General features: G+C 37.8%; 4 protein-coding genes, 1 long non-coding RNA gene, 1 other non-coding gene and 1 pseudogene across 6 annotated transcripts; 4 read left to right on the top strand and 3 right to left on the bottom strand.

Moving 5' to 3' along the window:
• Positions 1-6,270: 6,270 nt before the first annotated feature.
• LOC117290176 (E3 ubiquitin-protein ligase TRIM71-like) lies at positions 6,271-7,506 on the bottom strand. The gene has a single exon (XM_033771435.1). It carries the CDS (start codon positions 7,504-7,506, stop codon positions 6,271-6,273), a length of 1,236 nt encoding a protein of 411 aa, XP_033627326.1.
• Positions 7,507-16,330: 8,824 nt separating this feature from the next.
• Positions 16,331-21,962, bottom strand: LOC117290175 (annotated as a pseudogene).
• A 7,147-nt stretch (positions 21,963-29,109) lies between these two features.
• Positions 29,110-32,225, top strand: LOC117289910. Its single transcript, XR_004518995.1, has 3 exons — positions 29,110-29,281; positions 30,091-30,187; positions 31,178-32,225. It is a non-coding gene; the product is annotated as an uncharacterized LOC117289910 (long non-coding RNA).
• A 1,184-nt stretch (positions 32,226-33,409) lies between these two features.
• On the bottom strand, positions 33,410-37,077 carry LOC117290174 (fibroleukin-like). The gene is made up of 2 exons (XM_033771434.1): positions 36,165-37,077; positions 33,410-33,546 (listed from the first exon to the last, which is right to left on the bottom strand). The coding sequence occupies exons 1-2, from the start codon at positions 37,075-37,077 to the stop codon at positions 33,410-33,412; spliced, it is 1,050 nt and encodes a 349-aa protein (XP_033627325.1).
• A 5,766-nt stretch (positions 37,078-42,843) lies between these two features.
• LOC117290173 (angiopoietin-4-like) lies at positions 42,844-48,421 on the top strand. The gene is made up of 2 exons (XM_033771433.1): positions 42,844-43,584; positions 48,263-48,421. The coding sequence occupies exons 1-2, from the start codon at positions 42,844-42,846 to the stop codon at positions 48,419-48,421; spliced, it is 900 nt and encodes a 299-aa protein (XP_033627324.1).
• A 6,682-nt stretch (positions 48,422-55,103) lies between these two features.
• Positions 55,104-114,852, top strand: LOC117290169. The gene is made up of 13 exons (XM_033771425.1): positions 55,104-55,316; positions 70,855-70,994; positions 86,309-86,432; positions 87,119-87,286; positions 88,779-88,936; positions 89,659-89,800; positions 91,608-91,778; positions 92,760-92,855; positions 96,419-97,186; positions 98,524-98,769; positions 99,323-99,457; positions 100,422-100,547; positions 114,590-114,852. The coding sequence occupies exons 3-13, from the start codon at positions 86,372-86,374 to the stop codon at positions 114,850-114,852; spliced, it is 2,334 nt and encodes a 777-aa protein (XP_033627316.1). The 5' UTR covers positions 55,104-55,316; positions 70,855-70,994; positions 86,309-86,371.
• Trnas-aga lies at positions 71,401-71,473 on the top strand. The gene has a single exon. It is a non-coding gene; the product is annotated as a tRNA-Ser (tRNA).
• Positions 114,853-144,179: the final 29,327 nt, after the last annotated feature.

Raw genomic sequence — 144,179 nt, 5'->3', positions numbered from 1 at the left:
TGTTGAAAACAATATCAGTTATTTTGAATGAAGCCCATTTTCTATTCTCAACCATTAGGCTTTGGAGAGGTCTGTTCTGTTTCTGGATTGTTCAATAACAGTTTTATCAATACTATAGCGAAACCACGAATTACACAATTTCCACGAGTGACAAAGAAAATCAAACTTCAACTTCATAAGAGAAATTTGCAATATATAGTCGCATGGTTTTATTCTGATGTCAGCATTTGACAATAACAAAATATTTAAATATGTGATGGACAATTGCTTGGGTATCACATTAGTTTCAGCTTAACAAATTAATTTTCTATAAAATGTAGTTTTAGGTTTACACTCTGTGGATGTCACTTATTACATATCAATGAATACCGATGCTATAGAAAGTGCATGCACTCAGCTCAAGCATTAAACTGTGTGGGAATTGTACCTGACTTTCCTGCCTACATGTATAACACAATATAGCATTACAAACTTTCAAAGGTCAAAATTGATGATCCCTCTTCTGATAACACCGCGTTCACACTTGATACTGCTAGGAGGGTCAAAGGATGATCTGATCTCGAAAGGGCGGTCAAAGGGAGATCTCCGGCTAGTGTGAACGCGATCAGGATCAGGATCTGATCCTCCTTTTTGACTCCCTTTATTGCGAGATCAAAGGGAACTCGGATCCCGCAAAGGTGATCAAATAACTAGTGTGAACGCAGATCGAGATCAGATCCTGCAATTTAAGCTGCTCACATCCGGCCGGCCAACGCTGTGTAATCTTCCTCCATGGTGTAATCATGGAGGTAGAAATAAAGGGATGCATGTGCACTCTATCGTGAACTGGTCCCCGACCCAGCTGAACTGAATTTCCGTTTAACTATGCTGCGAGATCAATGTGAGATCATACCCAAGTGTGAACGCGCTTTCGGGATCTGATCCTCCTTGGATCCTTGTAGGAGGATCTAGTGTAAACGCGGTGTCAGTTTCTTATACATGTACCGTCACGACCCTTTTGTATGTTGCACAGTGGATGGGACCTGTGTGTGCAGTCATGTTGCTTATTTTACTGCAATTCACCATTTTTTGCTCGATTCTGCCTTTAGTCATAATTTTTCATTGTTCAACCTAAACGTATTCAAATAGTACTAATAATAGTAAAACATACAAATTTGAAAGTTTTTATGAAAGAGACATTGTCCATGTTTTACATTTTTAAGGACTACAGACATGTCACGTGTTTTTTTTAAACGGTTGATAATGACCAGTGTTTTTAACCGGCTGGCTTCCGCGTGAGAGGCGCGCAAGATTATCACGCGGAACTCAATTCATAGCTATAAGTAACAGCGCGTAATCTATTTCTAAGCGCGCGCAATCTATTTCTAAACGCGCGCGCGTAATCTATTTCTAAGCGCGCGTGCGTACACACAACCCACGCGCAACAGACTCTTCACAAAGTTTTTGAAAACAATATTTCAAACCTCGAATTTTCAACTTACAAAGTGTCTGTAATTGTATGTTTGACGTTTCTTAACAAAAATGGGCTTTTATGAACGGGAATAAAGATTGTGACTTCGTTTTTAAATACGGGAAATAAACCAGTAGGCGACGATTTCTTAAACGGCCGTTTAAGAACGAGCTTTTATTCCCGTTCATTAATGCCCTTATGTTAAAAAGTGAAATAATCTCACAATTATGAACAATGTGGCACCGTTTCTTTTGCGATTTTTTTCGAAGTTTGCAAATTTTCAAAAACATTTGTAAAAATGTCTTGTGCGCGTCGGTCGGTGTATATGCGCGCGTACATACATATTAAGCGCTGTTACTTAAATTTAAATTGGCGTACATTCGCTTGCGCGCCCAACACGCGAGGCCAGCCGGTCTTAAACAGCTTCAGCTGTGTCTTTATCAACAGTTTAAACACACCCACGTGACGCGCTCTCCATCAATAGGAATAGCGAAACTGTCCAGGGTATTTATAACGTCCGTTTAAAACCTTGCAGGATCGTTGCCGTGCGCTAAAGGCACTCGCCTTCGGCTCAGGCCTTTATCACACGGCAATTCGACCCTGCCGGCTTAAATACGGCCGTATAAGAACTCGTCGCTACCCTTGTATTCCCTTAACAAAAACTTAAACACTGTAAAATCAGAATGATAGGCTACAACTGCTTTGTCAAAATTGACCAATTATAATATTCAGTAAAACAAAACATGTTTTATGGATAAACTTCTTTATAATCAAGCTTTGCTATGGTGAAGTGTGCAGCCAGGTCCAAATTTCATAGAGCTTCTTTAAAAACACAGCAAATAATGGTCCAGATTTTTTGACAAATAAAATATAAAACTTGTCCAAAAAGTTCACTTCCAATGATACCTTTCACAACATACACATAATGTACATAACAGATTGTTCAGTTAATGCAAAATTATCCCCTTTTTCCTACACTGTAAGTTGATGCAAACACTCCTTTTTCCTTTACTGTAAGTTGATGCAAATATACCCCCCTTTTCCTTTACTGTAAGTTGATGCAAACACTCCCTTTTCCTTTACTGTAAGTTGATGCAAATATACCCACCTTTTCCCTTTACTGTAAGTTGATACAAAAATACCCCCTTTTTCATTGACTGTAAGTTGATGCAAATGTACCCCCTTTTCTTTTACTGTAAGTTGATGCAAATATACACTCCCTTTTTCATTCACTGTAAGTTGATGCAAATATACCTCCCTTTTCCTTTACTGTAAGTTGATGCAAACACTCCCTTTTTCATTTACTGTAAGTTGATGCAAATAATATACACTCCCTTTTTCCTTTACTGTAAGTTGATGCAAATATACACTCCCTTTTTCATTCACTGTAAGTTGATGCAAATATACACTCCCTTTTTCATTTACTGTAAGTTGATGCAAATATACACTCCCTTTTTCATTTACTGTAAGTTGATGCAAATATGCACTCCCTTTTTCATTCACTGTAAGTTGATGCAATACACTCCCTTTTTCATTCACTGTTAGTTGATGCAAATATACACTCCCTTTTTTATTTACTGTAAGTTGATGCAAATATACACTCCCTTTTTCATTTACTGTAAGTTGATGCAAATATAACCCCTTTTCTTTTACTGTAAGTTGATGCAAACACTCCCTTTTTCATTTACTGTAAGTTGATGCAAATAATATACACTCCCTTTTCCTTTACTGTAAGTTGATGCAAATATACCCCCTTTTCCTTTGCTGTAAGTTGATGCAAACACTCCCTTTTTCATTTACTGTAAGTTGATGCAAATAATATACACTCCCTTTTTCCTTTACTGTAAGTTGATGCAAATATACCCCCTTTTCCTTTACTATAAGTTGATGCAAATATACACTCCCTTTTTCATTCACTGTAAGTTGATGCAAATATACCTCCCTTTTTCATTTACTGTAAGTTGATGCAAATATACACTCCCTTTTTCCTTTACTGTAAGTTGATGCAAATATACACTCCCTTTTTCATTTACTGTAAGTTGATGCAAATATACACTCCCTTTTTCATTCACTGTAAGTTGATGCAATACACTCCCTTTTTCATTCACTGTAAGTTGATGCAAATATACACTCCCTTTTTCAGTTACTGTAAGTTGATGCAAATATACACTCCCTTTTTTTTATTTACTGTAAGTTGATGCAAATATACACTCCCTTTTTCATTTACTGTAAGTTGATGCAAATAATATACCTCCCTTTTTCATTTACTGTAAATTGATGCAAATATACACTCCCTTTTTCCTTTACTGTAAGTTGATGCAAATATACACTCCCTTTTGCATTTACTGTATGTTGATGCAAATATACACTCCCTTTTTCATTCACTGTAAGTTGATGCAAATATACACTCCCTTATTCATTCACTGTAAGTTGATGCAAATATACACTCCCTTTTTCCTTTACTGTAAGTTGATGGAAATATATACTCCCTTTTCCTTTACTGTAAGTTGATGCAAATATACCCCCTTTTCCTTTACTGTAAGTTGATGCAAACACTCCCTTTTTCCTTTACTGTATTAAGTTGACGCAAATATACACTCCCTTTTTCATTCACTGTAAGTTGATGCAAATATACACTCCCTTTTTCATTCACTGTAAGTTGACGCAAATATACACTCCCTTTTTCCTTCACTGTAAGTTGATGGAAATATATACTCCCTTTTCCTTTACTGTAAGTTGATGCAAATATACCCCCTTTTCCTTTACTGTAAGTTGATGCAAACACTCCCTTTTTCCTTTACTGTATTAAGTTGATGCAAATATACACTCCCTTTTTCATTCACTGTAAGATGATGCAAATAATACACTCCCTTTTTCATTCACTGTAAGTTGATGCAAATATACACTCCCTTTTTCCTTTACTGTAAGTTGATGGAAATATATACTCCCTTTTCCTTTACTGTAAATTGATGCAAATATACCCCCTTTTCCTTTACTGTAAGTTGATGCAAACACTCCCTTTTTCCTTTACTGTATTAAGTTGATGCAAATATACACTCCCTTTTTCATTCACTGTAAGTTGATGCAAATAATACACTCCCTTTTTTTCCTTTACTGTACGATATTAAAGAAGGATACATTTGGTTATCACTCTTAACATTAATGGCAATGCTAGTTTACAGGGTTAGAATAACATCTTTTCGAGGTAAAACAAATTTTGAGACTCTTTTCATACTTTGAAGTAATTTGGATATGGAAAAATCTTATAATTTTTCCCCAAACATTTAAATCTGTGAAACCTTACTGGCAGATTGTTTGCAATAAATTAAAAACGGTACCACCTTTTGAAAATCAATTTTCACAGTTTGGTTTTATTTTTATCTAAAACAATCAATACGGTTAAAAAACCGAAGGTATACTTTCCCTTTATTTGTGACTTTGTTTTGTCTTGTTTGATGAACATTTACATACTTCTCCTTTGTTCTGTTTTGAAAACAGTGTATCTGTATCAAATTGCAGCCCAGCACAACAAATATTGTCTCAAAATGATGTCAACATAACTTGACCCATTCACTATGGTATAAATTGATGAAAATGTGACAAAGTCTCCTTAAAAGGAGGATCCAGCACATGGTCACCAACGTTGCAATGAAATGAACTAGTGTCATGTGCATTGTATGGTATGTTCATTGTTTTGTTTGTATTGTTCACTTTAGCATATTAAAGGAACACGTTGCCTTGGATCGGTCGAGTTGGTCTTTGAAAAGCGTTTGTAACCGTTTGTTATAAAATGCATATGATTAGAAAGATGTTGTAAAAGTAGAATACAATGATCCACACAAACATGCCTCGAAATTGCACGGTTTTCCTTTAAACCTCGTCGACTAACACGGTCGGCCATTTATGGGAGTCAAATTTTTGACTCCCATAAATGGCCGACCGTGTTAGTACGCAAAGTAAAAGGAAAACCACTCAATTTCTAGGCAAATTTGTGTGGATCATTGTGTTCTACTTTTAAATCATCTTTCTAACCATATGCATGTTGTAGCAAACGGTTACAATTTTCTTACAAACGCTTTTCAAAGACCAACTCGACCGATCCAAGGCAACGTGCTCCTTTAAGTGAGGTACTGTCCTTACTCAGAATCAACTTGGAAGATGTTTACTGATGTTTCTGCTGCCACTACAAGAAATCCAGATTGCGTGAACGTGATGTCCCGGGCATAACCACACTCCCCATCAATGACACATCCAATGTACTTGCCGTCAGGACTGTACTGACATATTCTACCGTACCAAAACCAGCTCCTAGGCCTTTGAACAACAAATATGCTACCGTTTCTATCACAGCACACACCATAGGAATATTCAGACTGATCAATATCTACTCGGAACACCTTTCCACCCTGATAATCAACCGAGTGTAAATGATTATCATATTTACTGCTGTAGATAATGCGCTCCTTGTATAAAGTCAAATAGTCTACATCTATTGGAGTAGAGAATGTTCTGCTGAGTGATCCATCAGGGTTGTAGAGTGAGATCTTCCGCCCTTCTGAATGACCCACTGCTATGAGATTGTTTTCATCCACTGCAAGGCATGATGCGAAAGAGTTTCTCAGTTTGAACTGATGATGGGGCATATATTTCCTGTTAAAGACCTTGACATCTAGATTATCAATCACATACAGGTGATCATTATTGTTTACAGTGAGTGCTGTTGGGTTAGTAAGACCTTTGACTTCTAATCTTTGTGGGCAGTGAGTAGACTGTGATTTGTTTGCTGCTAATTGAGGTTTTAATACAAACAGCGCTTTGTGTCATGTATCTAATACTACTATTTCATTGTTGGAGAAAGCTGCAACAGACCTTGCATTTTTTAAGTTTGTGAGGCCAAATTTGCTGAAACCTTCATGCAGTTTCCACTTCTGTTTTGTATTAGCTTGTTGCTCATCTTCCAGCACCAGTCTTCCCACTGACCTTTCACCTTCTTCGAACTCAAGAAAGGAAAGCCTGTCAGACACGATCTCGCCTTGTATCTTAGTTAGTTCATCAAGATTGTTTATAAGTTTCAGCTTGAAATCCATAATCTCATGAGAGCTTGCTTGGGTCATGAACTGATTCACTTCATCCAGCTTGTGCTCTACCTGGGTCACTTCTTTTGTGTTGGTTGCCTCTGCAGTTTCAAATGTCTGTACTCTGTCTTTGTAAACACTCTCTGCCTCTTGCTTCAGCTGCTTTTCCTCTTCAGTGATCCTTGCGCTCTCCTTGGCAGCCTTCTGGGAGATTTTCAGTATGGTTTCAGCATATGAAGATTCCAGTTTCTTGCGAGACTCACTAGCTTGTTCCATGGCAGTTTCAATATCAGCCTTGCATTTCTCAGCTTTTGCAACCAGCTCTGCAACTTCCTGTTTGCATTTGTCTAAAGCCTCAGGTATTCCGGTGAAGTCTGGTGTTTGGTTTGCATGATCAAGAATGGTACAAGTTGTGCATTCTAACTTCTGGCATGTGTTGCAGTAGATGTTCGGAGTCTGATCACTGTGCTTGCCACACTTTGGAATGTATTTCCTGATTTTACTGCGGTAGGTTACTACACCTGATTGCAGTTGAGCAAGTGAGTAGATTTTATGTGATTCCAATGTCACAAAATATTCATGTACTTGTTGACATTCTTGACAAATAAATTTGTCACAGTCAAAACATCTTGAAATAGCTGTATGATCTCTTTTACAGACTTGACATTTGATCTGTGACCCATGACCCTCCATGAGTTGCTCCTGAACAGTAAACTCATCCACCAGGGCATTGAGTTTAAAGTCCTTAGGTAGACTGTCAACCTTGTTGTCTTCTAGTGTTGTTTTCTTTCTGCACAGAGGACACAGAAGGATGGAGCTGTTAGGATCTTTTTGGTGAAGCACCTTGAGGCATGTGCAGCAGAAGCTGTGTAGACAGTCTAGCATTGTTGGATTGATGAAGCGATTGGTGCATATTGGACATTCTAGATGATCCTTACTGATCTTATCAAGCACTGAATGGACTGTGCTACTGGCAGCCATCTCTTAGCTTTCCCTGTTGGCACAAAAACATTTGTTTTTTAAGTACTTGATCTGTACTCGTATTATTGAGTCAGAGTTGCATCATTCATGTGTTCAGTCTGCTGGACCACGTTATTACTCATTAAGGACGTAGGTCCTAAATGACCAGTTGTGCACGTCATTTCAAATACGATTTTATCACGGGCTTCAAAACTTGCTGCCCTCTTCTGGTACATAATAAGGGAATAAAGGGGCAGCGAGTAATTTTCCACAAGTTTGATTTCGAGACCTCAGATTTAGAATTTGAGGTCTGGAAATCAACCTTGTAAAATCACACAACTTCGTGTGACAACTAAATTGAGCTCAAATTTGTACAGGTTTGTGATTTTATGCATATGTTGAGATACACCAAGTGAGAAGACTGGGCCCAATTTCATAGAGCTGCTAAGCACAACAATTTGCTTAGCATGCAATGATGGATGCGAGGGAATCTCCGTTGCGCTCGCTCGATGTGTGGTGAAAGTTGAATAAGGAATACCCCCGTGAAAAAATAGAGTTCACTGGATAATCATTATCGGCCGTAAGTAGTCGGCCGAAAACTTATTTGTGTCAATAAAAAAATATTGAACTTGAGTTAAAAAAAGGGCACGACGGCCAACTGGGATAAAATTGTACTTTTGCGGTGGCGATGCTCAAACCGTATTTTTTTTTGCAAAACCCGTACACCCGTATTTTTTTACAAAAACCCGTACGAAATACGGGAAAAACGTACTAGTTGGCATGTCTGGCATTGGCTTCTGACTGGCACACAAGAACACTGATCATATTGACAAAATGGAATGACCACCAACATCGACATTGGTTCAAATGTTACCACGTCACATTCCCTTGCGGTTCACTATTTGACAACAATCACAGAAATAACAATTTGCCACACACCCTTACATTTCAGGGACTATAAAACATGTACTTACTATTGTATGCGATATTGATGTCGTTCGAAGTCCCTCGTCGTCAGTTTACCCAACAAGTTGTGACTTCTGGTGTTTTAACATCCACAACTACTCTGTGCACGGATATGTACCTGGGTGTGTGAGTAGGTCTGTTCACAATGATGCGTACACACACTGATACCTTCTGCACTTGAAATATTGGTACATTGCTCGCCTATCCTTGAAAAACAAAAATCCCCTGTCCTAATTATAGATCCAATGACGTCACAGTCAAGTCAAGTGTGCTGTACATTGAGTGTTCTGTATCTGCACATTAAGTGGTTGCGTCTCCCGAACTTTTCTATACACTTGTACTTTGAGACTGAGGAGTGGCTGATTTCAAGCTGATTATAGATGTGAACCAATTCTCATTAAAGGCAGTGGACACTATCGGTAATTACTCAAAATAATTATTAGCACAAAACCTTACTTGGTAACGAGTAAGGGGGAGAGGTTGATAGTATAAAACATTGTGAGAAACGGCTCCCTCTGAAGTGACGTAGTTTTCAAGAAAGAAGTAATTTTCCACGAAATTGATTTCGAGACCTCAGATTTAGAATTTGAGGTCTTGAAATCAACCTTGTTAAAGCACATAACTTCGTGTGACATGAGTGTTTTTTTCTTTTACTTCGACGACCAATTGAGCTCAAACTTGCACAGGTTTGTTATTTTAAGCAATGTTCAGATACAGCAAGTGTGAAGACTAGTCTTTGACAATTACCAATAGTGTCCAGTGTCTTTAAATGCATCGTAATAATACATTGCTGCATGTAAATATGGGATAAATGGATCATGGATGGAGGGGTATCAGCTCCAGATGTATCACAAAATCATACGCACTATCCAAAGGGCAACATGGGTACAAACCATCTCAATGGGATTTGGCTGGTCTACACTATAATAATCTGTATACTATAGTCACAATGAATAGAATTTACGAGTGTTGTTGTCAAGTTATTGCACCACAACTTGTTGGCTAAGGCAATTCGTAATAATATACGTTAACGTCACTGGACACTTGGTAATTGTCAAAGACCAGTCTTTTCACTTGATGTATCTCAACATATGCATAAAACAACAAACCTGTTGAAATTTGAGCTGAATTGGTCGTCGAAGTTGCGAGATAATAATGAAAGAAAACACCCCTTGTCACACGAAGTTGTGTGATTTTATTTTAGATGGTTGATTTCAAGACCTCAAACTATAAATCTGAGGTCTCGAAATCAAATTCGTGGAAAATTACTTCTTTCTCGAAAACTACGTCGCTTCAGAGGGAGCCGTTTTTCACAATGTTTTATACTATCAACCTCTCCCCATTACTCGTTACCAAGTAAGGTTTTATGCTAATAATTATTTTGAGTAATTACCAATAGTGTCACTGCCTTTCTTTAAGTGATCCCGTTGTAAAGCGGTTTGGGGCACTGGACTAAGTTTCAGAATCAGCAGAGTGAGTTGTTATGTTTCAATTAGTGTGAGTACTTATCAATAGAATCCAGTGCCTTTAAGGGAAGTGAGCGTTTACCACACGGGCTTTATACCCGAATCCACTGCACCTATCCCACTAAGAACAGAAACTTTCAACCTGTCACAAAATTGCTGAATTTTGCCTGTATAGTTTTCTGTATTTATAAACTGTATTAATAAATAAACTAATTAATATTAGGCTTATTTGGGTATATAGAGGTTTAGTTATTCCCTTGTTCCTTTATCAAGAGTGTTTCAGGTATATATATACTAGGTTATGTAACCCTGGTCCAGGGAAGTAACCATTTATGCAAAGTGATTATGCAAAGTAGATAGCCAGAAAAACATTCCGACGTGTAATTGTTATAGGGTGTTGGATCCAACAACAGCAGCAATAATGTCGTACTGCCAAGCCACTCTGCTCGTCTGCTTTAATCCACCTTGTATTCGCGATGTGCCAGCAACGCTGAAGATAGAGTTGTGTCGGCACTCTATGGTCAGCTCAAATCTTAAGCCATATCATTGAGCCATATCATTGATACCAAATCATTGAGCAGGGTGAAAATTGTCACCAACATATCTGCAAACACGACTTTTCGACAGAACCACTAATGGATTGACTGTAAGTTAACCAGCTTTATTAATTATAATTGCTATATTTTCAGTGCATTTACTTGTGAAGAAGTCTTGTTTTTTTAAATTTTGATTGGTGTTATTGCTATAGTTGCAAGAAATATTATTTTATTCGCTTAAGACAACTGAGAAAAATGTGGCAGAGATGCGCTAGTGTATTGCAACATTCCGTAAGAGCTGACCAGCATTCCGAGCACGTGAAGCCCAAACCCGTTATGTTATAAGAGGGGTGGTGCTGGGGGTGGTGGGGGGGGGGGGGGGGGTCGCAATCACTTGTTTTTAAAAAGATTGTTTTGGATCGGCGGTTATTATTGTCCATCCCAGACTTGTCATTAAAATAACATTGACCTTATTGTCACTATAGAATGAATTGGGGAGTGGACTAATGTGCGTCAAGAAAGCATTGTTCCCTTTAATTTCTCAAGACGCTGTTGACGCAAATATATAAACATCCATATTAGCTGAGACGAACATGGTAGGTTTGAAATACGATGATGGTCCTTTACAGTCTGTTGAATAATATAAGTAAACCAGCAGCAATAGCCTTCTTCTGAAACATCAAATCTTCTTGCATTTGTCCCATCGTTGCACACGCGACAGGTTGATTTTTTTAAAACTAAATATGAGCGTCGTCTTTTTATGAACTGCCTCTTTGGTGAGACAATGCTTTTATGAAAAGTTAAAGGAATTGTTGCCTTTTTTAATTAATAATTACTCATGTCTGTCGGTCAAGCCAAAACACTCAAGCTGTAAAATATCTCTCAAAGTTTAGCCTGCTTTTGGCGTATGCCATGGCGCCAACTATGAAGGGCAGGAAAGGTCGTTCTGTATTTTGTTTCCTCTGTAACAAATGTACATTGTTTATTGTGGATTTTGGCAAGAGGCTGTGTGGTGAGAGTGAACAGGAGAACATTTAAGGGAAACGTTGCCATGGATCAGACGAGTTGGTCTATGAAAAAAAACATTTTGTAACCGTTTGTTATAAAATGCATATGGTTGGAAAGATGTTTTAATTATAGTAGAATATAATAATCCACATAAATTTGCCTCGGAGTTGCGTGGTTTTCCTTTTGCTTTGCGAACTAACACGGTCGCCCGTGTTAGTCGACGAGGTAAAAGGAAAACCACGTAATTTCGAGGCATATATCTAACCATATGCATTTTATAGCAAACGGTTAAAATTCCTTTTCAAAGACCAACTCGACCGGTCTAAGGCAACGTCCTTTAAACGCGATGGTTCTATACCGTACATAATTAAACACAATTACAACATTTGCAAATTAAAATGACACTTAAGAAATAATCCACGGGTTGTTTGGAAGCAAAATATACCTGACATGTATCAATGTATTTATTTCATCAATGCAGCCAGTACTGCGATCAGTATATATTTACAAGTTGTAAAATATTTGAACTCAAAGTGGGAATTATTAGGTATGATCTGAAAGTCAGTTTTTTTTTACACCGCTATTTTACCGACGTTCACATTTTGTTCACAAACACCATTGGTAGTTCCAACCCTGCTTTTAGATTTTAAACTCGATGTCTTCCAGGAAACTTATTATTTTCAAGTTTGATCAGATTTTTAAATGGAGCAAGATTGCGGTGTTGCTCTTTGATTCTAAAATTAGTGTGTGTCTTTAAACGGGGTGTTTATCCCCGAGACACTCAAAGAAATTTCCTGGAATATTCACTAACTGAGATTGTATCAATTGGTTTTAAAGTTACTAAATTGATAATCTTTGAAAATTATGCAATCTTTGGTTATGTAATTGTAAGTTGGAACTACCAAACAGCGAAATTGTACTTTCTACGGATGATACTACTGCACAATTAAGAACACAATTGACAATATTATCCACATCAAGCCATTTAAAATATGATTACTAACAAATCCTCGAGTGAGTTCATGAAAATCATTGATGGATCCAGTTCATGAAAATAATTGATGGATCCAGACTGGCCGGTAAATCAAAGGCGAATATAACAATTTTTCTAGAGTTTGTTTTTAAATTAAAATACATATTCACCTTTAAGAATTTTGTTACAGTGAGTTTAGATTGGTCCTGGTCGATCCAATTCATCCACTTTTATGTTCAAGTGTTTTCATTATCAATAATTTTATTTTATTATTGTTATTTTTTTTTTATTCACGCTGGATCAATCAATGAATTATCATACAATTGTTAAGGTATTATCATTTTGTATAACATAGTTTTACCTTATACTCAAATTACAATCAAATTATACTCTGTGCATCTCAATGACAAGGTGCATATACACAACTTCAACTTTTACAACTTTCCATCAATCTTGTTATATCGGCTTTTTTCAGAGCACTAAATATTGTTTAAATGTTGTTTTTTTTTTTTTTTTTTTTTTTTTTTTTTTTTTTTTAGGGGGGGCCTCATATCGATGAAAGCGCAGTGAATACTCATACATTACTTTCCTGGAGTCTATTAACATAAATCCACAGGCATATCATTCAGCTTTGGATTCAAACCAAAGACCTTTGTCATGCTAAAGCAACAAGTCTAACCATCATTTTACCAATTATATAAAGGCAGTTGGAATCCCGTATTTTAGCAGCAGGTGCCGCCAATTTCATAAACGTTTTGTTTCGGGGTAAAAGACTCCTTTTGGTTTTTGACCTTTTACATGAGCTGTAGGCTGTACTAAAAACTGTCCATTCTGTGAAAACAAGTCGAGTGTTTTGTAATTTTAAAAAGTGTTATTGTTTTCTGCAATCTTTGGCTGTTCAAATTTAAAACGGAACTACCAGTAATGCGAAACGGCACTTTCAATAATTAAAACTATACTGCACACTCTAAGAAACAAAATGACATTATTATCCACTTTAAAAGCCATTTAAAATATGATAACAGATGAATAATAAACCCTCGAGTGAGGTCATGAAAATCATTGATGGATCCAGACTGGCCAGTAAATCAAAACTCAACGGCAACAGTTTGTTGAAATAAAATACATAATCGCCTTTTTGTGAACACCTTAAAGAGTATTCATTATCTAGATCTGTCGAATTTATCTACCTTTTTTCACTGGTTTTATCCACCAATGAAAGCTTATGTTATTTAAATTTACTCTTTCTGTGCCCTGGATCAATCAGTGATTTTATTTATTGTTTAAATCTAATCTCATTTAGATTAAAATGTTACAAAAAAAACTAATCTCATCAATACGTCCATACAGATAAATGCTTTCAAATTGTCAACAATCTTGTAAAGTTTTTTTAATGTTTTTTTTTTTCTTTTTCTTCGTCATCATTATGTTTAGGAAACTAAATTCTAAACGAACATTGACAACAGATTTCAGCAAAACCGGACATTACTCCTTAAATTTAAGATAAGATAACGAAACCCCCAAATCTTAATAAAAAGTGCGTGTCGATCATTCAAACAGAAAAAAAGAAATCATTTATGTATTTAAAATATATACATAAAAGCAATTACAGCATAATAGTATAGCAAAGCATTTAATATTTTACAGAGTTAAAAAAACAGCTTCTGGGCTATAGGCTACTCCAAAAAAACAAAATTGAGTCCCATTTGGCCTGCCCTATTTTATAATATCTAGGTCAGATGTAAGTGATGAAGTTTTCGAGAAAGAAGTAATTTTCCACGAATTTGATTTCGAGACCTCAGAATTAGATTTTGAGGTCTCGAAATCAAGCATCTGAAAGCACAGAACTTCGTGTGACAAGGGTGTTTTTTTCTTTCATTATTATCTCGCAACTTCGGTAACCAATTGAGCACAAATTTTCACAGGTTTGTTATTTAAGGCATAATGTTGAGATACACCAAATGAAAAGACTGGTCTTTGACAATTATCAATAGTGTTCAGAGTATACGTATTGATAATTTTAGATTATGCATCATTGATGGATCCAAACTGCCAAAAAATAACCATTTTCTGGTTCACAGGGCTACTCATAAAGGCCGTTTACTTACAACATGAGTTGATGTTTTCAACATTACTCAATGTTTTTCAATGGTAAGATTTGTTGATAGATTTCAGTATCTGTCTTTGAATTCTTAATCAATCGTTGATTAATAATAATTAAAATATTCAAAACGACAACATAATTAAAATGAGAGGTATAACTATACCTTAGAGTGCATGGCCCGTTTTTTTTTTTGCAAAAAAAAACTTTTTTAATTTGTTGTTTTTAAATCTTTTTTACTCCTGAACGAATTTTGACAAAAAAACTCGACCTAGCTCCTTTAAGTAAAGATAATCCATAAAATCTGAATAAAAGTTAAATTCCACCACTTCAAGGAAAAAAACAGGTAAAATTTTAATTTAAAATAGACATTCAAAAATATAGCATATAATCTGCCGAGCGTTTAATATTTACAAAGTTTGCAAAAGCTCTAATAGGTTTATGATAAAATTAAATTTCCGAGTGCGGATCATTATTATTATTATAATAGCAACATGATTATGGCTCCTGACTGCCAGACTGCCAGGAATTAAACATTTTCGGGTGTACATGGGATTGTTTACTAAAGGCAAAATACTGTATACAAGAGAGTTGAATAGTGTTTCTTGATACTAGTCACGCTCGAAATTATTCAATATTATGGTTTTTGATAAATTACAAGATATGTTATTGAATTCTGGATCAACCATCGATTAAAAATGATTAAAATTAATAAACAAAGGTGTGCTTGAAGGGTAGGATATCATTGCCAAGTAGTTAGGTTTAGTGTTGAACTTTTACAACACCGATAAAAAAAAAAAAAAAAGTTGCACACAAAAAGATTTCACATAATAGTTAATTCAAAGTGAATTAGTATGATAAAGTGTTACTTTAAATAAAGTTGTGAACTGCTCGAAAACGTGTTATGAAAGTCGAGCGAATATAATATTAAGTAGGACCTTGCCCTTTAAAAAACCCGAAGAAAAACCTTAAACATGAAAGCTTTATTATTTACGATTTCAATATTTGGAATTCGTTTATAAACTAACTTCTTATACGCTTTTTGATGATCTTTGAAACAAACCTCGAATTATATTTCCACTGCACTCTGACACTAAAATATCGAGTGAAGTTTTCAAAGATGCATTCTCGTGTTCATTATTTGCTGACTCCAAAAACCATCGGTCAAAACGTTGGTGGCAAAACCATTTTAAATCAGAACGTCATGTGTGAGACGCGTTTCTTCCAGTAGAATTGTTAACTTGCGCGAGCTTATTTTTCCTGCGCACGAATTGATCGAACGCGGTATCATGTACAATGCGGAGTCACAACACGAGACACCGCACAAAGAAAAATACATTTACTAACTTAGTCATCAGTGATGTAACGGGGGGGGGGGGGGCAAGTGTCCCCTGACCGAGCCCCCGCTCCCAATCACCACCGGTGCCCCATTTCGAAATCTGGTCTTTCAGGATTGTAAATTACCAGAGTAAAACTGTTACAGTCCAAAATGCTTTTGATGTGATAATTTTGATGTTTCCAACAATGATGAAGAGAGAGGGCTTGTTCCAGGCATGTACCGGGCGTAGAGCATGCGTGTTGGCTTCCCGTCGCGTGTGAGAAGAATGTGTACCTCCCCAACACCAATAACTGAACTGCGCATGCACTATAATATAATAATGATAAAAACAAAGTCACCAACACTCACGAGTGAACTGCGGTAACACTTATGATCAAAACGCATGAGATGACTAGTTTTCCTAGTTTTGTTGTGAAACAAATCTCAACTGAACTGGTTGTCTGTTTACTGCCTTGATCAATCTGGTAGTAAGTACACAAAGCGTGATGTACGTTAAATAAATCAGTAGGGATGATTCACAATGTAGGGATGGTTCCGCTTAAAAACAAATTATAGGCGCCCTACTACACACCCGCAAAAACCCAAACTTGTGCCCATTTTCTAATCAGATGTAGGCCAACCTAACTCATATAAACTTTTTGACATGAAAACAATTATTGTCTGTTGAAAAAGGAAAAAAATATAGGGCTATCGTATGTACACAACAACCGCAGCCGGGTACGAACAAGAAGATTCCACCTGCAACAATTGAGTAAATTTGAAGATTTCAAAATGTTGTTCAAATGGATGATTGAAAAATAAATAAATTAAAACATTTTGTTTGCAGATGACCACACTTTATTTTTACAACATTGGACCCCACAAGAGCAACTAGGAGTGCTTGCTGTTTGATAAGTTCGAAATAAAGAAAATGAGCCTTGCATATTATTTACCCGATGTTTTTGTGTGACGCGCATTTCTCTGTTTACACCGTGAGCCGAATTTTCATTGTGCATTCTTTTATTGAGAAATACTCGTAATTTTGCCCTTTGAGCTTCTTGCCACTGAACCACAATGATGAATTTGTAAAGAGGGTTCCTCCATGATAATAAAGGCCATTTAAATTACACATGTAGCAGTTATTATACCACCAACCTCCCTTTCCGAAGATGGCACAGTTGAGCTCATCGCCTGCTTCCTTGTCTGCCTCAAAGCGTTGGTCGTTGTCGTTGTCTTTCGTAGAAAAGAGCATACCATTGTTCAAGAATCGGGAGTTGAGCCCTAGAGTATACATAAGGGCATCACCTGCTGTACTCTCAACATTGTACAAGTCGACATGGAGCTGAAATTGTTCTCCTGTAACCCTGAAATCTCCATAAACAGCCCAAACTTCTGCAGCCTTCCAATCCAATATATCAACACGCAGCTGCCACATTGGGCCGGACTCAGTCAAGATGCGTAAGTTAGTATTGCCAAGCCAGAACTCCCCATCCAAGTTGCCGAAACCATTGCCGTAGTCGGCCCAGTCGCGATAAAAGTCAACACTGCCGTCTTGACGCCTCTGGATGACGATCCAGCCTCCGCCATCAGTCTCCATGTCGCAGTACACTTACAAACCATCAGCAAACCGGGCAGGAAATATTGTAAAGACACCACTCACTTTCTGACCCGCCTCAAGAAGCTCCTGGCAGCTGCTGTAACGAGGCATAGGGGAGACGGTTGTATCAGGGTGTGCATGGGACAGGAGAGGTGTGTCCATATTGCCATCGTAGTACACACTACCAAAGTGTGTAATCAAGTTATCAGGAAACTGGGCAGTGGTGGCATTATTCAGCTCACAAAGGTGATGAATTTCATCATAATTTACCGATTTACAGTTGGGATAATCAGCATGGCAGTTACGAACACAGTGGATACGAGAACTGACGCTTTGCTTACGGTATGAAGACGCCACGAGTGCCCGGTTTTCCACAGCTTTAAATATTTGCATACGGTTACCGCAGTAATGCCCATACGAATAATAACATGCAACCACCAGAAAAAGGCAAGAAAACAAGTGTTTCGCCATCTCAGCGTTAACTGCTGTTCTTTCTAACTGCGTCAGCAATTTTCTCTGTTACCAAAAGCAAATGTTCGCGACACATTGCTTTCTGTGCTAAAAATGAATACTAACATTGATGACACGCGACTTTTTTTCCAAATCAAAGCGAGGAGACGATTGGTCGAGTGCAGCCACGTGTTCGAACCTACTGTCATCCTTGTCCTTTTCTACCGTAAGTTAAATCCTCCTCAACCAGCGGCCTTCGACGAAGATATTAATACTTAAATTTAAAGCTGCAACACGAATAGACTGAAAGTAATCTACACGGTCACAGCAAATGCTCATCATTTGAACAGAGCATGTGAGCTTAGACCGTTACTGCACTAGCCTCAAATACTAGGGAGTTTAAAGACACTGGTCACTTTTGGTAATTGTCAAAGATTAGTCTTCACAGTTGGTGTATCTTAACATATGCATAAAATAACAAACCTGTGAAAAATTGAGCTCAATCGGTCGTCGAAGTTGTGAGATATTAATGACAGAAAAAACACAATTGTCACACAAAGTTGTGTGCTTACAGAGGCTTGATTCCGAGACCTCCAATTCTAAATCTGAGGTCTCGAAATCAAACACCTGGAATATACTTCTTTCTCGAAAACTACGTTTCTTCAGTGGGAGCCGTTTCTAACAATGTTTTATACTATCAACAGCTCCCCTTTACTCGTTACCAAGAAAGGTTTTATGCTAATAATTATTTAAATCTTACTTGGTAACGAGTGTTATGGAGGAAATCAAGCAAAATGAAAACACACAACTTCGTGCGCCAAGGGTGTTTTTTTTCTCTTTCATTATTATCTCTCAACTTCGACGACCAATATTGAGCTCAAATTTTCACAGGTTTGTTATTTTATGCATATGTTGAGATACACCAAGTGAGAAGACTGGCCATTGACACATTACCAATAGTGTCCAGTGTCTTTAAATGTTTATAGTGCATGGACGCACAGATTGTTCTATTAAATTTAAGAAATAATTATCCGAGGTATCTCAGGTGGCTCTTACCTTAAGATTACAATGGCTCTGTTGTTGGCTCGCCTGATAGCTATAAACCCTTTTGTAATGCCTGTCCTAATTTCTATTGTCATTGGTTCATGGGCTTGTTCGTTCTTTAAATAGGAGTTTTTTTAAATAGGGTGTTTTCTTGATTCTGATTCTATGAAATAAAAACAACCAAGTTATTCGCCTGGTTGTGTCTTTTATTTTTTTCTGTGAATAATTTACTATAGTCCTAGGTCAGGGCGACTAGTTTAGTTTACTACTCGACTAGTTGCGACTTCAACATTAGTCGCGTCTTTTTGTTACTTCCCAGATGCATTGAGGCATACTGATGGCCGGTTGTGTTTCGTGAAGTAATATGTTGTTTAGATCGTCGTAAGCGACACATTCAGTCTACCAAGCAGGTAGTGGCGACTATATTTTAGTAGTCGTGGAGGAACTTACGATTACACGAGTAGTTGAAAACCGGTAGTCGCGACTCGAACAGTCGCACCAGTCACCCAGACTTGTATACATTTACCTTGACGGCTGTCAACAAAATGAAGGAAATGTCAATGTCCCAATGCTTTGCGTGCAAAGACAGTTTCCTTCATAATTGAGTCACTTCTTCATTGGAACACAATGCACTGTTCGACTTTTCATTTATAAATTTAAGGTTACAGATGGTACAAAAGATTTAACTGCTTCAAATAAGAAGCTTTACGTAAGCATGGATCCCCTTCCGCCTCTCGAATAGGAGACTTTCCAACACTGGGTGGCAGCAGACATACCGGGTAAATTTCCATTGTTTACGTAGTTCTGAACATGCGCATAATTCTGAGAACAATGGATTTACCCGGTAAGTCTGCTGCCCTCTATCGTCCCAGAAAGTCTCCCATTGTGGTCAACCCCAACGGAGGCTTTATATTTGGCCTTAAAGGCACTGGACACTATTGGTAATTACTCAAGAATAATTTTAACCACACAAACACACTTGGTAACGAGCAATGGAGGGCTGTTGATAGCATGAAGGCCGGTTTATAGTCGGTCGCGCGATGGTCGTGCGATGGTCGTGCGATGGAAATCTTGCGCGCGATCCTAAGACTGAGGCTTAAAAACTGTGTCTTTTCATGATTGCGCGTCAAGATTTCCATCGCGCGACCATCGCGCGACCGACTATAAACCGGCCTTAACACATTGTGAGAAACAGCGCCCTCTCTGATATAATGTAGTTTTTGAGAAAGAAGTAATTTCTCACTAAATTATTTGAATTTATTGAGAGACTTTAGATGAGGTCTCGAACTCAAGGCATCTGAAACGAACAACTTGTGTGACTAGGGTGCTTTTTCTTCCATTATTCTCTCGCAATTTCGATGACCAGTTGAGACCAATAATTTCCAAGGTTTGTTATTGCATGATTGTATGGATATGTAAAACACATTTAAGCTGAAACTGCGAACAGTCCGAATACATAAAGAACAAAAAATGGAGTCGAATTCCGCGTTGCAATGCAACACTCGACTACGATGCTTTTAAGTATAAATTGTACTCATTGACGAGCTGTAATTGGTTGTTTTTATGATCAGATTATTCATAATCGAAATTTGCCAATTGATATGAGTCGATTTGGCGTAATGTGTGCATCTTAGTTTTTAATTTGTGATAAATATTAAAAATCTAATTGTTTTCCTAATCTTAGTTTGAATAATTCACAAACAGTAAGATATAAAAAACAAGTGATGCATCAATTCTTTCTACTAAAGACAAAATTGCAACGCAATGAAAAAAATTGCTTCGCCAAAAAAACAATAAGATGCCCCCAAAATATGATTGAAAAAGAGACGCAAACAAAGCGGCACAACCAAAATACGGGTAAAAACAAATAATAATAGATGCGACTGGAAACAAATTGTACGTTTAGAGGTGGCACATTATGGAACAACAGAAAGACCCGTGGTTTCATTTTAGAACCGGACGTACTTTTATTGCGCAACTTTTTATATAAACGTAACTACCAGAAAACCAGCACACTGCATACGAATGTAAAGAGGCACTCGATCCCTTTTGAAAATACGGACCATTAGGATTACATTGATTACAGTTATTATACCACCAACCTCCGCGAAAGAGTATCCCACAATTCAGCTCGTTGCCATATTTAACATCAGGTTGTGTACGGCGGTCATTGTCGTGGTCTTTGGTAGTAAACAGCATTCCTACGGGCGAAAAGCGGCCTCCGTTTTGCATCTTAGATGATATGTTGCCTGCTGAACTTTCCGTGTTGTACGATCCAACATAGAGCTGATACTGATCCCCTGTAACACTGAACTCACCATACTCGAACCAAGCGTCTTGAAACTTCCAGTCGGTCATATCAAGACGAAGTTGCCATGTTCTTTCGTCATATTCAGTCAGGTTGCGTAGGATATCGTTGCCAAGCCAGAATTCACCACTCAGATTACCAAACCCGTCACGATAGTCGGCCCAGTCGCGATAAAAGTCAACACTGCCGTCTTGACGCCTCTGAATGACGATCCAGCCTCCGCCGTCAGTCTCCATGTCGCAGTACACTTGCAAACCATCAACAAGCCGGGCAGGAAATATTGTAAAGACACCACTCACTTTCTGACCCGCCTCAAGAAGCTCCTGGCAGCTGCTGTAACGAGGCATAGAGGAGACGGTTGTATCGGGGTGTGCATGGGACAGGAGAGGTGTGTCCATATTGCCATCGTAGTACACACTACCAAAGTGTGTAATCAAGTTATCAGGAAACTGGGCAATGGTGGCATTATTCAGCTCACAAAGGTGATGAATTTCATCATAATTTACCGATTTACAGTTAGGATAATCAGCATGGCAGTTACGAACACAGTGGAAACGAGAACTGACGCTTTGCATACGGTATGAAGACGCCACAAGTGCCCGGTTTTCCGCAGCTTTAAATATATGCATCGAGGGAGGGATATCACAGTAAGCTCCCGATGAAACACCAAACAGTGCTACAAGGAAACTGAACTCTGCCAACGTTGCCATTATTATTGTATGCTGTCGGAACACCGGTGTTATCATTCGTATTAAAGCAATTGTTTTCTCTGTCATCAAATAATGGCAGCCTTTGTGCAGTTTTGACGCCTTTTGCGCTGATGGTGATTATAAGTGTTCTATTTATAAAGACACAGAAAATATCACAGCGACCAGGGTTTTACGATCCACGAAAACACGGGAGAAAGCATTCTAATTGATTAAATCAAGTCACGTGTTCAGCTCCCTGTTGAGTAACTGTACCGCAAGTCCACGTCCTTCGATGCAATCTTTACTTGGTTTCAATTTAAACGCAAAGGTTGGCACAATATGACTTTCATTGCACTCCCAAGGTATAACAAATTTCATGCTCCATTGTGAGCGGCACGTATTCGTTGAAATCATTTACCGAACCAGCGTGGAAATGCACCTCGAGGCTGTGTTTATTAAAGCCAATAGAAATAGCAACTTAATTGTCAATCGTTTTCCACACACAAAGCTGACCCAGAAATTAAACGTAAGAGGCTTATTCGACGTAAATGATTGTTTGCAGTGTCAGGTGGTGACAGCTTCAACGATTTTGATATATTTTTGTAATCAATTTTTTTTTGGCCGTGACATTGATCCCCACTCACTGTAGGCCTAAATGAAGAGGTAATTAATAAAATTTACGTGTAGAAGTTTTTAGCTTCATTGGAAAACTACAATACCTCAGCAAGCGTATTTTTCAGGGAAGCTTGCTACTAGCATTATCTTGAAACTGTGTCAGTTTAATGTGAATCTGTAAACTTTGTGTTGTTTAAAATGTACCCAAACCCTTAAAGACACTGGACACCTTTTGTAATTGACGAAGACCAGTCTTCTTAACATAGGCACAAAATAACAAACCTGTGAAAATTTGAACTCAATTGTCGTCGATAAGACGTCGAAGTTGCGAGATAAAAATGGAAGAAAAAACACCCTTGTCACACGAAGTTGCATGCTTTCAGATGCTTGATTTCGAAACCTCAAAATCTAATTCTGAGGTCTCGATTCAAATTCAAATATTTTAGTAGAAAATTTCTTCTTTCTCGAAAACTACTTTTCAGAATTTGTTATACTATCAACAGCTCTCCATTGATCGTTAACAAGTGCGTTGTTATACTAACAATTATTTTGAGTAAATACCAATTGTGTCCATTGCCTTTAAAGACACTGGACACTATTGGTAATTGTCAAAGACCAGTCTTCTGACTAGGTGCATCTCAACATATGCATAAAATAACAAACCTGTGAAAATTTGAGCTCAATCGGTCATCGAAGTTGCGAGATATTATAATGAAAGAAAAAACACCATTGTCACACGACGTTGCTTGATTTCGAGACCTCAAATTCTAAACCTGAGGTCTCGAAATCAAATTCCTGGAAAATTACTTCTTTCTCGAAAACTACGTTACTTCAGAGGGAGCCGTTGTTCACAATGTTTTATACTATCAACCTCTCTTCATTACTCGTTACCAAGTGAGGTTTTATGCTCATAATTATTTTGAGTAATTACCAAATATAGTGTCCACTGCCTTTAAAAGAACACGTTGCCTTTGGATCGGTCGAGTTGGTCTTTGGAAAGCGTTCTGTAACCGTTTGTAATAAAATGCATACAAATTATGGATAGAAAGATGTTGTAAAAGTAGGATACAATGATCTACCACCTCAAATATGCCTCGAAATTGCGTGGTTTTCTTTTTATCTCGTCGACTAACACGGTCGGCCATTTATGGGAGTCAATTTTTTGACTCCCATAAATGGCCGACCGTGTTAGTTTGGACGTAAAAGGAAAACCACGCAATTTCGAGCGATACTTGTGTGGATCACTATATTCTACTTTTACAACATCTTTCTAACCATATGCATTTCATAACAAACGGTTTCAAACGCTTTTTATAGACCAACTCATCCGATCCGAGGCAACGTGTTCCTCTAACTTAAATGGAAATGGCACCAAAACATTTTTAATACCCTTCTCATGTGCCTTTCGGAAAAAAAAAAAATCGTAAAAAAAACACTTTCGTCATTACTCATGTAACGTCATATACTTATGGAGCGGCAGCGTTGAAGCAGCACGGAGGTATAACAAGCAAACTCCCGTACATAGACCTTATCGCAAATACCAATGCGCAAGCGCAGACTGTTGAATGAGCTGCATTGTGGGATAGATATGGATCAAATTTGGATACCAGCTAGACCACAATGCACCTAATTCACAGTTTTACGCGCGCACCCCGGTATTTACGAAAAGGTCAATGTCATTGTCATTTTGACACAAGCCGTCAACGGCAAGTGATGGTAGTTTTTCAAAACCTTAAGATTCGGGCGTAATATTTTCTGATCGATAGTTATGAAAAAATTAGAATCGACAAAAAACACATATTTATTAATCAAGTTTAAATGTCATTCCCGTAAGCACTTTGATAAAACTTGCGTCCGTTAAAAAGAAAAAGACATTGTTATTGACAAATGTAGGACATGGGTATGACGTACAGAGTAAAAACCCATTTTGAAATCGGCTCTACAAATGGTATTAAACACATAAACATAAAATGTTCAAACAATAATAATAGTTATCAACGTCCCTAGAGAGGTTCTTTGATGTTTTGAGATCAAATGTTTCTGTTAGAGTCGTTTGCAAGCCTATGATCATCTCTTTTCGGACGGGAACATTAATTGAACCATCATGTTAATTCTGACGCAGAAACGCACCGCGGTGACAGCTTAAAAAAGCACGCTGATAAAGGCAGGTGGGCCGTTTAAAAAGAGAAATACTGTCGACAAGCTAAAAAAATATGGGTATGACGGTTCACTTGGCGATTACAGAAAGATAGAATTTGAAATAAGCTGTACCGTGTCCCTTCACAAAACCAAAATTGAAGGGCTTAATACGGTTCACACCAGTACAGAAAACATCACAATATTTAACTTTCAAATAACAATCAAGCCAACTTCACATGAAGTAGTTACGGGGACTGTATGCTTCATTTGATAACAATAATCACACTTACACTAAATAATAATTCTAAAAAATATGGTTTACAAAAGATCGCGCTTCAAGAGGTCCTTTGGACAGTCCTTTGTACATTTCGGGTTGCTGTCATTACATGTGACCTTCGCTGTCTTGATAAATGGAAAGGCATTAATTCGTGAAGGGGTTTCGGTAATTACCCACGTCAATAATAAACGCCATTTTAAATCAATGATTGCGCAAATTTTGAGGTAAATGTGAAGTGTGTTAAGACCCGTGTACATGAACCTAGTTCAGGGGCAATGCACCACTCGAGTAATAAAAAATCAGTGAGCTTGCAGTCATTGACGAACTCACAATTTGTATGATAGCATTTGTTATATACAGTTTATAAAAAATGGCTTTGCCTCACGTTAGGCCGAACTGGTCGTAAAGGCAGCGTTGTTTGCCGAGCTATATGGTCCCGAAAATATCAACAATTATTTTGACGCACCCACCAACCCCAATTTCGACTGTTAAATATTAAATGGCTTCATCATCCATACACTAACTAACAATAGTAAAGCCTGAAATGAAACCAGATAATTATTTTAGATCAAAAAAATTCGGTCTCAAAAAATTCAAAAATGGTCTCAAAAAATTCGTCTGGTTTTCAATTACTTTTCCCATTTTAAACAAACAGCTTTGTCGTTAACCAGGAATACAACTGACGATTTTGGCCAATGTTTTATTTTTTCCTTCTTTTTATAAAATTTTTTAAATTTTATATTCGTCTTTATACATGTAATTGTTTTAAATGAAAACTGAATTACGATTCTTAGTTATTTGTTTTGACCAACCCAACCACAATTCCAAGTAGCAGTGGTTATAAATAGGTAACATTTTTTTTTATATACTATAGCTGTATGGCTCAATAGTACACAATCGCTTTGTTTTTTTTTGTAATTCGTGTGATTTCAAGCATGCCATTGGTTTGAGGGTACCGCGACCCACTCAATAGTGTTTTCTGTTTTCATTTTAGAACCAGACGTACTTTTATTGCGCATGTTTTGATAGAAAAGCGGTCAAAACCAGTATGGCACATTGCGGATGATTCTCCTCCACAGTTCACTTCTTAATGTTAATGACGATGAAATTATTAAGATGTGTGTAAATTTCATCACCATCATAATATTCAAAAACTAACGAGTAATAAAAGCGATTATTAGTTAATGGCCTAAGCAATTAATCAGAATGATCATTTCATGCAAGGTAATAGCCTTCACAAACTATCACCACACAAATTACTGGCTCTTAACGAGGGCGCATATTGTTCCCTAGTGACTTATCACTTCTGAAACTGATGCTATCCAATAAAACAACGAAAGGTTAATATGTACCTGGTGATGTGCGAGTAATTCATATAACCTTCCAAGAGAATTAGGGCACAGCAAAGAAAAGTGAAAAAACAAAAGCAAAACCATCATTTATATTTACAAAAAGTAATTTATTGTATGATCAAACAACATGATTAAAGGGAACTTAAGGCCACCATTAAAAGAAATAAATAAATAAATAAAAAATTGGAAAGGCCCTCGTCCTCTTTTTTTTTTAAATGGCCCGGTCGATCAATTTTTTTTTTTTAATACAACATTTTCAACAAAATTCGAGTCGTACAGAACTTTTTTCATTATCGAATTTTGTTTCACTGTCCACCTCCAAAAAGGGGATGAGTTAATATGGAGAGAAAAGTCCAATGACAATCAACTCGCAGTAAAAAAAACAGCGCAATCTGCAGAGACGGGTTAGAGAAATTGCTTTCTGTGCTAAAAATGAATACGAATATTAATGACACACGACCTCTTCTTCCAAATCAATGCGAGGAGACGATTGGTCGAGTGCAGCCACGTGTTAAAACCTACTGTCATCCTTGTCCTCTTCTACCGGTAGTTAAATCCTCCTCAACCAGCGTCCTTCGACGAAGATATTTATACTTAAATTTAAAGCTGCAACACGAACATACTGAAGGTATTCTACACGCTCAAAGTATCGCTCATTATTTGGACGGTGCATGTGAGCTTAGATTGTTACTGGCCTCAAATACTAGGGCGGTTAAAGACACTGGACACTATTGGCAATTGTCAAAGACTAGTCTTCACAGTTGGTGTATCTTAACATATGCATAAAATAACAAACCTGTGAAACTTTTAGCTCAATCGGCCTTTTTTTATTAAAGCCATTTGACACTGGTAAGCGCAAACAGTATTGTCTAAAGGCCCACACTTCGTGTATCACAACTGATATAAAAAATAACGAACCTGTGAAAATTTAGACTCAATCGGTCATCAGAGTCGGGAGAAAATAACGGGGAAAACCCACCCTTGTTTCCGCACGTTTCGCCGTGTCATAACATGTGTTTAAAATAAATCCGTAATTCTCGACAACGAGAGTTGATAATTGTTTAATGTTTTCTCGAAAAGTAAAGCATTTCATGGAATAATATTTCAAGAGAAGTCTTTCACCATTACCTTCTGTAAACCCTGTAAGTTATTTGTAAATCTGTGAACTTTTATTTTGTTTTTCTGTACCGAAAGTGTATAACGGCTTTAAAGGCAATATAAACAACGCTATTTTCGGTAAACTACACAAAACTGACCCACAAATTAAACGTAAGAGGCTTATTCTTGGTGATGACAGATTAGTTAAACAAAAACGAAAAACGATCTTTGCTGATGTTCGTTTATATTCAAGCAATAAAAACAAAACATTAGTTCACATCGAAACAAACACAATTAAACTTTGAAATAAAACATTTTAATCGTCCATTAGGACCGTTAAATTAATCCGAATTGGCATAATGAGCATTGAAACCACTTTTGTATTAAGTGCGGAACAAGCCTTTTATAGTCCGCCACACTCTGCTGTGCTATCAGTATGGGCTCGGCTGTACAGCTTAAAATAACACGCTGATAAAAAGGCTGTATCTGTGACTTAAATGCAGTGGACACTATTGATAATTACAAAAAAAAATTATTAGCATAAAACCTTACTTGGTAAGGAGTAATTGGGAGAGGTTGGTAGTATAAAACATTGTGGGCAACGGCTCCCACTGAAGTAACGTATAGTTTTCGAGAAAGAAGTAATTTTCCGCGAATTTGATTTCGAGACCTCAGAATTAGATTTTGAGGTCGAAATCAAGCATCTGAAGAAAGCACACAATTACTTCGTGTGACAAGGGTGTTTTTTCTTTCTTTATTATCTCGCAACTTCGATGACCAATTGAGCTCAAATTTTCACAGGTTTGTTATTTTATGCATGTGTTGAGATACACCAACGGAGAAGACTGGTCTTTGACAATTTGTTCCAACTTAGAGGTATTACATCTCCATGTATAACGCACATTTGCTTGTAAAATTGTATGAGTGATTGGTCGCGCCGAGCGAGGCAGACTGAATTAATAATGGTTTGTACAAGCAGAAACTGCGAACTAAACAAAACTGACAAAACTGGCGGTATCGATCTTAATCGCTGAGCAAAGTGTGACTTCACAGTACAAATCACTTGTAAAACTGACAACTCATCTGGGCTGGTTTAGTGCTTTGCGTAGTCGAGACCCTGTGCTTGAGTGATTTGCGAGAATGCCAAATTCTTATATTAATATGTACTTTTTCAAAAAAAATTGGTTTGTTTTTGGTACAAATCTAACTTTGGCGTTTAAAATAATAACGCTACATGCTCGATATAAACGTCTAGTATTTATAATTATAATTATGTACAAATAATTCTAATTCGGTTAAAACTAACTGTAACCACGACATGCTTTGTTGCTACTATTGGTCTCTGAAAAATCATAGCAAAAAGCGATTATTGATATGTTTACTCTTCATTGTTGTACGTCGTTTTAATTCTAAGACAGGATCATAAATGGCTAAATGAATGATTGTTCATTTCCTACTTGGACACCGTCATTACATGTGAGCTTCTATGCTGGTAGGTTGCCATCTATGAGCGTTTACGAATCGAAGGCTCAGGCTCAGGCTTGGGCTTCAGACTGATGCAGCCATTTTGAAGCCGCGTACGAATCGGAGGCTCCGGATCGGGCTTCGAATTTGAGGCTTCGATTTTGGCTGAAAACAGCGCCAGGCGAAGCCTCCTCAAGAGGTGGCTTCGCCAGGCTTCATGACGTCAGATTCGTGATGATAAATCTTTTCTTGCGGCAGCCATTAAAATCCTCGGTTACCGTTCAATAAAATTGACAAATTTGGCTCTTTTGATTGTGTTTTACTATTAATAACAACAGTCTTCACCTGATATATCACCCATGAGAAGGCGAACAATTTGCATCAATGATATTAAGGTAAGTTTTGATATATAATGTAAATTTTTATGATAATTTACTTCGCGTTAAAAATGACGGATACAAGTATGTGTGGCCGATACACTTAGTGCTGCATCTAATTCGTGAAAATTGTCTTTTGGTTTTATTCTCAACATTTACTGATGAAGATAAGCTACATGCGGGAATTATTTGACAGGATAATATTTGTGAAAGTAGGGCCTGTCTTCTTAACTTGGTTATGGTTTATTTTTCGTTGGCAGAAAATTCAAATTCCTTGTCTGCTGATTAAAAACGACAGTTGTTTATTATTTTTTATAATCCCAAGGCCGAGAGCTGGATAGTGATATTATTAGTTATAAATCTTGCGGTTTCGTTTAAGCTGAACCGATTATTTTATATAAACATTACATTGAACACTCTTGTTACTTATGAATAATATTTCGCTTTGTTCCTTTTTTTCAAGAATGTTTTTGTTGTGGGCCAATTTTTTTAATAATAATATTTCATATTGTTTACTTCTGACTGATGTACCAGGTAGTAATTTATTTGAGTTTTCTGAAGGGAAATACATTTCTTGGCAACTAAAAAAAAAGGTTACATGATTACATAAATTTAAATATTAGCCATGAATGAATGAATGATGATACATGTACACCTGCATCAACTTATCAAGCAGAGGCTATATGGGTTGGGTGTTGAGATGGGGGGGGGGGACTTTGCTAGAAAAACACCTTTTGCTTGTGGATTAAGGATTCCAACTTTTTTGTAGAAGAGGACTGGCATTCATCAACATTCTTACTTGTATTAACTTTCATTGTACAATGTAGAGTTGGAAGAGTGACTTTGGTGTGAGGAAAACCACCCGGCCGAGGTTCAAGTCTAATAGGGGCAAAAGGATACTTGAACACTGCCCATATCTGTCAGGTACGGTATGAATCACAAAATTGGTTTTTACCCATATACACCAATGTGTGTTATATAAGCACTGTATACTCAGTACTTACCTGAGTTTTGTGAAAACAAAAATCACAGGCAAATTACTCAGGTGGGATTCGAACCCACAACCTTTGCAATTCTAGAGCAGTTTCATGCTAAACTAGACCACCGAGTTTGCCCAGTAGCTGAGGCAGTTTGAATCCTAAATTTTAGCAGCCGGAACTGCAAATGATATTAAAATTGCACCAGGTTATGAGTATTCAGTTTGGTTTTTACTCCGGTAAGTATTGAGTATATAGTGCAAACACCACATCGGTGTTTATGGGTTAAAACCAAAATGAATACTATAAATATCAAGGCTGTGGTATTATTCACTCAGAAAAAGACGACGGTCTAAACCCACCCGTATACACTGTGCGTAGTGTGTAATCACACCGCACGACCCACCCGTATACACTGTCACATTGCTGAAGTAATCCACACTCGTACCACTAACCGCACGCGGAGGCTGTGTACGGGGGCGTCGTGTCGTGCGATGTGCCGGATGTGGTTAATTTTACGCTCAGTGTACAATGTATACGGTAGTTGCGTTTTTTCGGAGTGACAATTTGACTGCCTTAGCAAGGCTTAGCAAGGCTAACCCGACATCCTTTTGAGATGTTTCCGATAATCAGTGGTGATCTGGAGTTCGAGAGACTTCCAAGTCAATCCCCTCTTGAATGTTAACCTTTGTTTTTTATATCTAAGGGGGGGGGGGGGGGGTAATAGAAAGAAAACTCTCTAAACCAACATTAAATCCCAAGAGCTAAAAATCAATTTTGTTTAGATACATTGTACAATGATCACCCAAATGGTATGATAATGCTATAATTTTGCAATTTATAATGTTGAGGGCTGCATTGATTATTTGATCATACATGTACTCAAGCATTGACTATTTGATCATACTCATAAGATTGTATCTTCTTCTCATTTCAGTTACAAGGATCTGCAGAAAAGCATCAATGTGAGAAGCGTAACATGTGCTAGCCAGTTCCGCATCAAAGCGAAAGACCTGTTAGTTCATTTCAGAACAATATAAGATGTCACCAGTAGGCCTGGGCAACAAGTGAAGTTTACTACTCATCTAGTGTCAAAAACATTGTAGTCACGACTTTGACACTAGTTGTGACTATTTTAAACTCCTAAGATACATTGCGGCAAGTTGTTTGCCGCAGGCCCAATCAAGTAACATTTGTGCTAAAAGGATTAAAGTTGTAGGGAATAGGCAAGAGCGACACAATGGGAGACTTTCCAACGCTAGGTGGCAGCAGACTTACCGGGTTAACTTCCATTGTTTACGTAGTTATGAGCTTGCACATAATTCTGCGAACATGGCTTTACCCGGTAAGTCTGCTGCCACCTATCGTCCTAGAAAGTCTCCTGTTGGTTAACCAAGCAACAGTCGTGACTGTTTTTGTAGTAGTCATGGTAGCACGTCGACTATCTGGTTAGTTGAAAAATGGTATTTTGTAACTTGACAAGGCTATCAATAGTCTCCACTTCGACACTTGTCTGTCACACTAGTCGCTCAGGCTTAGTCATCAGTAGAGGAAATATCACTGGTGATTAAGCAGAAGAAACTTCACCAGTGTCGATAAAGATATAAAGCTCAATTCTAACTCTGTAAAGTAACATAAAGCAAACTGACCTGTCCTTATTTACAATTTTTTGCTAGCAACTATTCTACAGCTAAAAAATACAATTAGAAAAAACTTGACAATTCCGAAATACTAACCTAACAGTTGACGAAATAATCATGTTTCTTGACTTTAAAGTGGAGATCATCATAATTGCAATGAACTTAAAAGTTGTTAAGTAACCTAACATTTTCCCAGCCTAATGGGAGAACACAAACAATTATTTATTAGCACCGTCTTTTTAATCTTAAAAAAAGTTATTTAAACAATCAACTGCTGTAAATTGATACTTCTTTTGTTTAAAAGTAACTCAGTTTATGATAAAATAAAGTTTTCATTGTAGTGCAGTATAGCTTGTATGCAGTTTTTACTTGATAGTCAGAGTAATGTTATTTTTATTCTAAAAGAATACTATAGTTTTCAAATAACACAACATACCTTTCGAAATTTCCCTGCTTTCCAGTTTCAATGCAAGGCATGTTGTTGACATATATTACAACAAAATAAAGCTATGTTTTCAGAACATTTTTGGTCCGTTTCGTTGTTGATGAAAGCAACCATCATTTTTTGGCTTTCACTAAAATAAGTCATTTTACAAGCAAGTGAAGCTAAAAAGTGGGCTGCTCTAAGTTATTGAGGTATTTTTACAATATTAAACCATCAGAAAGCAAATATGCGTTTGTTACAATACAAATGGTATGATTATGTGTTTTGTGGTGGTGTTATTTTTTGTTTTGTTTTACAATCATTAAATAAATGCCTCACACACAAAAAGCAGACGACGCACGTTTGTTCTCGTGCATTATTATTTCCCCCATGATCCACCACGAGGGCCACATGAAGCCTAATCCCGTGAAGCCGAAGTGTTCGAAACAATTTCGTCGCCATGTTGTTTATTGTGAAGCCTGAGCCGCACTGAGCCGGAGCCTGAAAATCCCAAGCCTAAAGCCTCAAGCCTGAGCCTTCGATTCGAAAACGCTCTATATTATAAAAGCGCTTAAATCGCATGGGCGCCGCCATTGTTGTTTGGCAAGTGGTGCCCGCACCCTGCTAAAATGATGCGTCCTGGGGTAAATTTCGGGGTACCCGTGGGTTTGGGCATGTGTTGTTTGTGACGTCACAGTCAAAGCGCTAGCGTATAGTAACTTTGTGATTGAGTGCAGGCGTCCTTTGTGATGTCACAGTCACGGCGCGAGCGTCCAGTAACTTCGCGCGTACATACAGTACAGAACAATGCCGGGGGGGGGGGGGGGGGGGCAGGACGAAGACTGTTGGGGGTTATTAGAGCACGTTGTGGGACAGGGAGATGGAAGGGGCATGTAGTGTGGTACGTCTGTTGGAAGAGGGCGGGGGAACGGCAACAAATGTAGGGAACATTAGTAAAAGGGCTGGAAAAATAATACGGAAAGGGGAAAAAGAAAAAGGGACTAATGATGACATTGGACAGGGAAAAAATAAACTGGACAGAGAAAAATACACGAAGCGGAGAACCACCTGACTGGCGGGACCCGCAAACAGTGCAAAGAATAACTCACGGGCGGGATGACGGGAAGGAGGCACGGGTTAGATTTTCAACGGGGAAAGGAGGTAGGGGCACAAAGTGGTACGTCTGTGGAACGGGGGACTGGGGAACGGCAAACATAGAAATGAGGGGGAAAATGAACAGGGCTGGGGTTGGGATTGAACAAAATTAAAAGGAACTATTGTGATATGGGACATGGGGCAGGAAAATATTAAACTGAATGGGGGGATCAAGTCCATAAAACGGGAAAACCCCACAAACGGGACCCGCGCGAAACTGGAAAATATGAGTTATGGGCAAACAGTGGCAAGCAAAGAACAATGCCAATGCAGGGGATCGCGGGGACGGGAGAGGCACGGAGGCGTGGGTTAGATATGGGACGGGATAGGGAAGGGGCACACGATGGGACAGGGAGTTGGGGAAAAAATTAACGAGGCGGGTGAGGGGGGGGGGGAAGCAAAGGGGTTTGAAAACTATACAGGACAGAAAATAATCACTTAACGGGAACAAAATAAATGAAACGGGATATATACTAATATTCGTCTTAACTTAGGATGGGTTGTTTGCCACAGTGATTTGTATTGTGACCCTGCCCAGCTACTTTAGCCCTCCCCTGTACTCAACGCTACACTTGCAGCATTTTTACGTCGAGCTTTCTAGCAGGGTTGCCGCGCGAAGCGCGGCATCCCGCTAGTCTTGATAAAGTTACCATACAAACAGCGTACATCCGTGGCGGCAATTCGGTAAGATACCCAAATCAATACTCAATGGCATTAGAGAAATTAAAACAGGAGAATTGTTTAGTGACTCGATCAATTGCGCAAATTGTAGGTTAAATGAAAGCCGTGTATGATCATCGAATGATGCAGCGTTGTATAGGATATTAATCAGCATATCATAATCATTATTACCTAGGACTAATAGTGTCTATAGCTATAGAACTTGATACCGGTGCAAAGCACCATACTCGAGTAATATCATCTTCAGTCAGTTTGCGGTCATTGACGGACTTAAAGTTTTTATAAGAGCATGTTTAGTAAAAACTTCGACTTGCCTCTCGTTAGACCGATACGGACTAGTGTATGTACAGACAGTGTTGTTTCGAAGGGTATGGTTCTAGAGTAAATATTGTGTCTAGGCATTTTACATTCTAAATATCCGTCAAGAGAAAATCAACAAAATGGGGGTGTTGCAACCTCACTATAAAACATTATACAATTTACGGTTGTTTTGGGTTACTACATTGATGTGATCTTCTAATGTGCAATTAGTGGTTCATTCTCCAAGCAGTAGTGATTATGGCGGGTGATGCAAACAATACGTTATTAAACGGTGTTTGAAGCTTTGCATGGTGTGGAAAATAAGAGTAATATATATATTAATAGTAAACTTGCGGGTGTGGTGGCTCTGAATGAAAAGAGCCGGTTTGGTCTCGACGTTTCGAACAGTATACTCTGATCGTCTTCTATAGTTACTCTTAATACGTTATTATTTTGTTACTTTACCTTATACTTAATTATTCATGACCGAGAGTAGTGTTTTCACTGGTCCATTACACACCACGTGGCATGTGCTATATTAAGGGAATAAATGGGTAGCGACGAGTTCTTAAACGGCCGTTTAAAACCGGCTGGGTCGTCGTTGCCGTGGGCCCGAGCCGAAGAACAAGTCACTACTCTTTCATTTCCATTTTTAAATGTATTTTTTGTTAAAGACACTGGACAGTATTGGTAATTGTCAAAGACCAGTCCTCTCACTTGCTGTATCTCAACATATGTATGCATAAAATAACAAACCTGTGAAAATTTGAGCTCAATCGGTCATCAAAGTTGCGAGATAATAATGAAAGAAAAAACACCCTTGTCACACGAAGTTGTGTGCTTTCAGATGCTTGATTTCGAGATCTCCGATTCTAAATCTGAGGTCTCGAAATCAAATTCGTGGAAAATTACTTCTTTCTCGAAAACAACGTTACTTCAGAGGGAGCCGTTGGGTTTTATGCTAATAATTATTTTGAGTAATTACCAATAGTGTCCACAGCCTTTAAAAGGCGTAATAAAGTAATAAACTCTGTAAAAGCTATTCGTTTCCGACGTGCTTGAGCTCTGTACGTCCGTGTGTTGCATTGTTATGACTGAGACGACAGTTTTCGGATCCGTTCGTGCGCGTATAGTTTTGGTGCAAGCAAGACGTTCTCGTTTTCCTTTCACACACAGCGCGGCCAACTCACCGACGGCGCAGCATCGCCCGTAACAAAAAAAGTCTTGCACCAAGACTAGCGCGTAGCATCCGAAAACAACCGGTTATAAACAGAGCTCCAGCTGGTCATTATCAACCGTTTAAACACCAGTAGGAATAGCGAAACTGTCTGAGGATTTATGAATAGCTGCTTATCAAGCGCTTGAGAGTGCATGACATGTATATTAACGCCTGTGGACAGCAGTCTACCTGTCATGTTTGGAACGGTTCCCCAGGTAATGTACGCGTGCGTATTACTTGCGTAAACAAGAAAACATAATCGGGTTATGTCTCTTGGTAGTTGGTGTGATTTCAAACATGAACCGGGATTTAGTCTACCGCGACCCAAGACCTAAAGGGGTTGAGTCTTTTCATTTTAGAACTGGGCGTACTTTTATTGCGCATGTTTTTATAGAAAAGCGATTTTTATTAGTATAACACATTGCGGACGTAGTGAGACTCGTTGACCCTCCTTGAATATACGGACCATTAAGATTACATTCAACACAGTTATTATACCACCAACCTCCACGCCGGTATATCCCACAATTCAGCTCATTGCCATATCTTTCATCAGGTTGTGTACGGCGGTCATTGTCGTTGTCTTTGGTAGTAAACAGCATTCCATTGTGTGAATAGCGTCCGCCGTCGTACGTCTGTTCCAAGACGTTTCCTGTTGTACTCTCATTGTTATACGATCCAACATTGAGCTGATACTGATCCCCTGTAACACGGAACTCACCATACTCGAACCAAGCGTCATTAAAGTTCCAGTCAGTCATATCAACACGAATCTGCCACGTTCCTCCATACTCGGTCAGGTTGCGTAGGTTATCATTACCAAGCCAAAATTCACCACTAAGATTACCAAACCCGTCACGATAGTCGGCCCAGTCGCGATAAAAGTCAACACTGCCGTCTTGACGCCTCTGAATGACGATCCAGCCTCCGCCATCAGTCTCCATGTCGCAGTACACTTGCAAACCATCAGCAAACCGGGCAGGAAATATTGTAAAGACACCACTGACGTTCTGACCCGCCTCAAGAAGCTCCTGGCAGCTGCTGTAACGAGGCATAGAGGAGACGGTTGTATCAGGGTGTGTATGGGACAGGAGAGTTGTGTCCATATTGCCATCGTAGTACACACTACCAAAGTGTGTAATTAAGTTATCAGGAAACTGGGCAATAGTGGCATTATTCAGCTCACAAAGGTGATGAATTTCATCATAATTTACCGATTTACAGTCAGGATAATCAGCATGGCAGTTACGAACACAGTGGAAGCGAGAACTGACGCTTTGCTTACGGTATGAAGACGCCACAAGTGCCCGGTTTTCCGCAGCCATAAATATTTGCGTCGAGGGAGGGATATCACAGTAAGCTCCCGATGAAACACCAAACAGTGCTGCAAGGAAACTGAACTCTACCAACAGTGCCATTATTATTGTATGCTGTCGGAACACCGGTGTTATCATTGTATACCCTAGGATGTTTTCTCTGTCATCAACTAATGGCAGCCTTTGTGAACTTTCGACAAATTGCAGTGCTTGCGGTGAACAAAGTGTTCGATGAAAAACACCGAAAACATCACAGCCACAGGGAATTTTTTCCAATCCACGAGATTGTGGGAGAAAGTATTCGATTGGTTAACTCAAGTCACGTGTTCAGCTCTCTGTTGAGTAACTGACACACAAGTCTGCGTCCTCGGTAACAATCTTCGTTAATAGCTCGATATGATTTAAACAGGTTGACCAACAGGTCAACCCTAAATAGATTTCAGTCCGTAAGGCGTGTGATGAGCTGACACACATTTCGATCCACGAGAGTATGCGAGAAAGCAATCGATTGGTTAAATCAAGTCACGTATCCCAGCTCCCTTTTGAGTAACTGACACATAAGTTCGCGCCTCGGATCCGTACTTAGCTCGATGAGTTAATTTTAAGGCGGCCCGAAATCGTTACAATCAGCAACCGACCCTGTTGGAAATGCAACTCAAGGCTTTGTTTTATAGCTCCATGGTCTTATTGCTCCATGGTCGGAGCTATTGCTGTAATTTCATCTGAGCAATTAAGTCCCACCCAATCAATGTCTAATCTATGCTTTCCACCAAATTGATCCGGATTCCGGGTCATCCACAGGAGAAATGTTGGTAGGGACACTAGCAATGGTAACCGCCGGCCAGCCCGCGGACCTAAACCGAACTCATACTCTAAATTGTTTTATTTTACTCGCGCAAACTTTAATGTACAGCGCCTCGGAGCTCCGTATGATTTCTCGCCGCACCAGCCGGCCAGTGAGATCCCGGTCAACCATTCCTAGTTTACCTCCCGTAGCAGCCGCTGTCTCTTTGTGGATAGCACTCAAGCGCTGCTGCAGAGGTTGTCGTGTGGCGTTTTCAACTATTTCAAAGCGTGTGCTTAGAGCGCGAATTAAAAAAAAAACCACGTGTTTTATAAATATGGACAATTTTGTGTCGGTATGTGACTCCAATCTGTAATCTCTTGACCCAACTCCAGGTTGGTTTCGGGTCAGGCAAACATTGAGAATGGTTTAAAAGTTACATTTAAAACTGGATTTGGCGTAATTTTGGGAAATTTCTTGGGGTTTTACTAATACTATTCCTTGTCACTTTGACCCGGATCAGACTTGACCCGGATGCCGGATCAGACTTGACCCGGATCCCGGAGCCCGGATCAGACTTTACGAGGATCCCGGTTCCAACGGGGACCCACTTCCGTGTTAGGCTTTACGTGACCCGGAAAATGGTTAAAATTTAATTTTACCTCGGACTCTGTCATTTTGACCCTTTTGGGGACGTTTTTATTTTTGATTAAGAAAAATGTTTGCGGTCGCAGAGGAGAGTTAGTAAAAACACGTCTTACTACATCTCTGACATGCGCAGAACAAGCCCCTAACCAAACGTAGCTTTTAGCTGGGTTAAGTTGTGTTAATTAAAATCTGTAACCGTCATGATAAACGTCTAACGGTCACAGCCTGTATCAAACGTGTTTACGGGAATGATGTATTAAAAATTGTTTAAACATGTGTTTGTTTATCAATTGAATGTAATTTCCTGCATTGATCGTATCTATCGATACAAAAATAATCTTAAGGTTTTAAAAACCAAATCAGCCGTTGGTGGCGTGCGTCAAAATGACAATATTTTGACGTCATGTATGATGGGAGTTTGCTTTGTTCCCTCCTTGCTGCAACAATGTTGCAGGTCTTTTCACGAATCTTCCTGAAAAGCACCACCAGAGAAGGTTATTCACAATTTCGTTTTTCAAAGTTAAAATCTGTTTCATCCTATGCGAACTCAGATCCCTTTTGACTGAACATTTTTTTAAACGCAGTGGACACTTTTGGTAATACTCAAGATATTTATCAGCATAAAACCTTACTTGGTAACGAGTAATGGGGAGAGGTAGGTAGTATATTTCATTGTGAGAAACGGCTCCCTCTGAAGTGGAGTAGTTTTCGAGAAAGAAGTAATTTTCCACGAATTTGATTTCGAGACCTCAGATTATAATTTGAGGTCTCGAAATCAAGCATCTGAAAGCATACAACTTCGTGTGACAAGGGTGTTTTCCCCCTCATTGTTATCTCGCAACTTCGACGACCGATTGAGCTCAAGTTTGCACAGGTTTGTTATTGTATGCATATGTTGAGATACAGCACGTGAGAAGACTAGTCTTTGACAATTACCAATAGTGCCCAGTGTCTTTAAATGAATTCAGCAAAGATGACGTGTTTGTTTTTTCGTTCAAAGACAATCTGACATTGCAAAATCAGAATTATTCACATGAAATAATTCCGTCAACTGCAAATTATTGTGGTTATACTGTGCGTAAACGCAGCTTTGTGCGAGGAAATTGCTTGATAATAATTTTGCCAAAGATAGTGTTATTTCTTTTTAGGTTTCTACTGCCTGTAATACAACACATCCTTGGGTTGCATTTCAACGCAGGGCCAGTTGCTGACTTTTAAACGAAGCATGAAAACTTCTAAAGCATTGACAATAAAAGCCACAAAATGTGCCAATTTAGGCGTTTCAATTTAAATCAAGTAAGATTGCATCGAGGGACGTGGTCTTGTGTAACAGTTACTCGGCGGGGAGCTGAACACGTGACTTGATTCAACCAATAAAACTCTTGCTCACATATTTTCGTTGATCGCAAAACCCTAGTGGCTGTTATATTTTCAGTGTCTTTGTGGAACTTTTATTCACAGCCAGTACACAAAGTTGTTGAAACTGCACACTTGGTGAAACTAGTTGAAACTTGATTACACACTCTGGTAGTGTGTACTACGATGGCAATATGGACACACCTCTCCTGTCCCATGCACACCCCGATACAACCGTCTCCTCTATGCCTCGTTACAGCAGCTGCCAGGAGCTTCTTGAGGCGGGTCAGAATGTGAGTGGTGTCTTTACAATATTTCCTGCCCGGTTTGTTGATGGTTTGCAAGTGTACTGCGACATGGAGACTGGTGGCGGAGGCTGGATCGTCATTCAGAGGCATTCTGAGTGGTGAATTCTGGCTTGGTAATGATAACCTACGCAACCTGACTGAATATGAAGGAACATGGCAGATTCGTCTTGACATGACCGACTGGAACTTTCAAGACGCTTGGTTCGAGTATGGTGAGTTCCGTGTGAGTTCAGTGTTAGTTCGTACAATACAGAAAGTACAGCGGGCAACGTTTTAGATAGTATAGGCATCGGAGGCCACTATTCTCACAATGGAATGCTGTTTTAAAAGACAACGACAATGACCGCCGTACTCAACCTGACGGAAATGGCAATCAGCTGAATTGTGGAATAGACGTTCGCGGAGGTTGGTGGTATAATAACTGTTTTTTATGCAATCCTAATGGTCAATATATTCAAGGAAGATCGACTTCCAAATTGTTCGTAATTTCCTACACTCTTACTAGACACTTTTCTATAAAATCTTGCTCAATAAAAGTACGTCAAGTCCAAACATGAAAAAAAAAAAAAAAAAAAAAAAAAAAAAACGTATAAGGTGGGTTCACGATAGCCTACCTGACAAAAATTAACTGCATGAGCAGGTAAAACGCTTCGGCAGCAGCAAGGAGTAGTTCAGAATAGTCAATGTTAAAAACAATTTCGGAATTGTGGTAATGGGTGGGTCGAAACAATCAACTAAAAATAGCTTTTCAGTTTTCATTTAAAACAATAATAAATATAAAGGCCTATATAAAATTATAAAAATAAAAAGACAAGGAAAGCAACATATCCAATACCCCGATGGCCAAGATCATCAATTGTACTCAAATTCAAATGACAAAGGTGTTTGTTTGAAAAAGGAAAAGTCATTGAAAGTAAGGTTTTATTTTTACCTAAATTATCTGGTTCATTTCTGGCTTTACTTTGTTCTTCAGTGTATGGATGATATTATGAAGACATTCATTTTTTAATAATCTAAATTAGGGTGGGTAGGTGCGTCAAAACAATTTCGGGGAAAAGAACTGTTTAAAAATCGGATTGAATTAACTGTTGAATTATGTTAACATTAACTATTTTAAGATTAATTTCAGGATCATATTATAGCTCGGCAAACACCACTGTCTTTTAGACCATCGGCCTAACGTGAAGCAAACCCCAAGTTTTCCTATGTATGCCATAGTTCTCTCTTAAACATTATGAGTTGATCAATTAGTGCAAGCTCAATGAAAATTATTTTTGTCGCTTGGTGCATTGCACCGGAATCAAGTTCATGCGTATGGGTTTTTGGATACGCTCTTTCATTTTTCCACAAATTTGCGCAAATTGATCTATTCCTTAAAACTTATCCGTTTTTTTTAACTCTCTCAAATGCCGTTTATTATTGACGTGGGTAGGCCTATTATACCAAAATCCCGACACGGGTAAAAGCCGCCAAATTTATAAAGATATCGAAGGTCACAAGTAATGACAGCAACCCATAATGGAAGCGCGATCTTTTGTACAAAATAATAATTATTAGCAGCATTAATATGTAGGGGTAAAGAGCAACGTTCAACACACGTCTTTGAATGAGCGTCTTTTTTACCAGCACGTGTTGAGCATTGTTATCAAATGAAGCACGCAGTGCCCATCATTTCCTCGAAGTTGACACGATTATTATTTGAACGGTCATTGTTCGTGTGTTCAATACTGTTGTGAATTAGCTTTAAATCCACAGTCTTACTTTTGTAAATGAGCACAAAAGAGTCTATATTGTCGTTAAAAGACACTGGACACCTTTGGTAATGTTGTCAAATACCTGCCAGTCTTCTCACTTGGTGTATCTCAACACATGCATCAAATTAATAACAAACCTGTGAAAGTTTTAACTCAAGTGGTTGTCGAATTTGCGAGATAATAATGGAAAAACAAACACCCTTGGCACACGAAGCTGTGTGCTTTCAGCTGCTTGATTTCGAGACCTAAAAATCTGATTTTATTTTTTCTGTTAACAAGTTTTTATTTTAACGATTCATTTGAGTATACCAATAGTGTCCATTGCCTTAAAGTGTACTGTTTCTTAATGGACCCATGCCTTTGACGGCGTTATTTTAGGCAGTCATCGCGGTTTGTTTCTGCCACTGAAGAAACTAGTTCAAGTGGAATGATTGTGTATTCTGCTTAATTCGTGCTTCAACTATATTTGTCTGCATAAATTAGCACAATTCCTATTGTTGTGGGTAAAAGACAGCCAATTGGGTTGCATTTCCACGCAGTGAGTCGGGTTGTTGATTTCAACGAATACGTGCCGCCCACAGCCTAATGGCAAGTTTCTATTTGTTTGAAAAATGCTTGTGATTAATTACTATGAAGGAAATAGCGTTAACTCTATTACTTTTAACAAAACACAACCATCTACGTGCCGACCACACGTCTTTTTTGGAGCATGAAATCGGGATGGTAGCAAAAGCCATAATTCAATTGTTACTTTAAACTCAAGTAAAAAACGATTGTTTCTAAGGATGGAAACGTGTGCGTCAATTCGTTAAGAGCTCAACGCGTGACTTGATTCAACCAATTGAATGCTTGCTCACATATTTTCGTGGATCGCAAAACCCTGGGCGCTGTGATAATTATTTTCAATGTCTTTATAGAAAACTTGTTCACCGCAAGCACACAAAATCGGAACTGCACACAGGCTGACATTATTTGATGACAGAGAATGATAACACCGGTGTTCCGACAGCATACAATAATGACGGCACTGTTGGTAGAGTTCAGTTTCCTTGCAGCACTGTTTGGTGTTTCATCGGGAGCTTACTGTGATATCCCTCCCTCGATGCAAATATTTATGGCTGCGGAAAACCGGGCACTTGCGGCGTCTTCATACCGTAAGCAAAGCGTAAGTTCTCGTATCCACTGTATTCGTAACTGCCATGCTGATTATCCTAACTGTAAATCGGTAAATTATGATGAAATTCATCACCTTTGTGAGCTGAATAATGCCACCATTGCCCAGTTCCCTGATAACTTGATTACACACTTTGGTAGTGTGTACTACGATGGCAATATGGACACACCTCTCCTGTCCCATGCACACCCCGATACAACCGTCTCCCCTATGCCTCATTACAGCAGTTGCCAGGAGCTTCTTGAGGCGGGTCAGAAAGTGAGTGGTGTCTTTACAATATTTCCTGCCCGGTTTGTTGATGGTTTGCAAGTGTACTGCGACATGGAGACTGATGGCGGAGGCTGGATCGTCATTCAGAGGCGTCAAGACGGCAGTGTTGACTTTTATCGCGACTGGGCCGACTATCGTGACGGGTTTGGTAATCTTAGTGGTGAACTCTGGCTCGGCAATGATATCTTACGCAACCTGACTGAATATGACGAAGTAACATGGCAGATTCGTCTTGATATGACCGACTGGAACTTTAAAGACGCTTGGTTCGAGTATGGTGAGTTCCGTGTTACAGGGGATCAGTATCAGCTCAATGTTGGTTCATACAATACTGAAAGTTCAGCAGGCAACGTTTTGAATAATATGAATACCGGAGGCCGCTTTTCGCATAATAAAATGTTGTTTACTACCAAAGACCACGACAATGACCGCGGTGACAATGATATGAATTGTGGCATAAATTGGCAAGGAGGTTGGTGGTATAATAACTGTTTTTTATGCAATTTTAATGGTCTGTATATTCAGGGAGGATCAAATAAATCTACGTCTGCAATTGTGTATATTAATAATGAAATAAAATCTGTAAAAACATGTACGATAAAAGTACGCCCGGTTCTAAAATGAAAAAAAAAACTGAACAAAACCGGGCGCGGTAATTTTAATCAACTTCTTGCTTTAATAAAACCACATAAAATACGAAATCAAAGTGGACGTTGTTTTCTCTCGCCAAGGAATTAAAATAAAGCGTACGTGTAATAGGCCGTGTGTTAACTTATACGCGCTTATTTTTGCCGCTTAAAGAACGAGCCACTTTCGGGCATCGGAAGATCATTTCAGGTGACCAGAAACCCACTGTTTTATAAGTGAGGTTGATTAGCTGCTGAAACGCCTAAACACAAATAAAAATATTCCTTCAGGAACCGTTATTATCTTATTATCTCGCACACAAGTAACTTTCGTTTTAATTCTCTGGTTACATAGTGCACCATCAATCGATCTCGTGTTAGATAATTATTTTTTCTTTCGTAGGAGATTAATTTATTTTTCTCTTTTTTTAAACTAATTTAGTTTGAGTGCAATATTTTTAAACATCCCTGAATGGGAGCGTCCCTTAAAGAACTAATGCATGTCAATTTTTTAATTTTTTTTATCAGTGTTGTGAAAGTCTAACACTAATAGGAGACTTTCCAACGCTAGGTGGCAGCAGACATACCGGGTAAATTTCCATTGTTTACGTAGTTCTGAACATGCGCATAATTATGAGAACAATGGATTTACCCGGTAAGTCTGCTGCCCTCTATCGTCCCAGAAAGTCTCCCATTCCCACTACTGGGCAGTGATACACTCCCTTTTAAATGTTACTTTTTCCCTTTCATTTTAATCATTGTTAATCAATGATTGAGCAGAAATTCAATACAAAAATCTTTCGAAAGCTATAAATTTAGCAATTTCGAGCGTGACTCGAAACCTGTTAGAAATCTTCAATTCTATTGGACAGTATTTGGCCTTAAGTTAGACATGTACACCGGTATTGTTTTATTTCTCGACAGTTCGGACCAATAAATGATGTAACTATAAAGGCCGGTTTATAGTCGGTCGACGGAAATCTTGCGCGCAATCCTAAGACTGAGGCCTAAAAACCTTGTCTTTTTATGATCGCGCGTCTAGATTTCCGAAGCCCGACCATCGCACGACCGACTATAACTCGGCCTTAAAGGATACTCACTCGGGAGTCTAACTCTATTAAACACCTATTAGCTGCAAACTTTGTAAATATTAAACGCTCTGCACTTCATGTGCTATTTTTTTTAATTTTTTTTTTAATTAATATATAATCTGTTTTAAGTTCTGGATCTATAATGATGTTGCTAAATTAATAATAATAATATATATCAAAAACATATATATCACAGCTTGTGCAAACTTTGTAAATATTAAACGCTCGGCACATTATTTGCTCTATTTGTGAATGTCAATTTAAAGTTAAAATTGTACCTGTTTTTGAACTTGAAGTGGTGGAAATTTTACTTTTATTCAGATTGTTTTTATTCAGATTGTTTTCGAAATTCGTTTGTTCAGTAAAAATTTAAATATCAAAAAAGCTAGAGCGATTTTGTTGACGAAAGTCGGGCCATGCAATTCAAGGTACGATGGTAGGGCCTACCCTTCTTTTTAATTATTCTGCTGTAGTAGCAATTTTAATTATTATCCATCAATGATTGATCTAGATTTGCAAGACAGATACCTTAATCTATCGAAAACTAAAAATGTGCACGGGAAAATGTTTAATTCCCGGCAGTCTGAATCCATCAATGTAAAACAATTCTTACGCGGAAATTTAACTTTATCAATACATATTACTATTAGAACTCCCAGTTCAGACATGACCAGGATCCCGGGTAGACTTGACCCGATAACTGCTCAGTGACCCGGATCAGACTTGACCCGGATCCCGGATCAGACTTGACCCGGATCCCGTATCCCGGATCAGACTTGACGAGTATCACGGTTCCAAGGGGGCGGACCCAATCCCGTGTTAGGCTACGTGACCCGGAAAATGGGTAAAATTGAATTTTACCTCGGACTCTGTCATTTTGACCCTTTTGGGGACGTTTTGACACAAATTTCAGGACATTATGACATGACCTAGTAGCTAGGCAGACAACACGGGGCCCAGATCAGGGTTAAAAGTAACCCAAAACTTTGGAATTAGACTTGTTTTTGCAAACTTAAATACTGTAAATATTAAGCGCTCAGCATTAGGTCTAATCTGATTTTTGTTTTCTATAATGTTTAAAATACTTTTTAAACACATCTGCCTATATTTCTGTTCGACGTGATGAAAAGTAACTTTGATCCAAATTTGGGGTTTTCGTTAAAGCCATTGGACACTATCGGTACAGAAAAAGTTCACAGATTTACAAATAACTTACAGGGTTTGCAGAAGGTAATGGTGAAAGACTTCTCTTGAAATATTATTCCATGAAATGCTTTACTTTTAGTTTTATAGTTTTTAAGCTTTGAGTTCAGTACTTTTGCTTTAGCTTTTACTTTGAGGTTTACATTTTGATAGTCTTTTTTTGTTTTCAGTTTTCGGCTTTTATCTTTTAGTATTTAGAGAGAGGTTTGCAAGTGTCTGCGCTTTGAACCAACTGTTTTTGGACTGCATCGATGTTTTTTATACTGAACCTACACGTTGTACCATAATAATGTGATGTTTAGTTGAATATCCCTCATCATGTCGTTGACTATAGTACAGTGTTTCGTTGTATTACTGATTTTGTTTCATTTGTTTCTTTTTTAGTTTCTCGATAGACCTATACTTTAACATTTTTGTCTGTAAAATTGTGTACATGCCTTTTGAAAATTCTTAATTTTAAATCATATTTTTGTTTATTGATTTGTTTTATGTTGCAGTCTTTGTACATGTTCGTTATTGTTATACTTACGTTTCGTTTAATGTGTAGCGTTTGTTTATGTGTCCATCACATTTTTCCTTAAATGAATTCCTAAACGTCAGAAGCACGTCAAGCTAACTACTGATATAAATTTAAACAAAGTGATAAAACAATCACATACAAACAAACCGCTGAAACCAAACTTTTTTTTACAATAATTAATAAGCACTCATGTGAATGATGATGATTAAGTTTCAACTGAGTTAAATCGGACACAAGTAAGTGATGTATCTGGTGTTAGCAAAAAAAACAAAAAAAAAACAGTGTCTTTCATTCGTAATGAAGACGAAGTCATTAATTTTTTATCACAGAAAATAACTGTATGTAATAAAAAGATTGTCTTCTTATAATATCGACAAGCATTCAACAGTCGGTACCATTCAACATTGTAAGCTACTGTCTTGTTGTGCACAGCATAGACTCTTTTCGTTTAAGGGCTTGGACAAATTTAATCCTTTAGCAAATAGTGGGGGAACACTAATCGATTCGTCAACAATAGGGGTACATGACCCAGCGGGCAAAATTTGTTGTAGATCCAATGTTGCAGGTATAGACATGTGGCAACTCTACCGATTGTGTATGTGTACAAATCATGGAAAAATGTCTGGATGCGGTTTTTCGGTCGAAAAGAAGCATACATTTTTCTATTATCAGTTTGTGTAAGAAGTATCGGGAGAAACAATGACATAATATTATTAGAGATCGAGATCGATGCCGTCGTTATAAACATGGAGCTACGGTAACGTGTTGGTTTTTCATGCGCACCATCTGAATTTAGTGAGTTTATTTTAAACGCTACTCGTAATGATGTGTAACTAAACAGTCTTGAGATGGACTGTGTAGACAGTTAAGCTCGTTTAATAACTTTAAAAGAAACGTTCGTGTTTAGTATCGTATACCGAATTTTTGTCTCAATAAGTTGAGAACTGAAATTTGTTTTCCTCACTTGCTAAAAGTAACATCCAAATATTTGACTGTACGCGTTACATGTAACCCCAAGTTATGGGGGTCGTTATCATTCCAATGATAACTTGTTTTATAAACACTAAAATAATACGAAACTAAGCTCACTTCATATTCGACTTGCAATTGCATGGTGGTTTTAAACACTTAAAGTTACTCTTTGTTCAATTAATGGTCCGTTACTGGGGAAGATAAATGTATTAATCGCGGCAGGTAAACTTTCATGGTTTTGCTGACTCTTGCAACGCAACACATGTATTGATTTAGTCATGGGAGGCAACACTGAACGATAACAACTTCCGTTAGCCATGGTAGCGCACAATTTTTCTCGTAGTTTTAAAAAAATATGTTTGTTTGTAAAATGGCTCAAGACGTTTGACACTCTTAAACTTCTATTCTATATTGAATGTAACGCTTTTAACTTAAAATTTAAAGAAAAAAGAGTATAGGAATATTTACAATAGTCTCTCCATATACTAAAAATGACATGTATTCTTTTTACTATAACGGGGATTAATTTAATCTTTCATACTCTGTTTAAATATCATATCGCCCACGGAAAATTCAAAAAGCCAAGTGGAGACGGACGGAAGAAGGCCGGTAAGGCTAAGGGAGCACCACCAGATGGCAACAAGAAAAGACGTAGAAATATAAAGGACCTACATCTACAAAGTGATAAAGCAAGTGCATCACGAATCAAGGCTATCACAATGTTCATCACCTTCAAATAGACGTTGAATGTGTACGCGTCAAAACCAACCGGTTCTTTTCAGAGCCCCCCACCATCTTCCAAAAAGAGAAATAACCAAACTGTCTTATTTGATGTCTACCTATCACTCAATAATATTAAATTTTATGATTTCAGTTAAACTTAGTAAATTTACTAAGATTACTTTAACTGTATGAATGTTTTAAGACACGTAGGAGTCCTACTGAGTAAAATAACTGATGGAATATTTCCTTTTCAAGTAACATCCGAATATTCGATTATAAAGAATCGAATTTACTGTACGCGTTTCATGCAGGTAATCTCAAATTATGGGGTTCGTTTTTTTTTTATTGGAATGATAATTTCTTTTATAAAAACTAAATACAGAAATAAGCTCGCTTTATATTCGACGTGTAATTGCATAATGGTTTTAAACACTAAAAGTGTAAGTAACATAACATAAAATCAAATATTATTATATTTTATAACTTCAGTTAGTGAATTTACTGAAAAACCGCATCCAGACATTTTTCCATGATTTGTACACATACACAATCGGTAGAGTTGCCACATGTCTATACCTGCAACATTGGATCTACAACAAATTTTGCCCGCTGGGTCATGTACCCCTATTGTTGACGAATCGATTAGTGTTCCCCCACTATTTGCTAAAGGATTAAATTTGTCCAAGCCCTTAAACGAAAAGAGTCTATGCTGTGCACAACAAGACAGTAGCTTACAATGTTGAATGGTACCGACTGTTGAATGCTTGTCGATATTATAAGAAGACAATCTTTTTATTACATACAGTTATTTTCTGTGATAAAAAATTAATGACTTCGTCTTCATTACGAATGAAAGACACTGGTTTTTTTTGTTTTTTTTGCTAACACCAGATACATCACTAACTTGTGTCCGATTTAACTCAGTTGAAACTTAATCATCATCATTCACATGAGTGCTTATTAATTATTGTAAAAAAAAGTTTGGTTTCAGCGGTTTGTTTGTATGTGATTGTTTTATCACTTTGTTTAAATTTATATCAGTAGTTAGCTTGACGTGCTTCTGACGTTTAGGAATTCATTTAAGGAAAAATGTGATGGACACATAAACAAACGCTACACATTAAACGAAACGTAAGTATAACAATAACGAACATGTACAAAGACTGCAACATAAAACAAATCAATAAACAAAAATATGATTTAAAATTAAGAATTTTCAAAAGGCATGTACACAATTTTACAGACAAAAATGTTAAAGTATAGGTCTATCGAGAAACTATAAAAGAAACAAATGACACAAAATCAGTAATACAACGAAACACTATACTATAGTCAACGACATGATGAGGGATATTCAACTAAACATCACATTATTATGGTACAACGTGTAGGTTCAGTATAAAAAACATCGATGCAGTCCAAAAACAGTTGGTTCAAAGCGCAGACACTTGCAAACCTCTCTCTAAATACTAAAAGATAAAAGCCGAAAACTGAAAACAAAAAAAGACTATCAAAATGTAAACCTCAAAGTAAAAGCTAAAGCAAAAGTACTGAACTCAAAGCTTAAAAACTATAAAACTAAAAAAGAAATTGAAGCTACAAATACAAATTGATGCAAACAAACCTAGAAAAAAAATAAACTCAAAACTTAAAAACTATAAAACTAAACAACTAAAAACTAACTACAAACTACAAAATGTACACTATCAACAATAAACACGTAGGAGTCCTACTGAGTAAATAACTGATGGAATATTTCCTTTTCAAGTAACATCCGAATATTCGATTATAAAGAATCGAATTTACTGTACGCGTTTCATGTAGGTAATCTCAAATTATGGGGTTCGTTTTTTTTTATTGCAATGATAATTTCTTTTATAAAAACTAAATACAGAAATAAGCTCGCTTTATATTCGACGTGTAATTGCATAATGGTTTTAAACACTAAAAGTGTAAGTAACATAACATAAAATCAAATATAATTATATTTTATAACTTCAGTTAGTGAATTTACTAAGATTACTTTAACTGCATTAATGTTTTAAGACACGTAGGAGTCCTGCTGAAAAAATAACTGATGGAATATTTCCTTTTCAGGTGAGGGTAGAAAATATTAGGTCAAAATAGTTGACTAAGCTGTTAGTTATATCCTATGATGGGGGATCATTTTAATCCTATATACTATAGTTCTGTTTACGTTTAATTTAGGTATGATGAAACTTCATCTTCCTATTGTGTGTCCTCATTAAAAATTTCATTCAACCTTTCATCTTCCTTTGTGTGTCCCCAAAATTGTAATCCCTCTCCTTCCGTCTTCCTTTGTGTGTCCCCAAAATTTTAATCCCTTTCCTTTGTGTGTCCCCAAAATTTTAATCCCTTCTCCTTCCGTCCTCCATTGTGTGTCCCCAAAATCTTAATCCCCCTCCTTTGTGTGTCCCCTAAACTTTAATCCCTTCCTTTGTGTGTCCTCATTAATTATTCCATTCATTCCTTTGTCTTTTTATCGATTTCCAATACTATTTTCCTTTGTGTGTCCCATCAGACGGCTCCTTCTACTCCAGAGCGCATAAATTAAATTAAAATTGAGAATATTTATTGATGGAAAAAAACATTGCAGGGTTTACCAAAACGCGATTGTGTATTTTATATTGTTAAGACAACTGTTTCCGTCGATTTATTGATATCGGCCAGTCTGGATACATCAATGATTGTTATAACCTCACTCGAGGATTTACTATTCATCTCTAATCATATTATTTTAGATCGCTTGATTTATTAATTGTATACAATAGTTTCAGTTATAGAAAGCACCGTTTCGCTGTTTGGTATAGTTCCAACTTAAAATCACACAACCAAAGATTGCATAAAACATTGCTGAAAGTACACTACACCCGAGTAAAGTCTGTGGAATTGTGTTCACAGACCTCTATCTTCTGTTCTTAGTTATGCCCGGTTCATACTTCCTGCGAATGCGAATGCGATGCGAATTTGATGTGAATAGGACGTCTTTCGCTGCGATATTCGCAAGAGAGTTGCCCACAGCTCAACCAGTGCGAATTTCGTTGCGCGAATTTGTGACGTCAACATTCGTATCGCATTCGTATTAGCAGGAAGTATGAACCGTTCGGGCTTTAGCCGTACCGGTATAAGCGCAGAAACCAAAACGTATTCTTCTTCCCCGACAGTGTTAAACATTAAATTTATTGGCGGTAGGCCTACCCGCTGCTAAAACACAGGGTTTCGAAATGCCTCTATACCTCGCTGGTGTGCTGTAAATACCATTCTGCTGTAGAATATCAAAGGTCTTCGGTTCGAATCCCATGCCGAATGATGTGCTTTTCGATTTCGTTTAACAGAACCAGGGAAAGTACTATACTGCGCTTTCATCGATACCAGGGGGTCGATTTCATAAAGAGTTAGGACTAGTCTTATCTCGAGTTAGGACAAGTTACTCGTCCTAACTTAGGACTATCCATGCAATTTGTATATCTCCTAGGACTAGTCCTAAGTTAGGACTAGTCCGAACTCTTTGTGAAATCGACCCCAGGACCCAAAACACACACCAAAACAAGAACAATACGTTACTAAGTGCTATCTGAAAAAGCCGATAACAAGATTGATGAAAAGTTGCAAAGTTTAAATTGTGTGCACAGGTGTTTTTTTTACTGTATTTTTGGTGTTAGATTACTATTTGTCATATAAAATGATACTATCATAAAAAAAATACATGCTAATTCATTGATTGATCCAGCGTGAATGAAAAATTAACAAATTAAATCTATGATTGAGAAATCCGTTATAAACAAAGGTGGATGATTGACATACAAGGACCGATCTTAACAGTTAAACACATTTCCAAAAGGTGACTGTGTATTTACCCCCCCCCCCCCCCAAGAAAAGAAAAAGAAAAAAGAAATAACAAATAGAATGGGGAAAACAAATGTTTGCCGTTCAGTTTTGATTTACCGGCCAGTCTGGATCCATCAATGATTTTCATGACCTCACTCGAGGATTTGTTATTTATCTGTTATCATATCTTAAATGGCTTGATGTGGATATTAATATCATTTTGTTTCTGATTTGTACAGTTATAGTTTCATTCATAGAAAGTATACCATTTCGCTTTTTGGTAGTTCCAACTTAAAATCACATAACCCAAAATAACGATTTCAAAAACAATCATTTTTTTTGTTAATGTTAAATGGAAGGTACACGTTTGGTAATTGTCAAAGACCAGTCTTCTCACTTGGTGTATCCCAACATAAGCATAACAAAAAGTTGCGAGAACATGGGGAGAGAATAAAACACCCTTGTTGGACGAATTTGTGTTCTTTAAGATAGCAATAAAAGACTTCTGGCTAGAAGTCTTTTTTATTTTTTGAGAAATTACCTCTTTCTCAAAATCTATGCTACTTCAGATGGAGTCGTTTCCCACAATGTTTTACCATCAACAGCTCTCCAACGCTCGTTACCAAGTCAAGTAAGTTAGTATTTGTTTTGAGTAATTACCAAACGTGTACCTTCCCTGCTATTTAACTCTCAGATGAGGAATCTTCGAGGTAATTTTGAGGAGGGTCTCGGGACAAACATCCCATTCACAGACACACTAATTGTTGAACCAAGGAGCAACATTTTCACATAGCTCCATTTAAAAATAATTGATACAACATGGAAATTGAAAAACTGGGGGAAAAAATTGAAAAAAAGTTTACTGGAAGACAGTGAGTTTATTATCATGGCAAGGTTGGAACTATCAATGGTGTTTGTGAACAAATGTGAACGTCAGTAAAATAGCGGTGTACAAAAAAGACCCTGACTTTCAGATCATACCTAATGATTCCCACTTTGAGTTCAATGTTTACAACTTGTAAAAGTATTTCGATTGCAGTACTGTCTGCATTGATGAAATAAAATACGTTAATACATGTCAGGTACAATTTGCTTCCAAAAACTCGTAGTTTATTTCTTGAGTATCAAAATGGTTTGTGTACATTTTGTATTTTGTTTTACGCTCACGTTGCAGCCATCGCGGTTTACAGACCTTTATCACGTTGTTGCCATCTTGGTGATTTTCCCTGTTTCCACAACGGTAATGAATGCTAACATTCATTGCGCTAAGATGGCACCAGACTATTATTTAGTCCAGCCTCGGTTTGGCTACAATGAGTTTGATTGGAGTAAAATTAAGATGTCCACACCGTGATAAAGGTCTATACCTACCCACCCACCCATCTCCACCTTAAAGGATGTAGTTGGGTACCTTTTGTAACACAAAACACAATGTTCACCGATTTACATTAAACTTACGTTTGAAGATTTGATTTTTTTCATGACGTTGTTTTTCTCAAAAACCGCAGCACTTCTATCTTCAAACTGTTTAAGTTAATTGTAAATCTGTGGACATTATGCTTTTTTGTCCTACAAACAGTACCCATACCCATACCCAGTAGGCAATACAAGACGGTGGTTGTCCCTACCTGATCCCTTTTTGAGGCCGCATCCTTCTTTTTTCTTTTTTTCCCCTTTTTTCTTCTTCAAAAAGACAAAATTGTCGGTGAAACTTTTAGATTAATTGGTGGCACGTTTGAATTAAAATGATTGGCGCACACCTTTGCAAGAAATAGAAAATAAAAAGGCACCCCCTTCTCCTCTTTGTGGAAAAACCCGACGATCAACTGTTATTTTATTTTATTACTTTGCCTTACAGCGGAGAACATTACCTACCCACCCCTATAAATACGTTTGTTAATAATTATTTGTAAAAAAAAAAAAAAAAAAAAGTAATCTCACCTGGTGTATCCTCATTCATAAAAATAAACAAAGCTTTGGGCATTGGGCTCAATTGGTCATCGAAGTTGCAAGAAAAATGTGAAAGAAAAACCAAACCCTCGTTGCACAAAGATTGTGTGCTTTCAGATGCCAAAGGTCCAAAGTATCTGTACTCAATTTAGTGAGAAATTACTTCTTTTTCTCAAAAACTACGTTACTTCATGAGGGAGTCGTTTCACACAATGGTTACTCTACCAACACACTCGGTTGCCGTTTACAACAAGTAAGTTTGTATGGTAATAAATTCATTGTTTGAGTTATTACAAAAAATGTGTCTAGTGCCTACTTACAAACTCCTGGCCACGTACTTCACCACAATATTGTGAGAAACAGCTCCCTCTGAAGTAACCATTTTTTTAGGCATCTGAAAGTACACAATAATTTTTGCAATTCTGGGTGTATTTTATTTCATTATTTTGCAACTTAGATGACCAATTTGAGCCCAATTTTTTTACAGTATTTTTTTTTTTTATGCAAAATGTTGGGATATAACCAAGTGAGAATACTGGTCTTTGACAATAATTACCAAAGGTGTCCATTGCCTTTAAGCCGTGTCCGAATCGAGCATCTTCGGCTACGGCTATTATGGCCAAGTTGAAGAATATCCGCGCTACAGCCGTATCCACTATACCCGAAGCCATTCGCGGCCTGCAAGCAATTTGTTTTTATACTGTAAAGCAAAATAAACATCCTCAAAAATTGTCCTAATGTTTATTTTTAAGGATTATCTTTTTTGAATCGATTTAGTATAAACAAAGTTCCCCATTGAAAAGCACTGCGACAGACAGTGATGATTGTTTAGGCATACACATTGCGGCTTGTGTACCCTTAATGTTGAACAGCGCCACCAGTTGGCGATACTGCTCACAAGCGGGACCACTTTAGATCACTGTGGAAATCCTGTGTGTCGGCGGCGACCGAGACATGACACATGGTTTTAGCGTTGATCAAAAGTCACAGAGCTCCCCCACTACTTCGATGTTTACATTGGCTTGGCTACACGTACGTTTGATGGTTGACCACAGAGCTAGAGAGGGAAAGGTTTCGACACGGAGTTAATGACGGTGATTTCTACCTCAAGCGGTGAGTAAGCAATCATTTATTTTCACTGTAGAAAGAACAATTTCATTTAGTAGAGTGATTCTCAGTGGCATCATGAACTTGAATTGAACTTGACTCTTGAGCAATGGACGTGTGTGCATGCAGCGCGTGAAAAAAGTTTGTCGTGTAATGATTTTGTTGAAACCATTCCTACCTCGATAAACCAACTCGGCTCGAGCTATAGATATCCTAGATATATTCAGGCAGTACTCCGAGTTATAAATCGTAGGAGGTCCTGTTTTCGAGTAGCCCACCTTGTTGTGAGCTGTAAATGGCTCCGCTTTTAACATCGGTCTCATCACTGTAGCCCACCTTGTTGAGCTCAACAAGGTGGGCTAGTTTTCGAGGTGTCCCTATAATCGTGGCAAATCTTTTACCTCTCTGTGCGCGATGTAAACATCCCTAGATAAAAATTGTGTTGTTTTATTTGCCAAGCAAAGAGTCTCCTCTCCCTTGACCAAAACTTAGAAACACGTAAGGCTCTATTGGTTATTTGCACTTGTAAATGCAAAAAGTTTGGTATTTTAGGCATTTCTACAAGGAACAAAAATATGTCATAATAATGTTGAGGCCATAAAAAAAATATTTGCCCACCGAAAAAGTTTCATCAAACACTATTTCAATTCACAATTCACGATGATCAAATCATGTGACTGAATATTTTGCTGAGCATTCTGGAAAAAAAATACACAGGCTTAAAGAAGCCATGTGCCTTACATCATTTTCTAATATTTTTGATGATTTTTATTTTTTAACCATCATATAAATATTATTATTAATATTAAAATTTAAACATCAGCTTGTTGATTCAATTATCACTGTTTATTTATACGCTTTATTATAAATATTAAGAAAAAATATATATAAAAAAACAAATAAAAATCAGATTTGAAAGCCAGTAATTATTCACACTTTTTATTAATTTTTAACTTTTTAAATTTTGTGCAAGTTACCATGGTCATTTTTAAAATTTAATAAAAAAATATTTTGAATAAAATGAAGACAACTTCTGGCTATAGAGTCATAGGGCCTACACAGAGTCTCAAAGAACACTTGTAGTCACTGCATATGTTTCTTCCGAAACCATACTTTCTGGTTTGCAGTGAAAACAGGAAAAGCTCAAAACAAATGGGGCCAGTTGAAGTCATCGAAGATCAGTGTGTGGTGTGAACATTCCAATGTCCATCAAGTTTTAATATATGTTTGAATACTTCATATTAACAAATAATTATGGCATCATTATTTTGTTCCCAATTTAAAGAAAAAGGCATAGGTCCTAATACCGTATAAACTGGTGAGAGGAGTACACGTAGGATGAGGTTCGTTCCGCTATCGTCTCCGTTCGATGCGGAGACGTTTAATAAATATAGCAGAACGGACCTCATGGTTCTAGGTAGGAGATAGACCCATGAACTGGGACCCTGTACTAATTTTTAACAACTTTGACATTTGCATCTCCAGCATGTGTAACTGGGGCTCTGTCTGTATTTGTGATAATCATTTATAAACCCTCTCCCCCCCGACGGCAGGATGAGGATGGAGCTACTTCTAGAAACTATAAGGCTTCCCTGTGACTTTTGTGAGCCTTATAGGGGTCTCATATTTAGGGCCTCCTTAACGCTTATACGTTTTTCAAATCAGCGTTGGTGGGTGAAAGTTTTACGACCGTTAGCCAACCAGAACTGTAGTTTCCTGTGTACTGTACACCTAAAGCTTTCCCCACCCTACTCAATATACATCCATAATGCTTGTATTTCCTTTTTGTTGAGTGAAATTAAAAAAACATCATCAAAAATACAATTTTCTGCTCGGTATTTACTGTTGTTTTCCTGTCGCATCCCACGTTTTTTGACTTTTTAATTTTTTAATTTTTTTTATCATAAAAACGACCTTTTCAATGATCTTTTTTTGTTTTCAAGATTTATTGTTTGAAAAGAAGTTGAAAAATAGTTTTATTCATAATGGCAAAGCAAGAACAATTCTTCAAATATTAACTTGGGCTACACTGTGGTTTAGTTTTTTACAAATGTTTGCAGAAAATGTCATCTAGATAATGTAGGAGTTAGATTTGTTTGACAAAACAATTGATAACATCAAAAACGCACGAGCCCTCTTTTTTATATATAGTGATTGTGATGATCCCTTTATTCTTTATTTCATATTTGGCCATGTCAATAAAACTATTAAAAATATGCAAAATAAAAAATGAAAACCACCCTCACTCACCCATCCATAAAAAAAGGACGATCAAATTTTGTTTGTATTGTGGCCTAACGTAGTGACTCTGGATGCAGAATTTTAGCACTTTAACATATTGACCAAAAACATTAATTGTCAGTCACACTAATTTTGGTTTCATGTAGGCCTACCATTTTGAAAAAAAAAAACAAGACCACCGGACTTGTCGTTTCTTGAGTTTACTGGCCTGACACTAAGGAACACTGGGATGAAGCCCTGACACTAGGTTTAGGCATGGTTTAGTAATGTAGGACAACTGGGGTCGATTTCACAAAGAGTTGGCCCTAGGGATAATTTTAGAAACGTATGGCTAGTCCTAAAATTTAAATGTCCCTGTTGCTGGCATCAGTCAAGATACCACACAGGCGTTACACTATTACTCGCATAACTCAATATGAGACTAGTCTGAACTCTTTGTGAAATCGACCTCTGATGATCACATTGTGGATCATGAGAACACTGCGATATAAATTGTCCAGAAGACAAAGACAGGTTTCTTTTAGGCCCATATTTGTGTAGGATAGTCTCGCTTTCAAAACACCCTAGTACTACATTTTTCCATCCTTTGCTTGTCATACTAGTGGAAAACCTAATTTTCTTTAGGGCCTAATCTAAATCCATTAGAAAGCAACAGTCTATGCAGGTGGGTGTGTATGTGCAGGGGCGGGGGGGGGGGGGGGGGGGTGGACAGCGATGTTATATTGGATTACCTTTTTTTTATGCACATGGCGTCTGGATTAACACGGTCTGCACTGTAATCGAATAGCTTCAACAGTATCTTGAAATAATCTTATTTTGGGATTTCAGCCCCCCCCTCCAAACTTCCCAGATTCTCTCATACATAGAAATTATTCATTTTGATTTGCAAATTTGGGTTGATAATAACAAACCCTCGACTGCATGCCAAACAAAGGGCTCTAAAAATTAGATACATGTACCGCACCCTGTGCACAACCCCACCTTGAAGCCTTTTCACTCTGTACTCTTATCTCTGTTAAAAACAGCTCAGGGGAGACCCCAGGAGTTTAACCCTTGGTGTGCACAGTCGCACTTTCACGTTCTCCCCTGTAGGTCCCTATTCCACAGGGTTTCGGCTACACATTTCAAGAAGTGCTTTACCACAGATACACACACTCTGAGTGCATCTGACTGTTACTTGCTGTTTGATAAGGCCCTGAAAGAAAATTAAATTTCCTCTATTTACCTGGATTGAAATGTAGTACATTTTACTAGATAGGGTGATTTGAAAACTAGACTGAAGCCCGGTTCATTACCTTCTTGCGAATGCATTAATGCGAAGCGAATTTGATGTGAATTTGACTTCACAGCTCCATTTTCCCAGGGAATGTTTCGCCAAAGTTGAACACAGATCGACCCTGGCGAATAATTCGTTGGGAATCTGAGACGTCAACGTTTGTATCGCATTCGCATTAGCAGGAATTAGCACCGGGCTTAAAACCATTAAAAAATGTACGCCCCACGCCAACACATTTCAACCATAGGCTGCCCCTGGTGTCTTACCCCTACTTCGGAGCTGGGCTGCGTTCCACTCGCGCAAACTACTCGAAACTGTTCGCGCAAACGTTTTTTATCTTTTGAACGATTGGGGCGTATACGCGAAGTCAATATGGCGGCGCCCTGAAATGAAGATGGCGCGCACCATATGTAGTTTTTTTTTAAACTTTGTTTTTGCTGCAAAAGTCCTCTTTTTGACATCATTACATCAACCAATTACCTTTGTTATTCCAAATCTGCATTATCATCCACCGAAAATACAATGTAATTATGTTTGTGACAAAGAAATAATATTGTATGCTTGTCCGCCATTTTAAAAACCACTCGCCAACACCTCAGAAGTATAATGTTGCCACGGCGAACAACTCGTTCCACTTGAAATTGTTGGCGAACGTGCGCAACTGTTGGCAACGTTTGCGCGAGTGGAACGTACCTCGAGGTATGCCCATTTGCAGATCTTCCTTGTGTGTGCCCATTTACCATTCTTCCTAGGTGTATGCCCAATTGCAGATCTTCCAAGGTGTATTCCCATTTGCAGATCTTCCAAGTGTATGCCCAATTGCAGATCTTCCCAGGGGTAAGGCGATCCAAGTGTGCAAGGGTCAGCCGTTATTCCCCCTGGGTCCCCCCCCCCCCAGGTAGTGTAAAAGGAGCTCTACTCTTACACAGAGGGTCAGGCAATACACCCAACTTTCTCAACCTTCTGGCTTACTACTGACAAAATCAATCAATTTTTACGCTTGATACAGTACTTTACAGACATATCAATCTAGTGGATGCAATCAGTTGCAGGCCTGACTCCAATGTAAACAGGATCATTTTATACTTTATTGCCGAGACAAACACCTGGTGGCCTTGTTGCCGATGCCTGGCAACTGTAAACAAAACCAGTTACTAAGTTTTTTGTTTATTTTTAGATGTTGTTTATTACACAGGATGATAAAATTATTTTACTGTGCATCTGAGCAATTCAAAATCAGCATCACGGTTGAATACAGACCTGGTGTTTCATTTTTGATTTTTTTACGGTTTTTATAATTTTTTTTATTTTATAGTAAAACTGCTTTATATTGCTCAATGTCACAGAATAATGATTTATCTGCTTGCCTATAGTCAATGTAGGCCTACTAGGGCTAAATTAAACGGTCATGTTTTGTGTAAAATCAAACCAATTATTTACCTGAAGTCCCAGGGTTTGAAAACCGATATAAATACAGACCACTTGGTTTTGTAAATAAAACAGATGCAAAAAACAACCCATTTCTGTAATGCATTTTCAGGACTGGGACCCTCATGGGTGCCAATGCCCTTGGTCATTGCCTTGGTGCCTGCCCCTTGAATGTTCCAATGAAAATTTACAAAAACGCCTTGGTGCCCTTCCTAACTCTTACACAAATGCAGGCCTTTGGCTTTTAATGCGTATGGGTATAGCCTATACACCTACACTACAAACAGCAAAGGTTCCAGTTTGTCAGCCCAAGAAACCTTGAATACACTTTATTGAGCCACCAAATTGTTCAGTAGGTCTACATATTGTGTACACTTCATAGAGCCACCAAATTGTCCGGTAGGCCCATACACTTAATGGAGCCACCAAATTGTTCATTCAGGAAAAGTCAGTTAGTAATCTGCAAACATTGTACACATAAAGCCAAGACCCCCATCAGGGCAAGCGCAAACATTGGTGTGTGTACACTTCCAGTTGAAGGTTTAGAATAATGTCCTTCATTTACCAATTGGGATATTAGGATCCCCAGGAAGAAGAGGTTGGTCTATGGGTATGTTCAGACAGCGTACTAAGTTGGACCCAAACCGGTTTAACTTCTCTGAGCAGCGGGGGGTGGTCGTAAAAATAAAAACCCCTTGTGTTCAGACAGCACCGAGTTAAACCCAATACGGTTTATCTTTGGTTAGAGGTCGTTCAGACACAGTACTTAAGTCGGTTTAACTCATGGTTCAACCCGGTCGAGTTCAACTCTGTGTGTCTGAACGGTTCTAAAGTTAGTCCGAATCGAGTTCAACCCACAAAAGATAAACCATCCAGGGAGGGGGTTTATCTTTAGATCGTTTCGGTTTTACCTTTTAACACTGTGTGTGGACAGAATAAAAAAAGACCACATCCGGACAACCTCAACCTCATCCGGACAACCTCACAACAGACGACCCATTGACCTCTGTAATCATTACGTAAACACACAGTGACCAATGAACAGGATGTTAGAGTAACCGGGTCGCGTTTGCTTTGACCTCTTAAAACCAAAGATAAACCGGATCGGGTTTAACTCTGTGCTGTCTGAACGCAAGGGGATTTTATTTTTGTGACCACCCCCCCCCCCTGCTCATAAAAGTTAAACCGGTTCGGGTCTAACTTAGTACGCTGTCTGAACATACCCTAGATGTTAAAACCCCCATGATCTAAGCTTAGATCAGTAGAGTCAACCTAGACCAAAGCCTTGTGGACAAGTGGTTAAATGTTAATGAAGGAGTAATAGACCGATCCAGTAGGCTCCGCCCATGACGCACGTGTGAGCAAGAACGCGTGGGGCTCTCCAATGCCTTTCTGCACAACTCTGCCGAGCGCGCCAACAATACACGCACGCATGTCGGACCTTAGTGTCGGACTTTCATTGGGTTGTGATTGGTCAATTGGCTCTACCGGCCAGGTGATTGGACTGATGATACCCAAGCCTAAACCGTACGGACTGTAAAAGGGGTAACCCTGTTTCAGCCCTAGGAGAAGGTGGCAACGGCCTCTGAAAAAAAAAAAATATGTAGCCCACACCTTGAAGTGTCCTTCAAGATTTGTATGTCCAGCGACTTGCATAAAAAAAAAAAAATCAAAAAATTAAAAAAACTTCTGGCAAGAGCAGTGATTCAAGTGTCAAGACCTGAACCATTTTGTCACCTCCGGGACTCGACTAACAACATGATCAACACGACAAACCATTAATGACTTGTCCACAAGTCTACTATTGTACGTAGACAGTGGCTCGGGAGAGCAGAATATTCAATTGATGAGACCTAAACCAAGCAATACGCCACCACCATGACTTGACTATCAACGCGACAAACCACTAACGACTTGTCCGCAAGTCTACCTAGACCTTGGTGCGTGTGTACAGTAAAATGCTCTTCAATCATGATGTTTACCAGGTGAATCATTTAGGTTGCCCTGCCTGTACGCTGTCAAGTGCCTCTGAATGTGTACATAAGCAAGACAAGTGACATGTACTATATGTGGTATTTTTTTGCTAAATTCAAAGTCCGCTCACTCCATTTCTTCTTTGGTCTTTTCTCTATGGTCTTTACAAGCCCTTTTATACCATCTTCAGGTTTGACCTCCATTAAAGGCACTGGATTTCTTTGGTAATTTGTCAATCTCACTTGGTGTGTCCCAACATCCATGCATAAAATAACAAACATGTGAACATTTGGGCTCAATTGGTCATACAATTTGCAAGGGAATAATGTAAGAGTGGAAAAAATAAACGCGTTCATTACTTTGTGTGCTTTCAGATGCATACATGTTTCATAAAATGCTTCAGCCTGAAGTCTTTTATTATTTGAGTGAGAAATTACATCTTACTCAAAAACAATAAATTGCTTCTGCTGCAGTCTTTTGTTTTAGTGAGTGAGAAATAACATCTTTCTCAAAAACTACATTACCTCAGAGGGAGCCGTTTCTCACAATGTTTTATACTATCAACAGCTCTCCATTGCTTGTTAATACCAAGTAAGGTTTTATGCTAAACATTATTGTGAGTAATTACCAATAGTGTCCACTGCCTTTAATGCAAGGGCTCACATCATCTCCTTTCCCCCCCCCCCCAAGACGCACTAGACAGTTATTTGTCCATTTTCCTGAAGAGCCCTGCATGTTGAACTGCTGTGGAGTGCCAGGCGGTGTTTGCTGATGGCTTGTCATTTTATCAGCCACTTTTGAAGAGAGAATGCATTGCGTCGGACTGGGTTTGTCATGACTGTGGAGAGCATACTGTCATTCCCAGGTCCTTCGTTGATTTTCCAGTCAAAAATGTGTTCCACTTACTTTTATTCTTATTTTTATTTTTCAAGTGACAGTTGCTTGTGTGTGAAGCAACCGGGCAGTTTCTGCAGCGGTTGAATTTGGGAATTTGGGGGAAAAATCCATAAGACAGTAGGATGTGTATGGGATTTTATTCACAAGACCCGAATTGAAATGAGAAGAGATTAGATAGATTCTAGCGTCAATAATGAGAACACAGTTTTATTGAACATAGTTCTTTTGAGACGAAGATGTTGAATTGAAACAAAAAACAAGTCTGGCACAGGACTTAATCTGGTTTTAAGTTAATGAGCCCAACACTGAAATCACATCGGGCGCATTCATCACAAGCCTCCATGTGAATGTGGAAATAAATATTCTATTGTTCTGTTGATTAGGCCTATGGAATTTTTTTTAGGGTTGAACAAAGAATTGACTAGAGTGGGATTCGAACCAATGACCTCCGGATTAACGTGCCGGCGCTCTACCAACTGAGCTATCTATGTTGGCGGTGTCCCTATTTTGTCAATATCTTTGTTCGGGGGTGCCAGTCAGAAGCCATACAACTGTTAACTGCCGTGTAGCCAGGGATCACACCCAACCTTCCCAGGTTGTATCGTTATTTGGCACACCCGAACAAAGATATTGACAAAATAGGGACACCGCCAACATAGGGCTAGATAGCTCAGTTGGTAGAGTGCCGGCACGTTAATCCGGAGGTGGTTGGTTCGATTCCCACTCTAGTCAATTCTTTGTTCAACTCTAAAACTCATTTCAAAATTTACCCAGTCAGTTTCCCTTGTGGTTAATATATTGATTATGGAAAAAAACCCAGCTCATCTCTGAACTTTTTCAAGTTAAACTGCTTTGGCATAGAAGGGCGATGTGGCTCAGCACTTTGCACGCTTGGAATGGTCTTTTTACAAACTAACAAAGAGGGTGGGGTGTGCATTGTAGAAGGTGTGATGTACAAAGTGACTTGAGGGTAAGCCCATCACATGGCTCAGTAACAATCAATGGAATGCCTTGAAAGGGTGTTTTCTACCCCTGTGTGTAGCACTTTGGGTTACATTTGTCCCATAATAATAGGGTATCCTTAATTGTGATGATTATCGATCCGACCCATCCTTATTAATGTCACTGTTGGTGGAGAGTGTGGCAATAATCCTTTTAGAGTTAAAGTGGGTCTTAAGTGGTCTTTTAAATAACCTTTTGACTGTGCATTGATTTGTAAACCACCTTTTTATAGGCCTCCTAGTTTGTTGCCCTCAGTGTGTGGAAGAGAGAGATGTAGTTTGTGCCCAAAATACAATGATGTGTGGATTCCTTTGTATTGGTAGGCCTAATTGTCAAAGACCAGTATTCTCACTTGGTGTACATGTATCTAATATACAAGCCTAAAAAAAGCTACTTCAGAGGGAGTTTTTTCTCAGGATGGTTTAAGCCATCAATGCTCTCCATTGCTCATTACCTAGTTTTTAGAAGTGCCATTTTGAAACCAAGCCTAATCGAGCCAACAAGTCGCTCCTGCTTGGTCAGAACAGCCTCGTCATACAGCTAAAACGCTGGAATTCTGGAGTGGTTTAGGTCAACCTGGAAGAATAATTGGTAATTTGAATACACAATCTGAGAAACGTTTCTGAGATTGAAATTGGTTGAATCCCTCTCTTTAAAACCATGTTCCTTAGAAAGGAATCATTTCTCAAAAATGTTATTTAACATCTGCGGTAGGCCCACTTCTAACCAATTTTGTTGGAGTAATTACCAAAGGTATATCACCTATCCCTCCCTTTGATTGATTTTGTTTTAAAAGTATTCTGTAAAAAAACCAATGTAAAGACCTAGTAGCCTAGCCAACGACAATGATGTATGCAGATAATTTGGCCTGGAATGTTATTATTGAAGGAGCAATTATTATTTTTGTAATGAAATTGTTTAAAGGCAGTGGACACTATTGGTAATTGTCAAAGACTACGTACAATAGCCTTCACAGTTGGTGTATCTCAACATATGCATTTATAACTAACCTGTGAAAATTTGAGCTCAATCATCAAAGTTGCGAGATAATAATGAAAAAAGAAAACACCCTTGTCACACAAAGTTGTGTGCGTTTAGATGATTGAATTCAAAACCTCAAGTTCTAAATCTGAGGTCACAAAATCAAATTCGTGGAAAGTTACTTCTTTCTCAAAAACTATGGCACTTCAGAGGGAGCCGTTTCTCACAATGTTTTATACCATCAACCTCTACCCATTACTCGTCGCCAAGAAAGGTTTAATGCTAATAATTATTTTGAGCAATTACCAATAGTCCACTGCCTTTAAACAAAATTTGTTTCTAATTGAGAAGCAAGCTACAACATGTAAGGTTAGTGTACCCAATACGGACTTTTATTACTTAGGACAGAATTACAATTACGTTACAGCCTTCAAAATATCAGCCCTAGAAATTAACTCTGTAGCACTTCCATTAGAAAAACAACTATCAACTGTGAAATCAATCGAAAATCACTATTATTTCTTGTGTGGTCAATGTAGCCCCTCCATTAAAAAATCACTATCAATCAGTATTCACTATTCTTAAGTTACATCAAGGCAAAGTCAGTGGCTTCCTAAGCCCTTGGCCTCTGCTCAATTTCAGCCCTAACATTTCTTATAATGACCAATTTATGGTTTATTACCAAAGTCTGGAGTCCAAGTTGCCGTGACATAGGCCTACTTGCGGTATTCTCGCGAGACTGCTGGCCCCTGTGCTGTGCAGTCTCATCCAATTGAGGGAGTAGTAGTCGACAGCCGGTTCTTCGCGCGAGAGAAGTGATCTCGCAAGAGCAGTATTCGAGCGCAAAGACCTAAATCATTACGCCACCACCATATCTCAACTATCAAACTGTTACAAACCATTAACGACTTGTCCTCTGGCTTCCTTAGCCCTTGGCCTCTGCTCAGTTTCAAGCCCGACTTTCCTAATGACCATCGATGGTTTAATCACCGAAGTTTAGAGTCCAAGTTGGCATGACATCATGTACTGGTACTGCCATCTGATTCTTTGTGTTTTCTTTCCCATGAATTAGTAACTGATACCTCTGTGAGACAGGTCCAAATTGAAGATGTGAGCCAGGTTTAAATTGGTTAGGAGGTACATGTTGGAAGAGCAATTTTATTGATAAAGAGCAGTAGCGGACATTGAGTGAGTGAGTGAAGGACAAAAAGAAGGGGACAGTAATGCCCTTCGGGGACCCCATTGAGAGTGGAAGGTGAGGAGAGAGTGTTACAGGATGAAGTGCCATCTGATGTAATTATTCTCCCCCAAAGTGCTGTTTCATGCCAAGAGTGAGACAGAGTCACTAAGTAGCACTCCAGACAGAGTCTGAAATATTACTCTGAACATTTTAACTTAATAGACTGGTTCATCTTTGAATTGTTCCCTGTGTGTTTGAACATTGAATGGTTGGCAGATTCACTCACATTTTGCTAGGCTCAAGGTTCATGGACCAATTACAATGTACTTCGCTATAAACTTCTTTACAGATTTGAGGCAAATAAATCTACGTGTATGTGCAATGTGGATAATTTCCCTTTTCTTGTAATTTTACATTTTTACTGGCGATTTTCCAATTTATAATTATTGTTAAATTGTTGTCTTAGACTTTGATGTTTCTATCTTAAATATATTGTCCATAAATTTGACCTTTTGGTCACAATGTGATAATGTTACAATAAAATATACCATTAACAAACAAAAAAATCCTCAGATAAAAAGAAAAGACGACTACAGTAGTCTTTGTACGCGTGATGACAAAATGCAAGAAACATTGAACGCTAGTTTGGTCCTGATTTTACTGACCCGACACAAAAATGACCAGCCTCGCTATGGTCCAGTGTATATTTTGAGCTCTGGCATAATGAGAGATGAGCTGCATTGTCATAGAGCATCATCCTTGATTGAATTAAAAGGTTTGGGTACTTTTTGAACGACACAAAACACAATGTCCATACGTAGATGTACATTAAACTTACATGGTTTGAAGATTATGGTGGTAGAAAGCGTATCTTAAAACATTACTTGCTGAGGTGCTGTAGTTTTTGAGAAATGAGGAAAACAATGTCACTCAAAATAATTTCCGTCTCATGAGACATACTATTTTACATGTAGCATAACGTATTTACCAGTACTGGTATACACATAATGAATGTTTATGAGTGCAATGGTGCGAATATGTTCATGAGTTGAAAGATGGAATGTTCTATTCAACGAGGCGGAGCCGAGTTGAATGGAACATTCCAGCTTTCAACGAATGAACATATTCGCACCATTGCACGAATGAAAAACATTCATTATTTGTTTTATATAACATCCAAGTAGAACTTTGTCATTTTGATTGAAAGATACAACTTTCAAAACAAACAATTTCAACTGTAGAAGCCGAATGCTAGTAATTTTACTATGCCTTCTTGCAGTAACACCTGCTGCGTTACCAAAGACACGCGCACGCAGTGATGTTTTTACTCAGCTTTTTCGTTCCATCCGAAAAGTACCATTGCACGCTGGCAGTATGCCAGCGTGCAATGGTACTTTTCGGATGGAACGATAAAGCACGGCGAGTGACTCAGCGTGCAATGGTACTTTTATTTGCTATCACGTGATGGACAATCCTCCAATCAAATGGCAAGGATCTGCTTGGGTGTTATATAATATTTAATACGAGACTCTCCTGAAAACATCGCTCTGTGATTTTCACCCTTTTCTAAAAAAAAAAAACCTGACAACTAATGAAGCTGAAATTTCTACAGATAAATTATATTACATATGTACGCCTTCATTCACAGAAACTTGATCTACAAAAGGTATCAAAACCCTTTAAGTAACATCTTCCTACCTTCTCCCATAAAGTACATTCATCATTGAGATGTCTGTCTTGATCTTGCTCCTAGTTCTGATTGATGATAGATACTTAAAGGTTAGACCCAGAACAATCTATAACTGTATAGTGTTCATTTCAATCCATCAGATGAAATGTCTACACTGCCTGTAAACTATATTCTATCAATTACGCTGTGGTAAATTCTGCCCCAAAAATACACCAAAGTAAATAACTATTTTTGTTTAATTCAATGATAGCATTGCAATTGACTAGTGGAATCGAAAGCCTGGTTCTTTGTAGTAATTGTATTTTTTAGATGTTTTTCATCAATCAATTGAAAACTTCTACTCGGGGATCAAGTCAAAGAAATCGTATCTTATCTTCCAATGAGAGGAGTGTATAGTCGCCCTGCAATCACCCAGAATACCTATTTTATTTAGTCTGTGGTCAATTTAGCCCGAGTCATTCCTTGGAAGGAGATATGAATTGCTGGATAACTACATTGTGTAAAAGTCAGGGGACAAAGTATTTCAAGTGTTTCTCTATTTTAGTGAGGGTTGGGTGGTTGGGTTGGTGTGGTGTGTAGTGGTATACTTTGCCTTAAAAGCCATTGGACCCTTTCGGTACACAGTATTGTCCAAGGCCCACTTGTGTATCACAACTTCTATATCAAATAACAAACCTGTGAAAATTTAGGCTCAATCGGTCATCGGAGTCGGGAGTAAATTACGGGAAAACCCACCCTTGTTTCCCCACGTTTCGCCGTGTCATGACATGTGTTTAAAATAAATCCGTAATTCTCGCTATCGATAATTGATATTGTTTTACTGTTTTCTCAAAAAGTAAAGCATTTCATGGAATAATATTTCAAGAGAAGTCTTTCACCACTACCTTCTGTAAACCCTGTAAGTTATTTGTAAATCTGTGAACTTTTATTTTTTTTTCTGTACCGAAAGGGTCCAATGACTTAAAAAAGGCACTGGACACTGTTGATAATTACTCAAAATAATTTTTAGCATAAAAACTTACTTAATAATGAGCAATGGAGAGCTTCCTTCTGAAGTAACAAACATGTAGTTTCTTAGAAAGAGGTAATTTCTTACTCAAATATTAAAAAAAACTTCAGTCCTGAAGCCTTTTATTAACGACTGAAAGCACACAACAAGTAACAAATATTTGTTTTATACCATCAACAGCTCTTCATTGCTCATTACCAAGTAAGTTTTTATGCTAACAATTATTTTGAGTAATTTCCAATAGTGTCCACTGTCCAATGCCTTTAATTTAATTGCTGTTCATAGTATCATATTCAAACCCACCTTATAATTAATTCTACTGAAATCATAAGCCAAATTAGCCTTATATGTCTATAAAACACTGCTTGTTTTTGTTCTTCTTTTCTTTCAAGAACACTGTTCCTGCTTTTAAACATGTGTAATCAAATATCAATTACAGTTGGTTTGTGTTATTGCTTGTAATGGAGACTTGTATTTGGCAAAGTTTACTACAAACTCACTCGTCTCCTGTAACAATACTACATTGGGAAGGTGAAACCATTTTTTTTAAGGACACGGTTTCACGGTTCTTTCCAGACGAAATTTCCTTCTGCTGGAGGTTATACTCTATCCTGTCTGTGGTAATTGTAGATTGGTGTACTGTAGTTGCAATTTAGATTGCCTTTGCGGGACTTTTTAAAGGGATAGGTTTTTGGTGGATGTGGCAAGTGTTGAGTTTCATTCCTTCAGGGGCAAGGCAACTTTTTTTGTAAACAGAAAAGCTTGCGGAAATCCAACAATGAAGAAATATGAAGCCTATAATGCAGACCTGGAAATGTTGTCTTGTTGCAATTGGGTATAAACACAAGACATTATTAGCCATTGCGTGTTAGATTTGAATATTGCAGGTACAATGACGTGCTCAGTCACAAGTTACCGCTTAAAGGCAGTCCACTGTTGGTAATGCTCAAAATAATTATTAACATAAAAACCTTACTTGGTAACGAGTAATGGGGAGAGGTTGATGGTATAAAACATTGTGAGAAATGGCTCCCTCTGAATTAATGTAGTTTCCGCGAAAGAAGTAATTTTCTACGAATTTGATTTCGAGACCTCAGAATTAGAATTTGAGGTCTCGAAATCAAGCATCTGAAAGGACACAACTTCATGTGACAAGGGTGTTTTTTTCTTTCATTAGCTCAAATTTTCACAGGTTTGTTATTTTATGCATATGTTGAGATACACCAAGTGAGAAGACTGGTTTTTGACAATTACCAATAGTGTCCAGGGTCTTTAAATTTAAATACCTCAGAATGTAGAGTCAGTTGCTATGCATGTACATTGTATGTCACATGATTAGGGGCAAGCTTTTGCTTAGTTGCATACGTAAAAGACGGTGAACACCCATACACAATTCTGAATAATATTAATTTTGGTTTTTTATGTGTGTTAGCACTGTATACTCAGTACTTTCCCGAGTCCTGTAAAAAAATATCACAGGCATGTGGGATTCGAACCCACGACCCTTACTGAGTATACAGTGCTAACACACATCGGTGTATGGGTAACAACCAAAATTAATATTCTTTATCCCCGATGCAAATTTAACATCTATTATATCACTTCTGAATAGATGTGTTTGGGACATTGGTACACTGTACTAGGGTTTGCTCATCTGGAGGTTGCTATCCTACTAAAGCTTGCCCGAACCATTTGACATACATGTACAATGTAGTGACTGTCAAGTCTAGAGAGTTAAAATGTAAGTGGTACTTTTGTGACTAAGCAAGTCATCCTGCGTGTACCAGACATTATTCAAATCTAAACTGCAAATGGCTTATTGCCTGACTTGACCTTAACTGTTGCATCTGACTCCTTTCTCTATAGATTTGATTTGAACCGAGGCAGAACTTTCCTTCATGGGCAGAAAACGCAAGCAAACAAGAGAGGGACGCTTCTTAATGTGATTTGAAAGACAACTGTTAGGAACTGAACACCAACTGAGAGGAGTTAATTGATTGAGACTGGTAAGTACAGACTGTCTCCATTATGTCTTGATGATAATTGTTTTTAAAGGCACCGGACAACTCAAAATAATTGTTATACTTACTTGGTAACAAGCAATGGAGAGCTGTTAATATTATAAAACATTGTGAGAAACGGCTCCCTCTGAATTAACGTATGGTGTTTTTCTTTCACTATTCTCTTCAAACTTCAATGACCAATTGAGTACGCGTTTTCACAGATTTGTTATTTTATGCATATATAGGGATACACCAAGTGAGGATACTAGTCTTTGCCGGTTACCAAAGGTGATGTCCAGGGTTGGATTTCGAAAAGAGTTAAGACTATAGTCATATCTTGTACTAGCCTAAATCATTTGCAGTACCCGCTGCTAAACATAGGATTCGAACTGCCTCTAGCTACCGGGCAATCTCGGTGGTCTAGTTGGTATGACATTGCTCTAGAATTGCAAGGGTCGTGGGTTCGAATCCCACCCGAGTAAAATGCCTGTGATTTTGTTCACAGGACTCGGGGGAAAGTACTGAGTATACAGTGCTACACACATCGGTGTATATGGGTAAAACCAAAAATTAATAGCCTAAAGTGATTAATAACTCAGTAAGAGTCCTAGGAGTAGTGTCCTAGTAAGGACTAACTTTTATGAAATCGACCCCTGTGTCTTTAAAGAAAGTGCTGCATGTCTGGAGTATCAGCTGGCATAGGTAGGGCCATGTTTAGTCAGATGACCTACATGTACATGTAGACATAGTACACGTGTTGGTTTGAATAAATGTGGGTAGTGTTCTCAATTTACTCGGGATTGTTCGAGCCAAGTCAAGAAAGAAAGCGTCTCCCACAAGAGACATATTGAACTGAGAGACTGAAGCAAAGAGAATTCCTTTGCAGCCAGGTGCCTGAGTTATTGATTGATTAAAAAGGACTGTTTAATGTGGGGGTGGGGACAGAAAGTGTACAGGAAACATGGAATCAATAAAGAATAGCTGTAGTAGGAGGAGAAAGCGAAGAAGGGTTGAGTTACGGAGGAATGAGATGGAAATGAGGGCAGTAAAAGGAGAATGGACGACAAAGTGTAGATTCGTGAATAGAATGTAGGAGCCGAACATTGCAGTCACCAATGTACACTTTAGAGTCTATTCTCTGACTTCAACTAATTCCCCCATTTGGTTATGTATAAGTTTCAATGAATTGGATTTCTCAATAGTATCTTATCTAATTTCGTATACATTGTCAAACGGCGGTTGGTCACAAAATTTTTGCAAAATAGGCATACTTAAGTGCTTGCAACATTAGCGAGTGCAACGTCATTTTGCTCAGCTAACAACAAAGCTATTAAAAGTGATTTTTCTAAACTGGATAATGTTTTTGTAAATTGAAAGATAAGATATTTTCAGCTATGTTTTGTTGCACTTGATGCTATCTTTCAGTTTGGAAAGACAGTAATTTCCAAGTTGAACTATTTACTTAAGTTTCTAATGCATCTACACTAGATTATATTACAAATCTACACTTCAGTGTAGATTCGTAACGAATCTACAGTTTAGTGTAGATTTGTAAAAATAATCTACACTTAAAATTTATGGCAATAAAAACTAATTGGTTATAGAAGCCAGGCCTGGATTTACCCGTAGGCAACACAGGGCATGGCCTCTGTTGCCCCTGGTCTTGGCCTTGGTGCCCCTTCAAAAAAGCATTGAAGGCTGTCCCTGCTTTTTACACCAATCCAAAGTACAGGATAATTACGGAGACAACCAGACTGGTTTCCAAGCAACTAGCTAGTGGCTGCCTTGGGGCGACTCATCAATTTAAATCTTATTTTCGGACTCTGCTTAATTGATGAGTTCATGAAATGAAATACATGTACACAGTCTTATTATGTTGAGGGTTGCCGATAGTAAAAACCCAAGTCGGCCTGTGATGGAGATGTTCAACCAGAGTCCATTGAACCCTTTGAAATGGATCTTGAGAATGCGGCACAAAGCAATATCAATTTGGGGATCAAATGTTCTCCTGCAGCGGAATGGTTGATTCAATTATTGGAGAAAAATAACATGTCCCCAGTTAGGCCAAATAAAAAGACAAAAACATGTTTAGCGTCCCCGCCCGCTTCCTATTTAGAGGCTGCCTCCTTTTTTTTTTACAAAAAAATTTGTTTACGATCTCAGAAAGAAAAAAATCATTTAGAAAAAAATAGATTAGCCAGTTGTATTAAAAAATGTGTCAGAGGGCCATTTGAAAAAAAAGGCCCTCCTTCCTCTTTTTTCAAAAAGGGAGGATGTTAAACATTTTTTATTTTTTATTTGGGCTAACATGTATTGCCATAGGGTACCTTCTGAACTATCCTCTTGGGCCGATTGGCCGACCAACATGAAGAAAGTGCAGAAGGCTGGCGGGCAAGCACCACACACATAGCTTCCCTGAAGACGTAACATGTACGCTGTAGCTTATCAGAAAATCAAATTCAACAATTAATTTAGCATGGACAAGAACTTCAAATGTTACAGGTACATGTACGTTGTGTTATATTTTGCCTCTTGCAAAAGAATCGTCATGTATTAATTTTGTTTATTACCCTTACACTGATGTGTGTTAGCACTGTACATTCCTTAGTTCTGTGAAAAAAATCACAGGCATATTACTCGGGTGGGATTCGTACCCATGACCTTTGCAATTCAGCAGTGTCTTAACAACTGAGACAACCCAGATTGCCCGGCAGCAAGAGGCTAAATTTAGTTTTTTTTTTAAGGCAAAATGTGTAGGCAGAAATGTTGTTCACTTGGTTGCACATAACTTAAACTAATAGTATGGTCTGATCCACATTTTCCGCTTATTGTGTAAGCTTCAAATTTCTGTGCTGAAGCTGTGTAAGCGAAGAATGTCTAGTAACATGGAGTACGCATGCGCCAAAGCAAAAATTACCTGCTAACCTATGAAATACGCTTGACATTTAAAGCCATTGGACCCTTTCGGTACAGAAAAAAAAAAATAAAAGTTCACAGATTTACAAATAACTTACAGGATTTACAGAAGGTAGTGGTGAAAGACTTCCCTTGAAATATTATTCCATGAAATGCTTCACTTTTTGAGAAAACAGTAAAACAATATCAATTCCTGAGAATTACGGATTTATTTTAAACACATGTCATGACACGGCGAAACGCGCGGATACACGGGTGGGTTTTCCCGTTATTTTCTCCAGACTCCGATGACCGATTGAGCCTAAATTTTCACAGGTTTGTTATTTGATATAGAAGTTGTGATACACGAAGGCTGGGCCTTGGACAATAGTGTTTACCAAAAGGGTCCAATGGCTTTAAGTTTGGAATTCCCTGCTTCCATAAACGCCGATTCTTTGGTGACTGCTATGAATCTTGGTCCACAGGTTGTTTGAATAGTGGAAAAACCTACACAATTTGAAAAAGTCTTTAACAATTCTTAAGAAGCCTCTGGCAAATAGATTGTGGGGATTAGTTCAATGTAAACATTTGAGCTTTTGAGTCTGCTCTTTTGTGTTCTTGGACATTTTCTTTACCTGCTACCATCAAATAAGGCAGGATGGAGAGAATTTTATATACATTGTAGTTAAGCATCTTGCTGAAGGACACTAGTTTCACGATCAGGATTCGAACCCACACTCAGCTGCCCCATGCAAGTTTAGTGACATTTTAGATCTATTGATTTATGCTGTGGAAATTAAAACTGCAAAACTGAAATCTGAATGGAGTACCATAACTTGGGCCCATGCTTTGTCTTTTGCAAACTGCATTATAGGTTTTGTTTTACTGTGGCTCATGTTTACTTTTCCCCAGCCCTAGATCAAGGTTTGCTGTTGGCTTGTCACTCTCGGTCCTCCAGCTTTAAGCACTGGACCCTGATCGAGTATCGTTGAACATTGTCATAAATTGTATAGTGACACACTTGCGTTTAAAATCATGTATGCAGGCCTTGAACTTCACTCTTGGAGGAGCACATCAATTTCCATCTGGTCAGGGGCACTTCTAGTTCTACATGTATGAGGAAAATGTAAATTTGTACTGGACACTTGCACAGGGCCCTAGGGTGGTACCACAGCAAAAGTTCAGGGCACAACAGCAATTGCTGTGGGTGATGTGGGTTAATTTTTAGGCCTGTGTATGGACAGTGTAGCTACATGGCATAAAGGCAATGGGTCGATCCGGCCTGTCAATCAAACTGTGCGCGTTCACCCATTTTGACCAATCACAGCAATGATTGTGGTCGGACAAACTCGGTCATGCGTGCGCGTATATTTGGCACGCGCGGCAGAATCGTGCAGAATGTCATTGGGAGTGCTTGTACACGTGTCTTGCTCACGTGGGCGGTGGGCGGAGCTTAGTGGAAAGCCGGAACGGTCCATTGCTGTGGGTGCAGTGGGTTATTTTGAAGCCAGTTTATGAACACTGTAATGTAGCTAATGGGGCATGCTGAGTAGCAATGAAGTGTTAGCCAATCAGGTCACTTTGCCTGGTCCTCAGAAGTTTTAACTGGCTCGTTCAAACTGTAACAGCCACCATAAACACTTTAATATCATTGTTTGGGTAGATCTGTAAGTGTAGGCTTTAAGTGATTAACAGTGTTGTCCATGTACACATACATTACACACGTACCTTCCCTTATGATGTAAACCAACATGTTTACATGCACAAAAGCTGAATGTTATCAAGAGTCAATGTTTGCTGTCCTCATGTACACAAACAAGAGCAAGAACATTATGTTGGCTTTGTAAATATCATGGGTTTAAGATGCTGCTGATTATATGTGTTAAATGAACACGGTCGCTGATTTGTTAAAGCCATTTGACCCTTTCGGTAAACAGTATTGTCCAAAGCCCTCACTTCGTGTATCACAACTTCTATATCAAATAACAAACCTGTGAAAAGTTAGGCTCAATCGGTCATCGGAGTCGGGAGAAAATAACGGGAAAACCCACCCTTGTATCCGCGCGTTTCGCCGTGACATGACATGTGTTTAAAATAAGTCTGTAATTCTCGCTATCGAGAATTGATAAAAGTAAAGCATTTCATGGAATAATATTTCAAGAGAAGTCTTTCACCACTACCTTTTGTAAACCCTGTAAGTTATTTGTAAATCTGTGAACTTTTAATTTTGTTTCTGTACCGAAAGGGTCCAATGGCTTTAAAGGAACACGGTCGAGTTGGTCTTTGAAAAGCGTTTAAAACTGCATAACGGTTAGATAGATAATTTAAAAGTAGGATAGAATGATCCACACAAACATGTCTCGAACTTGAACGGTTTTCTTTTTACGTCGCAAACAAACATGGTCGGCCATTTTGTGGAGTCAAAATCATAAAATGGCCAACCGTGTTAGTTCACGACGTATAAGGAAAACCGTACAATTTCGAGGCATGTTTGTGTGGATCATTATATTCTACTTTTAAATGATCTTTCTAACCATATACATTTCATAACAAACAAGTTTCAGACGCTTTTCAAAGACCAACTCCCCCAATCCAAGGCAACATGTCCCTTTAAGTGATTTCATGGTTTTACGCTTTTCTTTCTTTTCCTTTTAGCCGTTGTTGAGCAAAGCGTTAAAATTAAGCTTTTCTTTTTTCCCTCCATAAACTCCAAGTACAAGACAAGGCCCAACTTTATAAAGCTGTTTAGCAGAAAAACTGCGTGACCAATTTCTTTGCTTAGACAAAAACTGCATGACCGATTTCTTTGCTTAGAAAAAAACTGCATGACCAATTTCTTTGCTTAGAAAGAAACTGCATGACCAATTTCTTTGCTAGCAAAAAATTAGTGGGCTCCGCTCGCAATAATGTAAACTTTATGGAATGTTGTCTGGTAACCTGTTTTTTTTGGTTAGCAAGGTTTTCCTGTGCTGAGTAGGTGCTGAGCTGGTCGTTTTTTTTTTTTGCGATATCGCCGAAAATACAGAGCAGAAGGAATAATCCCTAATAGGACTATTACAATCTGCCAAGCCCTAAAAAAACTGTCAGTAACTTTTCTGAGACTCAAATTTTGGGGCACAATTTAATTTTTAATTTTTACAAAACCTGATTTCTTCAAAGTGAAATTTCAACATGCTTTGTACTTTCAAAAGCTGCTGTAGGTTTCTAGCCAATAGTTTTTATTGCTCTGATTAATTTTAAGACTGATTATCAAATTCCTTTAAAGGCACTGGACACCTTTGGTAATTGTCAAAGACCAGTATTCTCACTTGGTGTATTCCAACATGTATGTAAAAAATAACAAACCTGTGAAAATAATATGGGCTCAATTGGTCATTCAAGTTGCCAGAAAGTAATGCTTTTAGATGCCTAATAACAGGAGCTTCAGGCTGAAAATGTTAATACTTGAGTGAAAAATTTCCTTTTTCTCAAAAACTACATTTACTTCATAGGGAGCCGTTTCTCACAATGGTTTACAACATCAATAGCTCTCCATTGCTTGTTACAAAGTAAGTTTCTTTATTGAGTATTATTTTGAGTAATTATCAATAGTGTCCAGTGCCTTAAAACGAAAGCTCTGACTAGCTTAAAACCCCACTTTTTAGGATACTGCGATTTTGCACTATTTCAAACAGTGGCTCTAAAAGAAACAATAACAGTGGGGCTGATATAGTTCAGCTACCATTTACTGCGGTATTGCTTGGCACATTGTTAAGTGTCAGGAAATCATCAACCATAGTCCACTCACTGCCACGCCGACTGTGATTGACATTGTGGACCAGTAAGATTGCAAATAAAACTTGTTACTCCTAACTTGCCCCCCACAAAAAGAATAAATCAATTACTTGTATCTTGGAATGTTATGGAGTAATATACACTGCCTATCTAAAAGCAACAGGAGTGAAAGAACTTTGCAAAAAGGCTGCCTTTTTTCAGCTTCTGCTTAAATCAAAACAGCCCCTCAATCTTTTTATTACATTTATCCTGCTTACTGCTACTTATTGTTATTTTTGCATTACTCCATAGTTACATACATGTACTTGTCAAATTTTTCATCGAAGTGTATGGACACAAATGTGTATCAGAATTGATTTTAAAGAAGGGAAAAATTGACCCCTAAATTGGGATGGCCCTGCTTGCGTTATTATTATTATTATCTTATTATTATTCGGCATGACAACCACATACAGTACAAACATGAACAAAACAGAACCCTGTGGAAATAAAAAAGTTTACCCAAAAACTGTAGCCCAAAGGCCTTCAATTCCAATATCCCTTCAATTCCAATATCCCTGGCCATATATTAGAAATCTATAATTATTTTAAAGTATAGAGGGGAAAGAGTATGTACAAGTAGGTATATTTTTTTCTGCTAGTTAACATGTTTTCTTGCTAAAACATGGAGGAAGGAACAAGAATTGCCTTTTCATCAGCACCGTGCCAACTAAGGGTATAGTTTTTGCCTGCAAAAAGTGAATGATGCAACAATACAACTTGTTCGGTTAGTTTCCTCGCATTTTTAGATAAACTTTGCTTCTATGGTTCTGTATATGTGCACAATCGGTTCTCTTCTTGTAAGAAATGTTGAATGCAAAATAACCCATGAACCAGGTGACTCAACAAGAAACATTATTTTTATTTCAGCACAAACTGAATTTAGTTCAATACAAACAATTTCCTTTTCATACATTGAGGTTTTTTATTTTTAACCCCAAATTCTGCGATATAATTTGTTGACAAGGCAAACAATCACGGACGCTTTATCTGTCGAAGGAAAAACCACTGAGAAAAACCTCAAAAAAAGCCGCAGAACTTGGAGTGTCAATTATGAAGTGGGGCCAAACACTGGATATAGTTAATATTGATACGCCGGCAGTTCATAATTACCTGATACAGGTTGAGAACTCTTGTGGACTCTAAAAGTTGAGATAATAAAGGTCAGTGTGAAGACAACTCAGGGTTAGTCCTAAACTTTTTTTTTTTTTTTTTTTTTGTCGGGTGGTTAACTTTTCACTTGGACTTGTTGTCTTCCAGGTTTTGTACAAGATTGGTAACTATTTTGATTTGTTTGTATTAATTTTTTTATTTATTTTTTATTTTTTATAGTTGTGATCTGTAATAATGTGTTTATTTGGTTGTCTGTAGGTTGATTTGTGAACGTTGATTATTTTAAAAACTCTTTGTAATTTGATCGCAATGCTGCAAATGTCATTTTATGGTAAAAAAACATTTCAAATCAAATTAAATCAAATCAAATCAAATCAAATTTAAATCATAAAACCCAATCAACAGTATTGTTGTAAGACTGACATTTAATGCCATTTGCCACAATCTCAAAATAAAGAATTTAACGTAGTCTAACAGTACTTTGGAAGCAATTTTATTAAAATTGTACTTAATTAATGGACCACTTGAAAAGTGTATAAAAGTAGGCATGTAGCAGGCCTATGGGGTACATTTTCAAGCACATGCCTACAAATAAGTATGTAACTTAAATCCTCTACTGATGTATTCTGTGGCATTTATAGCCCGCAGACACCTACTCTTTGCATGCTTTGGAAGTCTGGTAGCAGAGTTGCCGTACTGTACTTGTGCAGTATCCATGTACAAAATACAATGTGTGTTATGAATAGTAAGGCAAAAACCCGTGTGAGAAGCAACGAATCTCGCAATGATAATAACGTTATAAAGATAAAAAGGCGGCAGATTCAAACTGTTGAGTTTACCGATCCCACTATCTCTCAAATTACTACCTATCATAAGGATGAACACGAACGGCAGGGTAGAAAGAGAACTTTGCACCCTGTGTGGCCAGAGGAACTCTGGAGTGTGCTTCATATGATCATACAGCTCTATGAAGTGATGTTGTTTAGATATACTGTATTAAGAGACAGTTGCAACTTGCTCTTTTTGCTTGGTGTCACAACATCTGATGTTGTGTAAAGACCCCTGATAAACCCAAACTCAAGGGTCACTTTGAATGTATGTTTTACTAGCTACTTTAATACAGGCGTAATGCCTGATTCATGGCATGTTGGATTGCTCATTTCAAAGTGACTCGAGAGCGGGCCGTGATTAAAAAGCATCAACATTCCTAGCTAGGCAACCACTGTATAGGTTAAGAGCACCATGTTTAATTCATTTGAACTGATGGCTTTGTCTGATTGGGCGAAGAGAGAGGGAGAGAGGGGGGGGGGTTTCTGTTGTCAGGATTGTATCACTGTATAATACTTTATGATCAATGAGCAAATATTACCACAGGAGACTGATAAGGCGAGGTTTATAGCTAATGCTATTCCATGGTTTGTCAGTTAGGGTTTGTTATTTGCTTGAAGTATTATGTGTGTTGTACTGGAGGTGCCTTTTTTTTATGAGTGCCCGCTGATTTTGAAATACAAGAGGGGATTAACTAGTATGGAATGGGTAGCATGGAAACTGAAGTGAGGTGAATTTGCCTGCAGTGTTTTTGTTTTCTTGGCGGCTGTGACCGGTTTATAATTCTGAAGGAATAGAATCCAGCTCTGCTTGGGATAAAAACAACAACGTGTGGGTTTTGCGAAGTGTTTGAAGAGTCTCGGCTTTTGTTGACTGTGTGATCATACATATGTGCAAGGATCAGTGGTTGGAATTTCCTCACTGTAGATTTGGATGAATTAGATTTGCGGATGATATAGCAGGTACATTGGCTGAAGCATCTTTGGATTTAGGTTTCTTTTAAAGGTGAGATCAAATTTGGAAATTATTTCTTGAATGTACGTGCATGTAGTAATAATAGTAATAATAAGCAGGCATTATATTTTCTGGTAAATGTTCTTTTAAAGGCACTGGGCACCTTTGGTGTTAGTTTGTCAAAGACCAGTATTGGTGTTTTATGCATAAAATATTGTAAATCTGTGAAAATTTAGACTCAATTGGTCATCGAAGTTGCACAAGAAAAATTAAAGAAAAAACACCCTTGTTGCACAAATCTGTGTGCTTGTACATGTAGATGCCTGATTTGTTTTTAATATTTGAGTGAGAACTTATCCCGTTAATAAAAACTACGTTACTTCAGAGGGAGTCGTTTCTCACAATGTTTTATACTATCAACAGCTCTCCATCGCTTGTTACCAAGTAAGTTTTTATTCCAACAATTATTTTGAGTAATATATAACCAATTGTGTCCGGTGCCTTCACTCAAAAACCTTTTCCTATAGCCTATAGTAATTATTTATAATAAACTGGCATTTATAGAGCGCCTTTTCCCAGAAGGTGCAAAGTTGTATAGTTGTGTCCAACACAGTTCGAAAATCTTCAATAAAGATGGCAAAATTATTATAAAAAATTACTGATCACAAAACAAGTGGGTCTTCAGCAATTTCCTGAGTGTCTCGTTGAAGTTGGGTTTTACTCTTCATTCATGTCTAGGGATTGTACATATTTATTTGGTCCTATTAGGCCAAATAAAAGAAAATACCAGTTCATCGTCCAGGTGAAGAGGAGGATGAGGGCCTATTAATTTTTTGTTTTTTATTTTTTATTTCTATGTGGTTATACCCACAAGTTTACTATTAATTATAGTTTAAATTCTTATCTTTAGTGAGGTTAATCTTTCGTCCCTTTTCCCAATCCTCGTGCTTCAAGCTCCATGAAGGGATGTTCGCTATTTGTGTTTTGGATGATTACATGTGTTCAAATCCTCTTATATGTCCAATCCGATTACATGAATATGCCCATGTTTATACAAGTGTAAATATTGTGCCTTTAAAGACAGTGGACACTATTGGTAATTGTCAAAGACCAGTCTTCTCACTTGGTGTATATCAACATATGCATAAAATAACAATCCTGTGAAAATTTGAGCTCAATTGGTCGTCGGAGTTGCGAGATAACTACTGAAAGAAAAAACACCCTCGTCACACGAAGTTGTGTGCTTTTAGATGCTTGATTTCGAGACCTCAAATTCTAAACTTGAGGTCTCGAAATCAAATTCGTGGAAAATTACTTCTTTGTCAAAAACTATGTCACTTCAGAGGGAGCCGTTTCTCACAATGTTTTATACTATCAACCCTCTCCACATTACTCGTTACCAAGTAAGGTTTAATGCTAATAATTATTTTGACTAATTACCAATAGTGTCCACTGCCTTTAAGTATGTTTTGCATGGTAGATAAGTGGTAGACTGTATTATGTTTCCTTTCATATAGCAGCCAGTATTTTATTGAGATGAGAAGATATTGATGCAGCTCTCCATATGACCTGTAGCTGCAGGGTAAAAATTGATTAAAATGTGTGGCGTATGCAGCCACTTTATATCTTTTCTTGAGTGTACAAATGATACCTTTGAAGAAAACATGTGAAAAATTGATGCATTGAATTAGCTACATGTAAATGGTGGGGTGAGTTGATATTTGGATCATTTATTAAGAAGTGTCGTGGCCGAGCGGTTAAGAGCATCAAATTCAAACTCTGGTGTTTCTGATCAGCAGTGTGTGGGTTTCGAATCCCCAGCCGTGACACTTGTGTCCATTGCTCTGCCTTCGAACGGGACGTAAAGCCGTTGGTCCCATGTGTTGTGTAACGCATGTTAAAGAACCCAGTGCACTTTTTGAAAAGAGAAGGGGTTGGCCCCGGTGTTCCTGGCTGTGGCTGCTGTATGCGCCGTAGTACCTTGTAAACCCTTATAAGGTGCTAAATAAATGGGTCTTGAAATAATAATAGTAAAAACAAAATACCTAAAACAAAATAAAAAAAATAAAAAAAATGCATAAATTAATAACAATAATAGTTATTTATATTTATACCGCGCACATGTCTTTTGAAAATTGTACAGGTTCTCAAGCAGTTGGCGAAAAGCATTACTTGTGGCTTGCAGACTATCGGTAACTAGAGACCACTATCATTTAGGTATTGCAAACATCATTAATACTTAATGTTGTTCAAGCAAAAAAAGTACCGATTTTTATTAAGCGCTTCTTTGGCATCTCACCGTTAGAAGCTGCGCTGCATATTTTTGCTCGCTCTACTTCAAAACAGTTTAAGAAGGCAACAACAATTGAGAGCTATAGTAAACACCCCACAAAAGAACTGATTTTTAACAGTATAACCCCAGTAAATTTTATGATTTAGGTAAACAGTAGCCAAGTTACCGGGCAACGATGCATGAACTCACAGCACCAATCCGTACCTTGATACGAATAATCCACTCATGTTAAACATCATAATACTCTCAGCCATGAAGTATTAATAGGGTTCCAGGGGGGAGCTGCCACAGATTTAAAGTAACATTAGGCCAAATAAAGTAAAATACCTGTTGATCGTCCCCTCCCTCATTTTTTTTTGGCTGCATTTAAAAAAATTGTTTTTATTTTAGTTCACACTTTTTTTCAAAAAGTCACTGTGTTTTTCTCATTAAATTGACTACTCTTTTAAGAACTTGTAACAACAACAAGTTAGTAGTGACTAGTAAATACTTGGCAGCCACCTTTGAAAATTGCCCTCATCCTCCTCTTTTCGGAAAAACCTGGACGATCAACTGGTATTTTTGTTTACTTGGCCTTATGTCTTCACCCCCCCCCCCCCCCTTCGAACCTTTGTCCCCCATTAATTAACCATGTGTCTGGCCCCTTGATTCTGTCAAGCGGTGACTGTTGAACCATGGAGGTAGAAATTGAACCAATTACAGCGTTGATTAAACCACGGTAAGAGTATAGGCAACATGAGAGTTGTAAACGGCAATGTTATCGTGATATAACCCAATTCGTTGGGATCAATTTGTAAAGTAATAAGGTATTCAACTCACTGAGGGGAATGCTTTTTGAGAGTTTAGAGCACTTCAGGTTTTACTTCATAGGAATACGAGTTCTTGTTAAAGGTAGGCATAGTGTTGGATTAAATTTTCATTTTGTGGACGACACAATTTGTGTTTGTTTGAAATAATTTGTGGGCAAACTTGTAACTGTAACTTTTGGAATGTGGTCTTAGGGGACCGCTATGAAAAAGCACCGAATTCAAGCTCTGGTGTTTCTGATCAGCACAGTGTGGGTTTAAATCCCCCCAGTCGTGACACTTGTGCCCTTTAAGCCATTATACACTTTCGACACAGAAATATAATTAAAGTTCACAGATTTACAAATAACTTACAGGGTTTACAGAAGGTAATGGTGAAAGACTTCTCTTGAAATATTATTCCATGAAATGCTTTACTTTTCGAGAAAACATTAAAACAATTATCAGTTCTCGTTTTCGAGAATTACGGATTTATTTTAAACACATGTTATGACACGGCGAAACGTGCGGAAACACATGGGTTTTCCACGTTATTTTCTCCCGACTCCGATGACCGAGTTTATATTATATAGCGCCTTGAGTACCTTGTTTGGTAGAAACGTGTGCTAGGAAGACTTTGATATTACTATTATTATTATTACTATTAGTATTATTCGAGAGAGAGAGATTTAAAAAAAAATCATTCTGAGGAAATATTTCTGCATGGAACTTTTTTTCTGACTCTGCGTATATAGTGAATTCCAATTACGGATTTCTTCTTCCTGCGTCATGGACACAATTTCTGTAGATTTTTGACAATATCTCAAAAAACACTACCACCTTTAGAAAGTTAAATTTTACAGGCATGTATCTACATTTATCATAGGATTAAAACAATCGAAAAACAAAAACAAAGTTAAACTTTGCCTTTAATTGTAATTAATGTGCGAATGTTAAACCTGGAGGAGTTAACCCCATTCAATCATGCACGGCTGGGCACTGAGCCGTATAAAGAGATTAATCAAGCGTCTCTAACAGGAACTTTCTCATTTGAAGATTGATTAAGACAAAGAGTGAGCGAGGGAGAGATAAATGGAAAACTTCCAGGCATGAACACAGAGTCACACTTTGAAGGCACTGGATTAGTTTGGTATATCTAAAATTATTAAAAGCATAATATACTTGGTAACAAGCAAATTAAAGGATAGTTGTTAATAGTATAAAACATTGTGAAAACGACTCCCCTAAAGTAATTTTTTTGAGAAAGAGGTAATTTTTAACTTAAATATTTCTTTTGAATCTGAGAAAGACTGAAAGTGAAAACACACTAATTTGTGCAACAAGGGTGTTAATTTTCTTTCAATGAAAAGAGATTTTTGGCTAAATTTGGTCATCGAAGTTGCAAGCTTGCAACTTGCTTACAACTTTGAATTTTGCAACTTCGATGACCAATTGAGCAAAAAATTAATGTTCACAGGTTTGTTACTCATGCATACGTTTGGATACATCAAGTGAGGATACTGGTATAATTGGCAATTACCAAAATGTGTCCACGTCCAGTCATCTAGTGCACAAATTTATGCAACAATGGTGTTTTTGCTTTAAATATTTTCTCTAAAGACCAAATGAGGTCAAATTTTCTCGTATTTTGTATTGTATGCATAAAGTTTGGATACACCAAGTGAGGGTACTGGTCTTTGGCAATACCCAAACTCGTCCTTTAATACATCTACCCTGGGCAGTCTTAATTATACTCTCATGCTCTCTGCTGAGTTCTGCTATATTAGCCCCAGGGTGTATCTAGGGAATAACTGTGTGATCTCGTCATCTATAGTAATTTACTCGATCGGAAAGACCAGAGGAATTCTATTTGCTTTATGGACCGTTGTGCGCTGTCTGGCACAAAATGTGATTCGGCTTGTTTTTATGATAATGATTTTCAATGTTGTTTGAGCAACTGTGCTGTATGTTGATTAAGGATACTGTGGTCTTGGCGGTGTTTAGTTTCCATTTCAATATTCTGTTTTCGTCTTACACAACAGACTTCAAGTATACTTGTTTTGTTTTAATTACTGTCTGTACATTTTGAAATACTTTGTCGTGAACACTCAACATCAAATCAATATTTCACTGCTAAACATGTCTTTGTATATTGTACACACAATAAACTCTTTAAATTGACTTTACTTTAAGCTTTAAACTCTTATAAATTCCCTTCTCTTTTTGAGAGTTTAATTTTTCATTTCAAAAGACACTTTTTAAAATGTATGCATTTTAACTAAATTTTCACCAAAAGCTGGTGGGAATAGGCCATGGGCCTAAATGTCATTTTAGGCAATCTCTCACAAAAACTTGTACAAAATCAATGCACAAATTCTCTAGTTTTGTTTTGTTTGTTTATTTGTGTAAGATGAGAGAGAGAATGTTGTGATTACACTATTCAAAATGGACACGGATTACATTTCAAAACGGACAGTATTAAAATGTATGCATTTTAACTCAGTTTTGACCAAAAGCTTTTGAGTGTGATTAGGCCATCGGGCCTAATGTGATGTGAGGCAATCTTTAATAATTTTTTTTTTTTAAATCAACACAAAAATTCATTTAGTTTTGTTTCGGTTTGTTTGTTTGTTTAGTAAGATGAGACAGAGAATGTTGTGATTGCACAAGAGGAGAGCCGGCTCAGGTAGAATCTCAAAATGAATGGTTCATGGAGTGACGCATCGGATCGAAGCGGGGAACTAGACCTCGTCAATCCAGGTATGTATACAATGTACATGTAGACTGTTTCATTTCAATTTTACCCAAACACCAATGTGTGGTAAGCTCTGTATACTCTGATACTCGAGGGAAACAAATCAATGGGTAGCTGGGTAAGATTCGAACTCTGGGCTCAGGTCTCAAGATGAATGGTTCATGGAGTGATGAATTGGATTGGAGGGGGGAACTAGACCGTATCAATCCAGAATCCAGGTATGTAGACAGGGGTTTCCCCCGAACTTTTTTGTTCACTCGCCGATCAGCATCAGACGAGTCAACCAAAATTTTGGGTCGCTTGCAAGTTTTGTCACTAGCCCACATATAATAATGTACACAATTTTAGAAGCATAACAAAAATAATAAAAAAAAAAACAGATGTGAAGTTTGCAAACTTGCCTTTTTCTTATCACCTTATAATACCTTTTTCATCAACAACCATTTTCGTGAATCGTGACATGAGGAACAGGTTTGTAGAACTTCTTTCCCAATCAAATCTGTGTGCGGTCAACAACGCACAATGGGACAAAACTGCGGTGAGAGCGGTGTGTTGATGAGTAAGAGGCTATACTTTTTGCATGAAATATAACTGGAATAAATCAACTGATTGAGTTATTTTATCATTTTGCCTACTGTGTTCTTCATAGTAAGATGTTTATCCAATTCTTTTTTTTATAACTTTCTGCCAGGATCGCAGTCTGAAGCCTCGGGGGAAGAGTTTGAAAGTTCCGACGAAGCAGACAATGACGAAGGAGAGGAATTAGACCAGGCTGAAAACAGAAACGAGCAGAACTTTATCCAGCGTCAGGTTCAGTCAGCGGAGGAAGCTGACCATAACATCGAGGTGGAGGATGATGGTAATGCAGGACATAGCTTCTCAATACCTCAGAGAATTAATCCACAACTATGACTATATATCCTACTAGAAATCTTTGTTCATGCTCGCAAAATCTTCTCACTCCTTTTCCAGCCACCACCAAAGCTTATGGGCAAAGGGCTTTTCAGGTTGCATCTCCTGACCTCTGAAATTCACTCCACAATAGTATAAAAGACAGCTTCCTTCTATAACAGTTTAAAGTCATTGGACACTTTCGGTTAACAGTATTGTCCAAAGGCCCACACTTATAATATATAAAATAACAAACCTGTGAAAGTTTAGGCTTAATTGGTCATCAGAGTCGGGAGAAAATATAAGGAAAAACCCACCCTTGTTTCTGCACAATCGCTGTGTTATGACATGTGTTTAAAAAAAATCTGTAATTCTCGATATCAAGAATTGATAATTGTTTAATGTTTTCTCAAAAAATAAAGCAATTCATGGAATAATATTTCAAGAGAAGTCTTTCATAATTACCTTCTGTAAATCCTGTAAGTTATTTGTAAATCTGTGAACTTTAATTTTTTTTTTTTCCGAAAGTGTGTAAAGGCTTTTTCTTTTTCTGAATCACTTGTATGATTATCAGCTCGTGCATTGAGCCTTCTTGAATACGCCTGTCCTTTCAGGAACATTTTTCCTACCTGGAGTAGTGTCTTCCACAAGACATCAAAATAGTTATCGGCTCAATGCACACGCTTGATCAGGGACCTATAACCTTACAAACTTTGCTTCTTTATGTCTACGGCGCACCCAAGGGGGGGGGGGGGGGTGCTCGGGGGGCTTGAGCCCCCCCCCAAGAGGGTCCCCCCAAAAGAAAAGAAAAAAAAAAACAGAGAAAGAGGCAAGGAAAGAAGAAGAAAGGAAAAAATAATAATGGGGGAGGGGAGGAAGGGGAAAGGAAAAAAGAGCCGAGGGAGAAAAGTCGCAAATGCGTGTGTAGTTTTTGGTTTTTACTTCTGGTGAAGTATTTTCTTTTCTTCCTTTGCCATTCGCATTTTTTTCTCTTTTATCTGGGATATTCAATAGTGTGAGGTGCGAGGTGAACGATTTTGAACACATCTTATGCAATGATCTTATGACAACTCCCTTGTGTAAACTTGCAACAATAACATATTAAGCATTTGAAACCCGTTGTCCGGGATAAAATACATCTCACGTCGTTCTTGGTTCTTCTAGTACTACACTTAAATTTGAGAAACGCCAGAAAGTTATGTTTTTTTAACCCGCGATGTTTTTACTGAATATGCATGAAACCAGATACCGACCGACCCGATCGAATGTTGATCACCACGCGTTGCTTCTTAAGTTCTTTTCCACATTTTTCATTTTAGTCGGCTATGTTCAGGGATTAAAAGGTCTGCAATCCTACCCTTAACAAATTGCACGTCACATTTATGCCCTGGTTAAAGTTATAATTTCATTTTTTAACAGTAATCTGATAAAAATTATTATTATTATTGACTATTATGCAGGAGAGGCTCTGGATAACTCCGGTGACACCCTAGTGTCTCTTGATGAGGACCTGGCTGGGGTGGACGGTAGCAAGCCGAGCCACGGGGTCATAAATATGCACCATGTGGATATGATACTGGATAACATTGATGCTGAGCTACACAATATTATTAATAGGGTAAGTCAGTGAGAGTTCTTCCATAGTGGTGGTCTTCCTGCCCGATTTCATTCATTTATTCAGTAACATTTGTTTAAATTAATGTCAATGCTATCATTCATTACCTCAATGCATAAATATGTAGACATTACACAAGCAATACATATTAAGAATGAGGTATGGTATATTAAGTATGGGTAAAGGTTCAATGATAAACAGCAAATTAATGACACCATTTGGTTAAAGTGAGTTGCTTTTGCGCCCTATAACCTATGGACAGACAAACATTTAGTACAACTTTGGTACAACCAAGGTATAGTAAAACGGACCAAGGACAAAAGACCGTAATGAATATGACGTCACCTTTCAAATTTTTGGCCGACAAGATGGCGTCTGCGAGCATGTGCGTGTGTGCAATTGTGCCATAGAAATCAAACCGGGAATGCTGCGTGCTTCTTTGATGTACGCGTTTAGACGCTTATACGGTTTGACCTACAATATGGCGACTTTTATAGCAGCAAAAGGGGTTATTCAATACGGTCTATTGAAGCAGACAGGACAAGTGTGAGAGCAGGCCAACAAAGCTTACAAATTACACTTAAATTTTAAAGCTCGTAAGCACATTTAAAAAAATTAATGATCAACAAGATTAGAAAGCCTTTGACCATAGGAGAGTTTTTTTCTTGCCAATTCTGTAATGTTCCTTTAAGTTAATTTCTTTATTTTATTTTCCCTGTCAACAGAGCAGAACAAGTGAGGCCAGTGAACATAGCTTCCAGTCTGGCCAACCAAGAACTCAACAGACATTGGGTCAGGAAATACATACGCCAGGAAGTCTGTCTGAGGAATCAAATGACGATACAACGGCTGATGAAGAAGAGCATGGTAACTGTTTAATCATTTTTTTGAATCAGCTTTTTTTTTGACATTTATTTCACACAAACAGAATATGTACAAGGTATTATTTATGTCATAACTTTTTGTAAAACTTGTCTGCATTGAATTTATGTGATAAATATCAATGCTGTACCGAATTGTATGTACACCAGCGTATCTGTATGCTTCACTTTTGAGATGGCAATGGCACCAGGCATTTCCTTCTTGGTAAAGGACACCCTATGAGGAAACTGTAAATTTCTACTGGAGCATTTCAAGGCCACCAAGGCAATGCATGACCAGGGGACATGGAGGCAATCGCCTTTGTTGCCTTGGTGAAGTATTAGGCCCGTGTATAGACGATGTGACGTCATACGAATACCATAACATGATTTGCACGCATATTGCCGGGCAAAACCTTTGTGTTTTGGCAGCCAGCTAGAAAGTGGGTGCAATATTACCATGACTACATGTACGTGACTTTTTGCCCTGCGAAACATGACGTATACATTGTTTTTTCAACAGAGGGTGGTTTGAATGTAAACATAGGTCACATCGTCTATACATCCTGTCAGTATGTAGGGGAATAAAGAAGCTCAGTGCTTTTGCGTTCTTCCCTATTGGACAGACAGAATATTTAACAATGGAAAGACCAAACTCAGAAGTTTTTCTGGTATGATTGGTTGGCTATTGCACCAGAGCACCTTGTCGTCGTCTAGTCTGTTTCACTCCACTGCAGGGGGAAAGCCTCTTCAACAATTCTCCATCTCATCCTGCGCTGTCTGTTGCCAAGCAATGCCCCCTGTGTGTACTTGGGTCATCTCTCCATCTTCTGTTTTGTCGCCCCCTTTTTCTTGTCCAGGGCCCAATTTCATAGAGCTGCTAAGCACAAACAATTTGCTTAGCATGAAATTTTTGCCTTCGATAAAAACAGCATTACTAACCAAATTTCCACATGATTTTCAGGATAAGCAAACAACAGCTGAATACCAGTAACAAGCGATATCCAACAAATGGAAATGTTGTTGCTGATCCTGCTTTTATCAAGGAAGAAATTTCATGCTAAGCAAATGTTTGTGCTTAGCAGCTCTATGAAATTGGGCCCAATTGATTGCTTTGCATGCACACATGTTGCTAGGTTGCCTGCCCATCTCCACTTCTTTGATTTAATTGTCCTGCACCTTGTAAACCACTACAATGTACACGTAAGCGCTTTGAGCGTCTTTTTAGGCAGATTTTGGCCAATATGAATGCTTTTTATTTTTTATTATTTATTACGGTCCCCTACAGTATATGTAAAGGGAAAAGGTCTCATACTTTATCGCTACAATAATGTGAGAGTGCATGAGTGTCACTGAGTGACAGATTTAGAGCACTATATTATAAGAAGCCACCATTATTATTATCGTAGATTCGATGTCTGATGACAATTTTGTATGAATTTTGTTTTCTTTTCCCAAATCGTTTTAAATTGCATGTTATGCACACTTTTGATCATTTGCATGTAAGGGGCGCATTATAAATTTCAAATATGATTATAACTCATTTATTTGTTTTTCCATATACACCGATGTATGTTTAGTTCTGTATACTATAATAAATACTTACTCAAGTTCTGTGTTAAAAAATCACAGGCATATTACTCGGGTGGGATTCAAACCCATGACCTTTGCAATTCTAGAGCAGTGTCATTCCAACTAGACCACCGAGATTGCCCAATGGCTAGAGGCAGTTCGAATCCTATGTTCAGCAGCAGGTAAATTATAACATGATTATTATTATTATTAAATTGTCTTAATTGTTTCTTTTTTTCTAGATGACAATGGGTTCGACACCGGTTTAGGAACAAGCAGCCTTCCGAGAGACTCTAGCCTAGTACCCAGAATGGACCACACCCACCAGGGTAATGGGATAGTCCAGATGAATGGCGGAGTGGCCAAAAACTCAAGAGATAAAAAAAGGCTGAGCAACAAACGAAATCAAAGAGGTAAGTTTGCAAATTACACACTATTTACCCTTCCGATTATTTTACATCTTGCTGAATCTTAAAGCCATTATACACTTTCGGCACAGAAAAACAAAAAAAAGATCACAGATTTACAAATAATTTACAGGGTTTACGGAAGGTAATGGTGAAAGACTTCTATTGAAATATTATTCCATGAAATGCTTTACATTTCGAGAAAACATTAAAACAATATCAATTCTCGATAGCTAGAATTACGGATTTATTTTAAACACATGTCATGTCACGGCGAAACGTGAGGAAACAAGAGTTTCTCCCGACTCCAATGACCGATTGAGCGTAAATTTTCACAGGTTTGTTATTTCATATATAAGTTGTGATACACGAAGTGTGGGACTTGAACAATACTGTTTACCGAAAGTGTATAGTGGCTCTCAAAGCAAGCAGGATATAAACTGTTGGAATTCGTCAAAGGCTTGTCCCTCACTTGGTGTATCCCAACATATGCATATAATAACTACCCTGAGAAAATTTTGACGCAGTTGGTCGAAGTTGCAAGAGAACATCAAAAGGAAAAGCACCAATGTTGCACAAAATGTGTGTGCTTTTAGATGCCTAAAAAGGCTTCATGCCTGAAGTTGTTTAATATTTGAGAGAGAAATTTGAGATGGTTCGACCATCTGGGTCACAAGAGAATAGTGAAAAACAGATTAAAAACTTTGCATTGCATCGATGCCAAATTAAAAATGAATAAAACGCTCCCTGAGCGAAAACTCCAAACGCGAAGTTAGATTATTTATTTCACATCAAATATGACGTTTACGACAGAAATATTTCAAGGGATGTTTTCAACTATCATCATCATTAGACCGTGTAAGTTTTATGTAAATCTGTGATCTTCACGATTTTTGTTTCTTGCCAATTCTGTAATGCTCCTTTAAAAAGTACAAGAATTTATTGTGGGAAGGACACAAGAATAACTTTCCTGAAATTATCTTATAGACCCCCTTAGGAAACCTATATTGGAGTTGAGTGATGTTGACTCTATCTGCTCCGAGGACATCAGGATCAGAATGGAGGAGACGCTAAACCTACAAGGTAATACAAGTTGCTTTTTGGGGAGACAGGCTTTCTTAATGGAAACAGCAGGACTTACAGATGCTCTGTATTTCACCTTGCTTTTTCTAAATGATTTTTTCTGCATAAATTTCATTCCTTTGACTGGTCTCAGAAAGAGCTGCATAAATGTGATGAACTCAATCTAATTGAGTCGTTTGTTAGAAATGTTATCATTGAGAAGAAACAACCAAAAACAAGGGTGAAATTTTTAAATATATTTGTTTTTTTAAATTTAAATGCTTACATAATATGTATCTGATTTTCTATTTGCAACTTCCTTCCTCATAAATAACATGAAAAAGGGCCTAAAATTTAAGCACTTAAAGAACGTGCCGATTTACTCAATAAACAACTCAGTATTTTTGTTTTGTATCATCCCTGGGTTGTTTCTGGTTTTATCACTTTGAAGGTAGTGTCTAAAGGAAGTATTAACATGGGATTTTAACAGTGTTAATATTAAAGGGTCGGTTGTAGGACAAAAAACACAGTGTCCACAGGTTTACATTAAACTTAAGCCCGGTTCATACTTCCTGCGAATGCGAATGCGAAGCGAATGTTGACGTCACAAATTCGCAACGAATAATTCGCAGCAGTTGAGCTCTGCTCGACTCGCCTGCGAATGTCGCTGCGAAAGGAGGGTTGTGACGTCAAATTCGCTACGCATTCGCATTCGCATGAAGTATGAACCGGGCTTTACTCATCAGTTTGAACATAATGATGGTAGAAATCTTCCTTGAAAATATTACTTGATGAGGTGCTGTAGTTTTTGAGAAATGAGTTAAACGATGTCATGAAAAAAATTTTGTATCAGCATGATCATGAGACAAAAATTATTTAAGCATGTAAGGACTTATTTTCGTGACATTGTTTTACTCATTTCTCAAAAACTACAGCACCTCAGCAACTAATATTTAAAAGTACGCTTTCTACTATCATTATCTTCAAACAGTGTAAGTTTGATGTAAATCTGTGCACATTGTGTTGTGTGTTATAAAAAGTACCAAAATCCTTTAAAGCAATAGCTATGCTCTTCAAATGAAATAAAAAATAATAGAAATCACCTAGATTTAGGTTGACAAATGACTCATTTTGCTTGATCTTGGCAAGTAATCCATACACCGCAACAGTTAAAACACCATATTGATGCTATCTCACTTCCATGCTTTTTCTAAATGATTTGGTGCTTTGAAATTCTTCTTTTGGCCAAACCAAAGATTTTATTGCCTGGGTCGCAATGGCTGAGGTCAAACAACGGTAATATGCACATGTTGACATTTCATGCACAACTCTCAGCCAATGATTGGTTTTCTGTGACCTAAGTGAAGCTGCTGCTGTAGCTTGCAGGGAGTCTATTGGTTTGTTAAAAATAATGAATTGTATTGAGGGACTTGTGCATCACTTACACTTAAAAAATACATTTCAAATGTATTCATCACCAAACGGTTGAAGAACATGCAACAATAAATATTGTTATACATTAAAGACAGTGGACACTATTGGTAATTGTCAAAGACTAGTCTTCACAGTTGGTGTATCTTAACATATGCATAAAATAACAAACCTGTGAAAATTTGAGCTCAATCTGTGGTCAAAGTTGCGAGATAATAATGAAAGAAAAATCACCCTTGTCACACGAAGTTGTGTGCTTTCTGATGGTTGATTTTGAGACCTCAAATTCTTAACTTGAGTTCTCACATCAAATTCGTGGAAAATTACGTGTACTTTTCTCTCGAAAACTACGTCACAGTCTTGTTGACTCGAGTCGGTGACTTGGACTCGAGTCAGACTCAAGTCACCAATTTTGTTGACTTGCGACTTGACTTGACTTGGACAAAAATGACTTGTGACTTGACTTGACTTGAGCAAAAATGACTTGTTACTTGACTTGACTTGAGTAAAAATGACGTGTGACTTGACTTGACTTGAGCAAAGATGACTTGCGACTTCACTTGACTTGAGAAAAAATGACTTGGTTACAACACTGCTACGTCACTTCAGAGGGAGCTGTTTCCCACAATGTTTTATACTATCAACCTCTCCCCATTACTCGTAATCAAGAAAGGTTTTATGCTAATAATTATTTTGAGTAAACTAATAATGTCCACTGCCTTTAACATAAGAAAATTTCTGATGCACTATTTTATGTGATGTACAGAGAAAATCCCGGTAAACTTGAGAGTTTTTGAAAACATTTGAATATTTATTGAAATTTTTAGCTGCATTTACAGGCATGGCATGTAACTTCTCAGCAGCTGTGTTGCTTATTTTCAATGTAAAACTTTAAAAAAAGGCAGTTTTTTGTTTGCAAAGATGAGAGACAAAACTGCATCTACAAACTTATGGAATGTACAGAGAAAAGACCTGGAAACTTAAGAGACATCTTGGAAAAAATTTAAATATTTTGTTGAAAATATTAGCTAAAACTAGAGACATGCAGCTTCTCAACATTTTTGTTCATTATTTTAAATTCCATGGTAGACTGCAAAACAGACAGTTTTTGTTTGCAATGTCAAAAAAAACAAACATTTTTGAACTGCTGAGAAACAACCAAAATGTTCGCTTTTCTCGACTGGACTTTGTACATCGTACATGTTACAGTGTTAAAGCTGTCAACTTTGCACCCTTCATGCACTATGTTACTGTTGGATAAATTGCGTGCATTTGTGTGCACAGAAGTCGACAAACATAAATGCTGACATTAATTCAGGTTATTTACTTGGTACACTTTTGTTTTGTCCACTAACCCACTCGAAGCATGTACAGCAAACTGACATCCACTGTACCAACACTTGATTGGAGGGGCATTTCTCAGAGATGTTTATACTATATTTCTATGTATTTTTGAATAAATGGTAAATTTTTAGTGTATATTTATATTACATATTTTTAGACACGCAAAACCAAAACGAATTTCACTGTTCAAATAATTGTTTTTTTTACAAGTGACAATAAAACATTATTCTATTATTCTATTTCTCATACCTCTGCTTGGGCTCCGGTTCCAGGCTCCTCTGATGTTTGAACCGCCACGGCATGCAAATAAAACGCTGCTTCAAAAAGTAAAGGCCTGGAAGGCCGAGCTGTGGTTCCACTGTGTATGGGCGTAAGCCATTGTAAGCAGTGCACAGAGCCTAAGTCGTAGATGGAGCCCAAGCCAGGGTTTGAGAAAGGCCCCTGGTTGATCTATGAGGGTGTTTGGATTGCTTCAAGGAAATCATTTTTTTAATTTAAGAAGCTGATTTGACACCATTTGCCTTGCCTTGCACTGACATTAAAGCCTGTTCATACTTCCTGCGAATGAGATGCGAATTTTGTGATGCAATAACCGGTACACTCTGTTTTTCATATGGTGACGCAGTAACTTCACTTCGCACAAAGCACTTATTCGCAGGAAGTATGAACCGGGCTTACCAGAAGCATTTTGAGCTATGCACATTCTATTGCGTTTGTAATAATAATGCTTTTTTTTTTAAAAGGGCTTGCTATAACATCCTCGCTTCCCCCTTCCCCATTTTTTGCTTTAAATTCTCACTTGCACACAGATTCAGACACCAACACACTGCATACCCACAATCCTTCATTTACCCATGATGCACCGTCACAGTACAGTACTCCGCGTTACTCCGCACACAGTCCGCACCACGAAACACCACAGGGGGAACAGACTGAGACGACCAGTGACCAGGAGTCGCAGGTTGCCGATAAAGAAGACAGTGATCGTGAGGAGATCACATCCAGAATCAAGGAAATAGTTTCCATGGCATTATCGGAATCTGCAAGCGCAGGTTCCTCCTCTGACTCAACCCAAGTTCTGGGTCATTATCACCACCAAAGATCGAAGGAATTAAGAAACTCAAATGTCAAAACAGCGTCATCATCGGCGGCACCAACAAGCCGATCTTTTCAGGAGCACCGGCGGGCCGGGCGAGGTTGTGACATGGACTCCATCGCAACGGAGGATTTTGAGCACATCTTCCAGACAAGTATTATCCGACCACAATCGTCTTCCAGTAATAATATAAGACTCTCCCCAAAGAAACACGCAGCTGCCGAGAAACCATCACATCCTGTCGGGACTTTGAAGTCGTCTCTGCCTCTGAAGGACACCGATCGACTCATGGTGCCCGGGCACGGAAAGCGTGGTAAATCACGACATCGTAAGAAGCGGACGGCTACCGTGCCGACATCCAAACCGAGCGGTCTTCCAGAGTATATGTACCTGCGCAAGGAGGTTACCGAGAGTGACCTCGGGTCAGATTCAATTAAGACTGAGGAATATGAGGGTCATTTTGAGGTTGCTAAGGTGATTGGTAAGAGGAAATTAACCTTTTTGGTAATTTTGTTTGATAAATAGTTTCCTTGGGTGGTCGGGTTGGCATAGTGGTACAACAAATTCCTCGCCTTCCACCTGTAGGACCCCGGTTTGAAGCACGCCGGGGCACCTCATTGTTTGTGAATTGAGTTTTCAGTCCCTACATGACTGCGTGGGTTTTCCCTGGAATAATTCTCAAGGGTTTTCCTCCTACATCTAAACATGAAATTCCTTCCTGTGTCTTCTCTCGATTGGGTGAGGCTTAAGCAGCAATTAAGTACGCTGTTCTGAAATTCCTTTGCTTCACACAACCAGAATTTAATTGAAATGAAATGAGGAATATTACGCTGCACTTTGAATCATTCTAATCACTAGTCTGTTCAGGCATCATTACACAGCTTTTACAAATCAGCTTTAGCTAACATTTTTTTGTGCAAAAAATAGTTAATGGCCTGACGTTTTGACCCTAGCAGAGTCTTTCTCGAAGGCTAAAACATTTTTTTTTTTACTGAGCTTTAGCAAAAAAGGAATTTAATAGCAATGATTGCCTAACTAACACCAGTGTGGTAAATATAGCTGTAATCAAATGTGATTTTCATTTCAAAACTTAGCTTTATTCAGTGTTCGCTTCAACCTAAAATGCCCAGTTTTTTTTTAGGTTTTCGAACCAATAAACAATAAGTTTTTCTAATCAAACAAAAATATATCTTGATGATTTGTGTTGTCATGGTATTTCTTGAGTGATAATGCCCTCTTGTGACAACATGTATATTATTGGAGTGGATGTTTGATTGATGACACTTTTTGAGTACATAAACAAGATTGTACTTGATCGATAATGTGGCTTTTAGAATTCATAAAATAGATTGTACATGTATGACCTTGGCACTGATGAAAGAGTTAACATAACTCATCATATATTTATTTGAAAAAGTTATAGCGCAAAATATCCCTGCTGAATGGTACTGTAAGAGTTCTTGTTAACTCATGCAATAAACCATTTGTTAGATTTGAATATAAGTCACAATGTACAGCTTACATTTGAATTCCTCAGACTAGAGAGACAGTTGCTATTATGTCTAATGGTTCGGACAACAATTTGTTAAGCAACCTCCAGATGAGCAAACCCTGGTACCATTGTGCCATACACATCCATTCAGAAATGTGTATAGGTGTTCACCGTCTCTTAGGTAACTAAGCAACAGCTTGCCTCTAATCATGTGACATAGCAACTGTCTCGATAGTCTGAGGAATTCAAATGTAAGCGGTAACATGAGATAAGCATGTCATAGTACCAGACATTAATCAAATAAAAAACAAACCCTTTCTTTATAGATTATCACTCCACCCCTAAATATGCAAAAGAGAGTAAACTTCCAAAGAGGTTGCGTCGTCACAACGTCCAGAGCGACCCGGAGTCCATCCAGACAGAGGAGTACGAGCAGCGCTTCCGCTCCTTGATGGTCAAGCACGTGGCCGGAGTACTGGTCAAGAGCTTTGACCAGGTGTCCATCCAGAGTGACCTGGAGTCTGTAGAGACAGGAATGGTGCATCAGAAATTCCAGGAGGCACTACAGAAAGGTGTGTGCTTTTGGAAACCTCTGGAGACAAAGGACAACCAAAAAAAAAGTACTCCATTGGAGAATTCTTAAGACTGGGGTGCTCATAAAGTAAATTTGTGTACAAAGTCTATGGGAAACTCAGGCCCGGAAATTCATCTTTGAGGTGGGCAAGGCGATTTTGTTTTTGAAAAAGGTACTCGTATGTGGAGCCAAGACCAGGGCAACTAGGCCATGACCTTTGTGGCCTCTGTTTAATTCCAGGCCTGCCACAGGCACACCTGGGCCAAAGGAAAGAACAGGGCCAAAGGAGAAAAAAAAAAATGTTCCACAGGGATGCATTTTTGAGAAAGGGTGAACCAAGGTGTGTTTGGTTGGTCAAATGTTTCTCTTCTGAGTTGATTTTCTGGTCAACCACGTCATCATCAAATCGAGCAAGCTCAGGCATTTCTGCGACGGTTCTCCACTGCTCCATGATTGCTAGTATATCGAATGCTGCTGTATAGGCTTCTAACCAACAGACCAAAGGTTTTTATTGCCATTAATTTACGAGTACAAATACCTTTTCTTTAAAGGTCCAGAAGTGAAAGTTTTTGATGAGTATGGTGACCGGAGCGATACGGATCCAATGCAGATGGAGGAACTGGAGCAGAAATTCCAAGCAGTACTTAAGCAGAAGAAAAAGGACAAAAAAAGATACACACAACGAGGTAAATCAGGTTTTAATAATGAGTGTCTATTTCTGATTTTAATTCAATCGCACTGTTTTTATCTTTGGTATTTCGCCTGTATATTGTAATACTTGTTATAGATGTTTATATTATATATTCGCTGAATTTTTGTATAAATGGTCAATTTTTAGTGTAGTTTTTATATAACATTTTTTTAGACACGCAAAACCAAAACGCATTTCAATGTACAAATATTTGTTTTTTACAAGTTACAATAAAACATCATTCTATTCTATTCTAAATAACACAATGTCAATGTTGGGTCAGGACTTGTCTTAGGAAGAACTATACATAAATAGTAAACTTTTGGGTACAACCATGTGTAAATCTCTTTTGTGGGAGTGTTGGCTCTGAGAAGGAAAGAATAGTCTTGGTTTAAAGGCACCGGGTCGATTTCACAAAGTGTCCTTACTTAGGACTAGTCCCAGGAGGTATTAAACAGGCAAGTCCTTAAGATGAGCAACCCACCCTAACATGAGATAAGACTTAAGTCTTAACTCTTTGTAAAAATCCACCCTGGACACTTTTGGTAAATGTCAAAGACCAGTATATTTCTCAATTGGTGTATCCCAACATACATGTATTCATAAAATAATTATTTGGACTCAATTGGTCATCAAGTTGTAAGAGAACAATGAAATAAAAAACACCCTTGTTGCACAACTAGTGTGTGTGCTTTCAGATGCCTAGCAAAGGCTTCAGGCCTGAAATCTTTTCATAATTGAGTGACAAATTACCTCTCAAAAGAGGGGGCTATTTCTTACAATGTTTTATACTATCAACAGCTCTCTCATGTGCGTTAAAGTTTTTTATGCTAACAATTGTTTTGAGTAGTTACCAATAGTGTCCATCAGTGCCTTTTAACTTAATTGGGAAAGCTACATAAATCATTTGGTATTCACAGTAAAAAGTGATTTTCTTTGTTTGATTGTTTTTCATTCAGACACTGATGAGGGTGGAACTAGTGATGTGGATAGTGTTCGGGCGATACCATCAAAGTCTGAAACTGGTAGTCCGCCAAATAGACAAGGAACAAACGGACGCAAACAAGCACAGAGGCTGCTCAATGGTAAGATATGAAAAACTTATTTTTGTATTTATAGGGTTTGGTACCGTAATAACAAGTTCTTGCCCATCGATCAATTTTGTTGCCGTGATATGTATACCGTGCTCACTGTGAATGACGATGTACGTAATATAATAATTTACCTGTAGAAGCTTCAGCGTCATTAGTTGTCAAGTTTTTGAGGGGAAAACAAAGTGAAAACCACAAAGCAAAGTTTTTAGGAGAGTCGCGTTAATCCGTTGTTCATGCTAAAACGGTTTTCGTCTCACTGAGAAGAAAATAACTATTTGTAAAATGCTTTGCTCCTTTCTTAAAAACAACAGCACCTTGATAGGTAATATTTTAAGAAGAAGCCTTCTACCATCATTATCTTTTAACCATGTAAGTTTGGTGTAGATCTGTGGCTTTTGTGTTTTGTGCCGTACAAAAACTACACAAACCTTCAAAGGCAAGGGTCTGGTTTTTTTTTTAGATCAAACTATATTCAGCAATTTAAAAGACAAGTTTAAAAACAGAAATTATTAGATTTAGCAAAGTCCAGTCAAGTCTAAAGGCTCTCTCTTCTTCCTTTCTATGTTTTACCCTGGGCAGGAAAACTAATTTGTGGTGTCTGGCAGATGTCTCTCCATAAATTTGGCCAATTGATTCCTTTAATCTTTCTCATCTCCCTTGGGAGTAAACAGCATGGGTTGCCGTGGGGCTCAGAATGCTTTTTTAAACACAATATCGTCCTCTACCCACGCAGGTACCCGTTCATACCTTGTAATGAATTTGTTTTTCTGTACTTGTTGCCTTCCAAATAAAGGCATTCAAAACAGAAATCTGTTTCTGCCTCACTTGGATTAATGACCTTTTTTATACACCCAAAAGACATGTAGGATGTTTATCCTCCAGAATAGAACACTGTATTTGTCCAAAACAATTATGTGATCTGGCAGTCAGGTTAACTGAGTAGTTTCTTTCCATACATTTTCACCTCTGTGGACCCCGGTTAAAGTCCCTACCTGACTGCTTGCCTGGGTTTTCCCCATAGGTGTTTTTTTTTAACGTCTAAAACTGAAACTTCTTTATTGTCTTCTCTAAAAAAGTTGTGTGATGTTTCCATTAGGATATTTTGTAGACTAGGGGCCTTTTTAATTCAGATTTAGATCATCTGCAGGAAGGAAGGACTGCCTTTAAAGGCAGTGGACACTATTGGTAATTGTCAAAGACTAGCCTTCACAGTTGCTGTATCTCAACATGCATAAAATAACAAACCTGTGAAAATTTGAGCTCAATCGGTCATCGAAATTGCGAGATAATTATGAAAGAAAAAATAACCCTTGTCACACAAAGTTGTGTGCGTTTAAATGGTTAATTTCGAGACCTCCAGTTCTAAATCTGAGGTCTCAAAATCAAATTCGTGGAAAATTATTTCTTTCTCGAAAACTATGGCACTTCAGAGGGAGCCGTTTCTCACAGTGTTTTATACCATCAATCTCTCCCCATTACTCATCACCAAGTAAGGTTTTATGCTAATATTATTTTGAGTAATTACCAATAGTGTCCACTGCCTTTAACTGAAGGCATTTTAACAATACTTACCCTCTGAACTTGCTGTAGTTTACTATTATTCATCATTGTACACAGTCAAGTCTTATTGGAATTGCCCCCTCTTGTGATGAGTCGGCTTTATAACTCTGGTGTCGGTGTCTGTTTTCCGAGGGAAATCTGTTCGCCAGCGATTCTGTTCCCCATATGGGGAATTAACATACATGTAGGTTGGAGGAGGAGGATTTAAAAGATCTCGTTATCAGAAGGAGTTTAGACACAGTTTGCCTTAATGGTGGGACCGAATATCCAGGGGGACAACATCTCCTGCCTCACATGCCTCACCGGATAAATAAGCAGCCTTTGCAGTTGGTGTGGCTCGTTATCTGAGGATGAGCCCTCTGTTGAGCTCAGAGAGGCAATGGCGTTGCCTGTTGTTCACACATCCTCTTAATATTAATTAACAAGTGTTTTTGTGTAGTTTGAGATCTTTCTCAGGTCAGGGGGTGTGTTTTTTGTATAATGGTTAGTACATGTAAATGCTTTGTTTTGTGAAAAGTTATGTTTTGAAGTAATGCGTTAGGGAAACTTATATCAGTTTTTTCTCCCAAAATTTGAAACTGAGAAAATTTTAACCTTATACACCGATGTCTGTTAGCACTGTTTACTTACTATATTCCTGAGTTCTGAGAAAAAAATCACAGGCATATACCAATATACTCGGTTGGGATTCGAACCCATGCCACGACCTATGTAATTCTAGAGCAGTGCCTTACCAACTCGACCACTGAGATTGTCTGTTTTTTTTAGCATCAGGTATCACAACAATTTAAAATATGTTTAATTTTTTAAGGCACTGGACACTAATGGGGAGCTGTTGGTAGTATAAAACATTGTGAGAAACGGATCCCTCTGAAGTAACACAGCTTTTAAGAAAGAAGTAATTTTTCACGAATTTGATTTCGATACCACAGAATTAAATTTTGAGGTATTGAAATCAAGAATCTGAAAGCACACAACTTTGTGTGACAAGGGTGTTTTTTCTTTCATTACTGTCTTGCACAACGACGACCAGTTTGAGTTCAAATTTTCACAGGTTTGTTATTTTATGCATATGTTGAGATACACCAACTGAGAAGACTGGTCTTTGACAATTACCAAGTGTCCACTGTCTTTTAAGTTACCAATTGAGTATTGCGACTTATTAAGTCAAATAGGTGAGCTTTGCGGTAGATCCATGGGTAAATCTCGTTCAGAGTAACAAAGTCAAGACATTCATTCAGCAAATCAATTTTTGTTATATCTTTAGTGATCGAGTGTTACTTGAATAACCATAGAGTTGCCCACGGTATAAAATGTCAATTGTACTGTTTGCAAAACTCCCTGACCGAAAAGATTGTGATCTGTCTGTGACACAGCAATGCGTCATTGACGGTTTGACTAGAGATCCTCTGGGCATCCCAGGAGAGATTAAACATGGCTTCTGGATCTCTCTAGAGGTAGTACAAAGCATCAGGTCTGATCTTCAGCATTTATTGTCAATGGGAATTTGTCGGTCCCAATAAAGAAATGTACTCTTGAGGTCGCAATTTGTCGGTCGCAATAAAGAAATATACTCTTTAGGGTTAAAAAACAAAGTTGTAAAGAGAGGACTGTATTCAATGCTATTATTGTGAGGCTAAGCAGAGATGTGTTCCACGTGCACAAACAGAGTTTATGCATAGTTAAGCAAGCAGGGAATGGTGATCGTAAGCGCTGAAGTCAGCAGTAAGCAGAGGGATGAAATTAGGCCCTGAACTAGACATGACCACAGCCAAATAAAACCCTCAGCCATTATTATAAGACCTTTCTATTGTTCACAAAAAGTCATACACTGGTTGGCATGGACGGCCAAAGGTAGCAAAACATTGAATCGTGTGAACACATACTTTCGTATTACTATATCACATACTTTCAAAAACCAAGTTCAACATTTTCTGCAAATTTTCCATTAAATAATGACACCGAAGCCACCCCCCAGAGTTATGCCACTGTATGCAATACCTATATATCACTGAGAATGCCAATTAAAAAGAAAACAGGCTTGAACCATCACTCACTACATTCTCTAAAATATTATAATTTGAAATATTAATGTTTAGTATTTTTCCGCTCAAAGGAAATCGCCCCATGGTGAAAGGATGTCCCGTATTATGTAGAAAAACACGTAGCGAGGTTAGAACGTGCGTTTATAACATTATGCCATGTATGCCATAGGGAAACGGGGCAGATTTCAACAAAAGGGTTGCCCTCGTAACATTTCACGTTACAGAAGGGGGAGTGGTTTTGTAAATGTTTTACTTTCGCTGATTTAGCATTGTTTACTTTTATTTAGAACGACTCAACTCTTTGTAGCTAGAGCCATATTTTTCTTCAGCAAGGAGATAATTACATTGTAGGCCCAATTTTATAAAGCTGTTAAACAGTTAGAGGGAAGGTACACGTTTGGTATTTACTCAAAACAAATATTAACTTAAAAACTGACTTGGTAACGAGCGTTTGAGAGCTGTTGATAGTACAAAACATTGTGAGAAACGGCTCCCTCTGAAGTAGCATAGATTTTGAAATAGAGGTGATTTCTCACTAAAAAAATAAAAGACTTCGAGCTAGAAGTCTTTTATTCTTATCTGAAAGCACACAAATTCGTCCAACAAGGGTCTTTTTACTTTCATCATTTTCTCCCAACTCCGATGACCAATTGAGCTCAAATTTTCACAGGTTTGTTATTTTATGCATAAATGTTGAGATACACCAAGTGAGAACACTGGTCTTTGACAATTACCAATAGTGTACCTTCCCTTTAAGCAGAAAATTACTGCTTGAAGCAAAAATGTAGTCAGTCACATGCCAGACTTAATGCAGACTTAATGTAAATTTGGCTGGGAAGCTGATTCTGCCAAGCAGTACATTTCTGTGCTTAGCAAGTTTTTGTACTTATATACAGGCTTTCTGGAATTGGGCCCTGTCATGGTCACGTTTTTTTTCCATAACTGGCCCATATGTTCACATCAGAGATTCTCCTTCCATACACACATTAAAAAAACTTTCCTATTTTCCATTTCTGTCTAGCTTCTTTTTAGGTTCTACGTAGATTTTCTGTGAAGCGCTTTGATCTTGTTTAAAGGGTATATATGTACTTTTTCCTAACAAAAAACCACAATGTCCACAGATTTACAAAAACTTACACAATTTGAAGATGATGATAGTAGAAAGCTTCCCTTGAAATTTTACTTACTGAGGTGCTGTAGTTTTTGGGAAATGAGTAAAAGTAATAATTTTCATCTCAGTTTTAGCGTGTAATAACGTATCAACCCGAGTTATGCTATGTTTTTGGTATAATATCATAACTGGCTAAGGGGATTTTACATGCTAAAATAATTTTGGTCTCATGAGATTAATATTATTTTATGACTAGTTTTACTAAATGCTCAAAAACTACACAACCTTAGTTAGTAATATTTGAAGGGAAGCTTTCCACTATCATTATTTTCAAACCCTGTAAGTTTAATGTAAATCTGTGGACATTTTGAAAAAGTACGCGAATCCTTTATATAAATACTTATTGTTATTATTATTACTAAGCAAATTTGCAATACGCTGACAAGGTTTTTTTGACAATGAATGCAAATATTGATTATTTAAACGAATGACAAGGTTCTCCTTATAGCTAGCATATAAGGGTGATACGTGCAAAAATTGCGTGCTGGTATGCGTGAAGTACAGCCGATACGAAAAACAACAAAAATAAATACTAGCAATTTTGTTTTATCTGATCAAATTTACAAATGTCATCAAGATAAAACCATTCAGATTGTGTTGTCATGGTTGTAGGGCTTTTATAATCAAGTATAAACATTACGCAGACCTCATTTTAATAGATGTTAATTTTTCATCGTGGATAAAGAATATAACTTGCGTCGATGTGTAGAAACCCAAGGCTAAATACAAATTATATTCTTTGTCACATTCTTTAGCATCTATTAAATTGTTGCTGTACCTGCTGTTAGCACAATGGATTCAAACTGCCTTGAGCCACCGGGCAATCTCAGTGGTCTAGTTGTGAGACATCTGCTCTAGCCAGTCGTTGGCTCTAGCAATACTAAAGTTGTGGACTTGAATCTCACCGAAGTGTTTTGCCTGTGGATTTTTTTTCGCAGAACTTGAGAAAGTACACTTTACAATACATACAATGTAAGGGTAAAAACAAGATGATAGTAATTTTTGTATCATCTCAAATTTTCAAAAACAATCAAGATAAATTTGTTTTTGTTAATATGCCCCAGTTTGCACAGTAGGGTTTTCAAAACCAAAGATAAACATAAAGAAAAAACAAATTACTTAAATTAGCACTTTGTTATAAATGCTATGAAAAATCACCTACTTTAATAGTCGCTTTTTATATAGCGCAGGCCTGATACTTCACACGGAGACACTGGAGGCGATTGCCTCCGTTGCCCCTTGTCATTGCCGTGATGCCCTTGAAATGCTCCAGTAGAAATTACACAAGCCGCAAATCCCTCAGAGCATTACATGTGGGCCCAATGTATGTGGCTTACAGAAGGAAGGGGGTGGGGACCGGGAGAAGACATACTGAGAACTTTTTGTTCAGGTATTGATCGGACCGAGTGCAATTTTAGGTTTGAGAAATCTTAATTATCCATTCGAACATCCAAAATCTGTTGAGAGCTTTTCATGTCTATGTGGCTTATGGAGAGAGAGGGATGGTGGCAGGGAGGCTGGGAGATGACATTACAAGACACCTTTCTTCTTTCAGATATTGTGGGCTGAGTCAAACTTAAAGGCAGTGGACACTATTGGTAATTAATCAAAATAATTATTAGCACAAAACCTTTCTTGGTAATGAGTAATGGGGAGAGGTTGATGGAATAAAACTTTGTGAGAAACGGCTCCCATGAAGTAATGTACATGTAGTTGTCGAGAAAGAAGTAATTTTTTCACAAGTTTGATTTTGAGACCTCAGATTTAGAATTTGAGGTCTCGAAATCAAGCATCTAAAAGCACACAACTTTGTGTGACAAGGTGTTTTTTTCTTTCATTATTATCTCACAACTTTGACCACCGATTGAGCTCAAATTTTCACAGGTTTGTTATTGTATGCATACGTTGAGATACACCAACTGTGAGCTAGTCTTTGACAATTACCAATAGTGTCCAGTGTCTTTAATGTTTGAGAAGCTCAATTTACTACTGCATTAAAAAAAAAAAAAATCTGTTGAGAGTGTTCCATGGCAGGGTGGCTGGGAGATGACATTATACAACACCTGTTTTTTTCCAGATATTGGGGATTGAGTAAAACTTAGAGCCAGTGGACACTTTCAGTAAACAGTATTGTCCAAGGCCCACACTTTGTGTATCACAACTTATATATAAACTAACAAACCTGTGAAAATTTAGGCTCAATCGGTCATCGGAGTCGAGAGAAAATAACAGGAAAAACCAACCCTTGTTTCCGCACGTATCGAGAATTGATAATTGTTTTAATGTTTTCTCAAAGAGTAAAGCATTTCATGGAATAATATTTCAAGGGAAGTCTTTCACCACTACCTTCTGTAAACCCTGTAAGTTATTTGTAAATCTCTGAACTTTTTTTTTCTGTTCCGAAAGTGTCCAATGGCTTTAATGATTGAGAAACTTAATTGAGCAATTCAAAAATCTTGAATCTTTTGAGAGCATTACATAGTGTGGCTTATATGGAGAGAGTGCTAGTGGTATGGTAATTAAACACATTTCCGTGCTAACTAAGCAAATTTCAATGCTGAACTATAGCAGACAAATTTTCTTAAAATCATAAGCCCATTTCACAGGTTAGCAAGAACAAGGCAGCCAGCTTTCAGCATAGATTTACAAATTGTTGTACATGTATGTGTATCATTCATTTTCATACAGTGCACCCAAACTTTGACATGCTTTTTCAGTGCTGTGAAATGGAAACTTGTGAAGAACGCACACAAATCCGGGCAATTCATTTTTATATACTAATTTTGGTTTTTACCCATCACCGATGTATGTTAGCACTGTATACTCAGTACTCAGCATTTTTATATTCATTAAAGGTTTTTGGTACTTTTTGTAGGACACAAAACACAATGTCCACAGATTTACATCAAACTCACACTGTTTGAAAATAATGATGGTGGAAAGCTTCCCGTTAAAATATCACTTTCTGAGCTGCTGTCATTTTTGAGAAATGAGTAAAGAAATCACACAAATAATTTTTGTCTCTAGACGATAATTATTTTAGCATGTAAAACATATTTTTACTCATTTTTCAAACTACAGCACCTCAGCTAGTAATATTTTCAGGGAAGCTTTCTACTATCACTATCTTCAAACCGTGTGAGTTTAAAGTAAATCTGTGGACATTTTGTTTTTTTTGTTACAAAAAGCACCCAAATCCTTTAAAGAGAAAATCATCGCAATTCTGGCAGCATGGAAAGCATTAAATTTCTAATGGCATTCAACCAAATTCAAGAAGCTGGAATTACTCATATATTCATATTCCAGCAGCTGCACTTAATGTGATAAATTGAATTATGAAATGATTGAGTTTGGAAAATGATCTGATAATGAAATCTGATTTGAAGTGAGGAGGGGAGGAGGGAATCTCATTAAAGGAACACGTTGCCTTGGATCGGACGAGTTGGTCTATAAAAAGCGTTTGTAACCATTTTGTATAAAATGCATATGGTTAGAAAGATGTTTTAAAAGTAGAATACAATGATCCACACAAGTTTGCCTCGAAATTGCGAGGTTTGGCTTTTACTGTGCGAACCAACAGGGTCGGCCATTTATGGGAGTCAAAATTTTGACTCCTATAAATGACCGACCGTGTTAGTCGACGAGGTAAAAGGAAAACCGTGCAATTTCGAGGCATGTTTGTGTGGATCATTGTATTCTACTTTTACAACATCTTTTTACCCATGTGCATTTCATAACAAACGGTTACACACGCTTTTCAAAGACCAACTCGACCAATCCAAGGCAACGTGTTCCTTTAAGAGTTCAATTGTTGCCCGATTCACAGTGTTTTTTATGTTGTCAAAAGTTGCCATATAAAGTATAAAAGGCACCGCAGCCGATTTCATGAAAGACTAGGATTAATCGTATCTTGAGTTAGGACAAGTAACCCGTCCTAACTTAAGCCCCCAAGGCCTTCTTACATAGCTACACTGCCGATATAGTGACCTATTGTTTGTAATTGTCTTCCTATCTTGTGCATCGTTCATCCAGATCAGATTCAGAACGAATTCTGCATCTAAATGCAAATCATATTCACAGTATCCTTTTGAAAGCCGATATAACTTAAAACTGCAGATGATGCATTGATGAGTATCAGTCTCACTTTTTTAAAGAATTATAATGAGCATGCTGTTTAAAGGCAGTGCATGGACACTATTGGTAAATACTCAAAAAAATTATTGCCATAAAACCTTTTATTGGTGACGAGTAATGGTATAAAACATTGTGAGAAACGGCTCCCTCTGAAGTGCCATAGTTTTCGAGAAAGAAGTAATTTTTCCACGAATTTGATTTTGAGACCTCAGATTTAGAACTTGAGGTCTCGAAATCAACCATCTAAACGCACACCACTTCATGTGACAAGGGTTATTTTTCTGTCATTATTATCTCGCAACTTCGATGACCGATTGAGCTCAAATTTTCACAGGTTTGTAACTTTATGCATATGTTGAGGTACACCAAGTGAGAAGACTGGTCTTTGACTATTACCAATAGTGTCCAGTGTCTTTAAGGGTAGAGTAGACAAGAATGATGTTCTACTGGGTTATTGTACATGCATTACAAAACACACATACGGTACGTATGGTTTTGTGTCCAAACTGGAGGACGGAGCAATAAATGCTCAAGTGAGACACTTGACACAAGTGTCAAGACTTGGATGATGAGAAAAAAAAAACATTTTCAGCATTGCACAATTGTTACTAGAGGAAATTGGTTGCCAAGTCAATCAAGAAAGGCGTTTTCCAATGATTTTTAATCTGTTTTAAATGGGAATTTTTGTCAATTGCTAAAAAAAGAGTTGAAAGGGGGCTGAAAACCTTTGAGGACATTCAAGCAAAAAAAATTCTTTGTCAGACATGTCAGAGAAAGTTTGATAAAAAAGGTTAATCCAGGAAAGTGCTAGATGCATGTTTGGGATAAAGATTAGGGTGGGGATCGATGCTGTCCCCATTTTCATGGCTCGGCTGCTTACCGTAAGCAAAGAATTGACGCTTACAGAAGCAGTGAGTTCAGAAGCAAGCGTATTTCGCAGGTTAGCAGGGATTTTGGTTTGTGCGTGTGCGTACTTCTTGTAACTATAAGCATTCTTCGCTAACAGCTAGTGCCGCAATTCCGTGCTTGCACAGTAAGGAAAGAATGTTGATCGTAAGCGCAGAAGTCAGCTTTAAGCAGAGCCATGCAATTCGGGCCTGCTGTTGACGTACCTTTAAAGTATGTACCTTTAAAGGAATTACAGAATTGATTTTTGCTAACAAATCAGTTGCTGGTAGATGTAATACCCTATTTATAAACCGACAAACCTGTGGAATAAAACCCTCACTGAGCGATAAACAGGATTTTAGTTTTATTTATTTCTAATCAAAATATGACATCTCATTCAGAAATCGTTCAAGAGATGTTTTCTACTATCATCATCATTAGACAGTGTAAGTTTTATGTAAATAGTGATCTAAAACAAGGTTTTTTTTCTTCTTCTTAATTCTATAATGTTCCTTTAACAAATGGAAAGTTTTATAACGAACCAAAATTGTTAAGTGACTGATTATTACTTAGTTGCCTTGTGATGAAGTGGCCGCATGGAACTAAAATATTTGCTCATGAATTTATAAAGCAAGGAAGTCAATAAGAGACCAATGCTCATGCCTTTTAAATGAGGAATTGTGTAGGCCGAAGCAATCATCGCCTACTCATCAGGGAACGAAATGAAGCATTGCAAAAAATGCAGGATACGTTTTACAATTTGCCATTAACATAAGAGTTTGATTTCAACAAGGCTGGAATTAATCAAGGATTGATTGTTCCCGTTTTTTCTCTCAGATATATGTTTTTGTGAAAATTTTCCACGGGCTTGCCTATCAACGGATTGAGTCTCGTTGTATCTAGGTTTTTCCTTCTTCGATGGCATTGTGTTCACTCGTGTGCCCTTGAGCATCTGTTCATCAAATTGAATCCCATCCAGTCGGAGTACAATAATTGCTTGACGGAGTGTGGTCGGCCGTTTTTCTGCCTCAGACATTTCTCACGTTGATTTCCAAGACACCGAGCTTCTGAAATTTTGTTCAATTTCAGGCCGTATTCTTGTGTGATGTTTTCGTTTTGGAGAGAAAAAAACAATAATGAGTTGGTATTGAAGGAAATCACCTGGAGCTTGTGGAGAAGTTACTTCAATTGGGTTTTAATTGTTTCATTCCCATGGTCTGAGGACTTTGCATTCATTGCACGAAGTCATCTTTTGTGTTGCTTTTTCTTCTATATGCGGTAAAAACTACAAAATAAAAAGGGACTTGTTAGCATCGAGGTGGAAAACTATGCATCATTTTAGGTATCTTCAGAATAGCGGACAGCATCGGGCAAAAGCGGCTCATGAGATTTGTACGTATAGAATTGTGTATTTGTAGTTTGCATTTGTGTGAAGTTGAGTATTTTCTGTAGAGATTTGAGATATTGACTCTTTATTGATAAAATGAATTATGTCTTGTTTGTAAAAAAAAAAAAAAAAAGGAACAAGTTGCCTTGGATCGAACAAGTTGGTCTATAAAAAGCGTTTGTAACCGTTTGTATAAAATGCATCTGGTTAGAAAGATGTTTTAAAAGATGAATACCATGATCCACACAAACATGCCTCGAAATTGCACGGTTTTCCTTTTACCTCGTCGACTAACACGGTCAGCTATTTATGGGAGTCAAATTTTTGTCTCCCTTGGGTGACCGTGTTAGTTTGCAAATTAAAAGGAAAACCGTGCAATTTCGAGGCAAATTTGTGTGGATCATTGTATTCTACTTTTAGAACATCTTTCTAACCCTAACATATGCATTTCATAACAAAAGGTTACAAACGCTTTTTATAGACCAACTCGACCGATCCAAGGCAACGTGTTCCTTTAATGGTATGACGTTTGACTCTAGCAGAGTCTATCTTTAGCCTTCAAGAAAGACTCTGCTATGGTCGAAACAGTTTGCAGGTGAGCAGTTTGCATTAGTCAATCCAGGAAAGGTCAAAGGGAACTTTTGAAGGGGCAGCGGAGGCCATGTCCTCCGTTGCCTGTGTGTAATTCAAGGCCTGTGTTCATTGTACAATCTGTTTAAAGGAATATTACAGAATTGGTAAGAAACAAAAATCGTGAAGATCACAGATTTTCATAAAACTTACACGGTCTAATGATGATGATAGTAGAAAAACATCCCTTGAAATATTTCTGTCTGAAATTTCATATTTGATGAGAAATACATATTCTAACTTCGCGATTGGAGTTTATCTATCGCTCAGTGATGCAAAATTTGTAATCGGTTTTTCACTATTCTCTAGTGACCCAGATGGCCGATCGATCTCAAACGTCTACAGGTTTGTCAGTTTGTGTATTTGGTGGATTACATAAAGTGCTTACACTGCCAGCAACTGTTTTGTTAGCAAAAACCAATTCTGTAATGTTCCTTTAAGAAAGTGGAATAATCAGGAATATTGTACTTGTTGCAAGAAAGTGAATGTTTTGTTGAGCTGGATAAGGCATTTATGTAACCTTCACCTAGAATGTTATACTGAACATTTTTATGTGACACCAGAGATTTAATTTCTCACCTTTATCATGTCTTTAAAGGCATTGGACACTATTGGTAATTACTCGGGAAAAAAACATAAAAACTTACTTGGTAATTAGAAATGGAGAGCCGTTGTTACTGTAAAACATTGTGAGCAAGGCCTCCTCTGAAGTAACATAGTTTTTGAGAAAGAGGTAGTTTCTCAATTGAAGCCTTTATATGCATCTAAAAAGCACGCAAATTCAAGTGCAACCAGGGTGTTTTTTCTTTCATTATTCTCTTTAAACAATTCATCAACAATTTTAAAAGAATTGTTATTTTATGCATATGTTGGGACCACCAATTAGGAATACTGGTTTTGACAATTACAAAAGGTGTTTAGTGCCTTTAAAAACATTACCTTTCATCATGCTTTTAAAGCAACAACTTTGCTTTTTTTATTTGTGAAAAGAAATTGTGTTTGATTAATTTCATGCATTATTTTTCTCATTTGCGGTGCCAGACTTCCCTTTGTGATCTGCTTCAGATACACAGCTAATAATTTACTGAGTGTACAAAGAACATGCGCCAATTTTCTTGATGTTTTCCCATGATCAATATTAAACTAATAATGCGTCTTTGAAGAGCAGACGTGGCGGCAACGATTGAGGATGAAATATTAAGTTAACATTGTTTAGGTTATGAGCTACAGTTGGTCAAAGGAAGCAAACGGAGAATCGCACATACAAAAGGATAATTGGGAAGATTGGGTGTTGGGGGATCAAGGCAAAGAGTAGTTGCTTAAAAAAAGACAATAGTTATATAAATTGTGGCTCTGACTTACCGGAACATAAAACACTAACAGGCATGATAATTTTCCAGTATGGTTTCCAAATTTTTTTTAAAAAGTATTCATAAATACCCCAGAGAGTTTCTGTACTCCTATTGGTCGAGAGTGCATCACATGGGGGTGTTTAAACAGTTGATAATGACAAGTGTTTATATCCGGCTGGCTTCCGCCTTTCGGCGCACAAGACTATCATGCGGAACGTGCAATTCATAGCTATGTAACGGCACATAATCTATTTCTCAGCGCACGCGTAATCTATTTCTAAGCGCATGCACATGCACACAACCCTTGCGCAACATACTCTTCACAAAGTTTTTGAAAAAAAATATTTCAAACTTCGAATTTTCAACTGTCAAAGTGTCTGTACGTGAATTTTTAAAACTTTTTTTAACAAAAGCACATTTATGGATGGGCATAAAAAAGTAGTGACTCGTTCTTACACGACAGTTTAAAACCTTGCAGGATCGTTGCCGTGCGATAAAGGCCCTCGCCTTTGGCTTGGGCTTTTATCAAACGGCAATTTGACTCTGGCGGCTTGAAACGGCGATGTAAGAACTTGTCGCTACCCTTTTATTCCCTTATTTAAGAGCCTACAACATGCGTACAAAAAGGTCAGCCTAATGTGCTCGTTAACATTTTCATACCTTTTTCCAAGGACGTGACATCATGTCTGATTTAAGTGCCCCACCTGATTCGATCCCACTTGAGTAATATGCTTATGATTTCTTGTTCGCAGAGCTCAGGAAAGGCCAGTAACATACATCAGTGTGTATGGGTAAAACCAAAATTATTATTGTTTTGGTGTAACATAGTTGTATAATAGTTGTAATAATTTTTGTGTGACCCACAGGTGGGCGGCAAACGCATCACTCCCGGGACCCATCTCCCCGCTCAAGTGCCTACAGCTCAAGCCGGTCATCCCCAAGAGTCTCAAGTACCCCTGCCCGGCCTCAGCCATCGACCAGTAGCCCCTGGGGCACCCCACGAGACATCAGCCCAAGTCCGCCCCAGCAGAGCCCCACCTTACAGCAGGGCGTGCATCCACAGTTTGCATTCGCTCCACAGCTACAGGGGAAGCCGTGTGGGAACCACGAGAAGGCTGCTCAGAGGTAAGACGTTCCGTCTGCAAGCTTGTTTTTAAATCATTCCAAGCTTTGTAAATTCTCCATTTGCTTGTTACTCCTCCGCTGACAATGTAAAAGCCTGGAGAAGGCCATGGCCTCATTGCCCCCCTGGTCTCAGGCATTGGTGGCCTGCAAAAGTGTCTCATTGACTTGAAGATTTTCCAATGGAAGTTCCAATGGACGTGCCCTCTGCAAAATGAAAAATGGCCTTCTTGCCCTTCCAACATGTTCAATAATAAAAATCCAGGCCTGATTGCGGCCTACAGGGTCATTAACTCTGATGGCTCACTGTTACAGGGACTGAGCAGTGTAAAAATGCTCTATTCGCCCATGGGTATAAATGGGTACATGCAAGGGCAGAGATAATTCTTGTGATTGATTTAGCTTAGTGCGCTACATGTTTGGCAGCACAGGCTGCAAGCTAAGAGAGCTGAGATGGTTTAGGGATAAAAGAAAATGGCCAAGTAACCAGAGGTTATATAATGTTGAAGCACCATAAGCGTCACAAAAAGGCGGACCTGAGTGCTATACATTGTAGACCTTAAACCGCAAATACTCTGTACGCATGCAATTAAGCAGGGAATTAGGTGCATGCTGGTCTAGCTAGTGATCAAGTTTGAGACCAGTGTGCACCTCTTTGAACAATTAGCGTTTGCACAATGGGTATTTGTGAAAAGGTCTTTGAAGCCACTATTATTATTACAATGTATGTGCTTGCACTTTTAATTTATAAGTTTGTTGGTAGAATCTTTGAGAGTGTTTAGTAGATATTATTTGTCTGCATGCCTGCACTGTCATCCCTCCATGGTATTCTCTGCAACTCCGCCCTGCCCCGCCCTCCTCCTCCTCCTCCTCACCTGTTGATTGGCTGTTGATGTGGTCATGTGACGTGGTCTTGTGCTGTAATTCGTGGATGGAAGAAATGGTGAGTTATTTTTTTTCTTTTCCATATTTGTGTGACTATTCTTTTGCTTGTCATTAAAGGAACACGTTGCCTTGGATCGGACGAGTTGGTTTATGAAAAGCGTTTGAAACCGTTTGTTATGAAATGTATATGGTTAGAAAGATGTTTTAAAAGTAGAATATAATGATCCACACAAGTATCGCTCAAAATTGGACGGTTTTCATTTTACGTCGCGGACTAACACGGTCGGCCATTTATGGGAGTCAAATTTTTGGAGTCAAAACCACGCAATTTCGAGGCATATTTGTGTAAATCATTGTATTCTACTTTTACAACATCTTTCTAACCATAACGCTTTTCAAAGACCAACTCGACCGATCCAAGGCAACGTGTTCCTTTAACATTTTGTTACAATCGAAGCTGTGTTCACATTGCACTTTTTTCTTTTTTTTCTCGCTGCCATAGGGAAAGTTAACTAAATATTTGCACATTATTGTGCTAATATTCTTTGCTTGTCAGTTAGTATTTTGACTTTCTTGTTGATGTGTGTTAGGGGGACAGTACAACTCTGTTTGTTTAAAGTTTGTGGTCAACTAAGCCAACGGCTTGAGTATTAGTTTAAATAAATCTTTGACCAATGTGCTGCTATCCCTAACCGTGGTTGATCAGTGGTTGATATTGTTTATCACAAAGCCACTAGCACCATAAGGCAGCTCAGGGCTATACTCCCCATGGAGCTGAGAAAAACTAAATGAATGTTGTTGGTCCAATGACCAGGGGACTGTTGTAAAGCACATGGAGACTTTATTGTGAAATGTGCTATATTAGAACTAGTTACTATTATTAATGCTAGCTTGTATAATACATTTAACCCAGAGACGTCCATCTATGTGAACAAAAATATTCAAAGTTGAACGAATTGCCTTTTTTAAATCGATTTTCCTGCAACTCACAAGTAGACACTTAATCGATAATGACTAAGTGGTTGTATACATAAGACGCCACTATTATTATTACAATGTGCTTGCTCTTTTAATTATAAAAGATATTTTTGTCTGCAACAAATAAAATATATATATATTTTTTTCTTCTAAAACCTTGTGGGACGTAAACATATTGATATTAATGTAGCCCTTTGACTGGTTAGCTCTATAATGGTGTGATTTGTGAACAGAATTATGAGAAGTTCACCAGTCGTTTTAATTAATGACCTGAGAACTTGACGCAAAACTGTCAAAACATTATCAAGTTTAAAATGGTTTGGTACTTTTTGTACGACACAAAACACAAACATCTACAGATTTACATTAAACTGACACAGTTTGAAAATAATGACGGTGGTAAGCTTCCCTTAAAATATGACTAGCTGAGGTGCTGTAGTTTTTGAGAAATTAGTAAAACGTTATCACAACAATATTTTTTTTTCTCAGTGAGACAAAGGTTTTGTCTCAGCGAGACAAAAATTGATTTTAGCATTTACAATGGATGTATCCGACTCTCTTGAAAACATTGCTCTGTGATTTTCACTTTTTTTTTCTCTCTCAAAAACTTGATGACTAATAGTACTGAAACAGGTAAATTATAAAACATATATACACCAATACATCTTCATGTACAGTGAGTAGGGATTCATTTCATCACAAAAAAATTGATCTACAAAAGATATCAAAACCCCTTTAAAAAGGGGGTTAATCAAGTCTGGAATGCTTAGTGTGTCTTATATCTTGAGTAGTCTGGCAAGAAATTGCAGACCTGGACGTCCCTGTCTACTTAGTGAGCTTTTCTATACTACATGTATACATATATCAAATGAGGGTGAATCAATACAAAGTTAGGAATGTCTTCTAAAGTTTCTGAGGATGTCTTTCAAGGATGTCTTGGAAGTTTCTGAGGATATTTCTAAAATTTCTAAGGATGTCTTGAAGTTTGTTGCTTTTTGTATGTGCAATCTTCATAATTTTCTACTTGGATTCAAAACTTTAACGTAGAAGATGCTGTCGGCCAACTATTACATTGTACTGTCAGCATGACCTCCTCTCCCCAATTTATATGGCTGACACTCAGCATTGCATATTATTGACTTGTAATTTCAATGATGTTGCTTTTGTGAGGTCGCTTTTGTGCCATACATGTTTTGTTTTTTCAAGATTCTTTTCATGATAATATATACATTGTAGCTTACCCTCAGCATTTGTATATTATCTCATCATGTCCATGATGTTGCTTTCCTGAGGTTGTTTTGTGCCATCCACTTCTAATCAAATAACATATCGTGCTCCCACCCCCAAATTCCCAAATAAAAAGAAACAAAATTACAAAAATTTCAAAATCCAAGTGATATAATACAGCTAGTATGACCAAATCATATTAAAGGATTTTTATTATTATTTTTTTTATTTCCAAGTATGTGTACATTTCAGACAGAATTTATTTCAAGGATGTTTTCTACTTTTATCATTATTAGACCATGTAAGTTTTATGTAAATTTGCGGTCTTATACTATTTTTATTCTTACCAATTCTGTAATGTTCCTTTAAGTGGATGTTGACATCTTTGAGGTATGTATTGGCTGGTGTGATGAGATGATTTCCCCCATGCATGTATTGTTATGTGAACACACAACATGCATCAACACTAAAGGTCTCCACTACCCCTGGGACACTGTACAGTAACATATCATTTCCGTATTCTCCGAGGTTGATGCCTCTAGCTATGGCAATGATTTGAAAAGTTCCCTATAAGATTTTTCTAATCAAATCGTTTCTTGGCAAGAAAAATAAATAAATAACAGCCTTCCTACATGTCACAACACACCCCCTACCCGCTCCCAGCAAAACAGCCCAATTCGAAAGTTTTTATTTTTTTTATTTAAAGCCATTATACACTTTCGGTAAACAGTATTGTCCAAGTCCCACACTTCGTGTATCACAACTTATATTTAAAACAACAAACCTGTGAAAATTTAGGCTCAATCGGTCATCGGAGTCGGAAGAAAAAAAAACAGGAAAACCCACTCTTGTTTCCGCGCGTTTCGCAGTGTCATGACATGGTGTTTAAAATAAATCCGTAATTCTCGCTAACGAGAATTTATATTGTTTTACCGTTTTCTCAAAAAGTAAAGTATTTCATGGACTAATATTTCAAGAGAAGTCTTTCACCATTACCTTCTGTAAACCCTGTAAATTATTTGTAAATCTGTGAACTTTTTTTTTTTTTCCTGTACCGAAAGGGTCCAATGGCTTTAAGACCAGTTCTGGGTAAATTTAAGTGTTTTTTTCTTTTTTTTCCCCCTCTATTATAAAAGTTTCAACGACATGCTATGTATGTATGGATGAATTAGTATAATATATCAAACTGCTCTACTCTACTGGTCTTCAAGGAGAAGCTTACTGTCAAATTAACACCGGCTCTTTTAAGAGCCAACACTCCTTCAAAAGATATTGTACATGTCCTGCTAGTTTACTTTTTGTGTCAATTACACTACATGTACATGTAGGTTGCAAACACCACTTACAATGTAAACCATGGTTGCGTTCGATTAGCTTCCCTGGATCGACCCCAGTCTTCCCTAGGTTTGTACGTTCTAATAGCTTTGACGTCATTCGAGGGGCTCATACCTGGGTCAGCCCCAAGTGTCCTGCTTGTGGAGTGGGTCACTTGGGGGCTGGCCCCAGGTGCATGACGTCACCACGAGAAGGTGAGTTATCGTTCGCTTAGCTCTTGTCAGGGGCTCACCTGAGTGAGCACCGCGGGGTCGACACAGGAAAGCTAATCGCACGCACCCCATATTTATACAATAATTTGTTATGGGATTTGAGGCATTGCATGGTGAGGTATCGATATATATTTGGTTTGCGGTAACACCGTTTGTATATCTACATATACTTGCCAGGTGATTCTGTTCTTTTGACAAGTTGTCCTGCTTGATATTCTACTACTGCAGAGTAGATTTGTGGAATTCTCTTGAGACGTTATCAGTTCTTAAACTAACTGTCCTGCTTTTCAACGACCAGTAGGTACCTGGGCCGAAGGTAGAAAATCAAAAGGGACTACTAATTTTAGTTTCAAAGTTGTTTGGTTACATCTAATGCTGCTGTACTAAACACCTACACTTGCCTTTCCACCATGTCCACTGGTTCCCTTTACTTATTATTACAGATTAGAAGCAGCACTGGTACTTCTGGCGCTGTTTTCTTTGTCCATACATTTCATAAGAGAAGGCCTACAAAAACATTTTAGGAGTTCTCAATGTTTGCATTTAGCAAGTTAAGCATATTTATGCATAACAATAGTCTCTCACGTAATGAAGTCAAGGATGACAGCGATTGGACTCCAGCTCTTTTATATTAACGGCACAGACACCTTTGGTAATAATTTGTAATTGTCAAACAAGGATGTTTTTTTCTTTTCTCTTGCAACTTTGCTGAGCAATTGAGTCATTATTTTCACAGATTTTTTTAATGCATAGAAATGTCGGGATACACTAAAGTGAGAATACTGGTCTTTGACAATTGTCCAGTGCCTTTAAGCAGCAGGCATACAACTTTTCTGCGGAGCATCAGCTGGTTTCCTCTTTTTTTAATCTCAGTTTGACCATTCAAAATACTATACGAAATCATTGACATTTTGTAATTTCCTGTTTTTTGGTGAAGTTACAGTTGCATGCCTTTTGTTGTGACATGTTGTGATTAAATTCTTACAATGGAGTTTTGCCCTTCACTCGGTGATCTTGGTCATGCTGTGTTGACACAGAGTCGACGAGGGAAATAAAACACACAATCCCCTTGATCAGTGTAATTTCATGGTCAATTTGGTTTCATATTCAAAAGTATTTTTAATCCTTTGTGATATGGTGCTGTAGCATGCTGGACATCTTACCAGGGAGCCATTGTATTTGTAAGGGCCGTACACTATTAACAACATTTTTACCAGCGTACACACCGCACGCTGTGAGGGAGGGGTTAATGTGTTACGCATGCTTTCAATTTCGGAAAAAATGTCAAACTAGAAAACATTGTTTCATGATTCTTTTTGCACCGTTAGAAAAGACGTTTTTTACCTCTCGAAAGTTAGATAAGCTGCGTCCTGTATGTAGGAATTTAGCTATAATTCGTTTAACATTATCTTAATATTCTTTTTATGTATTTCTTCTGTACTCAAAATAAACAGGGTTTGCATGGGCACATTCCATACAGCTCTGTGTAGAATAGTGTGAAACCTCAAGAAAGATGCTTGAGCGTAGATGGCCAGTGAACTTGCCACGGTTTTAAGGCAGACCAGAAAGGGGCGGGGGCAGTCTCTGTCCTTACTCTATGGTTGTATCAAAACCCTTTGTATCGAAAAACCCTTCTATGATATAGCAGACCTGATGATGATAATGTACTGAGCTTCTATTTTTAACATCAAGTGCTAAGTGCAACTCATACCGAAATACTCCTGCAGTACATGTGTATGTAGAGCAATGCAAGTCAAATAATTATACAGAAATGTTTATCAGCTGTTTTTATCAACTGTACAAAATCATGTACTTGTATTGGACCTTAAAGCCGGCTTGTCAGCTTGTATTCTAAGGACCTGGAAATGGAGTTAGTTTTTTTTTTCAAGGGTTTAATTGGCAAATGAATACAAAGCCAACCATCTGTTGGTTGTTTGATTTCCCGTCAGCCCCCCCCCCCTCTCTACCCATTGATGTATGTAATCAAGCTACATTGATCATGATACATGTACTTTATTGAAAGATTGTTTTCTTCAGCTTGTCATTTCATTAGTCCTCACTAGTCCATATTTCAAGTAAAATGGGGACACTATTTAACACTGGACAGACAGGATTTGTGGTGGGCATTTTTTGGAATGTGATATTACATGAACTGAAGTAGGATGACTGTCTCTTACATTTTACAGAGATTCTTTTTTCCAGCTTAAATGTATTTAATGGTTTGCTCTTAACTTTTTCAGTGACTGGCTAGCAGGACCAGTTAGCTTGTCATTTCACTAGTTCAACAAGCTTTTTCACTAGTCCACATTTCAAATGAAATGGGGACACTTAAAGCCATTGGACCCTTTCGGTAAACAGTGTTGTCCAAGGCCCACACTTTGTGTACCACAACTTCTATATCAAATAACAAACCTGTGAAAATTTAGGCTCAATCGGTCATCGGAGTCGGGCGAAAACAACGGAAAAACCCACCCTGATTTCCGCGCGTTTCGCCGTGTCATGACATGTGTTTCAAATAAATCTGTAATTCTCGTTAACGAGAATTTATATTGTTTTGCTGTTTTCTCAAAAAGTAAAGCATTTCATGGAATAATATTTCAAGAGAAGTCTTTCACCATTGCCTTCTGTAAACCCTGTAAGTTATTTGTAAATCTGTGAACTTTTTTTTCTGAACCGAAAGGGTCCAATGGCTTTAAAGGCCTGGTAGTACATGCAAGCCATAGAGGCCATGGCCTTCTCTTGTTGGCCTTGGTGCCCCTTCAAAGGTTTCCCATTCATTGTCTTTCAAATTTTCCAATGGAGTTCCCTTTGCAAAATGAAAACGGCCTTGCCCTTTTAACATGTTCAAAAATGAATTTCCAGGCGTGCATTTTTCAACACTGAACTAGCCATTTGGACCACTTTGAGTGTTTTTTTGACTGGTCCTCATCGGGTGCGTAGTGGCGTTTGGCCAGCGAACCACCGTTAAGGGAGACTGCGTTATTTTTCTATGTTTGTTTATTTTCCCTTCATTTAATTTTGGTTTCGTCTCGTTGCATTTTCACCAGCGCTTTGGTGCCCTTATTTTTAATTAGACATACAAAAAAAAAAAATGTTATGTTGGCGTAACGGGCCCAAAAATATAGGGTAGGTAGGTAGGGATTTTTTATTTGTTTTCCCTCCCAGCAACGAAAATGACAAGTTTTCTAATTGTGTAAGCCGGTAGTATACATGATAACAAAAGAAAACAAGGCTACAAACAACAAATAGTATATTTTTAAACTCTATTTTTAATCATTAAATTTCTTCCCTTGAAAAAAATTTAAAATGTCCAGGGTCGGCCGTATTTGTAGGGTAGGCCGGGTAACGCCAACATAACATTTATTTTGTTATGCCTGTTTGTGATGACAGGATACAAATTAGTGTGTACATGTTTGTGCCATATTTTGGAAGACAAAGTCTGTATAATTAACCCACCATCATTTATCATCTGTGACATCAATAAAGAGGACCATTACTAATAAGTGGATGGGGATGAAATGAGTTGCCTTGATAAATTGGATGCAAGGGATGAGGCTATTACAGAAAATAGTTGATGTAATTCCTTGCCAATTAATGAGCTCTTTTGTTTACCAGTCACAGTTCAGTTGGTGCCAGGCAGCCCTCTCTCTTGCTGGCGGTGCCACGGACGAATAAAAGCTCAATGCTCAGACGGTATCGAAATGTTGGTCTTAAAGGCACTGGATACAAACTTACTTGGTAACGAGCAATGGAGAGCTGTTGATATAGTGTAAAACGGCTCCCTCTGTTGTAATGTAATTTTTGAGAAAAGAGGGATTTTCTCACTCAAATAATTAAAGACTCCAGCTGAAGCCTTTTACTATATGCATCTGAAAGTTTTTTTATTCTTTCATACTTGCAACTTCGATGACCAAAATTGAGTCAAAATTTTCACTGGGTTGTTATTTTGTCCATATGTTGGGATACACCAAGTGAGAATACTGTTCTTTGAAACTATACCAAAGGTGTCCAGTGCCTTTAAATGGGGGAAGCGCTCGATCAGGCAGTGTCAATAATTGGCCGTGTCCAGGCACGGAATTTCTCCCCAATGTCGTCTACTTCACTGCCATGTAAGTAATGAGAAGTAGAGCGGTGTTACCTTGGCAACCACTGGGAGGGAGGAAGACGTGTAGCGGTGGCTGATGATGCATCCAGGAGCATGGCATGTCTTTTTCCACGGTCCCCTGGTACATTGGGCCCGCCCATTATGATGCCAAGCCAGACTGCTTGTAGTTTCTAGACGTAGCAATGGCGCTCTTTACGCTCACCGCTACGACGCTTAGGTTTTGAGTGGTGGATTTTTTTATTTTCTTTTTTTTAAATGTAGTGTAGAATGATGCACTGTCAGTGCCAGTGGGGAATATCTTGATTGTTATGTTCCCATGGAAACCTCTCCGCACTGGATTTACCATTAACGTTTTCTGACTGGTCGTTCTCACTCGGCAATTGTAAGTATATTGAAACATGTTTATTCAAGTCTTTTTTTTCTTGTCATTTATACTTGGAAAAATATCAGATGGTATGTGAGCATACACATGTACATAACCTCTTGGCGAATATAGGCCATTTTCAAAAAATTAGAAATTGTTTTCTGTAGGAAAGCATTGTAGCTAACAAGATAAATTACATTAATTGTTGTTAGAATTTGTCTGGCTTTTTTGGATATTCTTCTTAAAATCATTTAAGTCTTTCAGCTATGTCATATTGTTCATCCTTGTACGCTGCTGATTGTAACGCATGTAAGATGGTCGTGTAACCCTCAACCAGCACTTGAATTGCTGACCTTGTTGCATAATTATGCTGCATTAACATCTTGTAATTATGGCATCATGCCACATTTCTGCTGCCTTTCTAGTTTAATTTGCAGCCTACCATTGAAATTAGCTTCCAATTGGTTTGGTTGATTTCAAACAAACAAAATTCCTTACGCTTGATGACAATCGGTTATAAAGCCACTTTTTCATATTCACCTGGGACTTTAGCAGATACTGTTGGTTACTGGAATCAACTCCATTGCGGGATATTTATATGGAGTTGCCGGCGTGAGATGGTAAGCAGAAAATGGTAACCTTGTTTTGTTTGTGCATAATATGTAGGCCCCTTTTCTTCTTTCGTTTGTTTTCTGGACCAAGTCATGAATGGAATTTAGATAGGCCCTTAAGTGTTGAAGATAAACTGCATCCTTTGGGACACTAGCAGATACTGTATCAGTCGGTTTCTGTAATCAACTCCACTGCAGGATTTGTAGTTGCCGGTGTGTTGGGGTAAGCAGAAATTGTAACCTTGTTTTGTTTGTACATAATAGGGCCCCCTTCTTCTTTTGTTTGACCTCTGGACAAAGATATTGAATTGAATTTAGTAGAGGGCCTTAAATCTTGAAGATAAACTGCATCCTTTTGGGAATTGGCACTATCTGTTGGTTACTGGAATCAACTCCACTGCAGGATTTGTAGTTGCCAGCGGCGTTTGGTGGTCAGCACAAAATTGTAATCTCGTTTTTTTAGTACATAATAGGGCCCCCTTCTTCGTTCATTTGATCTCTGGACCAAGATATTGAATTGAATTTAGTAGGGCCCCTAAGTGTTGAATATAAACTGCATACGACATAGTTTTGATGTAGCTTTTCCTGACATCAGGGTCCAATTTCATAGAGCTGCTAAGCACAAAAATTTGCTTAGCATGAAATGTCTTCCTTGAGAAAAACAGGATTACCAACAAAATTTCCATTTGTTGCATATTGCTTGTTACTGGTGTTCAGCTGATGTTTGCTTATCCTGAAAATCATGTGGAAATTTTGTTGGTAATCCTGTTTTTATCGAGGCAGAAATTTCATGCTAAGCAAATTTTTGCACTTAACAGCTCTATGAAATTGGGCCCAGTATGACATGTATGAGAGTGAGCTCCTCTCAGTGGTTCTTGGGTTGGGAGGAAAGGAGTTTTGTAGCTGTCCTATTTGGATGCAGGGTGCACATAAGGAGATGATTTTCTAGTTGATATTTTGTACCCTCTTTGAAATCAACTGGGTAGTGATCAGCATCAATTGCAATCTTCTGATGAATGGATTTATAGGATCTGAGGCATTGCATGGTGAGGTATCAATATATTTGGTTTGAGGTAACACCATTGTGTGTATCTACATGTACTTGCCAGGTAGATTTTGTTCTTGTGAGAACTTATGTCTTGCTTTATATTCTACTACCTTGAAGTAGATTTTCGGAATTCGGGAGACTTGTCTGGGTTCTAAAAGAACTGTCCTGCTTTTCAACTTCAACCAGTGCGGAAGGTAGAAAATTGGCCCGGACTACTACTTTAGCTTATAGTGAAATGCTATTAACTTCTCATCCGAAGAGCGAGTTCTTAATATTGGTCTCAACGTTTCAACTAGCTTGCCCTTGTCATTGTCAGGAGATGGATACACAGCAAAATTTGTCTAAATGGTATGGTTCTGCTTTCCTAAACAAACGGTGTATGAAAATTGTGAAAACATAAATATAAAAGAAAGACAAGTTTTGAGCTTAATCTACTCTAGAATTACATTTACATTTCTTAAAGACAGTTGGCACTATTGGTAATTGTCAAAGACAAGCCTTCACAGTTGGTGTTTAGGGTTAAAGGCAGTGGACACTATTGGTAATTGTCAAAGACTAGCCTTCACAGTTGGTGTATAGGGTTAAAGGCAGTGGACACTATTGGTAATTGTCAAAGACTAGCCTTCACAGTTGGTGTTTAGGGTTAAAGGCAGTGGACACTATTGGTAATTGTCAAAGACTAGCCTTCACAGTTGGTGTATAGGGTTAAAGGCAGTGGACACTATTGGTAATTGTCAAAGACTAGCCTTCACAGTTGGTGTATAGGGTTAAAGGCAGTGGACACTATTGGTAATTGTCAAAGACTAGCCTTCACAGTTGGTGTTTCTCAACTATGCATAAAATAACCAACCTGTGAAAATTTTAGCTCAATCGGTCATCGAACTTGCGAGATAATAATGAAAGAAAAAACACCCTCGTCGTCACACCAAGTTGTGTGTGTTTAGATGGATGATTTCGAGACCTCAAGTTCTAAAACTTGAGGTCTCGAAATCAAATTCATGGAAAATTACTTCTTTCTCGAAAACTATGGCACTTCAGAGGGAGCCGTTTCTCACAGTGTTTTATACCATCAACCTCTCCCCAACCAAGAGAGGTTTGATGATAATAATTATTTGTAGTAATTACCAATAGTGTCCACTGCTTTTAATAATGAAATGTTCTTACACTTATTCATACATTATGATTTGAGAAATCAAATACAAAAACAATTAATATATGTCTCTTGATAAAGAAAGACATTAGACCATGCATAATTGTTTTATTTAATTGTAGATAATTCAGAATTGAATACTAATTCAACTGTCGATGTCTAATTGGATTTGTTTGATGCACATATTGAGGGCTGCCTGCATTAAACTGTAATCTGAGAGCCGAAATAATGGGAGTCATTAACATTAGCCGACAAAGTGCTTTGCAACGTTAACAAGCGTCAATTCATGTACCACACGTATGGATGAATAATGCAAATGGCCATTGACTGTCGTACACTACAGTATAATAAATACATTAGTATATTGTATGCGTTTTGTGAGTGTACTGTCATCCATTACAACCTTCACTGTGAATGAACTGGAGTACGGGCCGGGCAGGTTGTTTTGAGTTTAATAAAGGTACAGTTTTAAGCTACAGTCATGCAGTTATTGCACACAAACACATTTACGGGATGTGCGTTAAAGACACTGGACACTGTAAATGTCAAAGACCAGTCTTCTCACTTGGTGTATCTCAGCATTATATGAGAATTTGAGCTCATTGGTTGTCAAAGTTGCGAGATAATAATGAAAGAAAAAACACCCTTGTCACAGGAAGTTGTGTGCTTTCATTTCGAGACCTGACAAATTCTAAATCTGAAGTGTGTAACCGTTGACACAACTGTCCTTAAACACGCCAATTTATTAGAGCAATTACTGTTGTATGTGTGGTCTGTGGTTACCATTCCCTCATAGTCTGCATATACAGGTAGGTAATAATGGCCAAAAATACCTTGTATAGCCACTCTTTTACTCTCACATTCATGACATTAAGAACATGAATATGTAATGAGCATGCTAGATAAATTAACTATAAACCACACACAATTGTAAAAAAAAAAAAAAAGTATATACAAGTGCAGGCAGCACCTGTGTTCTGACTAAATACATTGAAATTACAGTGATTGTATTGCAAGGTGCCGTGCAGTAGTTCAGCATATTTCAATTAGTAATGCTAATGCCATGCCTCATTGCGCTGGTCATGGACTCCTTTGTGTGTGCCGTCTAAATTGATATATCAATTCTCTCTACCTTACCTTGCCCTTGTCTAGTCTGAGTCTTACACAGTATGTGAATGCATACCAACTGATTGAATGGTTGTTACATACGTACATTATCCCTTTAAAGGCAATGGACACTGTTGGTAATTACTCAAAATAATTATTAGCATAAAACCTAACTTGGTAACGAGTAATGGAGAGCTGTTGATAGTATAAGATATTGTGAGAAACAGCTCCCTCTGAAGTAACGTAGTTTTCAAGAAAGAAGTAACTTTCTACGAATTTGATTTCGATACCTCAGAATTAGATGTTTATGACGTCTCGAAATCAAGCATCTGAAAGCACACAACTTCAAGGGTGTTTTTTCTTTCATTATTATCTTGCAACTTTGACCACCAATGACCAATCACTTTTCATGTTACCCGACCTCGATCCAATGTAACATGCGTCTTTGTGTTATATCACATGATTGGTTCTTGACCAATAAAACTTCACAATTGTTACCGAGGTTTAACAGACAAGTATTCTCACTTACATTTAATAGTGTATTCCACCTTTGTGTAGAGAAGACAATGACAAAGTTTCAATTTTAGACAAGGAAAAAAATCCCCTGTAGGGATAACCCACGCAGCCAGGTAGGCAGTAGGGACTGAATGAAAAACCCAATCCACCATGTCCACATGCAACTGGCTCCGGTCTGAGTATTGAACCGGGGTCCACAGAGGTAGAAGACATGTAGAAAAACCACGGAACCAACCTTTCAGTTGTAAACTCTGAAGCTTTATGCTTTGGGTTTACAATCATATTGATGATGTAGTAATTTTTGTGGTAACACCTTGTAAAGCGCATAAAATAGTGTTCTGTGTGTTTAAGTACTAAGCACTTAAATAAGCAGCATGCAGCATAGAGCATCAGAGTCTAGCTTTCTCCACAAGTGGATCAGACCACTGGATCGAAATGTTGAGTTAAAAACCCAACAGTTTTTTTTTCAGAACCACCCAAACTCATGTAGAGAATATCATTACATGGTGTTAACGCAAACCTTAATCAAATTTCCACCACGATGCAAAGTTTCAAATCCCTCTGAAATTGATGATAGTGTTATTTACCTGTACTAATGTATACTGCATGTGAAGACCTCCTGTAATAACAATATAAGTTTGCTCTGCGCTTGGCGTCAAGCCGTAGGGAGGATGCCTACTGTTTAAATGAAAACGATTTGCCGACTGAGGGTTGATTGACGAGCATGCTGTTTCTTTGCATGGCGTCATCATTATATCTCATCGTTGTCGTGGAGAATAAGGCTTCACTGTTTTTTTTTTCCCTTAATTTACAGCGAGTCAATTATAAATCAACTGCAAGGTTTGGTTACTAACACATGTGTAGGTTTTCTTGATTGTTTATGTCTTACTGTTACACAACTAATTTAAATTGGATACAAATTCAAAGTATACCCCCCCCCCAACCCCGGTCACTTATTTCCCAGTGGCATTGCAAGACTTTATGTATATATAGTAGGACCTTGTGGGACAACAGTTGACGTCAAAGTACAACCACGGAGGGACAAACAAACTTTTGTTTTGTTTGTAATACTGCCACGTAGTCAGTTCTGAATTGGTCTCAATGCTTCAACTAGCTTGCTCTAGTCATCGTCAGGAGACTAGACTAGACTAGTTTGTTCCTTACACCGATGTGTGAGCACTGTATGTACTGTAAAATATTCCAACATTACTCTAAAGTAGATTTTAAACATAGTTGTACAGCATGGTTGTACCATCTATTTCTATCTCCATGGTTGTACCTGCAACGTTACTACTTAAAGTTATTTCTTATCTTATTTTCCACACCATGCAAAGCTTCAAAAACCACATACAAAGTTTAGTAGTTTGACTCCCACACTCCACAAAATGTCCCAACAGTTTATTCGTTTGTAAACTGTAGTGCCACAATCTCAGTCTCACACGCAAAAAGAGAAAGAAAATGGGGGTGGGGAGAGATTTGTTGTTGCATGTTTGACATTTTGTCACATCCATTAAATGTAGCCTTGCAGATCCAGTCCCTTAGAATAGCATGGATCAATCAAAATGTCATTTTACTTTTTACCCGTCTGTTAATGAATAATCTGATTGGATAATGGCCTAGAGAATAGCACTGATTGCATACTTACTGTAGTAGTTTTTGTTTTCGTGGAGAGATCTTTCACCATAATTTGGTTTCGACGACGCAACAAATTTAACAACCGTTGAAAATTTGTATCAAATTAGGAGGACGTGTTTGGGGAAAAAAAAAAAGCAAAAACATAAGTCCAGCGAACTCTTGGTAATTTTCTGTCAACATTTGTGTTTTTATTTTTGTGTGAGTTGAACTATAAAGCTGAGGACAATGTCCAGTTGATGGCAGAATTTCATCATCATTTTATTAACTCTTTTCATGTTATTTTTTCATGCGCCGACGGGTCAGAAGCAACTTGTTTAAATCCCTTTTTAAAAATAGTTTTAAAACAAAAAATTGTGTCAATCCCATATTCCAAAGCTCTGATATTTTTATGATCAAACCTTTAAGCAATTTCACATAAGCTACCCCCCCCCCCACACACACACACACAGTAAAATGTAATTTAAAATCCCAAATCTCAAATATAATGCACAAAATCCATAGAGTAATTGAAATATAATATGTACATACATGCTCAAGGCATTATTGACAAAAATCCATCAAGTTTTACCTCCAGGGTAAATCCATCATACGAGTCAGCAATATCTTTCTCTAACCCGCCTTGATCCTAAACCGTGATTGTTTATTAATCTGTAAGCTGATGGGCCATCGGAATCACCCACTTTGCAACAAGTCTATCAAAAGGTAAATGGTTAGTGGATGACATCTATCCTCCACCTCTCCCCAACACATAACACACACACACTGTTCGGGGATCAATTAAAGACGCTCGGTCACAGTGTGCATGTTTGCACGTGTGCAGCTAGCAGACCACTCTCTCTTTGGGTTGACTTCACTTACGCACCAGGACAGGGGGGAGGGAACACTCTGTGAAGAGCTTCAAAGACGGACAACCGTGTAAACGATTCACTCCACTCGCTTATCAACATCGAAATCCTGCTGCGGTTTAGTTTTTGACGTCTGGTAATACAAAATTGAGATTCGTGTTTTAAAACGATCGCTTCTGTATCACTGGATGAAACCGGGATCTTGTGGTCGTTGTTACACAATGCCGTAAATATTCTGCTCGTAAAGAGCTTATAGTCATAGCTGTATTGCTAAATTCATTAGCTGAAGGAGACGTGAACTGCACATTATTCTGTTGGGATGAGGCAACGGAAACCACATCTGATATTTAGATTGTTGTAAAGGCAGCAGCGGACATGGCAGGACAGCACCACTTAGGCAGCGTTTCTCAAGAATCAAACAGTTTGAATTGGCAGAGGTCAGTGGAGCTTGAGGTGGACTCGTGCAGGCCAAGGTAAAATTTAGATTGGGATAGCGATGTTTAAAGCAAGCAAAATAAAAACAACACCTTGGACCGAAGTTTATAGAGCTGCTGAGCAATTTTATGCTTAGCAGAAACAAACGGGATACCAGTCAACTATTGTACATGTAACATGGTAGCTTGGGTGGTAACATAATTGTGGTAATCTAAATTTTGTTGAGCTTAAGCTACTTTTGGGCTGAATCATCTCTATGAAATTTATTCTGGACGTTATTATGGTAGTTATTTTTTCCCCGTTGTCTCTTTCTCTGTAACGAAGTGTTGATCTGAGGATGAAGTGAAGATTATGTTTTAATTTCGATCTTTGCTGGAATGAAATGTAGCTCTTCATGTTATTTATAGTTCGTATTTGATATTTTTTTCTGGAAATCAAATTTCATTTTTATATACTTAATAGATGTTAAATTTGCATTGGGCATATAAACAATATTTTTTTGCTTTGACCTTAACACCGGTGTGTGTAAAGCACTGTCTACTCTGTACTTTCCCAAGTGTCCTTTGAAAAAAGAACCGCAGGCATTTACTCCTTGCCATTGGTTCAAATCCCACCCAAGTATTATGCTTGTTATTTCCTTGTTAGCGCAATTCTGTCTACTCAGATTCAAATTTTTAGTGGATAAAAGTACTTTTCCCTAAACACACCACTTTGAACAGAAATTTTACTCAAAACGCTTTAAAACTACCGAAAGCTGCTGCAGGCTTCTAACCATTTTGTTTTATTGCCATCTAAAGCCAGTGGACACTATTGGTAAATGTCAAAGACCAGTCTTCTCACTTGCTGTATCTCAACATATGCATAAAATAACACACCTGTGAAAATTTGAGCTCGATTGGTCGTCGGAGTTGCGAGATAACTATGAAAGAAAAAAACACGCTTGTCACACGCAGTTGTGTGCTAGTTCAGATGCTCGATTTCGAGACCTCAAATTCTAAACTTGAGGTCTCTAAATCAAATTCGTGGAAAATTGCTCCTCAAAAACTACTCCACTTCAGAGGGAGCCGTTTCTCACAATGTTTTATACCATCAACCTTTCCCCATTACTCGTTACCAAGTAAGGTTTTATGCTAATAATTATTTTGAGTAATTACCAATAGTGTCCACTGCCTTTAAGAGTGATTACCAAACGTATCTGTTTAAGTGATGAAAATATTTTTTTAGAGATACAGGAAGTTTGCCAGTCGTTATGTGCCAGGTTATATTATCTCAGATGCAGCAATTGAAATAAGCGAGGGTAGTCCGTAAATGCTATTTAGATGGACATTTTCCTTTGGATTTTCCTTTATGCACTTAATAATCAGCAAGCTTTCATTCTGAAACTAATCAATTTATTTGGTTACCAAAAGAAGAGAAAAAAAAAACAGCCCTTTTATTTGTCTTGAAGATTTCATCTTCGAAGTGCTCTTTGTGAACTTAAGTATGGCCTTGCTCCTTCCATGACAACTCAATTTGTAGCCTGTAGTCCATGTGCCTGTAGGGAGTTTGAAGGTCAGTTGTGACATCAGTATATTGACTAGTATTCCTATAAAACAAACCCTTGATTTTTTGTTTCATAATCATTGAGAAATGTATTGCATCTGGGGGAGGTCTTCTTCTCTTTTATTTAATTTTTTTTGTCAGAACCAACTTTGAATCCTTTAATTTTGTAAGCATTTTAGACATTACGCCAGGCATGATGATACTCTTTCTACTTTCTGATCTTTCTTCAGAAAAAAAACCTCAGAAAAACTGGGATTAGATAGCTTGAAAATTCCTTTAAAACCTACACAATATACTGTACATGTACCTCTTGTCCAAACAATATTTCCCAACAACCAAATATCGTCCATGCATTACACAGACATTCATTTACATGTTACAAAATTTGTGATGGTTCTTTAAACAATTTTGTTGTTTAATTCCTATTGAAATTCACATAAATTGAGCGAAGCTACATAGATGAGATGACGTGCCAAGCATTTGTTTTATCTAGCGGCCCTTATATCATAATACATAAATATCACAACTCATAAATATCTCAATTCATAAATATCTCAATTCAAAAACATCACAATGATAAATGGGGTGATGCTTCTATTCTATGGGTGTCTCAATGTGCTGATTTAATTCCTATTGAAATTCACATAAATTGAGCAAAGCTACATAGATGAGATGACGTGCCAAGCATTTGTTTTATCTAGCGGCCCTTATATCATAATACATAAATATCACAACTCATAAATATCTCAATTCAAAAACATCACAATGATAAATGGGGTGATGCTTCTATTCTATGGGTGTCTCAATGTGCTGATTGTTTTCCACAGCTCTAAGAGTATAACCAGAGATATTTTTTAATATGAGACACAGTCAAATGCAGTGGACAGTAATTGATAATTACTCAAAATAATTATCCTGATCAAACTTTTCTTGATTACAAGTAATGGGGAGAGGTTGATAGTGTAAAACATTGTGAGAAACGGCTCCCTCTGAAGTGATGTAGTTTTCGTGAAAGAAGTAATTTTCCACGGATTTGATTTCGAGACCTCAAGTTTAGAATTTGAGGTCTCGAAATCAAGCATCAGAAAGCACACAACTTCATGTGACAAGGGTGTTTTTTCTTTCATTATTATCTCGCAACTTCAGCGACCGATTGTGCTCGAATTTTCACAGGTTTGTTATTTTATGCATATGTTGAGGTACACCAACTGTGAAGACCAATCTTTGACAATTACCAATAGTCCACTGTCTTTATGTACTCACTGGTAAAAGGTTAACAAGGTGCTGTGGTGCAATCTGCATCCAACCATGCTTACTAATGTAAGTATATACTTCTGGGACTTAAGATGCATAACCAATACTTGGGACCTATATGCTTTACGCCTCACCAGAAGAATGGAGTAACTATCTTTAAGAGCCACAGCCAGGACTGCCGAACCCACACAATCGTCGGGCAACACAGGGCCTTTTCCCAAACCTTGGCTTTGGCTCTGGCTCTTGCTTGTTCTCCATCATCATGTCTGGAGCAATGTGTGTTTTGTACAGTGTTTCCACTTCATCAACTGATGAAGCTAGAGCTGGAGGGGGCCTACACAGGGGCTCGGAAAGATGCACAAAAAAGGAACTGAGCAAATTTAAGTACAAAACAGCTTTGCTTCACCCGAGTTAGGTTACCAAAACCAAATGTGTCATGTTATAGTGTAGGCCTACCCTTTATGACTGGTTTCCACCTCATCTTTGCTTAGCAGAAGTTTGTAAAGTTACATGTACATTTGTTTAAAAGGGAAGGTACACATTTGGTAATTATTTCAAACAAATTATACTTAAAAACAGACTTGGTAACAAGCATTGGAGAGCTGTTGATAGTATAAAACATTCTGAGAAACGGCTCCCTCCGGAAGTAGCATAGATTTTGAAATAGAGGTAATTTCTCACTAAAATAATAAAGGACTTCTAGCTAGAAGTCTTTTATTTCTATCTGAAAGCACACAAATTCGTCCAACAAGGGTGTTTTTTCTGTTATCTTTTTCTCCCAACTCTGATGACCAATTGAGCTCAATTTTCCACAGATTTGTTCTTTTATGCATATCTTGAGATACACCAAGTGAGAACACTGATCTTTAAAAATAGTGTACCTTCCGTTTAAAGGAAATATGCCTCAGAGATCTTAAGCCATTTTCACTCAGGGCAATGTTTTCTACATTTTGAGTTGTTTTGACTTCCAGCCTTTTACCATGTTTGCTACAATTTTAAGCAATACTGAATTATTGCTTAATCGGGATGTTTAATTTCTAACTTCATTAATTAGTTAGTCGCCATTCATCATTGTTGATCAAAGTAATTACTTTTTTTTCATTTTCATGAAGTTAGAAAAGGGCATCCCGAAACTTGTGCAAAACAGCGTGTTAAAAAAAAATAGGAGCAAGTAGTTTAATTTCTTCATTTCATTATTGTTAAGTGGTCATTCATTGAAGTAATTGCATTTTGCATTTTTTACGAAGAGATATACAAATGAAAAATAACATTGTAAAAAAAAATTGACGGACAATTAGGTTTAGACAAATTTTTAATTTTTTTATGAAGAGACAGGCTTGTCAGTGTGGGCGACATAATGTGAGTTGCTCGTCCTTCATTTAACAAAAATGTTTTTTTTAAATACTGAACACTCTTGAATAAAACCATGAGCAAAAATGTTCAGTGTCTTGTCTTACATGTTTAGTTCACACTTGTATGTGTGATGAACAGTGGAAAAACCAATGGTAATGCTCATAAAATTAAAATAATAAAAGACCCTCCCGATTGCTTTTTTTTGTAAGGAACCCGGTCACATTACCACATTTTTCCTTTTTTTCTCGGCCAAAGAAAGTCCTTGAAGTTAATTGCAGACTTCCAAAAAATATAAAAAATACTTTAATATTGCTTTAGTGTTGTATCAAGATCTATACCAGCATTAAAAAGGCACTGGACACAATTAGTAATTGTCGAAGATCAGTATTCTCACCAGTATATCTCAACATATGCATTTAACAGCAAACCTGTGAACATTTGAACTCAATTGGTCGGAGTTGCAAGATAATAATGGAAGGAAAAAACACCCTTGTCACACAAAGATTTGTGCTTTCAGATGCTTGATTTCGAGACCTAAACATTTTGTTCTTGGGTCTCGAAATAGAAATCGTGGCAAATTACTTCTTTCTCAAAAACTACGTTACCTCAGAGGGAGTTGTTCTCACAATGTTTTATACTATCAACAGCTCTACATTGCTTGTTACCAAGTAAGGTTTTATGCTAACAATTATTTTCAGTAATTACCAATAGTGTCCACTGCCTTTAAACAAGAAAGATTGATAGAGCGTAATTTGTTGAACAGTTGACTTCCTGATGACCTGCCAGTACTCTACCAACTGAGCTATGTAGCCCTATACTCAAAGTATCCCTACTTTGTCAAGGTTTATCCTTATTGGGGGGGGGGGGGGCAGTCGGAAGCCATTCAACATGAACTGCATTATAGCCAAGAGTCACGCCTAAGTTTCTGATACAACCTGGGAATAGTGGCAGGAGGGGGATACCTTTAAGATCAAGTTTTTGAATCCCTACTCAATGTGAAAGAGGATGTATGTGATGTGTAGAAGTTTAAGCCACATTAGTGTTAAAGTTTTTAAGGGTAAAAAACCTATTAAATCACACAGCAATATTTTCAGGAGAGTCATGTAAATCCGTTGTACATGCAAAAATAGTTTTTTGTTTTTTGTTTTTAGCAGTTATTATTAAAAGAAAATCTTTCTACCATCATTATTTCTGAACCATCTAAGTTTAATGCCAAATCTGTGGCCGTTTGTGTTTTGTGTCTTACAAAAAGTACCCAAACCTGTAAAGGGATATGTGACTGGCACTCCCGATTGAGAAAATAGTTAGAACATCAACATAAAGGGTTAGATGGTTCTATTGATACATCATTGGCTTGTTAATCTGGAGGTCACAATGCTTCGATCAACTTCCAAAAAAAATTACCCAGAATATGCTTGTGAAATCAATTACTTCTTATTTTATATGAGTTGTCAAACTATGCTTGTGCACTCTGTGGCTCTGAAATCATTGTACAACCCAATTGAAGGCTTGTAACGTTCTGTTATGCTGAGTAGTTCAGCCTTGATTCGCGATTGGTGATGTTTTATTAAACCATTATGAAATGAAACGAAATGAAAGATTGGCTGTCAAACCTAATTAAGTAATCCCTCAATTCAACGTTTCTATCAAAAAGCTTTTTCCTTTTTCTGATAGGCACATAGTGCCCCCGCAGCTATGATTTTTGTATACACTTAATTTCATCTCAATTACGCCTACTTCTAGTGGCTTACTGATCCAATTTGAGGTTCCCTTTTCCCCGCTGATTTTGTCTTTTTCACCACGTTTATTGATGGCTACAGGTGTATTAGAATGGATAATTGTGTGTATTGCTTTGTTGTTCATTTTTGTGTCTTGTACAGGCATGATATTCTTCCAACTTTAGTCTGATTTCCGATTTTGTTTTGCCATTGAAAAATTCTGAAAGAAATTAGATTCAATAGCCTCCATATGTTGGGATACACCAGGTGAGAGTACTGGTCTTTGACAATTACCAAAGGTGTGTAGTGCTTTAAAGACAGTGGACACTATTGGTAATTGTCAAAGACCAGTCTTCTCACTTGGTGTATCTCAACATATGCATAAAATAACAAACCTGTGAAAATTTGAGCTCAATTGGTCGTCGGAGTTGCGAGATAACTATGAAAGAAAAAAAAACCCTTGTCACGTGAAGTTGTGTGCATACTTGATTTCGAGACCTCAAATTGTAATAAATCTGAGGTCTTGAAATCAATTTTTGTCTGTCTCAAACTACATGTACGTCACTTCAGTTGGAGCCGTTTCTCACAATGTTTTATACTATCAACATCTCCCCATTACTTCTTACCAAGTGAGGTTTTGTAAGGTTTTGTTTCGGGTAATTACCAATAGTGTCCACTGCTTTAAAGCAAGAGAGACATGATGGCAATAAATAAATATGTTTTGTGGACATCGGGGTATGGAAGCCTAAACGTACCAGTATCTGAGAAGTTATTATGTAAAAACATCAGGTAAATTGGCACTCGCTACTGGCAATTACTCAAAATAGTTATTAGCATAAAACCTTAGTTGGTAACAAGTATCTGAGAGCTGTTGATAGTATAAAGCATTGTGAGAAACAAGCTCCCTCTGAAGTAACATAGTTTTTGAGAAAGAAGTAATTTCTCACTAAAATATTTGAATTTGATTTTGTATGAGACCACAGAATTCGACAACTTGAGCTCAAATTTTTTCTAGGTTTGCTATTTTATGCAAAATTATGTTGATATACATCAAGTGAGAAGACAATTAATATTGTCACGTGAGATCATTGTATTGAAGTTGGTATCTGCATGTACTCAGTAGTATGTATGGCCTAATATTAGTCCAGTCGTCAATTTCACCAAACTCTTCCAAACTTATGACTTAGGAATTATCTTAGGACTTAGGACGGGTTCAGTTCCGTATCCAAGTACATAGGGTTGCTCGGTCCGAGTTAGGATTAATCCAAGCGTTTAATCCTAGCGTTTCGTGAAGTAATCAATTGACCTGAAATCACTTGACTCGGGCCAGTAAGAGCGGCACTAAAAAGATACCTGCATTATGTGCTTTCAAATATAATTGTCTAGACAGCAGTTTTTAATGAATGTTCCGAATGCGGAAAATTCAATTAAAGCATTAAACACTGACATCAAATATTGTCAACCAGCAGAATTAACACGGAAAACAATAAACCTCCCTTTGCCCATCTATCTTCGTTAACATGGAGTTTATTAATAAAACCTTGGAATTTTCTGCTACATGTATGAGCATTATGTGATTTTCCTGCCGCCGATTTAGAGTGAGGCATAGTGCACTCTAAGCCCAGTAAAGTAGTAAGGCCATGTCACACAAGTCAATTATATACATGATATACAGGCAACCCGCTCCAGGCAATTTCCAATTGGAAAAATTCATTCACGTTTTTTGTTTTCTTAAAATTTTCTTGAAGATGTTAATTTAGCTAGAAGAATGTCTCTTGCACTGCCAAATTGATCCTATTGAAACTTCCAATTTGAAAATTCATTAACATTTTTGTTTTCTTATAATTTTCTTGAGGAAAGTAATTTACAGCTAGAAGAATGTACAATTATCTTTTACTGCCGAATCACCAGCCCTGTATGCTTGATTTTGAAAGGGCAAGGGCACAAAGGCATTTGCCTGTGTTGCCTCCGTGAAGTACCGGTATCAGCCCTTAACCAAACTCTTCCAAACTTAACATTAATTTAGGACTTCTGACGAGTTCAGTTCTGTGTCCGAAGACGTTAGGATGCATTGAACCCATCCTAAGTTAGGACGGATTACTGATCCTAACTTAAGATAGGTCTAATCCTAGCGTTTTCGTTTCATTTTTCAAGCAGTATGTATTACTGCTTGAAAAATGTCTTTGCCAGCTAGAATTGAGTCGGGCACCGTCCACAACCATAACAGTAAAAACTTAATGTCATTCGGGCTTGAATGTGACCTGTTTCTACTAAGCAATACTATTCTGTGCTAAGCAAGCTATTGTGCTTACTATTTATCATTTTTAATTATGGTTTATTTATTCAACAATTAAAAAACAAAAAAACAAAAAACACTGGCAGTAACAAAACTTAAATGCGGTCTTAATTTTACAATTTGTCAGTTATTACAATAAAAAAGTATAATAGAATGTTAAATTTGCATCAGGATATTATTATTATTATTTTTTTTTACCCATACACCGATGTGTGTAAGCACTGTACACTCAGTACTTTCCCGAGTCCTGTGAAAAAATATCACAGGCATGTTACTCGAGTGGGATTCAAACCCACGACCCTTGCAATTCTAGAGCAGTGTCTTACCACATAGACTTCCGAGGTTGCCAGGTAGCTAGAGGCAGTTCGAATCCTATGTTTTTGCAGTGGGTACCGCAGTGATATAATAGATGTTAAATTTGCATCAGGGATAAAGAACATTAATTTTGTTTTTTTACCCATACACCGATGTGTGTTAGCACTGTATACTCAGTACTTTCCCGAGTCCTGTGAAAAAATATCACAGGCATGTTACTCGGGTGGGATTCAAACCCACCACCCTTGCAATTCTAGAGCAGTGTCTTACCAACTAGACTACTGAGGTTGCCTGGTAGCTAGAGGCTACACTGTATATGAAATTTGGCCCCTGAGGCCTGCCTAAAGGTTGCCTCCAAATTGCCTGAAAATACTGCCATGTGTGACATGGCTGTGTAATAGGGAAGCTGATCTCTATAGCTCGGAGTATTAATTAAAAAAACCTTGAATGTTGGCTACATGTACTGCTGGATCAATACATGGGGGTTATAAGGATAGATTAACCTCAACAGTACACGCATACCATGACCAGGGTCCAATTTCATAGAGCTGCTAAGCACTAAAATTTGCTTAGCATGACATTTCTTCCTTGATAAAAACAGGATTACCAACAAAATTTCCATTTGATGAATATTGCCTGTTACTGGTATTCAGCTGTTGTTTGCTTATCCTGAAAACCACAGGGAAATTTGGTTGGAAAACCTGTTTTAATGAAGGCAAAAATTTCACGCTTAGCAAATTTTGCGCTTAGCAGGTCTATGAAATTGGGCCCACGTTGTGTGCATTTGTACATGTACCTGGAGGAAGAAGTGCACTAAGCAGGCGTGCATCTTTTCACTTTCAGCTAATCCAGATGATTTTGTTGCCATAGAAATCTGATAAGGAACTGCAAAGATTTGGGTGCTTGGCCGTTTCCTCAATTATTTTAAAACTGTAGTGTTGTTCAGAAGCTCCAGATGCCTGACCTACAAGATGGCGTCTGTGCGTGCGTGTGTGCGTGCATGTGCCGTAGAAATCAAACCGGGAAGTTTGCTGCTGCGTGCTTCGATGATGTACTTGTTTGGACGCGCATACGGTTTGCCCTACAAAATGGCGATTTTTCATAGCAAAAAGGTGTTATTCTATACAGTCTATTTCCGCGAAGTAATTGTTAATTGAAGAGGACACTAATGACTTTCATGATAAAAGATTTTATTCATTACGTCAAGCAAAAGTGGCAGGTACAGTATGTACGTGTATTTCTCTGGAGGGTGGCAATTACTGGACTTTACGTACAGAAGCATTCAGAGAAAGGAATTAACAAACTTCATTTTGAGATAATTGCCAATTTTGTTATCGGTGTGGTTGTCTTAAAGTTTTGTAATTTTGCCCTAGCTGTCATGCTTTAATAATGGTCTGGTTCCTATTTCCTATAACTGCTTAAAGGGTGTACTTTTTGTAGGACAAAAAACACAATGTCCACAGATGTACACTAAACTAACACAGTTTGAAGATAATTATAGTAGAAAGTTTCCCTGAAAATATTTCTTGCTGAGAAGCTGTAGTTTGTGAGCAATGAGTAAAACAATGTCATGAAAATAATTTTCGTCTCACTGATCATGTTTTTGTTTTTAGCAATTATTATTAAAAGAAAATCTTTCTACCATCATTATTTCTAAACCATCTAAGTTAGTGCCAAATCTGTGGCCGTTTGTGTTTTGTGTCTTATAAAAAGTACCCAAACCTTTAAAGGGGTGTGACTGGCACTCCCGATTGAGAAAATAGTTAGAACAATGGTTCGTTTGATACACCGTTGGCTTCTTAATCTTGAGGTTACAGCGCTTCGATCAATTCCCGAAAAAAATAACTCAGAATTTGCTTGTGAAATCAATTTACTTCGTATTTTATATGAATTGTCATGAAAATAATTTTCGTCTCACTGATCATGAGACAAAAAATATTTTAGCATGTAATGTTTTACTCATTTCTCAAAAACTACAGCATCTAATATTATAAGGGAAGCTTTCTTCTATCGTCATTATCTTCAAACTGTGTAAGTTTAGTGTACATCTTTGTTTTTATGTCCTACAAAAAGTACATATACTCTTTAAAGTTACTGGACACTTTTGGTAATTGTCAACACTTCTCACTTGGTGTATCTCAACATATGCATTAAATAACCAACCTGTGAAAAATTCAACTCAATTGGTCGTTGACTTTGCGAGATAGTAATGAAAGAAAAAACACCCTTGTCACACAAAGTTTTGTGCTTTCAGACATGTCAGATGGTTGATTTTGAGACCCCAAAATCCTATTCTGAGGTCTCAAAATCAAACTTGTGGAAAATTACCTCTTTCTCAAAAACTATGTTACTTTAGAGGGAGCTGTTTCCCACAAGGTTTTTTTTACAACCAACAGCTCTCCAATACCCGTTACCAAGTAAGGTTTTATGCTAATAATTTATTTGAGTATAGTGTCCAGTGCCTTTGAGCTGCTCTATTGAATTGGGCCATTTTGTTCATTCATAATGCTACAGCGGTTTCTTTATTTTCTTCATCCATTAATTGTACCAGTTCCCCACTTAAAGAATATTGAATGCAATGTCCTGTTCTTTATTTACTTCACTGTTCACACTTCACCTGCAAGGCACCTAAATTACAATAGCCTTGACGAGAAATAGCACTGAAGGTATCGTAATGCGTTAACAGTCTTTAGCGCTTTGGAGACCATTGGGGTTGAAAGCAGCTTGCGATAAAACTCCCATTGGGGGCTGGATTTATCTGCAGTACTTATGCCTTTAGACATATTAGGCTGAAATAGGTCACAGGCAGCTGGTTATGCCCAAATTTGCGAAACTGTGAGTTTCAACACATTTGTCGGTTCATGAAAATGGTAATAATGATACACCAATCTCCAACTGCGCTCTTTCCCCACCTACTCCTGTTCCACCATTCCCCAGAGTGAGAGAGTTTTGTGGGTAAATATTATTGTTTGCGTAAAATGACACGCAAGAACCCAGACAGCCTGATAAGCACTTATTTTATTCATCCTCTTAAGTTTGGAGTTGTGTGCTTGCAAATATGATGGATTCCCTTGTCATGCTTACTCTATAGTCATTCCAATTTTTAAATAATTACTTGTCTAGGATAAGTAACTGTTAGTAACTTGTAACGGTTTGTATCTCAACATATGCATAAAATAACAAACCTGTGAAAATTTGAGCTCAATTGATCGTTGAAGTTGCGAGATAATAATGAAAGAAAAAACACCCTTGTCACACGGAGTTGTGTGCTGTCAGATGCTTGATTTCGGGACCTCAAATTCTAAATCGGAGGTCTCGAAATCAAATACGTGGAAAATTACTTCTCTCTCGAAAACTACGTCACTTCAGAGGGAGCCGGTTCTCCAAATGTTTTATACTTTTAACCTCTCCCCATATTACTCGATACCAAGACAATTTTATGCTAACAATTATTTTGAGTAATTACCAATAGTGTCCACTGCCTTTAAAGAATATGTTGAAATTCATCCATCCCCTTCCCCTTCGAAACAAATTTTGAGCACTTTTGGTTGAAATCATTACAAATACACTTTCAACTGGAGTTCTAGTTTCCGCTGAGAAACCACTTCTCCACTTTTCCATTCAAATATTGTTGTAATTTTGATCACCCCTCTGAAACATAATGAAATGCCACTGGATATCAGTTCATGTCATGAGGCCAAGTAGGTGAAACAAAACTCCAGACTCACAGTAATCATGATTACTATTGCATGGCCCAATTTCATCGAGCTGCTAAGCACAAACATTTGCTTAGCATGAAATTTCTTCCTTGATAAAAACATGATTACAAACCAAATTTTCAGTTGCTGTATATTGCTTGTTACTGGTAATCAGCTGTCGTTTGCTTATCCTGAAAATCACGTGAAAATTTGTATGGTAATCCTGTTTTTATCGAGGCAAAAATTTCATGCTTAGCAAATTTTTGTGCGTAGCAGCTCTATGAAATTGGGCCCAGGACAGTTGGTCTTAAGGCGGCACTGTCTATGATGCATGCATGTAATTAATAAAATAGTAAACATTTATATAGCGCCAAATCTATCCACAAAAATGCTCTATGGTGCTTACATAGAAACATTTCAAAACAAAATCCCTACAGATGAATACAAAGTATGCATTCATCAGTAATGTGAAATATCAGTGGTTGTGTAGACACAGTTTTGTCTGCACTATTTTTTAAGAGTTTTAAGTGCACTTTATTCTGAAATTATGAAGATTTGGGGGCGTTTATTTGCCTAAGGGTCTTTGGGCTTGGGCTTTATTTGCCCCAGGTGAGGCTAAAAGCATGAAAGGTAAACAAAACTACTCGAAAGGGAAATTTAGTAATGTATAAAGTGTTTAGCGTGGGACTAGATCATTTCTTTTTG

The sequence above is a fragment of the Asterias rubens genome, chromosome 5 (assembly GCF_902459465.1).
Source record: "Asterias rubens chromosome 5, eAstRub1.3, whole genome shotgun sequence".
In the NCBI taxonomy this organism is placed as follows: domain Eukaryota; kingdom Metazoa; phylum Echinodermata; class Asteroidea; order Forcipulatida; family Asteriidae; genus Asterias; species Asterias rubens.
This window is presented reverse-complemented; position numbering and strand designations above follow the sequence as displayed.

Coding starts and splice junctions, on each gene's coding strand:
- LOC117290176 (XM_033771435.1), bottom strand. CDS start 7,506: ATGGCTGCCAGTAGCACAGTCCATTCAGTGCTTGATAAGATCAGTAAG.
- LOC117290174 (XM_033771434.1), bottom strand. CDS start 37,077: ATGGCACTGTTGGTAGAGTTCAGTTTCCTTGCAGCACTGTTTGGTGTT. Junction 33,547..36,164: donor TGGGATATACCGGCGTGGAG/GTTGGTGGTATA, acceptor TCCCAACCCCAG/CCCTGTTCATTTTCCCCCTC.
- LOC117290173 (XM_033771433.1), top strand. CDS start 42,844: ATGACGGCACTGTTGGTAGAGTTCAGTTTCCTTGCAGCACTGTTTGGT. Junction 43,585..48,262: donor GGGATCAGTATCAGCTCAAT/GTTGGTTCATAC, acceptor AAATTCAAAAAG/CCAAGTGGAGACGGACGGAA.
- LOC117290169 (XM_033771425.1), top strand. CDS start 86,372: ATGAATGGTTCATGGAGTGACGCATCGGATCGAAGCGGGGAACTAGAC. Junction 91,779..92,759: donor CAACAAACGAAATCAAAGAG/GTAAGTTTGCAA, acceptor ATTATCTTATAG/ACCCCCTTAGGAAACCTATA. Junction 99,458..100,421: donor AAAAAGATACACACAACGAG/GTAAATCAGGTT, acceptor TTTTTCATTCAG/ACACTGATGAGGGTGGAACT.